Raw genomic sequence first — 128,759 nt, 5'->3', positions numbered from 1 at the left:
TTAAAAGCTGTGGAAGCTTCGATTGGGATGCTTCTTGGTGGCAATCAGTTTAACTAGTGGAAGTGTCAGAGCTGTAGGATGCACGCAGCGAGACATAATCAAGAATGATGTATGGTTTCATGTTAGACTGGGAGCTAGTTGGCAGGAAACACACATCCATCAAACCAACAGCCAACCTATTTAGTCTCCGACTAAATGCTTTAAATTGAACTTAATTTGATTGACTTTTGCAAAAGGACGTTCCCAAACCGAATTTGTAAGGGACGCCTACTAAATAGCCTTGTTTTGTGTTTCTGCATCTTGACAGTTGAAGGTCATTCAAAATGAAAGGCGATTGTATCACAACCGGAAATTCTCACTGTTTGTGATTACATACAAAGGACTGCTGGTAGGAATTTACATTATAGCTCAGCTAGAGCTGATGGGAAAGTTTTTATTTTTCAGGTGTTGGGTCGCAAACTTAAATACTGGGGAAATGAAATGATGGTGGGGCTACACCATGGACTGTGTATAAAAATGGACGAAGCTGAAAAAATAGGTCTGAAAAATGAGGTCAGTGCGGAAGTGCCTTCTCCAAAGAGGTCCTGGCTCCATAGACACCTATTCAACTTCTCTCATGAAATACAAAGTCAATACATTTTTTCCACGAGTCATTGTGGTGTCATTTGCCAAAGTCACACCTTTTTTCTCAAAATTATCAAATTGACTACTCTTCATCATCTGAGGACAAAGACAAGGACAAGTAAGGGAGTTACCAACATCAGTAGTATTCATCCTTTGAAGGTCTACATGAAATCCATGAAATAGTTGTTGACATTTTGCAGTGTGAACCAAAGTGGTTGACACTAGTGTGCCATTAATTAGCTATTTCAGGACTTTCTGTACTTTTAAGATGTAGAGCGGTAAGAAAAATTTTCCAAAAGCTGATATACAAGTTCTGTGAAGAAACCTTTAAATGTATTATTCTTCTGAGAGCTGATGGCAGGAAAACATATTCATGCAGAAAATCCTGAGGTAGCAGTTTCCTGTCGGCTCCAAAACATTTCAGAAGCGTTTAACGTGACACACGCGACCTTGTGAATGTTTTTGTTTTGGTTGTGGTGAGCTGAGGTCACTCTGTGTTGTGTCCTCGGGCTGAGAGCAGGCTCAATGATCCTGGTGAGATTCACAGAGAGCACAAGGCTTTCTGAAGGGTCTCCGAGCTGATTGTTCAGCAGACCCGGTCCTACGTGATGCAATTAATGAAACTGTTGGGATGAATGAGATTTTCTCTCTTGAACAATGCTCCCGTAAAGTTTGGGCTGTCAAGTTCGTCGCTACACTCTGTCTGTTGCCTCGAGCCTGGAGGTCCTGGGTGTCGCTGCTGGCTCCCTCAAGAATGGATGACCTTTAACCCCCTGGTAGTCTGGGGGTCATCACGCTTTGACCTCGGCTGTTACAAGGGTACATTCCCACTGAGAGGCCTGAAGGCCCCCAAGGCCACAAGCGCACACGTTAAACATTTAGCACACACGTATTCACGAGCATAGACACACTCAAAAATGCCCACTGAGCTCTGCCGTTGAGTCAGCAAAAACAAACTCCTAGGCTTCTTTGTTATAATAATCGAGTTTGACTTTGAAGGTTTTTCTGTGAACATTATTAAATTTCCCCCAGAGTCACAAAGTCTGGCACGGCTTTATTAATTAGTGCAATGTGTAGCGAGTGATTTACAGCCAGAGTCTTTGGTGTCAGAGTTTAGAGTGGTGGAAATGGGTATCATTAGTCTGCAAGAAGCTCTAAGTAGTGGCCATATACACATAATGAAAGCTTTCATTAGGAATCTGGGAGGATTGGTTGAGCAAGGTGAGTAAGCATGTCTGTGTGTTTCCAGGGAGTGAAAGCAGCCCACAGTACCTGTCTCCCCTACTAGCGTCTCATTTTTTTTCCTCTCTTTTAAACGCTTTTATTTACTTGTATTTTTTATGTATTCAAGACATTGCCCAGTTACAGGCTTTTCTGATGATCCTACCATTCATACAGTACAGCCCTTTCCAGAGTACCATGCACAGCAAGTTGAAGATTTCCCAAGGCTTTACAGGAAGCCTGGGAAAGTACAATGCACCACTGTGCACTGATGTGATGCAATAGTGTTTTACATGTTGGATCTATACACTGTAAATAAAAGTGGACTTAGCCTCCAGGTCTGAAAAATGGGGCCAATGCAGAAGTGCAATACCCCTAAGGGTCACTGGGGGTTGGCTCCAAAAAGGCTCCTGCTCCATAGACTCACATTTAACTTTGCTCATGAAATACAAAGTCAGTAGGTTTTTTTTCTCTGGTCATTATTGTATCATTTGCTTAAGTCACTCCTGCTTATTAGTTTTCTGTTGGTCCATCTGAAATCCGACATTAATTCGATATTAGGCCTCAAAAAGCGGTAAGTTTGGGGGGGTGTCTGTTTGATTGACAGACCTGTGGTCTAGTCAGGTTTCCACTGTAGGTGGGTGGGTCACTGTGTCCTCAAGTTACCAATCAGATCGAGTCAGATCTACCGCTTGCTCCTTCCCAGCACGTCCAAATATGGTCACTTCTGGCTCCAAAATAGCAAGATGGCAACAGCCAAAGTTTGAACTCGAGGCTTCACAAGGGCAGTTCATAAACCAATGGGTGACATTACGGCCTGTTGCCGCTCCGTTCGATCCGATTCATTTGAGAAGTAAACTGGGGCAAACTGAATGACAAATGTAAGCCAAAGAAATCAGGATGTGAATGTTGGAGGGTTGCCCACTTTTAAATCAGTTGTGTTGCTGTGAATGCGACCTTCAAATAGCACAGCTTATCCACTTGTCAGTTTGAGGCCACCTGCATATAAAATACATTGACTACTTTAGGAAACCTCCTCTGTAAAATGAGAATTTATGCCGCTCAATCACACTGAAATGTTAACAGGATGCTTTCTGCCCACATGTAAGCTGCTTTGCTGCCAGTGGATGAAACTACTGCGAGTCTGCCTTCAGCAAGCACTCTCTCCGTCACATGCACACTCAGTGTGACTATGAAACAGAAAAATAAATGCAGGCGACACCGGTTCATCATTAACACTGTGAGCAGACAGAGGGATCTCTAGCCTTATGTAATCGGTGTATTTCCTGTAGGCTTGTCATCTGCCGGTAAATTAATCATTAAGTCCTGCTGCTGCACTGGACCATCTCTGCCCTCTGTTTTTTTTTTCAAGCTGTGCTTCAAGCTGTTCTTTTATATAATCATAAAAGCAGGGTTTCCGGTTAAATTGAGACATGGAAAATTTGCGCACAAAAAAATATAGGGGGTGTTGGGAGGTGGTGGTGGTGGTGGATAAAACATTGATTAGATGATATGAAAGCAATGGCACATCTCGTGTTGCATAAAAATCACTGCCTTAAATGACTTATAAATTAAATTACTATTAATACCTTGTTGCTCTGTCACTTGCACGCCTTCTCTCTGTTTGTGTTTTGTTCTCATTTTAATAAATTTTGCACCAACTGTGAGTCAAATTACTTTTAAACAGCTTTCCAGGAAATTAACCAAAATTAGACATAAACCAAAGGGTGCAGCAGCATTTGGGGTAAAATTAGGAGCTTATCCACAGGGGCATCTTCTGATGGCTTCGTGTCCTCTGGGACTCATTGTTCTCGGCAGCAGATTTAATCTCAATTCCTGTCTTCCCCGCTGCTGCACGCAGATGGTTGTGCTCCTTCAAACAGCTTAAAAGGTCCCGTAAAAGGGACCTTAGTGAAAGTGGAAGATGTGAGGTTTAGCAAAAACATATATTTTCATTCGTTCTTGTCCTTTCCCTATCCGTGTAAATTATTTTCCTTCCCTCCTCCTTTCACTCTTCCTCCCTCACGACATGCACAGAAACACACACACACACACACACACACACACACACACACACACACACACACACACACACACACACACACACACACTCTGTGGGAGTTGGCTGCCGTGGTGGCTGAGCGTGTGCGATGCCAAGGCAGCAGCCTGGTGCGGCAGTGACGTTGAGTCAGAGCTAGCAAGAACACAGCCAGAACCCATGGCATATTCATCACAACACATGCACATCCACATCCACACACACACACACACACACACACACACACACACACACACACACACACACACACACATTGTACAGGGGTCCAGAAGTGGAAGAAAACCAGGTGCGGTGCAGATGCAGAAGTTTAACTGATTCAAGTTAGAATCAGTGTGTTCATCGTCTTTTCTTCTCCAACTCTCCATCTTTGTCTATTTGTATATTTCTCTCTCTTCTATGTATTTATTTGTTCTTCATCTGTGCTCACTTCAATGTTACATAAATTCTAACCCACTCAACGCAGTCTTCCAGGAAACTCAGGAGCACAATGAAGTAAACAAATAACCTCAGCAGAAGATGGGATTACGCCCTCTGGTCCTCACTTTGTTTACATATTTTGGGAGACGGTGATGGCGCGCTTGGTTGCAGAAATATATGGTGGTGCAGCACATGCGATAAATGTGTGCGAACGTGTTCTTGTCTATGTGCCCGCATGCGTGCGTCAGCATTCATGGATTGCATTGAAAGCCCCCATTAATGATGCAGAGATGTGGGATCGATGGCTGTGCCCTCCTCTGTCGTGTTGTAGCAACCTGTGAATATCAGCTGATGGCGGCACAGCTGGGCGGCAGAGCACAGCATGGCACCACTCTGGTGACTTTCTGCTTCATTGGACTCTAATGTAGCATGCAGAGCAGCAACACAGATCAGGTAGAAGGTGTGGACTTATCGCAAAGGAAGGACATCTGTACAAAATCAGATCATTTGAAAACTGTGAGGCCTGCTTTGATTATTCGGTTAAAAAAAGACCCATACACAAAATATCCCTTTTGGTCATTTAATCATGATTATATAATGAATCGAAACATGTCCTGACCTCAAATAACAACTGGTAGATTGCGATTTATGTACATTAACCAGCAGACAGTGAGAGTAAATGATCAGACAGACCCTCCTGTAGCTGCTGTAAATTAACATAATGAATGGTAGAATGAGTACAAGTCATTTTAGACCCAGACTGAGAAGATTAAATTAGCTGGTTTTCATTTATAAATGGAGCACCATTTCAAACATAATCTCCATCCATACTAATTCAATGCTCTTTGTGGGGCTGATAACGCAGCTGGACATGAGAATTGTGTCAAATAGCTTGAATATAGCTTGCTCCCTGCAAATGTAGGCAGAAGTAGCATTATAAAATGCAAAAATTAACTGCACAGCAATGGTTATCCATGTTGAAATAACCACTTTTAGTCAAGGAGGTTTTTTTCTTTTGGAAAAAAGTCATGTAGAGGCAGGCCGCATCAGGGAAGGACACACCATAACCAATAAGACTGATTAAGGAAGTTAACATGTGTGTCTACGTCAGAGTTTTCAAAAATCTTCATTTTTCATGTCCAAACTAAAATGCAAATAGTTTTCAAATGAAAATGGGGTCAAGTTTTACTTTTAGATTACCAGAGAAGTGCAGATATGGCCACACAAAAGATTACACCCTCGGGAACCCATGTTGTTCACAACCTTTTGCAGCACAAGGCGCACAAAATACTTGCTATACGACCTTATGGTTTCCGAGGCTGTAATCTTTACTTACAAATAGTTTGTTTGTCGGGTGATGCAGTGTGGCATTGTGGGTAAAAAAAAAAAACAGTATTCCTAACAGTTCTCTCTCGCGCTGTCACTCTTTTTCTTCACTGCACACACACACACACACACACACACACACACACACACACACACACACACACACACACACACACACACACACACACACACACACACACCTGAGCCCACCTGTGAGCATGTTATTCTACACCCGGCGGCATCCCCAGGAGAGCTCCGGCAGGTGTAACGTTACACCGCTGACACACTTTAGCATTAGCCACAGCTCATTAGGATATACTGGCACCTCTTCGCTCACTAACCACTGTTTGGGACGTTGTACGCTTACTCTGCTAAGTTGCTATTATCTCACTGAAAGATCAACTGTGTATGTCATTGACTTATTAAACTGTGGTGAGACAATGTGGAAGATTTCCTGCAAGTCCATGAAAGAATAGATGTTATTAAATCTGCATTTTTTTTTATTTTTTTTTATTTTTTTTTTGAATAGCATTAGAATAAATTCATTCTTCACTGAACTTAAAATAAATTGTTGTAATGAATTTTTTTTTTCCAGGTATTGGAATTTTCCCTGATTATATAAAACAATAGAAAAGGGTCCATAATAAGCAACCTATGTAGTGAGCGTAGTAAGTGTTGCTGCTCACTCACCATCCTCTCTATAGTTGCAGAATGACTAATTCAAGAAAAACGATCTATACCAAAACATACCAAAACAAATTCTTGTCTATTTATTGCACTTGGCGAATAAAATGATTCGGGTTCAGACTCGACTTGGTATCGCATTCAATACTTCCGCGAGATGGATGAGAGACGAAGCAGCAGCTGGGAGGGGAGGGGGGGGGGGTGCTAGAGACAGAATGATAGATGGAGCAGCCACATAGGAGGCATGTTCGGTGGATACAAGCCAAAATTTCTGTCAAAGGCGCTCAACCCAACAGGGAGCGCTTTCTCAGATCCTCCCCTGGAGAGTTTCAGCCCCCCCACCCCCCTCAACGCTGTACGTCCCACCCGTACTTTCCCCTCATATTCTCCCCTCTTCTCTTTTTATAGCTCTCTTTCTCTCTCTCTCTCTCTCTCTCTCCTGATATTCCTCCATCTGTCTCCGCTCATCCCTTCCTCCTCACCGCTCTTCTCTCTCTCCTCCGCTCCTCGCAGAGGTGATGACAGAACTTCCCTGGCACATGTTGCACAGATGAACCTCCACAGCCTCTGGATACACACCAACACACATCCACACCCATACACACAACACATGCCGAATGGATTAATTCAACCCTTCGCCGTACCACCTCAGTGATGGAACATATACGTGAGGTCTAGATGCCTGACGTTGCGAGATCCCTCTTTACCCCCGGGTAGCATGTCAAGCAATGAGCAACACTTTAGCTGGTGTAGTTACAGGCCAGAACAGCACCCTGCTGCACATAGGGGTATCAGTGCCATGGAAACGAACTGGAGGACGTCCAGACAAGTCGGATGACGAGTTAACATCTGACAGGAATGTGTCAAAAGGAATATCAAGAGACAACTCCACCTGTTTATGTGTTGTCCTGCAGCATTGTGGGAAATGCTGTGCAAACTCAAATCTCAGGAAATCCTCAGATAAATAAAAACAGATGCATGTCAAATCAGTGGGGAGATTGTGTATTTGGCTACTTCGAAAAGTGGAGTGTGGTCAATCTTTGCAAACATTTTTGTGTGCAGTGGTATGTGCACATTTGAATATGGACCTGGAATTTTAGTAGAGAGCGCACATCAAATTTGTTTTCACATTTTGGGGGAACAGAAAGAAGTCGTCAAATCTGTTGGTAGGGGCGGTGGGGAGTGACGATTGTGTTGTTGCGGGTGAGAAAAGTGGGTGTGTTGTCATGTTGAACAACCCACGTAAGATTAATGAATCTCAGAGAGTGGATGTGCCCTTTTGTTAGTATGATAGTGCTGATGAAAGAATTAGTGCACGTTGAATATTTTTTCCTCTGTATCTGGATTATATCTTTTAACTGCACCTTCGCCGGCAGTGGAAACAAACCAACTCTGAACATTGCAGGTTCAAATCATTGAGCTCGAAACACAGCGTGATGTCATCAAGCAGCTGATATCTAATATGCAGATATGTTTGAAAAGATTTGGAACAGATGACAATGGAGTAATTCTGCTGTAATTGTAAACTGGTGCACTACAGAAATAATGCAGAAAAAGATGCATCAAACTAATTCCATGAAGTCATATATTAAATCAATATGATTTGGTGCAGGGCTCCATGAAATTGCCAGACACATTTTTTGTTGCCAGAAAGTGTTTTGTTTCTTCTCAGAAAATAATGACGGCATTATCTGGCCAAAATCTGCACTTGTTTTCTCTCCTGAGCCTGTGGGAGACTGGTTTCCTGTTGCACAAGGCTGAGAGTATTAGTTAGGGCCAGGCACATTTCACTGGGTGTAGTTTGACAAAGCATGAAACACAGCATCGCATCATATTTATCACAACCTATATGTTATGAGGGCCAGATTGCTGATAATGTTCTGTGTATATACATTCTGTGAATATATCATCTGAAACATAACACTGCTGTTAGTTTCTGAGCGTGTGTGTAGGTGAGAGCACTCATTTGTACATCAGAGACTGTTCATGTGTGTAACATGTGGTTCTCATTGGGTTTCATTGAGTTTCATTTGCCTATCTGAGCCAGTTTCTCACCTCTTAAGCCTTCAGGTTTATGTGCAAAGGCTGATATAAGTTAGAAAAATAGATTGTTCTTTTGTTATAGATGGGGTCTACCTCTGACTGAGTCAGACAAGACTGACAGTATCCCTATCTTAATGCCACTTTTCCACCACACAGTACAGCTCAACTCGACTGGCCCCGTTTGCTTTCCATTGGGAAAAAGTTGTGGATAGTTCCTGGTACTTTGTAAGTTTTCACCTTTAGGTTCCAAGCGAGCTGAGTCAATAATAAAAAAGGCGATGTTTAAACTGCAGACCACTGATTAGTCAGAGATTCATCCCTTGCATCACTGCGTCATCATTACGCCACATGGAACCTCTTTCGTGTAATGGCCAAGTTATTTTTTTTAATTCACCGGACGACTCGACAAAATGGCACCCTGCAAAATTCACCGTGGCCAAATGAGGAGGTGCATACATGTTTGGTTGCCAACAAAAGGATCCAGCTGGATGGAGCAACGCGCAACGAGAAGATCGACCAAGAAGTCTGTTAACTGTTGGCCACACACAGCTACCGCAGGACACTCCAACAGTGCAGGGAAAGGTTAAAGAAACTTAAATGTGAATACAGTTCGATGAAGGGCCAGCTGGAGTAGTTTGAGCAAAGAGAGTTGGCAACAGACTGGCGGGCAATTGAATAGTGGGGGGCCTCGACTTGTGGCTTTGTTGGAGTCCCTGATGGTGGGATTTATAGGCAGTTTAAGAGACAAACTTGTTGATTGCATATAAATTGAGCATTTAAAAAAGTTCCGAGACTCATCAAGGCAGTTCCCCTTGTACGTCTTTATCGGACATGGTGATATTACTGTTACAGAGTGGATATCAAATTGTTTGGTTTTGAAAAACTTCATCCACATGTGAAAGACACCGAGTCCCCTGGGACACCTCAGTTTCTTCAAAGAGTTTTCGAATGAAGTATTTTCCAAATATTTTATCTCTCTCTGACGTGCTGTGGTCTGGGGACTGGAGGGAGTGTTTCACGTATTTGGCTGCACTTGTAACAACGACAGGAAAATTAATTTCTGGACTGTCAAAGACATTTGTTCTCCTTGGCCTCCCAAGTCGAGAGAGCAACCCGAGGTCTCTTTTCTCCTCTCCTTTCCTCTCCGTGATCCCCCTTCCTCCTCTTCCTTGCTTTCACCCTCCTCCTGATCTACAGTCTTGCCCTTGGCTGACATATCCCTTGGATTTTGCGTGCGTGTGTGTGTGTGTGTGTGTGTGTGTGTGTGTGTGTGTGTGTGTGTGTGTGTGTGTGTGTGTGTGTGTGTGTGTGTGTGTGTGTGTGTGTGTGTGTGTGTGTGTGTGTGTGTGTGTGTGTGTGTGTGTGTGTGTGTGCGCGAAATTCCTCAGTATGGCCCAGGAGCTACGTGCTGTCACACACTTCCTCCCTAAGGCCGGAGCCTTGAGGAGGGGGAGGAGGAAGAGGAGGCAGGCTGGCTCACTACTTGGAATAGTTTCAGAAACATTCACATAAGGTGCACATGGAGGTAAAAGCTTTTGTTGGTGCACACATAACAGGCATAAAATCCAACCTCTGGTGAGCATGTGCAGCTGATGAATGTTAAAGACTGCTGAGGTTGTATCATGCTCACTTGATAGGCTACAGTACTTCCTTTATTAGACCGAGACATACCAGTGAGGCCCCCTCTTGTCATTCAATCTGCAAGGTGTGCACATATGTGTGTATAGCCCTGTGCTTAAATATCATTAATCTACTTAAAGTTATATATTTATGGAGAAGTATAGAAAATTTTAAAGGTATTACAAACTTTCAAGCACCATTAAACGAGACAGAAACTCGTGCATGCCTTAGAATAAACTACTGCTTTTCTCTCAGGTGTTCTGAAGTTTCTAGACAAAGCTGTATAAATCTATTGTTGTTATTTGGGTAAATAGCATAAATCACCTTGAAATTATGGAGTTGTTTAATGGCATTTTCACTCATAAAACCAATAAGGAGGATCATCAACTCAACCCAGCAGTTTGACATTTACGGCTTTCAGCTTTAAAATACACACAATGTTACTCCCATTAAAAGTTCCCCAGTCTGTTTTCTTGCTCTGGGTAGGTGATCGTGTACGGTGGTCTTTAGGCCACCGAAGGCTTAAAGATTAGACAATGTCGTATAGGAGAGGTTTAGTATTAACTCAAAGAGTGAAGTAATCACTTTAAGATCCAAAGACTGGAGACTAGATGGAGCAGTTAGATCATCCTATTTATGGTCACAGACCTGATCCAGGCAACACAAATGCAGTAATGGTATTGGGACAGTGACGACAACGCTGACAAAGCCGTTTGGATGATGATGTCTCCATGGTGTAATCTGAAATAGTTGATGCTATTAATAATGGGTAGCCAAGTGTTGATTCCATGTGTAATTGTTTGCATCTCTGGTGTAATAAAGTTAACACTTTTGGAACTTAGTCTAATAATAAGTGTAATTTCTGGAACTCATGTTCAAAGCTAAGTCCACCTATTTGGATTTAGACATTGTGTCTTCACTCTTAGTATATCTGCTTGGTCTTGAGTTTACTGACACTGCTGATGAAGGTAAACCTCATTAACTGGAAATTGGTGCCCCGATGGCCGGCCATGGAGATCTTGAATCTTGAGTTGCAGAACGACCAGTGGTATTTCATTGTCTGACAGTACAGCTGAGGGGTAAGCTCCACTTCAGAGATTCAGTCAGGTGTTACATTGCCTCACTCTGCAACACAAGCATTAATTTAAGAGTTAACTCTATTAGCATTCCCCTAACTGTCAAGGTAAGGGTCTAGATTCTGAGATGTAATGGAAACCAGTCGATGCAGTGGGCAGGAATTTGGATTATTCTGGGACTGACGGCTCTGATGGAAAAATTGGATCCCTGCTATTGAACTTTAAGTTTTGGTCAAAAAGCTTTTACGTTTCCCCCCAAAAAATACAAAACCCGGTGAACACGGGTCGCTATGTGGGAAACTTACAAGAAGCACTGCATGTTTGCAAAGCAACAAAACAATAAACTAGGGTCCTTTTGGGAAGTGGAAAGGAGCTGGCCCACACTCACTACCAAAATGATAGAAAAACAATACAATCGAACCCAAACAAACAAAGTTATTGAGTCATTGGGAAGAGCAACAAAATATAAATTTGAGGCTGGCTGCAGGTAGCAACTTTCCACACTGTTTGTAATAAAAACAAACTTTCACACTTCACAAACACAGTCCGCCCTCCCCCACAAAACACAGCAAACCAGCGAGCCAACTGAAGGTGTTGACCCTCTGGATGAAGACGGGGAGACGGAGACGGGGAGATGGGGAGACGAAGAGAGAGACACACACACACGCACACGCACGCACGCACACACACAACTATAACCTCCCAATCGGGCCAATTACCACCAGATGAGGGAGAACAGAACATCACAGGTGCAGCAAGTTGCTCGTGATGAGCAAAGGTGACTAAGTCTGTATCCGAGATCTCTGGATCCCTCTGATCAGAACATAACCCAGAACCACCTTCCCCAGTGGCTGAGCGAACCTCAAAGTGAACAGGGTTTCCAAAGTATAATTGCATCAAAGACTCAAGCTGCGAGTTATAGTTGGGTGGAGACAAGCCAGGACATTTTAGCTAATCAATAATAATATTATCTACCAGTTTGTTTTATTTTGCACCGGGTGATTTTCCCAAAAACCAACGGAGGTTTAAAAGCAAACACACTTACTTAAAGTAAAATGCTGTAGACTTTGACACAGACATATTTGACATTTGCGCTTCATTCCCGACCTTTCTCAAGAGTTGGCATTAAATGCTTTACGCAAGTCAAGCGTGGGTCTCTTGGCCAGGCAATGTGTGTCATGTCCAGTCATTGTGTTCAGGAGAGGGGACGCTGCAGGAAGCCGCAGGCAGTGATGAGGTGACTTCCATCCACTCGACTTGAGCCTAACGGCCACCCGACCTAATATGGTCACAGACTCGAGAGTCAAACAGTCAGACTCTCTGGGATTCAAGTGCCTGACAAAGTGCTAAGGTATGCCAGCTATGGTAGCTTAACTGCTGGAGGTCCTGCACAGGTTGGAGGTAGCATGCCGGATGTGATGTGTGCTCCTAGCCTAATTAGGACTGTGTGTGTGTGTGTGTGTGTGTGTGTGTGTGTGTGTGTGTGTGTGTGTGTGTGTGTGTGTGTGTGTGTGTGTGTGTGTGTGTGTGTGTGTGTGTGGAGGGACTAGATGTGCCCTGAGCAATGAACAACACATCCACTTAATGAGATTAACATTTAACCAGTGCACTCACTCGCTGTCACACACCTGTATTAAACACACACACACACACACACCACACACACTAGTGGTTCAGGAAACTGTGTGTATCTGTATGTGTCCCTGTAGGGGGGCACCGACTGTTGATTTACTTCATTCAACAATTACCCCTCAGAGGTGGCAGGAATTCCAGAAATGAGGAAAAGTCGTGTTCCACTTCATTCACTCGGAGCCTTTCCTCTCATAAAAATACCTGAATTAGTTGAATTAGTTGGCTAAACTTCTCTCGTGTCAGACCACATCTCACCGCTGAAGGTCCACTTGTCATTTTCAGTTACGTATTGCTCCTTAAAATCAGTTGTGTTGAACATGGAGACAGGGGCGAGGCATTAGAGTTAGCGTGATTGTCGGAGCGGCGTTGGCTGAATGAATGTGATTGGATTTTACTTGCTACACAGATGTGAATAAACCAATCATTTTAGAGCACACTACCAACACAAGCCCAACTTCAGGTGTCTGCCTAAAGTAACACCATGCCTTTTTTTTTTTTGGTTTAACGATAAAGTTTGTCTGATGAGAAGCTGGCCATATGATTGTGAACTGGACATGCTCTGTGGGCACAGCATGGGTACCTAAGACTGAGCCAGCTAACCTCTGTTTTAGCGCGACAAAAATTCCTCACTGCAGGTTTAAATGGTGACAAAACAAGATTTGCTACATTTATTCAAAATTAGGAGTGAAGGCTGAAAATGCAAAATTCCTTTCTTCCTCCCCCCCCAAAAACGTTTTTCCAAACAGAAACATTTCCACCCGTACCTACACAACGTATTTTGTTATTGGATGACGGAGTCGTGCAAGTGCTGTAGTTCCTTTCTGTAACCAAATATTTCCCCGACTTGAGTGAACTGAGGCAGCTGATGACAGCACTGTGATAACAGTGCACCCCCCCACCCTCAAAAAAAAAAATTCTGCCTGTGGTAATGACAGAGATGACACGGGCAGATAGACAAATAACAGGGGAGAAAGACAACGTAGACTGCAGGTAGATATGAAAGACAGTGAGTGACCAAACATGCATGTGGCCATTGTGAAGTCTGTTGTGTACATTTATTAAAAACTATTCTTTTGCGGCAGAGAGTAAAAAAAAAAAAAAGCTCTGCTCTGGGGTATTTTTTTGTCATCGAACGGAGAAGATGATTCAGATGACATTCCTGCTCACCGGCCCCACCAGATGATGTTTTGGGGACGGCCGGGGCATTACAAGAAAATGCAGCACAGATTCCCACAGCTTGATTGACAGTTTTCCTTTAGGCCAAATCTGGAACCATTTACCTCTTTCTCACAAAGGGGGCTGGCTGGAGGTTTTGGAGCTGGGTTATACAGGGTCACAGAGAAAAGGGGCCAGTGGTTTCACAATAACCAAGAAAGGAAACAAGTTTTCGTGAATATTGATAAATGATCCCATACTATCTCAGCAGCTAGTTAAAATTGAGCTAATATTCAAACCTTTTAGAGCAAATATCTGGATTTACATCAGGGCTTGTGGGTATTTGAAGGTTTCCCTGCTGGTCCAAACCCAGCCATGAGCTACCTCATCTTTCTGACATAGTTTCACAGGGTTAAATGTCACTAACATGCAAAAACGTATTAGTCACGTTAACGACATGGTGTGTGGTTTTCCAGTGTTTTTAATGACCGGATATCACTTTTCAGACCAGCCGTGAAATCCCACGTCCCATTTTTTTGTTTTATTTGGGCTGCAGTCGGATGTAATAGCGAACCCACTTCACGTTCCTCCATTCAAATTCATCAACAAACGTGAGCAGTGGAGCAAAAAAAAAAAAAAATCATAATATTTTCCCAATCCCACTAATACGGCAAATATCTGGGATGACTATGCAGGCCGCTGCATGACAGATGAGCCCGGTGTAGTTCAGATAAGACGCCTTTTACTGTCACTGAAAACCAGATCTGCTGATTGGAAGATAACCTCTCCATGCAGCAGTTTGCCATTCATTACTCATGACATCCAAGCTGCCATCACACAGTGCGCAGCCCCATATCAATCTGGATTGTTTTCAAAGCACTGCTCCATAAAGAAAAGAGAAGAGGAGAAGAATGGAGCGAGAGAAAAGACAGGATCAGAGATGTACAACGTGCTGCGCTGGGCTCTGACACTTTCATCAACCATGCTGTGTTTCCACGCACCAGAAGGTGACAGGGGCAGGATTTACTGACCCCGGAGGCCCCTTTTGTGCTCTCCACACTGCACTGATCCTCTCTTCCTCTCTGGCCGCATGTGTAGGCCTATAGGCTTACCTTTTATACCCTGCTGCCTGTCTCTCTGTCTGCTGTAAATAGGCTTAATGTTACAGATGTCTGTGTGGGAGCACAAAGAGCTGATGCAAAGCACAGAGGCCGGCTCTATTCTGCATTGAGAAGAGGAGAACAGTTGGAAAGAGAGCAATCAGGACACAGAAGATGATCCGATTTCTCCATAAGAAGTTCAGGAGCTGCATGTGTAGGTGTGTAGGTGTAGGTGTAGCTGCAATCATATGTGTGAACGATGTGACACACTACAGGTGAATTTAGAGTAAAACAAGCAAAAATATTTAAAAAGTTTTTTTTTTTTTCAATAGCTATATTCAATGTTAAATCTGAATTATGAAAAGTAAGTTTTAAATCAAGCTGTCAGAATGTTAGAGCAGCAGCCAGCAGGGTGAACGAGGGCGTCCGTGGGTCCCTCGCTGTGTGGGCTGCCCCACCGGCTGGCAGGGACAATAAGCCATACTGTTTGACCTGCTCTGCCTGTCCCGCTGCCAGGGGTCCAGCGATCCTCCCTCCCCTGACTCCACGTTCAGCTCCACAAATCAGGATCTGCTGCTTTTTAAACCTCAACCTGCTTCTGATCGGTGTGCCCCATTGTCATGGTCAAAACTTTTCATGACAACACAATTGATTACGTTTTAGGGACAGTATCTAGTCACATGCTACATCAAGTTCAAGGTCAAGTTAACCAATGCTCATCTTTTGGAAAGACTAATGCCAACTGCTTCTCAAAAACAATCACATTTTTATAAGCCTTTAACAAAACTGGACATAAGCAACAAAAAAAAAGTCAAGCTGAGAGCAAGGTAGACTGTCATATTATCTTGAACTCGGTACCGTGACATCACCCATCGGTTTGTTAACTGCTGTTTTGAAGTCTCATGTCTGGCATTTTGTCCGTCGCCACCTTGGTTTGATGGAGCCAGGAGGGACAAGCTGGGGAAGAGCGAGGAGGGGAACTGACTGACAATAGGAGGACATTATGCCCCACCCGCCAATGTAGGCAACCCCAGGCATGTCAATCAGATGAGGAAGGCCTCCTAACATACTTCTCTTTGAGGCTAAATATCTAATTATTTATGGCCCTATTTTTCAGAAGTACCATTTGGCTCTATAATGACTTGTAGAAAAATATTATTGACTTTTCATTTAATAAGTATTTTGAGCTAGAGGGTTTTTGGAGCCAGAGCCTCAGTGGTATTGCACTTTAAGACACTTCCACACTGACTTCACTTTTCAGACCTGGAGACGATGTCCATTTTTATGTACAGTCTATGGTTTTGACAAACATGCTTGCAGAAACTTCAATTTGTTCCCCATGGTTTTATCCTGCACTGTCTGTATGTTCCACAAGTGAGCAGCTTCAGTGATGTTAAAAGATGGGAATGTGACAGAACAAGTTTTAAGCTTTGAAAATAAAACTGGGTCCCAGAGTAAAACATTAAATTACTGCCATAGGCACTGATGGAAAAGTTAACCTTTTTCAACAGGGACAGTGGAACCATTTTATAACCTCAATGTGTGCAGGGAAGGATATGTAGGACATTTACAGCTACCTTGCTTTAGTATTGTGCATCTCCACCTGCGCAAAACCACATGAATTGACCACTGATGTTATACATTTGGGGTGTAAACATCAGTTGCTGTTAAGGCAGGCATCTTTTGTCATTCACTTTCCATAAAGCAGCAGGTGTTCTTGAATATTGATTAATAGCCTATTGAATAACATACCATTCAGAACATGACAAACTCAAACCTGACGGTTCGCTATGATGTGTGTTTCAGGGGGCTAGAGTGTGGTGTATGCATGGAGCATAAAGTATGTCATACATGCCACAGGCAGGAAGGGAAACCTTCACCGCCTTCATAAATCAATGGCCATAAATGTAATGGTCAATGTGGGAGTCTTTCGGATTTTGTCCACCCAATCAAAAATCCCTTGTAAAAGTCTTTGTGCATAATTTATGAAGAAGAAGAAAACCCAAGGACATTTTATGACACAATTGCTGCTGTATTGCACTAATGAGTGTATGTGACAAGTGTGCTATATATTTTTACCGTGGTATTTTTTTAGGGCCATATCACCGACACTGATCTTCTCATACTTTGGTATTGTCAACTCCCACATTCAAAATAGGAACCTTGTTTTTCGAAATATAGACCATATACATGCACTTATACTTCCAAAAAATATAAACTCATGCCTTGGATAAAGTATGCTTTCTGCCTGCAAGTAAGAAGGAGGGTGAGGCGAGTGTGTGTGTGTGTGTGTGTGTGTGTGTGTGTGTGTGTGTGTGTGTGTGTGTGTGTGTGTGTGTGTGTGTGTGTGTGTGTGTGTGTGTGTGTGTGTGTGTGTGTGTGTGGAGGAGGAGGGGGCGCTCTACGTTTAAGCCAATAGGCGCAGTGCAGCGTTAATGTCATTTCTGGCCGCTTTAACGTGGTGCCAGAGCTGCGCAGCGCTCAGCCCTGGTGAGCGTCCTTCACTCTCTCTCACTCTCTCTCCCTCTCTCTCTCTCTCTCTCTCTCTCTCTCTATCTATCTCTCTTTCTCTCTTACCAAGATCATGCACCCAAAGACTCCATCACTGAGCTGATTCAGGACTCCGAGTTGTGTTTGTCGTTTGCAGTCGGCCCGGATGCCTCCTCAGTCGTGATTATATCTTGATAAAGGGAATATTGAAGGCGCCCCTTGACCGAGTAGTTTCGTCTTAGAGGTAAGTTATTTGACTCATATGATAAGATAATTATTATTAAAGTAAAAGAGCAATATTAATAGTTTTTAAGAGTTGCAAACTTTGGTGCATGAGGTTTTTAATAGATCATGAAAAAGTGCTCAGTGAAGCCTCATGTTTGCTTTCATATTTTGGAAATCATCATGCATCAAGAAGATCAAGAGAAGGAAATGATTTGTCTCTCCATAACTTCATGGCCAGACACACCAAAAACAAGAAGAAAAGAGTTAGCTGAGGCTCTGTGATATATTTTCCCTGAAGGAGAAGAGAGAGAAAAAGTGACTCTTTGGCTGAGTCGAGGGGGATTTTAACTTAAAACGTGTGTGTGCGTAAAGACACATTTAATGGAGGGGTGCGTTTTGGTTTCCAGATGTGTGGACTCAGCTGTTGCTTGTCACTCAGGTGGGCTCTCTCGCTTTCTCTCCCGGTCTGTCTGCTCTTTTTCCTCTCTTTACGAGTTCCGTCCATGTCTCTTGAACTCCTCAGAGTCACAACTGCGTTTAGAGACCAGAGCCCCAAAATCCATAGAAACATGACAACGTGTAGCCACATCAGTTCCACCACACAGAACAATTGACTGAAGTGAAGCATTTTTAAAAAATATTCAATCACACTTTAGACTTAAATCGAATTTTTTTTTTTTAGATAAATGTAAAATCTTTGGAGAAATAAATACTCTTTCATTAAAATTAAATTCTGACTGTAATTTTTAATTTTAACTTTAATTACATGAAATGTAGTTAAGGAGCAGAAAATAAAATGCTTAAACTCTGAATATGGGTCTTATAGTGACGTGTTAAGGTGGACTTTCAGTGCTGTGTGATCTGTAATGAAGCCAGTGGTGGCACCTAGTGGTGGGAGAGATTTGTAATGATGCTGCATTGAGAGCTTTTGGATGTTCCATTATTTCTGCATGTTATATTTTTGCATTTAATTTTTGCAAATGAATTTACATTTATCTGCTTGTTTAAAGTCTTTAGTTTGTTATTTTGAAGCTTACTTTCTCCATCAGTGCTCTCAGTCCCATAAAGGCTGCCTGTAAACGGCCTTGTTGATCCAGGATCAGAGCAGCCGAGGATCAGGTGACTGAGGTGTATTCCCCCTCTGTGGGAGGCCAGTCAGCCACACTATGCTACACTTTGCTGGGGGTATACACTCTGCAATGCTAAGCCTTTGTTAATGAGTATGTGTGTGTGTGTGTGTGTGTGTGTGTGTGTGTGTGTGTGTGTGTGTGTGTGTGTGTGTGTGTGTGTGTGTGTGTGTGTGTGTGTGTGTGTGTGTGTGTCCTTGTCTGTGTGTGGTACTGGGTTTTAAGTGCTGGGTGTCCATTACGTTGTATGCTTGTGTGTTTTTCTGTGCGTCTGCATGTCTGTCCCCACTTATGTGTTCATGCATGTGTGTGTGTGTGTGTGAGATAGAGAGAGATAGGTGTTTGGACTCAGGAGTTAAGCTGCTGTTAATTGGTCAGCCATTTGGACCACATGGTAGAGTCAAGTCAGGCAGTAGCTGAAATGATCTGCATGCTTGGTTTGACTACTGCCTGCTTTGGGATGCAACACTGATTGCTTCTATTAAATGCTTAACAGGTTCTTTTGTCTACTCACACACACACACACACACACACACACACACACACACACACACACACACACACACACACACACACACACACACACACACATCACTGTGGATCATCAAGTATGTTTCAATTAATAGACCTAGTTTTTTGGAAAACACTTTTCATCATTACTCTTTTAAATATGCAGCAGCTGGTTATCTTGGCTTAAATACTAGAAACAGCTATCCAGGCTCTGTTCAACAGTTACAAAGCTCCCTAATATCCCATAATGTGTTCATTTGATCTAAACAAGTGTGTAGTCTAGCTGTCACTACGACCGCTGCCTTTGGCAGGGACCCAGCAAAGAAATGTGTGTGAAACATAACAAACCATTAAACCAAGAATTGTCATTTTTCCACTTTTTTCAACAATTTAAATGAGACACAACTTGTTTTCAACTAATTTTGTCAGCTTTGGACAGAACCAGGCTCACTGATTCCCCCCGTTTCTGATTGTTGTACTAAGCTCAGCTAGGCTTCATTTTCACCAATACAGACACAAGAGTTAGTCTTATCTCGACGAGAAAGCTAATACGAATATTTTCACAAAATTAAGATAATTAGAGGCCTTTACGTTCCTAATGGAGCCGTTTGCAGGATTTAGTTGCATCTAGCGGTCAGATTGCGAATTGCAAATGCCAACAGATGCCCCTAAATCTGACACACTGGTCCTTTAATGGTGAGGATTGATAAAGGGTCTTTGCTAACTTAATGAACAAAAAGGTTGATTTTGATTAAACATGTCCAGTGACAAAGGGAGGAAAATGTTCCAGCTGAAGAGGATATGAAGCGGATTTGAAAGAGATGACTTCAAGTTTCAACAAACGATAGAATGACTGGATGTCATACAACGATGGGTCTAGCTTGAACAGGAGAAGTAAATAGATCATGAGTACATTCTTGACTCTTTGTTTCATCGCTTTCATGAATGCTGTGCTGACTTTTTGTTTGTGGACAAATTTCTAAATTGACAGATTCATTTTTCAAACAGCGTCTCTCCATTAGAAGCACGAAACTTCATCCTGCAGTGCTTCATTTTTCTCATATGCAACCCAGATTCTCAATCTCCAGTGGGGTTTGAGTGCCAGAGAGGAAATCCAGCCTGGAGATTGTTTTGATATTGTTGGACACTTTCCTGGAAAACCTTTTTGCTCAGCGACCGAGGGTGTTCTGGATTTAGAGCCATTGGCTCCTCGGCTAAAACACCTCATCTGATCACAGCAGTAAAGCTGTTTGAAGAGCTCAAGATGTGCTGCGTTTAAATTTTTGGGTGTTTGAAATAGAAGAATTCTGCTACTTATTAAATGGACAGTGGAGCATGTCCTCACATTTACACAGAGTAATGGCGTTTACCTCGAGGGTGGTTTGCTGCTGGCTTCAGGGGGGTCGTGCAGCATTCACACACTTCCTGTGTCCCGATGTTTGACTTGGAGCGCAGTTTGGCATGAGATTAAATAAATGTAACTAATAAGAAACACAAGCACAAATGTGAAGGGTGTGTGTGTGTGTGTGTTTGTGTGTGTGTCTGCAAGAAAAAAAATCCCTCCATCTATTAGTAAGTCAACACTGTTCTGCCTGTACGCCTCAGTCAGCCTAATACCTCAGACCAACATGTGTACACACAGGCAAGTTTGTTCTGTCATACTAGAATAAATCAAGTGTGGGGTTGTGCAAATCATTCCAAACCTCAGAAAACACACCCTCTCACACACACACAACACACACAAATATACAGTACACACACACACACACACATGCTTGCCAAGCTACTATCCGCTGTAGTTGTGTGTCAGGGGCCAAACAGTGAGAGGCCAATTACTGAACTGGAGAAACAGACCAGTGTTCAATGAAGAACAGACTTTTCTTGGAAGAATATAAGATGATAATAATATGAATTTTACATGGGAACCACCCAGTTTTAACAGTTACCAGCAGTGTTAGCACTTGTGCTTCGGGAAGTTGCAGGCAAAGTGCTTAAAAACTTGAAGGTCATTTATCATATTGGTATTGTTATATATTGATTTTTGTTGTTGTTGAGTAGATCAGATAAAAGAAGAACACTGGGGTTGCCATAAAGGGTTGTGAGACACTATCTTTTTACCATCTCCCAACATTTTACAGACTAAATGGCTGACCAAGAGATCAATTACTATTCCTTTTTTCTTTCTTTTTCACTCCATGTGATGGAAATGCCCATCAGGCATCTGTTTTGGTCTGGTCATCCCATGTGTGTGTGTGGGGACTGGAACGGTAGTCCTTGATCCACAAACACTAATCGTGAGCCTTTTGCTCATTGAGTGGTTTCAGACCAAACCCTGCAGGCCACATTGGCTCCACAAGCCTGGTATTATGGTCAGCTTGTGGGGAAGAAAAGTAATCCAGGGCTTAGAAGAATATCAGACACTAAGTAATGGACTCCGAGAGGGAGTTGCACTCAACTCTGTCAAAACTTGCAGCCCCGCTGAAATAAAGTTGCCCGCAGCGCTTGATAAGCGATGCAAAGCTGCAGCGTTGTTGAGAGTTCCCACCTCGTGCCTGCGAGTGAGAGTCGATTTGGCACCAACTTAATTACCTATACACACAGCTCTATTTGATGATGATTAAAGCCACTGACACACACACACACACACACACACACACACACACACACACACACACACACACACACACACACACACACACACACACACACACACACCTGCCCAGACAGTGCCAGTCGCCAGTCGCAGTAGTTTAGGAGACATTAAAGATGATGATTATTAGATGATAATAATTAAAAGGCTTTAAAGCTCAAGTAAACAGTATAGATAGAAGCAGAGTCACATATAGGGAGACAAGATCGCTCTGCAACAACCACGTAATTATTCCCAGTCAAATGACCACCCTGAGGCAGGAGACAAATGATAGCTTTTCGTTCTGTTTTTGATTGAGAAAACACACATAAAAAAGTCTCCATAACAGATACTGGGTTGTTGGGAGTTACATCAGTCAGACAGTATTGCTGCTGTGTGATGTGAAAACCTCAGAGCTCCAATTTTGGTGATCTTCTTTCACAGTTTGATGTATGATGGTTTGAGGTTTTCACTTCAGCCGAAGGACAAACCTTTCGAAATCCACAGAAAATTTGGCAGAAGGGCTTTGTCACAGTGGCAGAAATAATCTGTTGTTGTTAAAAAGATGACACTTTTGGGTGTTTATTGCAACATACAAAAGTGACTTTGTTAGCCAAGTGAACGTGCAGCAACACCTACTCTTTTTGTGCTTGAAAAAAAATGGAATTTATAAAAACAACATAATCATAATGTTTTCCAAAATCAGTATATAGGAAAAACATTTTTATTTGTGATTCTGAGATCTGTGTTTGTGTGCATCAGGAAACATGAGTTAGCTTCTGCCTCCCCTCCTTAAATTGGTGTCACGTATTAGACATTGTGTTCCTGAGGCTGAGACGAGCTCCTGGACTGAATATCTCAACTCGACATCGAGGACAGTCTGTTCTTCTCCTTCCTTTTACTGCATTTTCATCCGTCTTTCCTCTTTCTCGCTCACCTCTGTATTATTTGAACATTTCGCCTCTAAAGCCTTAGGTGATACGGAAAGTTCTCGTGAATCCAACTAGTCCATGAACGATTTATTGACAATCTGCTTCAGTAAGCAGGAGCAGATGCAGTAGAGAAGACATGTGAAGCTTTGTAAAAAAAAAAAAAATGCAAGTAGGACAATTTCAGGGAGTCATCCCGATGATGAAACTCTCAGTTAACGCTGCGTTGGGTGGTCGCCTGTCTCTGTAGGGGTCTCTGGGGACCTGCCCTATCTGTCACTGCATCTCCATGTTGCCTCACATCGTCTCAAAGGAATACCAGCCTCTTTAATTCATTCTGAGGGGAAATGGCTCCGTCCAATCTGATGCCACTCGGAGTCCGGAAATGGCATGTTGTGATAAACAGCGTGGGCGGGAAAGATTACAGGATTTTCACCAAATTCACCAAAAGCTGCACATTCGCTGGAGTACTTACAGGAGTCCAGCTCTAAGTATTAAATGGTGTGTAAAGCTGCTGTGTAACATGAAAGGGGTCAATCTCATTGCCAAATTTACAGAGAAATATCTCCCCAATCTGAAGATTATTTTAGCTCTACAAAGAGTTTTTAGCATTATTCATGTTCTTAGGCCCACCCTCGATGTTTGGGTTCACTCATCAGTCTCATAGACCACAGCAGATGTTACCATTCTCTAAAAATCCGCTGTATGCTTCATGGACAGCACCAAACAGCAATGTCGGGACAACATAGTGGATCGTTTAGCAGCTAATGAGCTAAATTTGATATATTTTCCCATCAGGAGTTGGTGGGGATGCAAAATGAGAGATACATGGAGAGTGAATAATTAAAGCTAATAATTCTTTGTATCTACTGAATGTGTACAAAATGTCACATCCAGATCTTATTTCTGCAGCCCCCTCCTGGCCAAACATAATGCTTTTTTTTCGCAGGTTTCAATTAAAATTTACTTCTGCACAAACAATGCCAGTCAGCTCTAGATAGGACCTGCTCCTCAAAGGGAAGTCTTTTTCATAAGAGGCATAACTTGATCATATATATGACACCCTTTTTAAACAGGTCACTAACTGCCTTTATCTTTCAGCTCGGACAATTTCACCTTCAAGAGATGGAGAATTTAACAGATATTAACCCGTAGAGGTTAGCTGATAAAGTCTTGGGTGTTTTCCAAATGCTCTTTGCAAAACCCATACAAACAGTGATTTGACTATCTGGGTTGTGACGCTGTGGTTTTGTTTCGTGCCTGTGAAAAGGAGCTTAAATTGGCACTTGTATTAATGAAGTGGTAAATAAATGTCTTTTGTGTTTGCACAAATGACCTCAAAAACCAGACAGTAAACTGGGGGGCAAGGCGTTCATTATCTTGAACCAGCCAACCGTGAAATCCAACATGTGGGGCCCTGCTTAAGTGTTTGGGCATGTATGTATCCTGTGTGCATTTGTGTATGTTTTTATTACATTATATATTATACTTTACATGCGTCTGTAAGAGTGTGTGAACGGCTGCGTTTGCATGTTTCCTTATGAGAAGGACTTCCCTGCAGGGCCTTTTTCAGACATCTGTTCGGGGATGGACAGCTTATATCTCCAAGTAATATGTGCTGTTAAGCCCCTGGGAGCCGCTGCCGTGCACATCATTACAACCCTCCTCAGGCTTTGCTTGGAACTTCGCTGAAACCCTATCGTTTGGTTCAGAGGGATACAAATATGCTGTATATCCTTTTATACTACTTCCTCCCCAGATCGTCTCCCATCTGTTGCAGATTAGTCTTCAGTGTGTGTTTAGAGAGCAAAGCCCGTCGCCGAGCGGGACTGATAGTAAACCCAGAAGGTTTTAGTCAGAACTGTCAGGTAGGTCTGAATTAACAGAGAGGCCAACTGAGGATATGGCTGGCTGAGAGGAGAGGCGAGCAGGAGGTGGGAGTTTGGAGGGGAGAGCGAGCGAGAGAGAGCGAGAGGCACACAGGGAGAGGGTGAGACCGGCTCCAAGATTACACAGTGAGCCCACCAAACGGTTCGTCTGTTTACCCATGAACCTCAGGCCCGCTACTCGAGGGTCAGTGTGGAATGCCAACAGCGGCTGCCTGGCCAAATTCAACCACAGTCCCTGGGAGAGGAGGGAGACAAACATCCCGCAAAATGGCCAGTCACGCCACTTTCCCTGTGATAGTGAGTTTATTTAAGCACACAGCTCAAAGCAACTTTCATGTAACACATAGCCTCGATATGTGTCGCCCACGTGGCGTCCAAACCCGCCACCAAAATGTAAGCGTTACCGTGCTGAGCTCAGCTGATATCGCTCAGCTGTTTTGTTATGTGTCCCCTTTCAAAAAGTAACCCACATCAAGCTAAACAACAACAAAAAAGCACTTTGGGAGTGCATCATGGAACCACAGGCTATATGGTTTCTCACACACACCCTTTTCGGACACTGTGCTGCTGCTTTGAGAACTATGCCAGCCCATTTAGGCCAAACTGCAGCCTGAGTGTAACAAAGTGCCTGAGGCTGCGAACTTGGTCGGACCCGTCTTTCCCACCTCTTGTTGTGTTTCCAAATGCTAAATTATGGGAGAGTGAGGGTGCGGGTTGTGTAATGCACAGCCGGTTCATGCACGTGTGCGTGTGTGTGTGTGTGTGTGTGTGTGTGTGTGTGTGTGTGTGTGTGTGTGTGTGTGTGTCCGCTTGACTGATGTGCCATTCCTCCAGGGTCTTGTCATTAAGCCTCTGTGTACACAACCCCAATCCCTGGCCTACATCTATCTCTTGTACAAAATTCATGGGGGATTCACATACACACTCACACAAATAACAGCTTTCCCATACTAACTGTGATGCAACGCCGCTGCTTTTCTTGCATGATATGTCATCAGATGGAGCTGGTTTCACATTTATGTCTCTCTGTTTTTGTTATTTTTAAATGGATTTTGTTTTTCATGGGGAATCTAGTTTGAGTGGCAGTGCTCATTAAAAGCGCCATCTTATCTGTTTCTTTTGGCTGAAACATGTGACACATTGTAAATTCATCAAATGGATACTTCAAGCGGTAGTCAGACTTCGTGAATAGGAATAACTATGCTGCGTAACTTATCGTGCAGTCAGGTAGAAATAAAAGTTGATTTCTACAAGGTGCAGCTGGAGGGTGTCACTTAAAATTTTCTGTCAACAAGCAGGAGATGAACTGCTTTCTGTCAGCCTTTAAATATTGCTGCTAATATATATATATATGTGTGTGACTTTTTCTTGAAAGCAGCTAGAATCTATATCACTATTTCTGTTACTATTCGTTGTTTTTTACAGTTTGTAGGCTCGACATCAGGTGTTCAATACAAGTATGTGCTTTATTTCCCATTTCAAAAATACAAATTAGCAGCAGATTTTTCCTGTCAACAATAATAACTTTCGACATCTTGCATTTTTTTTATCATCGGCCGCTCCCTCACCTCCGTCCTGGGGTGAAATATCTGCTCCTTCTCTTCTGTGGAGCTTCACTTTGAGACTCAAGTTTGTACGCGAGGCAATGTGATCGCATGCAGCGGCCTGGGATTTTATTAAAGACGCTTCGAAACCACACACACACACACACACACACACACACACTCCTTTCAAAGTGGTGGTTAAAACGTCCTCTGGCTTTTATTAAAGAAGGAATGCATCACTTAACAATATCAAATTAGAGCTGGATGGGATGCACAAGACTCTCCCCTCTCTGCCACACACACATATATACAAACACACACTATTTCTTTAGTTGTTTTTTTTTAGGTTTTACAGTTTTATAACAGCATTTGTCATTTAAATTCTAGTTCTTCATTGAAGTGGTTTTAACGTTTATAAAAGTACTCTTATATCATGCAAATTTGCCACGCTGTGGCGCTTTCAAAGTGTTTAAGCTTCACTCATTATTTGATAGCTGAATAGTAGAGGCTCACCTGCGACTGGCTAAAGAAAAGTGAATGTTTCATCAGATCTGGCCAGAAAAATGTGTGCTTGCACATTTGAAAAGTGCTGTGCAAAAATATAAACAAGAACGCTGCGTAAGCTGCGTACTATTCCCAAGGTGTGCGGTTTATGCTAACAACCACATATGGTCTGAAGAAGAGTGTCTGACTCGAAACATCACGTGTATGCGGTGTTACAAAAAAAAAGAAAAAAAGAACTGCACTATAGAAGCACTGCAGACCAAATTCCTAACAGGATTTGTTTTGGCGACAATGAGCCAGGATAATCCTCAGAAATTGCAGGTTTTAGAAGATGTCTTTTTGTTTTCAGTACAGCAGATATAATGTAGTGATGTAAAGTACTGTATGTACAGTGCAGCTCTAGAGTGATTGCTCAGTGTAATATGCATGGGTGCATACTGAAACTTTGAAAAACATTACAAAGACCTTTAAATCATTATTTTGAAATACAGTAATTCATTTCATTTAATCATCCATTGTCAGTTGTCTCTCTATAACCCCTCAACAGAGTTTTAATCCAAGAGGATACTTTGGCTTGGCAAGGCATTTTAGCCTGTAGGGACATTGAGGACTTGTATGCAGTGGGATTCAGGTAATGGCACGTAGTAGGCAGTTTAAATGAGGTTGACTCTGCCAAATAATGAAAAATAGTGGTAATAATGTCGAGGAGAAGCCTCTGTGCTGTTTTTGACAAGCCCTGAAATAGCATCAGTTCTCAACATACTCTAATCAGCTCCTGAGCAGCGACGGGATTTACAGAAAATCCACTTGAATGTTACAATAATTGGCTACATGTGCAGGGATATAGGCAGAGCCGAGTGCACAATAAAGATTGACAGATACAAATGTAAGGCCGAACAGTAGCTGTATTGAAGCGGCAATTATTTTCATTTTGCAATGATTTATCCAAAGTGAGATGCCGACTCTTTGGAAAAGGAATGAATGGTACATTTAAAAAAGCATCTGGTGCATGAAGTCAGCTCTGGTTTCCAAACTCAAATAGCTTTATTGATCCTGTGAGCAACAAAGCGAAAACACTGAGTGCAGAGACAAGCTCCGTGTGCAAAGGTTTTCTGTCTAGTCAAGGAGCTAAATTCCACTGAATTAAGTAGAGATGGTGTTTTGGTACAGTTAGTCAAAATTTCAGGAATGTTTTACTGTCCTAAGATCCTCACTGTCAATTAAAAATAACACAAGGCCAAGAGTCAAGCTTTGTGAAGGTGTACTTGTGCTTTGAGCTGCATGCTACGATGTAACAAGCCAGTATGCTCCTAGTGGTAATGCTAACTTCATTCACTGTCATAGTTTAGCATGTTAGCCCTAAAATTTGAGACTGGCGTTACTTTTGCAGGCATTTGTTCATAAACCAAAATATTAGAGACATCTTAAAGTTAACCGGATAAAAGCACTCGATGAAAAGTCAGGCTAATCACCGAAGTCATAAGGCTGGGAACCCTGAATATCAATACTGTTTTTTGGGGGGTTTTTTTTGCCAAACTGTTCAGTAGATGTTAAGATAGTTCACTGGAAAAGTTTAGATTTTGACTGGTGACTAGATGAAAATTCTGATCTCAAAAGTTAGGATCTGTAAAAAGTTTCACGGCAACGCATCTAATAGTTGGCTAAATATGGAGAGATCAACATCACAAGTGGATTTTTTTTTCCCTCTGCATTTTCTTTGGTAAATGTAGGATTGTGAATAAGAAGATCCTAACCTGAAGCTTCCCAATCCAATCTCTACTAATGCTCCAATCAGAGATGACAATTTCCTGCATTTTATAGCACTTTTATTGCCACTTCTATTGTCCCAAAGGTGTGCCGGTGACACCCTGCAGTAGTTAACAAATCTCAGCAGAGGGACTTTATGACCACAAACTTAAATCACACTCGGCCGGTGAGTGTCAACGAATATTAACACCGATCTGTCGAGACCACTGAGCAGCAGGTCCACAGACCTGATATGCAGCAGCGAGTCAAACTGGTGGGCCTTGTCAGAGAGGGCTAAAGATCCATTTCCTGGTGTGAAAAGCTGCTGAGAGGAGTCGGCATGAATGGGGGTGGGGGGGAAACTCAATGGATGCGAATTGGGACGTGGACCCGAGGTCTTGATGTAAATCTGGTATTTGTGTCGGCTGGCTTGTTAATCATTGTGCGGATGTGTTAGGCTAATGTACTGGCTAGGTGGGAAACTAACAAAAAGGTACAGGGGGAGGAGGCAAAAAAGAAACTTGTGAAGGAGAGTCCATTTACGTACTGGAAACTAAGTTCATCAAAAATAATAGAAAACAAAGGAAATGGACCCGAAACAAAGTTGGCAGTCACTGGGAAAGGTGAACAGAAATTCAAATTTGGGGCTAGCTGGAGACAGCAACCTTCCAATTTCAATAAAGGAAAAAAACAAAAAAAACATTCTCTCTCTCACCCCCAAAATAAAAGCAAACACACACCAAACCCATCAGAGACCCAACCGAAGGTGTTGACCCTCTGAGACAGACAACTGTGCATCAAACCAACCTCATAATATAACCTCCAATCAGGCTGATTGCCACCAGGTGAGGGAGAACATCACAGGTGCAGGAAGTTACTCCTGATGAGGAGTGAGTGAGTGACAAATCCTGTATCATAGATCTTAGGATTCCACTAATACGAACACTGTATACACATGTGGCTTTATTTGTCAAGTCAAATTACGTGACAGGGATTTGTCTTGTAAGTGTAAGTAAGTGTTGGTGCCTCAGTATAAACAACACCTTATTATATTAAGCATTATGACCCAGAAGTGCATCATAAATCCCAGAGAACAGTTCTGCCCCCCATAAGCATGTTTCACTTTCAGATTTTGATTTATTTGCCCGGGCTTGTCTGTTTTACTTCTGTGGTGTTACTTGTTGTGTTGGGAACTTTCTCAGGACTTTTCTTGTCACAGTGAGTTAAAAAGTAGTGGAATGTTTTGCTCAAGACGTCAGTTTGACGATCTGAAAAGCACTTTTAGAAGCAAATTTTCCAACCCCCTTGCTCTCATCAGAATCGGGGGTCCACATCCAACAGTTTGACAATCGCATCCACTCCCAAAGCGTATTTCTTTGGTGTATTTTGGTCATCAAACAACTTGATTAAGTCTCCTGTAGGCTCTTCTTCATGACTTGCCTAGAACAGTTAAATGTTTCTGCCTTAAGATGTGGGCGATTCTTTGTCTTACCAGAATTAATTAATGTGGATGAACATTAAAAATAAAAAAGATTCCAAGAAATTGTTGCCTGAACAGCCAATGTTGGTTTTAATCCCATTCGCTATTTGCACAATCTTGTACATTTCATCATGTGTTTGCACTATACGCTACTTTAATATCAGGAATGGTCTCCATGCTCTGTTTGAGTTCATCTTTTATGACAAACTGTCCTGCTACGAGATGAGACATGTCCTTGTCGGTTTCTGTTGTAAATAACGTAAGGGACGTATCTCCTGATATCTGCGCTCTTAGGAATCAGTTAAACCGCTTCTTGCCTCCTGGGGATGAAATGCCGCTGGCTGATTCCAGGTGTGAATGACTGTTATAAATGAAAACAGAGCACCACACTGCTGGAGAAGAGTGTGTTTGCTTAGTAAACCCTCCCTCCAAAATAAAGGTTAAGAAAAGGCCAAATTACCAGTTGAGTTGTGTTCCAATAGATAGATAACATGTGCAGCCAGAACCAGTGAGTAAGTGTGCTGTGTGTGTGTGTGTGTGTGTGTGTGTGTGTGTGTGTGTGTGTGTGTGTGTGTGTGTGTGTGTGTGTGTGTGTGTGTGTGTGTGTGTGTGTGTGTGTGTGTGTGTGTGTGTGTGTGTGCTCAGTTAGTCTAGACTTGGTCTTGGGTTTCAAGTATAGAAAAGGCCACTAGATCTTGTCTGCACCCCGGTCCAAAGCTTTTGCCAAGGAAAGAAAACGCTGCTCAGAAACTCCTTTGAAGGACTTGATCAAAAGGTTTCTGTTCAAATCGTTTCTGACTTCTGACTGAATTTAGGGTCAGACTGATATTTGCGGCCAATAATGTCCTTTATTTCTTTGGGTATCAGCCAAAGAATTTGGAAACAGAAAAAAAAAAAGTCTTAAATAGTTACAAATTCGTGCTGTGGTCATTTCATTTTCATTTAAAATCAGAAAGTTTCCTTGCTTTGGGATTAAGTTCTGTCTTATGTAGCTGCTTGTAAAAGAAAAACAAAGAATGACACAGAATACTTTCCATTTTCTAACATTAAAAAAGGTCACATTTAAAGACATCCTAGCTATTTGCGATTTCTCTGCCAATTTCTGTGCTCTAAGTGCTGGGGTCAAAGGTCACTGCATAAACCCTCCATTAGTAAGTTGCTGCTCATCAGCCTCGGGCATGTGAATGAAACCGGTGCATCATCCATTCAGCACATGTCCAACGGTTCTGCAGAGGGCTGGTACATGACGTCTTTGCCTTAGAATGGCTAAGGCCCATTACAAAGGTATTGTGAAGGAAGGAAGCTGCAGGATAATCGTGTTTATGTCGACAACGACATTGTCACAAAAAGATAAAGAGGCATGAAGTTCTGGTTCTTAAGAGGTCTGCTGTAAAATCAAGATCCTACAAGTTTAAAATCTCATAGAAAACCTCCAAAAAAGGAAGAACAAAGCAAGTTGAGTGACTCTATCCATCATGATCTTTCACAGTAATCACAAACAAACCTACAACATTAACAATAAGACTCCTCTAAAAATCATTTCAGAAACTTTTTGTTCCACTGCACCCTCTTCTCTCTTCCAGAAGGAAGCAGAGGAGACTGCAAGGTCAACTGTCCTTTTGTGTTTTCTAAAGAACCATCGGTCTCTGGCCACAGGCCCGGGCCCAGTCTGAAAGACCGATATCTGCCTATTGTCTGGGCTAAAGCCACTCATCCTCGGACCTGTCCTCTATTCACGCGAAGAGCATTCCTCACCCACTTGTTGGCTGTTTTCATTATCTGAATTAAGTACTTGTCCGTGTGTGTGTGTGTGTGTGTGTGTGTGTGTGTGTGTGTGTGTGTGTGTGTGTGTGTGTGTGTGTGTGTGTGTGTGTGTGTGTGTGTGTGTGTGTGTGTGTGTGTGTGTGTGTGTGTGTGTGTGTGTGTGTGTGTGTGTGTGTGTGTGTGTGTGTGTGTGTGTGTGTGTGTGTGTGTGTGTGTGTGTGTGTGTGTGTGTGTGTGTGTGTGTGTGTGTGTGTGTGTGTGTCACAAAAATAGAGCTCTCGTCCATCCACCTGAAGTAAGATTTGCAGAGCTTTTGAAATGCATCTCCAGAGAAATATCTCGGGAAACTTAATGCACATCTTTCTTGGGGTTAAAGTCAAAGTGGCTTTTGCAGAGCGCTGCCAAGACCCCTGGAAAACTTAAGAGCTTTTCTGAAAGGTTTACCCGCTGACTGGACTGCCAAGCTCCTCCGTCTCCTCTCTCAATTTCAAATATGCGTCGGTATGCCAGGAAAGAAGGCCGTGTTGGCAGAGCACATAGACAGTCCCATCTCCGAGCACACAGAGGATCTCTTTCTCTATCTCACTCTCCTAAGCTAATTTGCTAACTGAGTCATTTCTCATTTGTAACAGGTAATCTGGCATGTGACAAACAGCTCTGTTGCCCTCCCCGCGAGTGACTTTGTGGGGTTGTCAGAGGAGAGGGCGTCTTTGTGTGCCAGACAATTGAGTAAACTCATTTGTCATTTTTGACTCTTTAAATGAAGCTTTTCAGCCTTTCACAATGACTGATGGTGCAGAACTTGTCCAAATAATAAAATCCAGCTTCTCCAGGCACATCCAGTGAATTTGTTTTGTACGCAGACGGCTAGGTGCAACTTTCTTTTTTTTTTACGTGTTATCATTTCTAAATCCAAGCTTAGCTTTTCACATATCTCATTTTGGAACAAAGCTCATCACTGCTCCTTCTGCCGGGAGTTTCCTGAGGTGAAGTGTTCTCTGACAATAACGTCATTGTGACTAGTTCAAGTGAGAGATGAGGACAGGGGACCCCTCTCCTCTCACTCATTCACATCTCCAAAATAGGAAGGGGGTGGCGATGTCAGCGACAGGTTGAGCGGCCAGATCCCCTGCGTGAGAATTTCCTCAGATGGATGAAGGTGATTTGAGAGGAAGCGTGGTCAATATTTAACCCGAGAAACACCAACAAGACATGAGGGCTTTTATTATGGATTAGCTGCTTTTAAAGGTTTTCATAGCCCTCAACACAAAGATGATACAGTTTGTCAAAGTGTCACCTTGTTGGCAAACAGAGTCCCTGTAATCAGTGTTTTTTAATATAAACAGTGGAGCACTTCAATATTTGTATCTGAAAGAGGTCACTCATAGCAATGACCTTTACAATTCCTGTCAGCTTTACTGTGCTTTATAGCATCTTTTAGCTTATTGTTTTGGTTTTCTGTCAGACGGACAAAGTCAGCAACTGGGAGCTAAAGAGCCAGATATATTTTTTTTAAGGGTATCGAGTTAAAAGGAGAGCAAATATTAAGGCATACACAAATATGACTAAATTAATGAATTTATTTCAGTGATGTGTTTAAAGCTTGCCCCTGCTCCACTTAGTGGCCAGAAAATAGTCATTACAGGTTTAAGTTAATGGAAGTCCTTTTAAAAGTATCATAATTTGTCTCAACTTGTAAAATATATGCTTCATTATCATCACAAAGCATTTATGATCAAAGCATAAGTTCTCTAATTTGGTCCAGGTTTGTGCACAAATTATTATCACAGCTGTATTTAACAAACTTTTGTTGTTGTTGTTGTTGTTGTTATTGAGATAATGGAGCAGCTGAACCAAGAGCACATTAACCACCCGTGATCAAATCAGCAGCTGAGTACAAATTCACGAGACATTATTAGAGCAAATGACATTAGATGCATCAGTCGGGATGACCCCGGGGCCCCTTTAATGGCAGCAAGCGCACAAGCACATCACTTGCATTATAAATAGAAGTTTCCTCTTGGAGGGAAGGAAAGAGGAGTGAAATGGATCATAATCACAGCAATATGTGCAAATAAGAGAAAAAAAAAATCCCACTTTTTTTTTTTCATTTTAGAAAGGTGTTTTAATAAAGAAGAGCTTTTTCTAAGTTAAAAGCAAATTAAATCTGTCAGGATAAAAGTGAAAAGTTGTCTTGGCAAAATTGTTTTAAAGAGACAGAGACAGACTGAAAGAGACAAAGAGAGCAGACATGTCATCTGGCTCAGGAATCCTGCAGCCAAGTTGGGGGGTGGGGGGGATTCACACTAGTGGAGGAAGGGGTGTAGAGATAGGGCTGGTTGGGGTGTTGACTCTGAAGTGTGTATGTGCCTGTGTGTGTGTGTGTGTGTGTGTGTGTGTGTGTGTGTGTGTGTGTGTGTGTGTGTGTGTGTGTGTGTGTGTGTGTGTGTGTGTGTGTGTGTGTGTGTGTGTGTGTGTGTGTGTGTGTGTGTGTGTGTGTGTGTGATTGAAGTGCAGTGGCAGGCGATTTGCTCTGGAGGGGAGGAATGAGGGAGGGGCTGACAAGGCTTGGCTGTCCCATGAGCACACACTCACAGCGGGATCAGAGACAGTCCAGAAAGAGACGTCACCTCGCTGCCCTCCCTCCTCGCTCTTTGGACCTTAAAATTTTTTCGGATTGCTAAACGAGTTGCTCCCAAGCTGCAAAGACTCGCTCTCTATGAAACTCTCCTCATAGCTGACGCTGACTTTCAAAGACTGAGACGTTGGGGTAGGGTGTGTGTGTGTGTGTGTGTGTGTGTGTGTGTGTGTGTGTGTGTGTGTGTGTGTGTGTGTGTGTGTGTGTGTGTGTGTGTGTGTGTGTGTGTGTGTGTGTTTGGTTTTTTTTTTTGATACTTCCTGACGGAGTGGGATCTGGATCTGATTAGAGCGTGGATCCGCTGGGCTTGATGCTGCAGACATGAAGCCAGAGCTGGGATTGTGGAAGTGAATGAGAGCTTTATGCGAAGGTGGAAAGAGAGATGCTTTTCCTGGAGGTAAGAGAAAAATAGATGAAACTCGCAAAAGCAGAAGGATTTTGTTGAGTGAAGAAGACTTTTAAAAGCTCTTCTTCACAAGTTCCACCGTTACTGAGATCTGTTGATGAGGATGGTCCTGCACGTGTGTATTTTTCTATTCATTAAGTGTGTGTGGGTGTTTGTCTAGGTCTTGTGTGTGCAGTCCTCATAGTGTCTGTGCAGGTGGTCTCACTCCAGCTGTGTGAAGTCTCCTGCACACCCTCTGACACCCATTTGGCCTTAAAATAACACTCTTCAGTAGTCAAAGAGCAATGACATCGGCCTTTGAACTCCACAATTTTAATGGTTTTCCAAAAGAAAATCTCATCAAATTTTGGAAAATTAGACTTCATTTTCTTCACTTCAAGTCTTGTCCTTTAAATTAACTGCAGGTCATTCAAGCTGTAACTGTTTTAATAAACATCAGAGAATATGATACTCTTTGGCACAATCTGTAAAAGTCACACATCTCACTAATTTAGGAAGTATTCCTTTACTTTGCCTGGGGTTGTGGTCAATTGAAAATAACAGGATTGGTTTACTAATTCCTCAGTGAAGGAGATCCCCTTTAAAAGTGTCAGGTAAGCGAGGGGGAGGCACACACGGTTAAGTTAAGCTGGCTACATCTGGCCCCTGTTTACACAGTCCCGATGTTGTGACTCTGTAAATGGCTTTTTCAAAGAGAAGTTTCCCTTTTTAACCCCTCTGAACCTCTTCCCATCACGTCTCCCCCGGCGTTTAGAGGAGGAATTGGTGGACATTTTGTTTTTGTTTTTGACAAAGACAGCCATTGTGCGATTGCCAAGAGGTGACATGGTGAAATGTGAGTTGCTGTGTATGTTGGCTCAGGAATCTGCAGTCACCTTTTTCCCCTGGAACTCGTGGGATGAGAGTCAGCGGAGCACATTTTGATATTTTAGGCGCGTTCCTTTATGCTCAAAGAAACCTGGTAATGCAATCAATTTAATGGCCCATTGGCCCCTTATTCCTAACGTCCACCAAACTCACAACCAGAGTTCCCTTAATACTTCATAGTGGCACAAAATAATGTTGAGAAAAAAAATTACTGCACTACTTACTGGTCTTAACTGGGATAGATGAGATAAAGTAGAACAGGTAAAGAAAAGCTTCTGAGTGATAACATTATCTGTCCCACCATAAAACCTGATAGATTAGTCACTGAAGAACAAAGCAACACTCCAATACCTTTATGTCCTGTGATAAGACCTGTGCTTTGACTTTTTAAACAGCATTTCTAATCTGTAAATTCAGTGTTTTGAAGTCCTGGCCTTCATGGAACTGTATGCTAATTATTATTAATTTTTTTATTATTAATTTTTTTTTTTTTGGGGGGGGGGGTTATGCTAATATATCCCCAGTCTTGTTACTGGGGTTTGACTACATGGTCTGGTGTAGGAAGACTGGAGGTTGAACTGACCAGACAGCAGTTGACATCTCGTGGAGGACGGAGCCGCCTCCTACAGAGTTTGCATTGTGAGTTCAGTTGCAGCTAACCTTTGACCTTGGAAGGGAAGACAAGGTAAACATCATTCCTTAGGGGATTCAACACAAATGAAAAATGTTTGAAGAAGATTTTAGAAAAAAAAAAAGCACAAAATGCCATTAATTTTGAGACTATGATGCCAAAGTATTAAAATAAAGTTAAATAAACCTAACAAGGATATATTTCCTCAGGTTATTTTAACAGGGCTCACCAATCTGGTATCTTTACACAATCTAAGTAGAAATGTGAATTTCCAAATGATAGTAATTTTAGCTTTGAAAAAAGTATTACTCCACCAGCCCAAGCTAAAACTCAGGGTTAAAAAGAGTAGAAAAACAAAAAACAAAATCATTCTAAACTCCGGGAATGGTATTATTTTATTAAAAGGTCATGCAGTTCTTCATAGTTCAGGCCCATCTCCATCTACTGAACTTTGTACGGTCCCTTAAAAAAACGGTCTATCACCTGGCACAAGCTTTTAAATGAACTCAACAGATTGCTCTACAGCTGTAACTAACAGACACAATTATCGGTCAGTAGAAGCTATCAAGACCCTAATGTCCCAGAGGGTGCTGTGGTGCTGCTCCTGTGTGAAAGATCAAACTTGCATAGTTTCAGGGCGGCAGTGTGAAGTTTCTGACTGTTTTCAACCAAACAAGGACCATTCTGGCCCAGATTTGCATGTCAAAGAAGCAGAGCAGAGCAGGGCCAATGAAAAGTGGCTTTTTCAACACCTTGAGACAAAAGCGGTTTTATCAGACTGAGAGGCCTCTGAAGAACACAGCCAGTGAGATAAGAGGGCTACTGCTGAAGGCGGGAGACGCACAGCGACTCGACTGATTCATCCCCATTCACGTATCAGTCCGACTGATATCGGCTTGTAAAGAGGAAGAACAAAAGTGCTGCTAAAAGTAGATTCCTGCTGCAGGTGTGAGTGGACGGATTGTGTATTATGCTGTGTGCAGTGGTGATTTCCCACACATAGCTGTAAATCCCTGTTGAGCGCAACATGTTAACCTGCTTAGTTTCATAGCTTTTAGCCCTTGATAGCAAAGAGCAACAGATGTTTGGTGGCTAACAGCTGGAAATATCTGTTGCATCATGCTATTTCAGATCCTGATTTAAAAGGAACCGACTGAAAGCACTTGATGTCCCGTTTGCTGACACAGATAACTGTCCTAACAAGGTCTTGATTATGTATGACTTTACAATGACGCACATCAAGCAAATGCACGAATGTGTATTCAACTCCACACTTAAAAGGGGAACGTACAGACGTTTTAACACCCTGCTATAAACAATGGTGCTGCTATATCCTCAGAGTCGTGGATGTTTGCCTGTTGATGACGTGTTGGAAAAAACCTGCTGTGATTTTCCATTATACATCTTATTAGTTTCTTTTGAAAGTGGACAAGGTCTATTTTGCATACTTTATCAAGCACGACTCTGTAATGGATTAAAAAAAAAAAAAGAAAAAAAAAAGGCACCAACGGGACGGAAAATAACATTAATTATTCTTAAGTGTGACGCAAGAGGTTTGAATGTGGCTGTGTCCCCTCGTCTCTGTTTGTTCTCTCCTTGTCTCATATTTTCTAGGCAGTATGTCTCTAAATAGTCTTTAAATTATGAGGAAGAATAATAAACACAGATTAAAGCCAGTTGACTGATTGCAGGCCTTTAAAAAATGTGGAAGCATTTACAGGAAGTGCAAAAATAAAATCATAAATCAGCATCTTCCCAGCCAATCAGTGTCAAAAATGTAAAAGCTGGAGATTTTTGTGTAAAAAAGGAAACTATGAAAAAAAAACAAAGTTTGGTAAATAGGATTCCTAAATCCGCCCTTTTTGTTTTTTCACAGCGCCCGTGTGTGATGAACCTGGAGCGCAGTGAGAGAGGGGAGCGCCCTTTACCTCGAGGCCCCGAGATGGAGGCTCGCACCGGGGGAAAGATGGGGAAGATGTCGGTGGGCTTCAAGAGGAGCTCCACCTCGGATGACGACTCCGGATGTGCGTTGGAAGAGTACGCTTGGGTGCCGCCAGGACTCAGGCCTGAGCAGGTTGGACAAAATGACTTAATCTGACCATTTAAAATGATACAATATGTCTTCCAGTGTATTCTTTCCATTTTGTATTTGTATGGTAACAGCTTAAACTGTAAATCACAGCTCAAAAAAACATATTGCACATATTCAAAGGTAGATGCTGACCACATGGAGTTCAGGTTCGAATAAGGTTATGTGTGCAGACATTCATGTCCATGTGCCACAATAGCAGATTAGTAGTTCTGCATGCTGTGGCCTAACATCTGTCTATGTTTTTTTGTCACATGCAGTGTGTATTTAAGATACACATGTTCCTCTCAGTCAGAAAACACTGCAGTCTCGCATATTTCCTGGTATGTTTTTCATGGAAGTGCACAATAAATTTCGTTCACGTCTCTCCTGTCAGGGGAAATTAACCAAGGCAAACATTACCATGTCCAGCCGCGTGCCGTCTCCTTGTGTGCGGAGAGATTTCACAGTCAGGCACCTGTGATCGGATAGAGATCGACATGTTTGACCCACAGAGTCACAAAATAAGGACACACGATGCTTCGTGTGTGCAGTCACTCTCCAATGATACCCAACTGCCCTTTTCCTCCTCTCCTCTCCTCTCCTCCTCTCCTCCTCCCTCCTCCCAAGATTTCACTTGTCTACTCTGCTAAATTTCATTCTCGTGTCCCCATCTCCAGATCCAGATGTATTTCTCCTGTCTGCCAGAGGACAAGGTGCCGTACGTCAACAGCCCGGGAGAGAAGCACAGGATCCGACAGCTCCTCTACCAGCTGCCGCCGCATGACAACGAGGTAGAGATAATGAGATAGAGCCAGTAACAGGCCCAGGGTGTGTGAGTGGGCGAGAGAGAGAGAGAGAGAGAGAGAGAGAGAGAGAGAGAGAGAGAGAGAGATTAAAAAAAAGAAAAAGATTAGCTGCAGGTTATTTATCAAGATGTAAAAAAAAAAACTTGAATTATTGCATACCTTTTTTTTTTTTTTAAAAGAAACCTCAACAGTACTGGTATTACAATATATCCACAACAGTTTCTCCTACAAGTAAGAAACATCACTTTATTTTGAGGCATAAAAACAACTGCAAAAGAAAAGATTTTCAATGGCACCCTACCCCAAATAAAGCCAGCAGCTGAGTAAAGTCTCCACAATCTTGCCAGTCTTTTCTCGTAAAGCTAAAACAATAGCTACATTCCCTTCAGAAAAAAAAAAAAAAACCCTCCTCCTGTGACAGTAAAGCACATGCCTGCCTCTTCTGTATAATAGCTTTATGGTGTGTAAACCAGCGCTCCTTTCACATCTGTGTTAATAGAGTTTACATTAGGAGATATGGTGGAGGGTTATCACCAGAGGGGGGAGGGCTACTGACGGAGGTGGTCTCTGTGCACACACATGGAAGATACACAATAGGTGCACTCAACACACACGAACACAGTGTTTGACTGAGCGGTTTTATGATGTTTGTTGGCTGACCCGGTGGTTGAGGTAGCAAACTGACAGAGGATTCCTTGCGTAACTGTGGTTAGGAGGGAGACGCACGCTGTGTGTATAAAAGGGAGAGACAGTGAATATGTGTGTGTGTGTGTGTGTGTGTGTGTGTGTGTGTGTGTGTGTGTGTGTGTGTGTGTGTGTGTGTGTGTGTGTGTGTGTGTGTGTGTGTGTGTGTGTGTGTGCGTGTGCGCGTGTGCGTGTGTGTGTGTGTGAGCTCGCACACCGACATTGTTTACTGCTGTTTAGAGAAAAACTGAGCTGATTGTTAGGACAGTCTTGGTCTTTTATCTGAACCTTCATGACCATCTCTAAACACAGAGGGAGGGTTTGTGTCTCGCTCACGCCATCCTTTCAATGCAGCTTTGATGCTTTCATTGAACCTTTCTCCTGTCATATATGGAGTTCTTGTGATGCTCTTTCCCAAAGTTGGATGCAAAGATGAAAGCTGGACCATCAGCAGTAATGGCTGGATGTTTTGAAGTCCGAGTTCCACTTTCTCCTCCGAATCAGCTTCTCCTTTTAGCCACAAATTGACCTTTCCGTACTTTTCTTTTGGCAACTCATCCCCCTCTTCTATTGCGTTTTTTTTTTAATTTTTAAATTTTTTTTCCGACAGGTGCGTTATTGCCACTCTTTAACCGAGGAGGAGAAGAGGGAGCTCCACATGTTCAGCACCCAGAGGAAGAGAGAGGCACTGGGGAGAGGAACACCTAAGATCCTCCCCCGAGCTCTGCAACACACCCGCTGTGAAAATGTAGGTGCCACAAGTGGACACCCATGAGCACACACACACACACACACACACACACACACACACACACACACACACACACACACACACACACACACACACACACACACACACACACACACACACACACACACACACATCCATATGCACAAATGAAGGCCACTGCATCATGCTCTCATACAGCTAGTTGACAATCTAACACTTACAAGGAAACCAACTGGTGAGTCTTAAGTTATTTATATCACATGCAGCTAACAGCCGCTATCCAATCCCAAAGCACGGCAAACCCGAGGCACAATCCTGATTAGCTAATACAGAGGTTTTAATCACGGACATAAACATCCTCATTAGGGCGAAGAGAGAGGAAACGGGGAGATTGGGAGTCTCATGTTTAAGTTGAGCAGAGGAATCCAACCGATTTCCTGCCACCCATCTAGAGCGCAGCATGACAGCCAGCAATTTAAAAAAAAAAAAAAAATGAAGAGGTTAATAAGTAGTTCTTGCAGAGTCGTAAACTCCAGATTCTTCCAAACAAATCACATTGTATGGCACATTTACGGGAATAATTACATGTAACTCGGCTCAGCATATATGCAGCTGGTTATACGACTGTTTCTGGGAAATTGGAAATGGACAGTGCAAAGTTTTTGTTTTAGATTGATGCTATTTTTAGAGATTTTTCTGGGAATTTAGACTTTTGGAAAAAGAGTCATTTGGCATTGATGTGTTGGCTGAACAAACATAAGAGTGGTTATAATCTGAAAACCGGGTTTGTGTCTTACCCTGTTGATTTGGTGATGCTCTTTTAAACATTGAAAAAGTCCTTGATCATATTTCTGAAAACGTTCCTTTCATTGCAACAAAAATAAATATTAGGGTTATGTGGCTTCCACCAAATTCAGCACTGACAAGGGAGCGAACCACATCATCCACCATGCATTCAGGAAGAGCAGATGAAGTGCAGCCATGTTAACTCTCCCGAACAGGCAGATGAAGTCTGTCACCACTCAAACGCAGATGCTAACACAGAGGATGCAAGGTCACGCACACTGAGCTGACTCACTGCATCACCAGTGGACACACACACACACACACACACACACACACACACACACACACACACACACACACACACACACACACACACACACACACACACACACACACACACATTGTCAGGCTCCAGTTTCCCGGTGCCTTAACTCCCAGGGACACACAACACCCCCCGTATCCAAGGCCCCGGTCTGTCCACCCTGGTAATAATGGTTAACAGCTGGGCACGCTATCCCATAGATGCCTACGGGTGTCTTATAACTCCGCTTAAGTTATATAAAGACTGCTTGTTCAGACATGCTCTGATGATCTCTGCAGAGTCATACGATCTTTGCCAAAAGTCGACCAAAGCCAGTGTTTGCAGTTTAAGATTACAGGGCAAAAATGCTGTTCAATTCTTCAGCAGCATCCAATGAATAATTGATGGTTCGATACCAAAGTCAAACAGACCCAAGAATTTTCGGTTTGAGCTCGTTGGCTCTGGGGTTTGAGTCATCGGGATAGAAATACTTGTTTTGTGTCTTCCCCATGTTATCATGTTACAAGTGCAATCAATCAATATTCAATTGCAATCTGCATTCATGTCATCCTTGAAAAGATGACAGTTCTGCAAGGATTGTCATCATTGTAGGATTCACTGATGTGTTTTGAATGGATCATAGTCCTTTGGCATTTACAGTGTGATCACCTGTTGTTCGGCCTTCTTCTGTTTTAGCATCAGTTCAAATGAAACAAATTATATATTCTGAATAGTTATCTGCACTATCTTTCTTTGTTGGGGTCATGGGTCAAGAGCATCCACTGTATCACGCGCCTACTTTGAAATGCCATTGAAATGCATCGGTGTCTGTATTTATCTCCATCTGTACTTTCTCAAGGTAGAACCAGATTTAGTAAGGATAGCATAAGCAATGTTATTGGCTTGACGATGAGCCACCAGTCTTCATTGTGAACTACTGAAATATTAATCTCATGGATTATCTGTTGTTTGTGTTTGTCAGTGTTGCGGAGGCATCAACGGTGGTGAAATGGCAATTTTTGCCTCCAGAGCCGGACCGAGCCCCTGCTGGCACCCAGCATGCTTCGTGTGCGCCACATGTCAAGAATTGTTGGTGGATCTGATCTATTTCTACCAAAATGACAAGATCCTCTGCGGAAGACACCACGCGGAGCTTCTCAAACCACGATGCTCTTCGTGTGATGAGGCAAGTGGCAGCAATAGTAGCACGAGCTTAAGTATTTTAAAATGACCCACGGCAATGTCGACTGCAATTCCTCGGAGATCCACAGAATTAACAAAAGTGTGGTTTTCCCTTTAGATCATCTTTGCAGATGAGTGCACTGAAGCAGAAGGTCGTCACTGGCACATGAAGCACTTCGCTTGCTTCGAGTGTGAGACGATGCTCGGGGGGCAGCGGTACATCATGAAAGATGGACGGCCCTACTGCTGCGGGTGCTTTGAGTCACTGTATGCAGAGTACTGTGAGGCCTGTGGTGAAAACATTGGTAAGTTGCTGTATACTTGCAAGGTGAAAAAAGTATTTCTAATTATCAACGTCTCAGGATCAGAATGACGCAATAGACGTTTTATACTTCACCCTAGATCTATGCAAGCATGTATTCGCGGGATCTTTTTTTTTTTTGAAGTACTGTACCCACATATATAATGTGATGCTCCTTTTTTTTTTTCTTTTCACTCAATCCATTAGGTGTTGATCATGCCCAGATGACCTACGAAGGTGTACACTGGCATGCCACTGACCAATGCTTCTGTTGTGCCCAGTGTAAGACATCCTTGCTGGGATGTCCCTTCCTACCCAAGCAAGGCCACATCTATTGCTCAAAGGCATGCAGCCAAGGGGAAGACATCCATGCTTCAGACTCGTCTGATTCTGCATTCCAGTCTGCTCGCTCGCGTGAATCGCGGCGCAGTGTCCGCATGGGGAAGAGCAGCAGGCCTGCCGAACAGTGGAGACAGTCGCAGCTCTTTAATCCTCCCGCTATCGTCCCCTCCTTTGAGCACAAGTTTGGGGATGGCGAGGGTGCTGGAGACGCTGACGGCGACATTGATATTGTAGGGCGTAAGCTGGCCCATCTCGGCCTGGAGGAGGAGAGGTTCTGGAGGGAGCGGGAGGAGCAGGATGCCGGGGGAGAGGAAGATCCAGAGGAGTGGGCCCAGCATGAGGACTATATGACTCAGCTCCTGCTCAAGTTTGGTGACCGCGGGATGCTACACCAACTTCAGCCACCATCCCTAAAATCTCCCAGCCCTACCAGTGACAGAAACAGGCTAATAAGTGTCTCTGATCCCTGGCTGAAGCCTGATACTACATCAATAGGGATTACCCCCTCCTCTCCCAACCCTGCCAGCCCTACCCAGAGCCAGACTTCCAATCAATCCCGAGCCAACAGCCTTAGCCCTGGATTGATGAACAAGAAGCACCTACCTGAAATGTACTGGACCCAGTCGCAGGATGGGCTGGGAGACTCGGCCTATGGGAGTCATCCAGGCCCTGCCAGTGCCAGAAAGATCCAAGAGCTGGAGTTGGACCAGGACCAGGACCAGTCTGGGGCAGGAAGACAGGCCTTCTGGCCAGACACCAGGCAGTGGTATGAGGACTCCCTCGAGTGTATTGCTGATGAGCTGAGGAAGGTTGAGAAGGGTGTTGGAGACTCCATGGACTCCCTGGCGCTCTCAAATATCACCGGTAAGGAAAGTGCTCGTTGCATGGATTCAAATACATTTTCTTTTAATAGGAAAAACCCACTCAAGACTGAATTTTCTTGTTCACCCTCCTTAGGTGCATCAGTGGATGGGGATGGCAGGGATAGACCTGTAGTCTACACGCTTCATCCCATGCAAGATCCCTTGATGGCAGAAGACTGCGAAAAGATGAGCAACATGGGAACGTTTAATTCGTCTCATCTTCACCACAGTAGCAACTCTCTCAACCTTAACATGGACAAGGGAGATGAGGAGGCAGAGGAGGTGGTAGCACTGGCAATGAGGGGAGGCACACCAGGAGGACTTCTCCCACTGTCCCCGGAAGGCCTCCCTTCCTCCTTTGTTCACGCCCCAGCTCTGAGGAGGAGCAAGTCCCAATCCAGGCCTCCTCAGATGGTCAAATTCTCCGAAGACACTGTGGACAATGGATATAATGATGGGTTTGAGGTCAACATTAGAAAGCATCCCATGAGTGAGAAGCCTCAGAGGAGGGCATATTGTCCAGATGAGATGGGCAGAGAAAGAACTCGCCCGACCAGCCACCATGGGCGTAGCAGGCAGCACCACCACCACCGGCAAGGCCGGCACCACAGAAGTCGCAAAACCCGCTCGGACAACGCCCTGCACGTGGTGCCTTTGGAGAAAGCACAGAGGCCGTTTGAGCCCCAGCAGCAGGGTCTGATAAACCCCCCTTGTGGTGCCATGCTCCTGCAGCATCCCACACACAGGCTGCCGCTAGTCTACTCCCAAACACGATCTGACTATATGCTTCGGAGCTCAACACAAAATGACCCACGGCTTGAGCATCTCATGGGTCTCCACAGAGATGAGGACGACTGGTGCTCTACATGCTCATCCTCATCATCGGACTCGGAGGAGGAAGGTTACTTCCTGGGCCAGCCGATCCCTCAGCCTCGAGCTGTTGGGCGCTACTATGCAGAGGACTACCCGACGAGGGTCACAGCTCTCTCTGCCCAGAGCCACGGCTCCCAGAATGGCCGCCGGAAGAGCCACCGCTCCAAAAATTGTATAATATCTTAACAGCGTAGAGTGCATTTACATTATAATCTGCACTAAACTAAGCAATACAGTCAAGATTTTCTGTTTGTACTGTATGATGGTTTACATGGATAAAATCTGGTTTAGATAGGCGACACGGCATGGCCAAACTTCAAGTTGCATATCGTATTTCGGGACAAAAAAAAATTTGAAAAGATTACTTCCTTTAGTAGATTAACTGTTAAGACAGCAAAGAAAAGGATCTGTGCAACATATAGTCAGAAAAAAAATCACATTTTGCGTGTGTGCAAAGTTGACCTAGATGCTAGGTTTTATGGAATTTTAGCACTAAAAAGATGCATGGACTGATAATGTTGGACGCTTTTCTATAGACAGTGCAGACCGAAATTATGTACAGTGGAGACATTAAACTCCTTTTGTTTCAGCTTGTCATTGTTTTTTTTTTTAAATGGGTTATGTTCAGTTAAAAGTTTTGCAGCAGTAATCTTTGTGTGCATTAAAAAGGCAACGCCATTGTACACAGAGGTTGATCATTAAAGTAGAAAATAGAAACTAACCAAATAATTATTTAATGCATAATACTACAAAATGAAAATGTATATACTAAGTTAAGATTTTAAAACTGGTATTTTTATATCCACGGTTTAAAGAATTGTTTTGCTTGAAGTGTATGATTGGAAAATAGCAATAGTAATAGGAAACAGACCTCGTTGATATTTTATGAGAAACAAAGAAGGTGCCGCTTCATTCACAGTAAAGTGCCATGTTATTCAAAAACAATGTCTGCCACAAAATATACTCCACAATACTCATTATTGGTGTACAAATTACAAAACGACTGGCAATCACACATGCATTTCCCATAGTTGGCCCAGCTGTTCACTATCGTTGCTCTGACATAACCAGCCAAATGCTTTGTGATGTAAAGATGTTTGTAATAAATATTTTTTTTCTGAAGCTACGAGAACAATTGTTGCGTTTTTAAGTTTGCACTTGTATGTTCCAAATTACATATTTTATAATCCTCGGATCATAATAGTGGTTTCACAGCGAGGAGCAGCGAATACCCAGTAGAATTTTGCGGTTCTTCAAATGATCTGTAACATATGCAGCATAATAGTGAAAGTTTTTTTGTTTTTTTTGCGTAACATTTAGTTTTTTGGATGATTCTTTTTTTTTTTTTATATACGCTTTTCTCATGGAGACATTAGTAAAGCGATCCTTAAAGTATCTTTAAGATCGGGGGGGATCTATCTTGCAGCCGGCAAAAAGCAGCACCGAGCGCAACACAAGTGTCTTTGCTAGTTTCAGACTGTCATTTTCCTGTCCAGCACATATTCTCTAAGTATTTGCGCCCATTAGTGTGTTGGTCTTAAAATAAGGTGTTTTCACGTGCACTGCTATGTTTAGGCAGGGGGAAATGATTGCGCAATTGACGATCGAAACCTGGTTTTAAATCAGTGGTGCGGTATATTAGTGATGTTAAGGCCACATGATTAAGAGAGTAATGTGCCCTTACAAAGGCTGGTGTGCAATCGGCATACACTCAGGCATGAGTGCCGTATCTGTAACAAGCAAAGGTTAAAAATAAAAAGATTACTGTTCCAGATTACCGGATCAAGAAAACAACAACCATCAGAGACGTCTCGCTTTACTGCAAAGCTTTGTCTCCATGGGGCCGGAATAAACAAGTTTTGTGCAGTTTTTTTGTGGGACAAATTTAGGACATGAAGTTTGAAAAGCAAAAGGACAAAAGACAAAGAAAAGAAATTCAGCTGGCGTTTCTAGACGGTACAAATTTATACAAGACTGTTGCAAATTTAGCCGCACCAAGTTATATATCTGAATGCTACAAAGAGAGAATTTACAGAGCCAAAAATACTACAAAAAGTATGATCACGCTGGAGAACAGACTGAACTGTCTGTTCTCGACAGCACAGCTTCATCAGGAAAAGTTAACTAATGAAACCACATTTTCACGATGATGTGAGACTCGTATCATTTTAAATAAAAAAAAAAGATGTTTGTTGACAACTTAAAAAAAAAAAAATGAACATTTTCCATTTTATTATTAACTTCCCACAGAGAACTCGACGGTAAAAATGCTCTGTTCAAAAATAACACTGTTCGTTGCCACATACAGCGAATCCTCTCTTCACGTTGAGCTGCTCTTCGGGTTGCTGTGCTGTTTAGCCCAGCAATCCATAATCCATAAAGTCATTAATCCTACCATGCTTAGTCTCACATTAGTGGAGCGGATCGGGCCGATGCGTCAGTATGATGTGCTGTGATTGACTCCTGTCTTTGAAAGTTTATGACCTGTCAGAGGGGCAGAGGGACTTGTCGAGTCACAGGTGGAGGGCTCTTGCTGCCGAACCACCACGTCCAGCTCGGTGATGAAGTGTCTGAGGTCGTCCAGGCAACGCTCGCGGATCTCCCCGAGGTTCTCCCGGAGAGGAACCTGCAGCTGTTTCTCCAAGTTGGGATCTTTAGACACCAGCATCTTCACCACCATTCCGAACGTCTCGCAGTCCTGACGGTACACCTGGAAGTGGACAGAGAATTTACTACTTAAAAAAACAGGAAAAGAAAGTCTGGAGGAAAACTTTCAAAACACTCTCGGGTGACATTTACACCCATTTGTATGTCAATTTTGGCCTGAAAGGTGTTGACAGGTCAGGAGCTTGAAGAGAAACACTCTTAACGGAAGGGACGGTGAGCCGTTTCCTTCCTGCTCTACCTGTCGCCTTGGTGTAAACACTCCAGCGTTACTGAACCTCAGGTGATCACTCCGGTGTTAACGCGCATCATGTAGTGTCAAAAGATAAACACTTCTCCTCTCAGGTTTAATAGAGGCACTTTCGACAGGACAGGGCAGCCAAAGAAGCAATAAACCAACACTTCATTGGTGGCTCAGAGGCTTGTTAACAGGTGTTAGAGGAACAATGAGGAAGAGGCGTTGGGATCTTGTTTGAAGCTGCCATTTCACACGTAGCCTCAAATGTCTCATAAAACAATGTGTGGAAGCGACGGGCTCCGTCCAGAGTGGTTTCATTTGCAAAACAGCATAGCAGAGATTTGTTTCCAGGTCCTGTTCCTCCACATGAGCTGACAGTGAAGTTTCAGACGGGGGGGGGGGAGGAATATCCATCAGCTCAACTGACAGTTTGTATTTTGTAAAAGAAGTAAAAGCGCCACATGCTGCAGATTTCCACAAACACACACAACATTTCGAAACACTTTTACCTATGATTAGGAGCAGGAGTTTAATGTGTCGTCCAGATTAAAAGCTTAATCTGATCAATGACAGTGTGTGTTAAAATAAACAATATGCACGTTAAAACATAAATGAACAGTTTGACGTCTCTGTATCTAACAAAGGAAGAGAGTATAGCATCCCTCAGAACTCAAGAGATACTTATACCTCTGTGTCAGTCTTGTTCTCTCTCCCTCCACTACGTAGCATATTTATTTCTTCACCGTCTCTCTAAGCCTCGACTGTCTCTTAGTTAACGGTCTTCACGACTGCGTGGAAGTAAATTCCCCCGCCGATATGGCTCCTTACGAAGCATCAAGTCTACGTGCTGCAGGCTGATCAGAAGACTGACAAGGGGTTGTGTAGAGATGTATGTGTTTACACATGTGCCTGTGTATGTTTAAAATTAGGCGAGGCAAGGGTGCGTTTCAGTCATTCACCGGATACCGACAGTGGCTTCTGTGCTGCAGGGCGTTTTCTAACTCACTGGCTTATTTATAGATTTTCACAATGTTCCTAGAACAGACGGCGATGCTTGGAGAAGAGGACCCAAATAAAGATCTGCTGTCAAACAGAGTTAATGTACTCGCACAGAACAGAGCAGATGGCAACTTTCCAAAATAAGCATAAAGCCGCCACCCCCCCCCCAAAAAAAAAAAAAAAAAAAAAAGTCATTTGTTGTGTACAAGCCACACACTGCTTCTGCAAACAGTGAGCTGAGCAGAGATTACAGACCGCTCTTAACATTTCCACTCTGCAATTTCATGGAATAAAAGTGTTAACCGAGTTGACATTTAAACATCACTAAAGTAAAACCAGCTGTATCACATAAACAAAAAATTATGTTGACTGACAGGAGGTTAGCTTGACCTGTTTTAGTCTGACACACTGGACGTAGACTGTTTGCATGAACCTGCCACTGACCTGAATGTTTAAGTTCACATTCTCCTCCTCTCTGCTATCTGGGTGGTTTAATAAGTCGAGTTTAAGCTTTCATTTCACCACCAAAAAAAAAAAAAAAAAAGTGTTTTTGTTTTTGGAAGTCATGCTAAAGTTAGTATGTAACAGTATAACATGATTGCTTGTTTTTGATTAGCTGGCATCACAGATATTTCCTACCAAACCACTTACATATTATTGAAGTCTTTACCAGCCAAGATGCTTTAGCTCGTCTCAAACTATGTATTTGTGTCGCACAAACAAAACTGTGGTCACTGCGAGGAATTTAGAGCCAACAATAAACCAAAACATACGGAGGGATTTCAAAATAGCTGGTGCTACTTAATCCAAGGGGCTAATGGTTTACAAAAACAGCCAGCAAGAGGTAATACAATATATAATTTTCCAGGAAGTTTGAGGTGAACACAAAGATACAAAGAGCTTCAGGAAATAGTGCTGACGCAAAACAAACGGGTCGACTCCTCTGGGCGTTTCAATACATTCCTCATGTAGAATCAATAGACCAACTAATCTGTACCCCCCAAAAAAACCCTGATAGCCACTCTTCTCCACTCTGCTGAATTTAGCAACAAAGCATTGTCTTTTGGGTGGTTTTTAAAAAAAATTTTTTTATCAGCGCTGAATAGTCTCATTCAACAGCTGATAACTGACTGAATATATTTATCAAATCTTCTGAGGAAGTATCCAATCAGTGCGCAGACAACCGTTACTATGAATACATGGAAAGCTGTTTCTAAACAACAATGTGCTGAGAATGTACTTCCCGTATTCAAACGCACTTCCTGAAATCGCGCTTGTTATCCAATCAGGAAGGAAAGTACTGAGCTCTTGACTTTGGGTGTGGTTTTTGGAGAATAGGAGCATTTGTAAGGGTCCTTCTGTGGCTGCTAAAACTGTGGTGGAATTTTTTTCATGGTGGAGGATGAGGAGTGAGTGGGTGAGACTGCCTGGCTTCAGAAATGAGAGAAACAGAACAAGGAACAAAAAGAGTTGAGGGGCCTCAGTCCATCTCTGCCATCTCTGTACCTAAAAAAAAAAAAAATACAACTCCTCAGAGGCTGGAACTGTGTGGCTTTCTCTTGCGGCCAAATATATTTCAATTCCTCAACAAATGAAATAAAACTCCCTTTGTATCACAGCCCGGGCTATGAGAAGTAAAACATAATACCCTTTATTGCCTCTCATGCCTTGTCACTCACTATAACCGGTTAGCCTGTACTGCAGCCAAAGTCAACTCTGACAACGAAAACGGCTTCAGGTTGAATTTCAGCAGAACAACTTCACTTAGCCGCACAAACACATGGTATAACGCAGCCCAGCACGACGTCTGCCTCATGGTGGAAAGTTTGTGGGCTGCGAGAAGTGTAGAGACGGTTAGTGAGGAGGGCCTACTGGATTCAGTGTGTTTGTGTGTGTGTGTGTGTGTGTGTGTGTGTGTGTGTGTGTGTGTGTGTGTGTGTGTGTGTGTGTGTGTGTGTGTGTGTGTGTGTGTGTGTGTGTGTGTGTTTGGAAGAGATGGCTAGACCAGATTGGGTGCAGAAAGCCAAACATCTGGCTGACACTTGCCAAGTGGCTAAACACGAGTGCCTCCTGCGACGGGAACAACGCTTGCGACTTTGCAGAGCACACGTGAAAGTGACTTCAGAGTGAACAAGAACGGGTAACCTACGAGCGTTCAGTTGTGTGTTCGCAGCATCATGGGAAATTAATACCAGCCCGACAAGGGCTTTTCAATTTTCCAGTGGCTGGTTGGTTTGTCTGATAACAAAAGTGAAAGCAGTTCTCGGGTTTAGATTTGTGGTCTAAAGGGTTAAAAAGGTCTGCTGACATTACGCAACACAAACGTTTACAAAAAAAAAAAAATCTTTCTATTTCATTCCATCATCTTTGTCAGAAAAAAAGACAAAATGTGATTCAATAACTTATTTTGCTGACTTCGGGGTCTTGACTAAGCCATTGAGCCTCTCATGAAAGACAGAGTGCAAGCTGCCAAATCACAAACAACCTTCACACACGAGCTGGGTATCAGAAAAGCCAGAGAGAAAGACAGGGGAAGGGGAAAGCTGCAATAGCCAGTAGAAATGGATGATTATCTAAGAATCACAAATCCCGTAAAGAAAGCCAGAAACTTTATATCTCGATAAAAAAGGAACATGTTGCAGCTTCTCCAGTTTCGTTTTAAACTGCTTTTTTCTTTCCAGACCTTAATTTCATAACTACATTCAAAGACAGCAGGGGAGAACGAGTTATACTGACCAAAGCACGGCGACATTAGTGGACGAGTTTGTATTAAAGTTCCTACAGGCTCCCGACAAAACACTACATGCATGCAGTGACAGCTCCCAAACTTTCCACAATACCTGCAAGTATAAAATAAAGCTCACTCAGTTCAAATGTTATAGAGTTTGGCTCGTGAAATGAATGAGAGGAGACAGATGGAGGAGAAAGAGACAGGCTATAAAACAGGCCAGAAGCTGCCGAGTCAGCAGCAGTGTTATAACAGCCTACAGGCTCTGTGGCGCAGCTCAATGTGAGAGCGCAGTGTGCGCTCGGGGGCAGAGCTAGCTCAGGTTTAATGGTCTCTGTAAAGCAGCGGTAGTGCTCGCTGGTGCAGGAATGGCCTTCATTAGATAACTGAGCAGAGCTGGAACCTCGTGCCTGCGGTGCTTTCAGCTCTGTTAAGCGCTTGACCTCTCAGTTTTATTGTATGCACACTGCCATACCCTGCTGCCTTCGTTTATATGTTCCTGTACCATCTACATCCTTCTAATGTTTCCAAAACCTTGTGTGAAGCCACTGTGTGCATCAGCATTAGGAAAGATGAGTCAAACACCGATGGAGGGTCGTGATGTTTGAGCCATGTGGGATTTGAAGCTGCTGTTGGGTTTAATGACCAGTCAGGGACTCCGGATGGAAGATTCACAAGAGCCACCGGGAAAATCATGGTTAATCATCAGCGAAGGAAGCGGGTTGCCAAATTTACCCCCATTTTAAACTGCTCTGGAGAGCGGTTAGTGAATCGTAGAGTGAACCCACCACTGTGACTGGAGGACAGAAAAGTTAATTTCCTGCCTTGTTAGGAACATATTAGGTGGCTGCTTCGCTGATGCCAATCCAGTGAAATGTGCGAGTCAGAGCAGCTAAAGCCACCATGTGTGTGGGAGCGTGTGCCAAGTGTACCGTATGTGCGTCACACGGCCAAATCTGACATTTATAGAAAAGTCTGACAAATTACCAATTTTTAATAAGAGGATTGTAAATGCGGGGATTCTTCTAAAGAGATTACTGACAGCCACTGCTGGTTTAAAATATGCTTATATTTCCCTTTAAATATCATGTGAATCCTACATATTATACGTTTCTAAAACAGTGATGCATCGTCTTTCATGCTTTGGCTGAAGAAAAAGAAAAACGGTACGTGTGCAAAATGCAGAAACACTGAAGCACATCAAGTCAAACAGTAATGTAAGAAAACTCAGATTTCAATGGCTCCTGTTTCATGTCAACACTGTACTGCCACTTGCTGCCTGATTTTCAACTCGCTCCACTTGAGAGGATCACTTCAATGTAAATACAAGATGTCAAGTGTTGGAAGAGTACCTTCTCTATTTCCTGGGCTTTGGCTGCGATGGCTGTGGCTCGTCGCTCCTCAAAATTGTCAGTGGACTTTTGGCTCTCTTTCACATCAGGAGCCGCCGCTGGCTCCTCTTTTTCTCCTTCGGGAGGAGGGTTCTCCTCCTAAAAGGTGGAGGAGAGGAAGAGTTGAGTCACGGCAAACTCAGACAAGTGAGCACGATGGGAGAAAAGAACAGCTTATAAATCAAGAAATGCGGAGTGCTTCTGCAGATGACCACGGAACTTACATTCATAAAAACATGAATAAGTATATACAAAAAGTATAGTTACTAATCTGACAGATGACACCCTCATGCTAACAATTACGTGCCAGAGAGAATGTGAGAGGATCTGAAAGGACGCAGTCACTAAAAGCCCACAGATCGGAAAGTCTGTGCAATGTCTTGACCTGACCTACTGACCGTTTAGCTTTACAGTAAAGATGTGGTTGATGAGGCTTAGTGAAGGCTGAAGCTTAGATATACAGTACTTTCTAGAGCTGAAAAGACACAGTGTCGTCTGTGGGAAATGAGCGCTGTGGACTTCCAGTTTCATTTACAGCACCTCAAAGACATAAGGATTGAAAGAATTTACAATACAGCAATCTACATCCAAGTAACAAGTGTGTCTGGCTGACCATAAAAGATGTCACTGCTTTTTATTAGTTGGAATATTACAACCCAAAACCAACCTTAACGTTCAGGATTTATTTTTAACCACCGCACCGTAATATCAGACTTTTGGTTTTGAATAATCTGTTACATGCAAAATTGTACACGTGACACAATCAAGAATAGAATTTAAAATTATCTTGATGACTTACAAAGCCCTACATGACCAGGCTCCATCATATCTTAGAGATCTTATATAACCATATAATTCTAGCAGAGCACTTCTCTATCAGTACGCTGGTCTGCTTGTGGTTCCTAGAGTTTCCAGAAGTAGAACGGGAGGCGGAGCCTTCAGTTTTCAGGCTCCTCCCCTGTTGAACCAACCAGCTCCCAGTTTGTGTTCGAGGAGCAGAAACCCTCTCTGGCTTTAAGATTAGACTCAAAACGTTCCTTTTTTGATAAAGCCCATAGTTAGGGCTGGCTCAGGTAGACCTGAACCAACCCTTAGTTATGCTGTTATAGGCCGAGGCTGCTGGGGGACCTCGTTACATGCTGAGCTTCTTTTCTTTCCTCCTACTCTTTAACTGACTCATACCTCACCATCTTTTTCTCTCCCATAGCTTTTTCTTATTGTCTGCTGTCTCCATTCAGTTCCCTCGCTCGCGTAGTTTCTCTTCTTTCTTTTGCAGATGTCCCGTCATGGAGCTGCATGTCTCTGCCCTGCGCTTGTCGTCTCCACCAACAGTTCTTCTCTTGTATCCTTACGCTGTCCTTTTCTCTCTCTGCTCTCCTCTCACCCCAACCGGTCGAGGCAGATGGCCGCCCACCCCTGAGCCTGGTTCTGTCGGAGGTTTCTTCCTGTTAAGAGGGAGTTTTTCCTTCCCTCTGTTGGAGGTTTTTCTCCCTTAAAGAGGAGGTGTTTTTTTTTTCCCCTCCTAGCTTATGTGGGAATTGTTGAATTGTTGGGTTTCTCTGTATAATATTGTAACGTCTTGCTGTAAGGACTTTAATGTGTTAAGTGCCATGTAATAACCTATGTTGTGATTTGGCGCTATAGAAATAAAGTTGAATTGAATTGAATTGAATTTCATGTGTTTTTAGACGTTATCTTCAGAGAATAGGAAGCCAAGCCAGACAAGCAAAGATTAGCCAGCTAATGGGGAGACTGGAAACTCCAGCACCCATAAGTATTACTGGGAAAGACAAAAGACAAAGGAAAGGGGAGAAATGAGGCCAACTTGGATCGCCACTTAATTTCTTTTGCTCATTTCCTGATACTATTGGGAGTTTGAAGGCCGAGGAGCAGAGCTGCCCGAGCATGACTAAACTCATACATTAAGGGAAACAGGCCACGGCCTAAGTCATATTTCATCACTAGATGACTGAGGAAAGACATTACGGGAGATGGTACGTCAGAGAGCCGAGTGTGGCCTAAAATAAAAAGGCACAACTCATAAAACATCATCCAATTATTCCTCCTTCCTTTTCCCTCCCCGCAGCTATGCTTGGAGAGGTCCTATGTATACGCTTGTGCACGTATGAACGATCGCGTTTGTCAGACTCCAGCCTTCTTCGCCTTAGTTGAAAATGAAATATCCTTGTCCGAGTCTTTCATTTTAACTTGCAGGGCACAGCCCGACCTGGAGGGGTTTTCTGCTCAAATGCAAAGCTTGGCAGATATATTTTTTGCAAACTGGAGTACTGGTAATCCCTTTTCAATGTACTGCTGCAGAGTGAATGATTAAAGGTTATTACACCTAATGAAATATATATATTTTTTTTAATGTATTTTTACTTAGTTCAGTTTGTCAGACCAAACAGGTTTTCTTCTAACCTTTAAAGTTAGAACTGTTGCAGATTCCTGCTTACTATGTTTTAACAAATGATTTTTGTTGTTATTTCTTAAACTCGCATACTGATAACCTGCTAAACACGTTTATGGAGGGAGATGTCTTTATCAGTACTCAACTTAAACTCAGGGTATCGAAATCATTCAAATGCATCATCTGGGAACCAGAAATGTTTGTACAAAATATTCTGCCGGTCTATCAAATAGATATTTCACAGGGCAAGTGAAGATGTTAACGGTAAAGTCAAAGGGTTTCAACCTGTGTAGGACACAAATGTCTGATATTTTTAGGAATTAGCAACCATCCAATGGATTATCCTGTCGTGTTGTATAATGAGTGGAAGAGCAACATTGGGTTTATAACCTGTGTGATCTTACTTTGTTCATCAAATCTCAGCTGTTATCTTGGTTGGTAAATTATTACGCTGTAACTGACAAAGACATTTGTTGCGCACAGAAGAAACCTTCCGGTGACCTTTTCTGTTCCCCGACATGTTCTCCCACCCACTAGGGCACCCTGGCTCGCAGCCAGAGTCGGAGCTGCTCTTTAGGTTCCCTCTTTGGTCTCTTCTGTCTGGGATGGCTCCAGAAAGCCTGCGTGTGTGTTTGTTGAATCCCCGCAGCAGGCAGTGACCGGGGCCATTAGTGCAAGCTTTACTGGGGGCACAGCGCAGGGCCTTTCATCTCGGCTAAGGTTATGGGCTTGTGCCCCGAGAACAGAGAACAACAATGCACCAAAGGCTAGATCAAACACAGCAGCAGCAGCAGCAGCAGCAGTGTGTATGTGTGTGCGTGGAGGGGTGGGGCACTTAGCAAAACTTTCATCACAGCAGTTGATTGGGTGGTGGTGGGTGGTTCTTACAAAAATGCACATTAGAAGGAGAGGGAAAAGAAGAAGAAGAAGAAAAAAAAAACGAGGTTTATATGTTGCATCTTGTAATTTCTTATGAATAAAGCCTGTGCGCGCCTCGCTTTTTTCATTTAATGCTCAGCTATTTGTGGCACTTTTCATGTTTGCAACCCGGTGCAACACAGTCATGGTCTCCATGGAGAGTTCGTCTGAAAACAAGCTGCATTCATTCCCCCCGTTCTTAAACAATATCGCACCTCCCCCCTCGCTTTGAAGGCCGGCTTTTTACTCCTCCGGTGCAACCATTCAGATCATGCATACGCAAACTTTCGATTTCCGATGTGGTCGGACGGCATGTTTTAAGGCCACGACAAGCCACAACACGGCCCTGAAACTACTCTGACATGAAAGCGACATTTAAAAGATACAGTTTTATGGGCTTTTTTGATCAAAGTGAATTTATGCCTCACTTGTAAAGATTTTTACAAGTCATGAATGTTAGTCTGTCGTGTGTCAGTGACTCTCAGTTTCACTTCAGGCATTTGGGGCCCGACTTAGTAAAGGTTTGCATGTGTAAAATCACGTGCAAACTTCCCGTCACCCGCACAAAAATGTCTAAGCTGATCTACTGTCGACGTGCAGTGGGGATTGCGTCTTTCAAACGTGCAATTTGACGCGCGTTGTCCATTTTGCGTGTTTGCCTGCGTGCGTATGTAATATTGGGCGTTTCTACTCGAACGTGCAAAATACCGGGAGGGGAAATGCAAATGCATACATTTAGCACCCACAACGATATTTACTAACGATAACATTTCTGAGACGTCAGAGGCAAAACATTATTCAGACATATCGTTTATCCACCGATGACATTTCTGAGTTATTGAATGCACTGAATGATGGTTGACGGCCAATAATAAAAGGAGGAGCCACATAATACCAGCTATTAAAAAAAAACTTCTTGCGACTCAGCACTTTCTTGCCTCTGGGTCATTCCAGTGTCCTGTGTCGCTGCTTGGATATCCCACCCAGTCCCGTTATTCAGGTGTGCTGTCCCAGGTACTGAATGTGTCCCGCAGAATTCACAGGTAGCTTCATAAGGTTCCCGAGCACTGAATGAGACGAATTCACCAGCCCATCACAGAAAAAGCTAGACCTGCTGCTCAGTGTTTGTCAGAAGCATCTTACCTTCCCTCCTGTTTTATCGCTGACGTTTTATCATTAAGAGGGTTTTTTTTGCCTTTTTGTTTTTCCGCAGGCATTGGCTTCCTTGCTGATAATCTCCTATATAGCGTTGTGTTCTTGTTATTTTTTATATTTCTTAATTTCAATGGGATCAGATTTCTTTTTACTTTTGCTTTTTTACGGTCGCTCTGTTTTTTCCATTGCTGGAGTCACTTTAACACACGCAAACCTTTTGGAAAAAACATGCAATTTAGTGTCCTTTATTTAAGATCTTAGTAAATCAGGCCCTTAGAGCAGTAACTACAAAAGCAGTGCAACCTACCACCAAAACTTTACCGCAGACGGTACATGACATCATGCCAGTACTGCATGCTGTTTCATGATAATCTCTGTTGAAAATGGAATATCGATAAAACTAAATGCTTTCTGCAAGGATTCTTGTCTATTTCATCTGGTTTAAGAATAAGCTTAAGATAAACTTTGATTACTTAAAATACACAGTAAGGGATTTCACGCATCTTTGATTTTTTTGCTTGATGCATGTTTCTCAACTATTATATATAGAGTATATAGTCATAATAACCAATTTTTTTTATGTGCAATGACAAACATATTGAAAAGATTTTAGTTCATGAAAATAGTTTTTTTTTTATTATAATAAAAAAAAATTAAAAAAAAATGGTTTTAGCTTTAGCTGAGGCTAGCCGTGGCCATGTCACCAGATTTCACAGGATATATTACGTCTCTTTTGCTATAGCTGATGATAAACTGTTACTTTATGACATAGAGGTCTTAACTCAGTTTTGACCAAAAATGCAGTTACTTTTGTTGGGCACAATGGGCTGATGCACTTGTTCAGGGGGAAACAGGAACCGAACACAAAGGGATTTAATCTTTTTGTTTTACTAAAAGACCCTTATATATCAGAGTTATTGTAATTACAAGTTTTTGACTTGTAAATAGCACTGATGTCAAGATCCAAGCCAGAACTTCAACTGAAAAAAAAAAAAAAAATTCTGAAAGCTCCACTATATCCAACTTGGCACATACAAATAAGAAAGTGTTGAAACATGAAGGAAACACTGCCGCCTTATGGAAGACAAAGTGTGTTGTTCAGTGTAATCAAACCCAAATTTCATGGATATAATCCAATCAGTTCAATTACCCCTCACACAGCCACCCCTGTACTTACACAACCTTCCTAAGTTGTCTGAGCATGTGAACGCTCACAAGTCATTAACATGGGAATCCAACATGCCTCCTGTATGACATGACACATAATACGCTGGCTCTTGATGGCTACGTCAACACTTAGCCCGTGAGCCCCGTGTTGCACATCGACTTCTCACAATCACAAGACCACTGCCGTGCGACATCTAGCAGACACTCACAGCTACCAGACATAGTCAGAGTCCTCAACAGTGAAAGGAAATGATTATTCGTTGAAAACAGGGTAAACACATCCCAATGAGCTCCTTCGGGAATTCTCCTGGCTTTGCGGTTAAGATCCTATGATAAAGTTATGACTTGGGCTACTGACTTAGCCTCTGCCCTTCTGGGTGGCCACAGCCAGATGCAATTTGTGCGCCTAATCACATCTGATTCCATTTACACTCCTCTGCATAGTTGGAGATGGACACAATCAGCAAAACAAACTACCATTTGCCATTTAGAGATATCTACAGTCAAAACTAAAAACTTTTTTTTAAATTTTTTTTTTAATTTTTTTAACATGACCAGTTAAAGGAGAAAAGTCTTGTACTTTGTTGACACTTGAGACCTTTACCCTTTACCATTAAGTTCTGGTGACTGAAGTCTGCTTACACCACAGGTAAACAAAGCACAGGCATGATGGCTTTTATGCGCTGCGTGAGGACCACTTTAAAATCCATTAACATACTTCAATGGGACGAAACACTTATTAGAAGTATGGAATTTAACAAGTTCCAGATGCATCCTGCTGTACAGTGACATCCATGGTATACTATATGCAGGACAACAGTGCATTTATGATAAAAGCAGCTTTTCATGTTGTGTACTATGTTCTTGTGCCTTTAAGTAAGCGGTAATCATAAATGAAGCACCAGTATTGTATTATGGTATTTAATATTCTGAATTCATTTAGTATTTTATTTGAGCTCACCTTGTTTGATGTTGCGCTGTGTGGGGAGCCTTCTCTGGACAGGCCAGGGATTTTATCTATACATTTTAGAAAAGGACAAGGACAAAATTGGCACAATGAGAGCATAGTTAAAAGTTAAATAATGTGACAAAAACAAATTGGAATAAGAAAATGGAACAAGAAAAACAGCAGGAAGCAGGTAGTCCATGGGAAAAGGACAATTAGTATGTGTGTGCTAACGTTAACCAGGGCTAAAAGGAGTTCATGTTTGGTTCCAGGATCCAGACAGGTACCCAACTAGAACAATCAAGAAACAGATGGAGTCATACTCCAATCTCCACCGGGTGAATTTACTGCAACACATCCCTTGCGGACCCTCAACTCCTCTCCAGTAGCCCACTTTCCATGTGTCTTTCTACCAGCTTTTCTCTAGCTGTCCTGTCACAGGCTCTACCAGCAAACTCATAGCACCTAAGAAATGAAACAACAACACTCCAGAGTGGAAGCTTTGGTTTCAGGAATATCCATCAGACATCCTATACCCTTTCCCTCGATTTGCACACACGACCTGGTGGCATCTTTATGAGGCCTGACAAAGTGGCAGACAGGACGGAGGGGAAGACTGGCTGCTGGACACATTAGAAACGCTCTCTGTCTCTCTCGGGTTACCCAGACTGGGAACAGGTTAAGTTTAACGATTACAACCTTTTTACATTTTTGAAACAAATCCTGTGCGTGGCATCTCATCGCATTTCAGTCATTTGGATAAAACAAAAAAACAGACAGCAGGAATGTTCCAGAGACTACAACATGCACAATATGATGAAGAAGCTGGATTAAACTGTCTGCGGCCCCAGTAAACAAGATTTAAATGTAGAAAACCACTGCCAGCCTCTGTTCGGTGAAGCTTTTCTATTCTGTCTATGACAACTACACTGAACTGTACTTACCAGCAATCTTGCTCTGAGAATAAGTCTCTTCATACCCTGTATAGGGAGACCAAACCGTAGGGTCACTGGCTATGTACACCCCAATAACTAGGGTGTCTTATCTAACAGAAATCTGCCAAGCACACTCACTTCACCGAGGAAACTTGACTTATAGTTAAAAGCATGCATTTCAAACTTGAGCATGATGGCCTCTTGTCATTCTGGTGGTCACTAAGCACTCGGTTCATGAGGGAAAAGCACCAATCAAAATGGAAATTCAAAAAAGGAGAGATGGTCAGTACTGAAGGTGGCAGGAGACCTCAACAAAAGCACTAGCAGAAACGGGAAAGCTTGAAGGTTAAGAGTTAAAAAGCAGACAAACAACATGCAGTAAAAAAGCAGGTACTTTAGCACAATTTCACAGTCCACTTAATTTAAGATTTCTTGTTGGCTTTCTGGCAAATTAATTAAGTGAACCTGTGTACAGTATGTGTCCTACCTTTTGATATGGACTGTAAAATGAACTGTTCCAACACACTGTTCATATTAGAGCTGGTATTTTCAGTTTTTAGTCAATGTCAGGTGTGATCATTTGATCTGGAAAGTTATTTTTAACACTTCATGTTTCTCCAGACCTAAAATAATCAATTGGATCAAATAGATTATTGTAGAAACCGTGGAAAGTGCTAACGTACCTCCACAACAGGAACAGGAAACCGAATAAGGCAAAGTCGCCACTAAGTTCTACTTAAAAAACAAAACTCATGGTACAACTTCCACCAGACCTGGGTGAAAAAATGGCAGTGCCAAATAGAACAACTAAGTTTAGTGAGGAGGCATTTGTTTTTAAATTGATTTCGATGAAAATTAGCTCCAATCTTGCATCTGTCCTCACATCCTTCTCAAGACAACAAATGTCTTTCAAACAGTTTTCTGACAAGGATGCAAGTAAAGACTGACAAATCAGTTTACTGTCACCCAAATCCAGGCTTGTTTCACATGGCTTCGTGTACAGACCCAAAGAGTCATGTCCACTCTGTTGAGGAAAGAGCGCCCCCCAGAGGTGTTCAGAAGCACCTGTGTGACCCTCGGGACCGTCCACACCTGAAAAACCAGTGAGCCAGATCATCAGTCAAGGAGAGACAGTCACGTAATAAACAGAGGAGGGAAAATAAAGGGTTCAGGTTTTGAACAATAAATACACATTTTTAGGGCCAAACTTATAACCTGTTCTGTTAAGTGAGGCCTGCAGGTACTTGAACTCTGAGATATATTTTTGTGCTTTAGATCATTTGTATGAAGTGCTGCTCTCAAACAACTGATTCACTCAGTGGGTGTATGCATGTCCTCTATATGAGTCACAGGAAACAAATGAGTCATGTCTAAAATCTGCAACTGGAGGCAGTGACCGCAAATGTTCTGCTTCAATTTGGCAGTTCTGTTATAGATATATATAGATATAGATATATATGAGGGCAAGATTCTGCGTAAACCAGAGCCGTGCTTCATCTGGACTACAGATTCAGTATAAACCTCCACCGAGCACAAAGCGTCCACCTCTGCAAAGTGGGCCAGCAGCCGAGCACTTCTGTTACGCAGAGGAGACCAAACTGGCATGGGAGCAAGGGATTTGCTTGTCTTTCGATTTATTAGGAAGTTCTGGACATTTGTTTTAGGGTTGTGACAGCTATTTCCAATATCAGGTCATTACGTTTTTAACCGAATGACCAACATGTTATTCATGTCATTTACAATCCTCACATCCGAGATTCAGCAAATGAGGATTAGAATGGCTAAGATGTGTAGTCATGTTTGGTGAATGATTTAAACATCAGTCCATCATCAAAATATTTGGCCATTAATTTTCTGTTAACTGACCAAATCCACAAAGTTTTTCGCACAAATGTATTACGTGATAAGTCTGTATAAAAATGTTGAGTGACAAGTGCATTTTAGGATGTTTTAACTTGGTTGAACTTTGACGAGCAGCCCACTGCACACCAGAGGGCGGGGATACTAAGACTTCTACATACTCTTGCCTTGCTGTGAGGGAAACGGCAGGCCCTTGGCTCTGTCTGGTGAGTATCCTCTGCTGCTGACGCTGGAGCCGGAGCGACTGTGGGGGGAGCGGGCCACCTCGCGGCGCACCGGAGAACGCTCTCTGAGGGGAGGGAACGGGGCAGCTTTTCTTCTGTAGTGGTCTCTGTCCTCCCTGGAAAAGAAGGGGTTGGAGGATGTGTGCGTCACATTATGTAAACAGCCATTTTGTGAATGTAGAAAGTCATCTCCAAATATCCACCACAACTGGTATTTCACAAAGCATATAGACAAGTCCTTTTCTCGTATCTATTTTAGATGCAAACACAGCACAATGCTGCCATCTAGTACTTTAAGGGCATTAACACATTCTGAAAAAACTACACAAGCTGCACTCCAACTCATATGTGTGCTTAAAACTAATGAGCGCCGAACATCAGAGGATTTTCCTTCTAACCAAAGAATACACTTGTTGTTTTTGCTAATCACATCTCTGTTTGACTGCAGCATTGTCTGTCTGTAATGAATACAGTGCATATACATAGACGGTTACGGCACATGGATAAACCTAAGCAGTGACAATGTTTGTATTCATTCGTACCCTCTGTCCAGGTTCAGGATGGCCTGCACGAGTGTGTCTTCCCCGCTCTCTGGGAGCGATCTGGGCGCTGGATAGATACCCTGGCCTCGGACATTATGAGGTGGCGGCGCTCGGGCACTGAGGGGATAAACACACAAACATGTGGCTGCAGATACAAACATCAAATTCAACAAAGTGTGCTTTTAACTCAACATGCAAAACATAAAGAATCGTGAAGTGGTAAACAACCCACGCATTTTCAAGAATAATGATGACTTCTATTATGATTATTGACACATGACCTCATTCAATAGCAAGATGATCCTGACCTGGTTTTACACATTTATCCAGGTTGAATGGACACAAGATAAATAACTTTTTTTTCAAAATATTTTTTATGTTAACATGACAACAAAAATAAACAAAAGGGAACACATCATGTCTTTCTCTAGTGCTAATGCATACAACATTACCAGATCATTCAGAGGGTCCACATACATATGAGAAGCAGAAGAATTGATAAATGTGCTGATGGTCACAGGTAATTGTGTGATATACAGTTTTACTCGCCTCACAACAACAAAACCTTCTAAAATGGAAAAATAAACATGCTTTATGTATTTTTTTTCCTCGACTTTAAGAGAACCTTTACCACTTCCTGCCTCCCTTGTAAGTAAAACCACACTCTCTCTGGGCCTCTTTTCTCAACTCCTTACGACCTCCTCACTGACCTCTGCCCTCGGCACACATCTAACCCACTAATCAACGGACCAGAACTGACCTCGTTGCCCTTCCACAGCTTGAAATGTTTGTTTGGGGTGAAAGCCTTAGTATCTCTGTCTGCCTGCTAAGTGGTCAATCTAGTCACTATAATCTATGTGCAACTTTCTCTCCTAAATTTTGCTACTGTATAAACAGAGCATTTTTATGTAATGGGGCCCAGGTGTGATAACATGATACCTATTGATCTCCAACTGTTGAAATTCAGTGGGGAGTTAAAAGTGATTAAGACTGAATTCCTTTAACTTTTTATGTTCAAGTTGTGTCACTTTATCTCAGCTCTTTGTTGTTTTAAAGTAAAGAGTCATCTATCAACCAACCCAGTAACATGGAGTTCTTTTATTTTGGCAGCAGCAAACAGCACAAGAGCGACTCGCAAATCTGATAACAAAGTATGCTCTGTACAAATGTTTGAATTAATACAAAAGTGTTTTACTACAGTCCAGAACATAGATGGACCCCATGCATGAAACTATTCAAAATTAGAGATTCCAAATTAAAGAATACCAAAAATGACTCTATTCTTCAAAATAAAATCTACAACGAGCTGCTGACTTTTTTTTATATATCATATTAAGCTGCAATATATAGATAAACATTACAGACAGGTAAACAATGACTTTGTTTTGCAAAAATAATCTATGGTCAGTCTGTGGTGGCTTTGCCCACTAAAAAAAAACCCAGTATATCATAATTTAATCAAATTACTTGAGTTGAACCAGAGCTAAGTATTTCAAGTGAATATTAAAAACCTGTCAACTAAAATCTTTAGCTTAGTTTTCTGCAACCCAATCTGCAGCCTAAATACTGGCACTGTTCAGACTAACAGTTGTCTAAACTAACAGTGTGGAGCCCAGCGAAGACGGCCAGAAATGTGAATAAGGTGAGACAGGCCAATATGGGCCAAACACGGAACATGATTTATGATTGCTGCAATGTAAACAAACATTACAGACACACACTGAAAAGGGAAACCTACTCCTGCAGAGACCTCCAGTGGGTCTAACGAGGGGAATTAAATACAGAGGGCTTGTTCATAACGTGAGTGCTTGGAAAAAGACTGTCCCCTGCTGTTCAAAATGAAAACATCAAGCGGTATCATGTTTGAAGTAGAACTTGGTGGACAGGAATTTTTTTTCTGGAAAAAGATGATTTGCTCCTTTGAGAAAAACAGAAGCAGTTTACCCAAAATCCATAGGCCGCCCTGTGTGTTGGTCCTCCCTGGGTCCTCTGTAAGGATATTCTTCCTACAAAAGAAATAAAACGACAAAAGATACAACCCTTGAATTTGGCCTTTGTTGGCACTTTTACCACATATGGTTTGTTATGTTCTAACAGTACCGACCATCTGGTATTCAGTGATAAATACTTCGTCTACAGATGCAAACAGCATCCTAAACTGCCACCCTACAGATTCTGCAATAGTGCATGATTGGTAAATGACCAATGTCTAACTAATTGAAAATAGACCATATGAATGTCAAGACACAGTTGCCTGAATTGTAGAACAAGTTGTAAGAATTCAATTGTAAAAACAGAGGTTAAAAGGCATAATATCTAAAAGTTTAAATATAAAGGAGCAACAAAATCCTTATTAATGAAATGTCAAAGTCCAACAAGCATTTGGTCTACGATAATGAACAGCTACAATCTAGCACACGCAGTGTAGCTGGAAAATATTTTAACTTGATCCTTCAACTATAGAGTTCTCAGATGGCCAATTATATATAAAAGCTACCAATATTACAACGTGCTGACGTGTCTGAACAGCAATGACCTTCAAAACTTGTTTTTTTTGGCCTGTAGTCAAGAGTAACTTTGCAGTGGTTGAAAATGAGTTTCTATTTTATTTCACTCAGATTCTTTTGAAGGCAGTCACTGGAATTTCTGATATTTTTGTTTGATCTTCAATAAACACATCTTATTTCATACATCCAAGTTTACTGATCTAATTACAGTCCACTATAGAGCAAAATGACTTGAAATGAAATGGTTGCCCTCACCCTCCTTGAAGGTGGCATGGCTCTGCGTTCACCAGGGAAATGAGGGCCGTCACCATGGTACCCCCTCTGATCTTCATGGTAACCTCGGGGACCGCCTCCATTGGGGTAAAAGCGGGGACCTCCCTCGTATTCGTACCCGCCTCGGCCATAGTCGTCCTCTGGCCTGCCGAAGGGGCCCCTCCTCTCCACACTCCCTGCACCTCGTGGGTACTGACCCTATGCAGACGGATACAGATTACCATTTATATCTAAAATGTAACTTGTTTTAAAATTAGTTTGTCATGGATTTATTCTCTGAATAGACTGTGCTACTTGATTATTCTCTTTTCAAATAATGTCTTTGCCAACTGATTTTTGTACGGTGTGAAACAAAGAAATCCGAGGGCTGCATGGAAGAAATATAATTTTGCTTCTGGTGTTTGTATTTGCACACTAGAGACTGCAATGAGGTCAAAAGTCATATCAGGAGGAGAAAATAAACTGCTGTTAAGTTGCAGACACACTCACCGGTCTCTCCGGTAAAAAACGTTCATCATACACTTCTCGTATAGTCCTGTCTCTCCTGTACGTCACTGCAAAAGGACAAAGAGTGCAAGACACCGTATGTAGTGTACAGGAACTCGTGCAAGCATCCTTCAACAATGCAAATCATTCAAATAAGTTATAGTCACTGGCAGCTAAGTTAAGCTCACGTCTTTTGTTACGTCCCAGTAAAACATGTGATCGCAGGACACAAATTTCAAGTCTACATTTAACTTGACGGCACCGGTAGTCAGACATTTGTTGTGTTTTCATGTTGCAGTATTTAACGTTGGCCTCACGCAGGTGCAGGCTGCAGCACAAAGACCTCTCTTGCAAATACACATTTAAAAAAAACATATAGGCGATTTGATTTGTGCATGTTCCACTCGAGATATTGCGTGATACGTGATCCAAATTGTTGTTCACGTCAGATGTCTCTAAACTAGTGTTCAACCGGTGTGTCGTAAGGAAGAGGTGGTGAAGAACTTACTTTTTGAGTCGAGGGCTTCTGACCAAATAAGAGATGCAAAACAATCTGCAAAGAGATTTTAATAAAAGTGTTAAGACTGCACACACACGTGTGTGTGTGTGTGGGGAGGGGGGGGGGGAACATGGCAATTCAGCTTATGCAAAGTAAAACATCTCCATTTCTTCCGCAGTGCAAACAAAAGTATGACACAACAAGACCCTGACAGGCTGCACAGCAAGCCGGGCTGATGTTACTTTCTGCAGACTCCTGCAGCGAAGTCCATTTGAGCAGCAACACCTCGTTCAAAAATCGCAGCACTTTTCGTAGCAACCCGGCCGCGATCAGTAACACATCATACTTCAGGACTTCGTGTGGTTACGAGTTGTGCCGCTAACTTCTGTAGGTGTTGTGCAGAAACATCGCTAATCAGCTAGCTTCCATATAAGCGACCAAAAAAAAAAAAACCAACAACAAAAAAAAAAAACATCCGCACGCTTTATTATTATTTCTTTGTTTTTTTTTCTTTGTTTTTTAACTGGGAGCACGCTAGCTTATCGCCGCTGCCATTACGCCAGTATTTACGGCCTCTCGTGAATAGAAGCGGATTCAATAAGTCAAGACGGGGTGTCGATTATGCCAAGAAAACACCTCACCTTGCTTCTATTGTACCGATAGCTTAGCCTCTCCCGGTCGCTACATGGAAAACGGCTGTTTACGGGAGAGCGCCGCGTCTGCGCGTCATCAGCACGCGACGCGCAGACGCGGCGTTTGTTGCCCTTTTTTTTTCTTTTTTTTTTTTTGTTGCTAAATGGCGGTTTACGTCCCCCGGTAGAGACACAGAGACAACAACAACAACAGCAGCAAATAATAATAATAATAATACTAATAATCTGTCGTTTTAAACCAGTCGAGGTCGTTTTTCTACCCCGGTGGACGTTGCGTCGGTAAGTCGTTTGTTCAATACGTTAGCTTTTGCTTGGAAGTCACGATGCAACTTGTGTAAAGGAAGTGGTTTGTGATTATTTGTTTTAATTTGGAGGGCTGAGGGGGGTGTCTTTTGTTTTTGTTTTGTTTTTTCAGCGTCCAGGATGAGCGGGGGTTTGGCACCGAGCAAAAGCACCGTGTACGTGTCGAACCTGCCGTTCTCTCTGACCAACAACGACCTGCACAAGGTGAGTTAGTCCCCATACGTCATGACAAGTGTTTGTCAGTGTTGTGAAACATGCAGCCTGTCTTGTTATATATATATATATATTTGTGTCCTTTCAGCTATTCACCAAATATGGAAAAGTTGTAAAGTAAGTGATGTCTGTTGTTGTTGTTGTTGTTATTATTATTCTATACATATTAAAGCCATATAAAAACTCAAAACAGGGTGGTCGGGTGAGCGTTGGGAAGGTCACATTTGAAAAGTAGTAGGTTACAGATTACTAGTTAAACATGTCACTATTTTAATTACTTCAGAGTAAGTTGTAACATTTGATGCCTTTTCTGACAAATATTCAAAACTGGGTCATACATTTGAAAAGCCCTGAAAGACAAATGTAAACTTGGCAGTATGAACAGCGCAACACAACAGAGCTCGACGCCGATTGCTGTCGAACTCTAGTCGCAAGTTCTTCAATATAACTTGAATTAAAACGGTAATGTTTTGGATTTAAAGCACGACCACCAAAACAAACCACGAGTATGTAGATCACAACTGACTGCAGTAAAGGATGCATTCAGGTTGACTCCATGCTCAGTGATGATACAACTATGAAAAGGGCTGACTACAGTTCATTAGGTTTTTCACACTGGTTTCTGAATGACTCCTTTCATTACTGCCTTGGTGTGTTTGTTTCAAGCAATGCCAGTGATTTAGCAGAAATTAAACAGGAACCAACCAAAATCTAGGTTTAAAACTTGAGCACACACTGCCACATGTATGGAGCTTTTCTACATGTGGAAATAATTCCTCTGAAAAGATGCAAAGTAACAGAATGAATATTAAATTCTACATGTGAGCTTTTTTTTTTTTTTTTTTTTTTTACAATAAATAGCATTTTCAGATGTCACCTCCTCGTCATCGCCAACATTTAGAATAGGAACTTTAATTGAATTACATATTTTTTTTCTCAGTAACGGATTGCAATTACATTTGTGTTGTAATTGAATTACATGTAAAGAGTTACTTCCCAACACTGTCGGTTAAAAACTGAATACTGGCCAGTAATGATGTTTTAGCGACCACTTAAGTTTTTTTCTTATAGGTCCTACTAATGGTCGTGTTTATCTCAGGGTTACAATCGTTAAGGATAAAGACACGCGCCAGAGTAAAGGGGTGGCGTTTGTTCTCTTCCTGGACAGAGAATCAGCTCATAACTGTGCAAGAGCAGTTAACAACAAACAGGTGAGGCTGAATTGTTCATGTTTTGTTACATCACTGTGCCTAAGGTCGAGTCTACTTGCTAGTGATGTTTCGTGAACGGGTGTCGACTCGTCTGAATGAAGTGTGTGTGTGTGTCTCCCAGTTGTTTGGCAGAACAGTAAAAGCCAGCATCGCTGTCGACAACGGGCGAGCAACTGAGTTTATAAGAAGACGGAATTACACAGACAAGTCCAAATGCTACGAATGTGGGGTCAGTGCATATTTAACCTTTCTTTTTCCTGTTAGATTAAATTAGGATTTTCGAGTGTCATCATTAGTCCGTCCTTTCCGAACGAAAACGCATGTCGAACAAGTTGTGTTTTTAAATGAAACATCTCAGGACACGGGACACCTGAGCTACGCCTGCCCCAAAAACATGCTGGGGGAGAGGGAACCTCCGAAAAAGAAAGAAAAGAAAAAGAAGAAAAAGACTCAACAACCTGAGCACGTGTAAGTATTTTATGGCAGATGGCTTGAGATATTTTGCAATGGGCTGTGTCACAGTACTTCTATTTATTTTCCCTTTTAGTGAAGAAGATGAAGAAAGTGAAGAAGACGGTGAAGACCCAGCCTTAGATAGTCTAAGTCAAGCCATAGCTTTTCAGGTAAGTGTGCAGTGGAAGACAACAAATAAAATCTGGTCATCTTTTGATTTGATTTAGGTTTTTGCATTATGAATCACAAAATGATGTTAAGGGCAGTCTGTGTCGTGTGTGTGTGTGTGTGTGTGATAAAAATCAGCTGCAAATCCAACACACTGAGTGAAAAAAGGGGAAGATAAAATGTTACTATACATGTATTAAATAAAATTTAGGCTGTTGAAACTAGAAGAGGTCTTCAAACATTTATATTATCTGTAAGCGGTGACATATTTTCCTCATCTTTTTTTTTACTCCCTCTCCAGCAAGCCTGTATTGAAGAAGAGGAGACAAAGCGCAAGAAGCAGCGAGTTGTTTCTCAAGAGGGCAACGCCTCAACATCCTCTGACTCGAAGAAACCAAGAATCAAAAAGAGTGCATACTTCAGTGACGAGGAGGAGCTCAGTGACTGATAATACACAAGGACTTCAGCAGCTAATTATTTGATAAATACTGTATATATTTCGTGTTTAAGTTGTTTTGAAGGGCTGTTGGGGCATGATTCCAGTGGGATTTTCTGTAAGGTTGTTCCGAAATGGATTTTTTTTTTTTTTTACATCAGTCAATAAAGTGTTTTTTTTAATGACAAACCAAATTTGCAGTTGAGTATTGACTGCAAAATCAGTTAAAGAATGCAGAAAGACGTTATTTATGACATGGCAGTTGTTAATAGAAAGATTATTTTTCATAAATGTTTCAATATGTCTTTCAATGTCAAAGGTGGTGATAAATATGTCAGTAAAGTATTAACTGCTGTAATCCTAATGACCAACAGCCAAAACAGTACAAAATAAAATACAAAATGTACAATTAATTTAAAATTTCACATGAAAAAAAAAAGAAAGCCCTTCATTACCATAAGGATTAAACTATCAGCAAAATGAGAACGAGTAACCATAAACCTCTTGTGCTAAACTAAACTGTACATATACATGGTTAGATGAAAATGCTGCAGTCGGGGTTCCCCTGCAGTAAAATCCCTTCGTCGGGAGATGACGGAGACATCCAGTTAGTTGTCCTTGATATGAAAAGGGTTGGGGACCCCTGACTGTCTCTGTTCGCTTCGAAATGTGGCTTTTGATTCCCGCTTGCGTCAGCACGCAAATTAAATAAAAAAAAAATAAAAAAACGGGATTTCCCTGATGTTTTATGCGTGTGTGATAGAAAAAAAAATAAAAAATGCGGTGGCTTTTCTGCAGGCTGCGAGGATGCAGGGATCTGAAAGGATTCGCGGTACAGTGATCTGATTTGAGCTGCATCCCACATTCATTGCTGTAGACGCAGAGCATTAGTTACTGTGGTTTTTGTTGCATTCAAGTACTGTCGGAACACTTTAAAATGTAGAGCTCATAACAACGAGGGTGGATAATTGCTGTACGTAAACAAACATATTTCTCTAAGATGTGACGACTATAAGTAGAAATATGGATTAACTGCATGCCACGCGGTCGTGTGTGTACGTTGTGTTTACTGCACGTTCATGTTGCTAAATTCAGTTTATTCTGTTATTTCTCAGTTTATGCGATTTTTTTTTTTTTTTTTTTAATAGCATACGCTGCTGTTTCTGTACCCGACGTGAATAAAGACGTTGGGCGTTTAAATCGAAACACGAGCTGATTTTTTTTTTCCCTCAGGTGTGCTAATATCTGAAATCACCTACGGTATTTGCTTCGAGAGAAAAACCTGTGTATAAAGGACTGTGTAATAGATCTAGGAAAAGACTGGTTACGATACTGTCCCCGTCTATCAATAATAATCAAATAAGGGTGCCAAACATATACGTTAATAAACAAGAGTTGGGAGTTTACATTGGGTCCGTGAAGGCGGCATTGATTCATCAAGAGGAATGTCAGCCTCGGGAAGTAACCCGGCCTCTGATTGGCCGCGGCGAGTCACGTGACCATTTCCCAAGCGGAGTTTCCACGACAGCTGGAAGCCGAGCGGCACGGGCGCATCGCTTCTTTGCTAAAAAAAATAATAATAATTTGAAATTACACGACTTCTGCTCGTCGCAGCACCTCCAGATAAACCCTGCTCTGGCATGGGCGACAAGAGGAGTCCCACAAGGTAACGACCGAGTCAGCGCGTCCTCAATATTCAAGGCTAAAGTAAAGGGAGGGGAGCGGACATCGGCGAGCGCACGGGGGTGAAAAAAAAAAAAAAAAAAAAAAAAATTGGTTTTTCTCTACGGTCTCTCTCCCTCTCCCTCTCTCACTGCGTGTGTGTGTGTGTGTGTGTGTGTGTGTGTGTGCGCGCGTGTGCTAATGGCGCGCGCGGGTGTTAAAACCTCATCGCCAATTACAGTGTCGGATCACAGCGCGCTTGCAGATGATTTCCTAAATCCTGTAGGCTTACCCAGATGTTTGCTAACGATAGCCTTCGCGGATGAGAGCTGAACTCACACTCGTGTCTATTCTCTCCTCTCCTCTCGCTTGCCTTCTCTTTTCGTTGTGTTCATTTTCTCTCTCTCTCTCTCTCTCTCTCTCTTTTTTTTTTTTATTTTTTTTTTCATTACACATTTATTGTCTCCAAAAAAGGCCGAAGCGTCAACCGAAGACCTCCCCCGAAGAGGGGTTCTGGGACTGCAGCGTGTGCACGTACAAGAACACGGCAGAGGCTTTTAAGTGCATGATGTGTGATGTGAGGAAGGGCACATCAACAAGGTAAGGCGATGGCTATACATTACCTTTTTGGTGTCTTGTGCGTTACCGGGTCCCAGTTGGGAAGGGGAGGGGAGGGGAGGGGAGGGGGGGGGCACTGTGTCCTCCCACCCCACCCCCCCCCTCCCCTCCTATCTCTAAGCCATATATGTGTGTATCTGTGCTATTGAGAGAATAAGAAGATTATGTTTGTCAGATATGTAACCCTAACCCGCTGTTAACCATCCTACCTACAAAGTCAGGTCGCAGACATAAACAAACGTGGTATGGGTAAACTACCTCTCCTCTGCGTGTTACCCGCGCGAAAGAAAAACCCCTCAAACTCGGTATGTTGATTTGTTAATTCCCCCCCCCCCCTTTTTTTTTTTTTTTTTTTACATCTCCTCTGAGCAGTTTGTTAGTCTCCCATGTTCTTGTGTTGACACTGACCTCCGTGAAATGAGGAAGAGAGGGACGGCTTGCTCTTAAACATCCATCTTGTTGCCCTGGAGACATTTGTAACAGGGTGGGGGGACTTAGATGCCTCTTATAGGCACGCACATGACCTCACACAACACGCACCAGGTAGTCGAGCATACACAGCATGAGGCGCGCACATACTGGTAGACGCGCACACACACACACACACACTCGGTGCCCCCTGCGCCTGTGGCAGATATTTCCCCAGACATCAGTGATTTGAAGCAGGAAATGACTGTTATTCCTGAGTGGCAGTCATTATCAGGGGGAGAACACAACAAAGAAGGGTGAAGGAGAGGAAGTGTAGCCGTTAGCTGTGGCTGAAGGAAACTGTGTGTGTTGTTACGTGATCTTTCTCTTTAATGCATCACTAATTATCCTCCTCTGCAGCAGCACAACTTTCCCCATGATTAAACTGCAACAGAAACAACAATGGATCAGTTGTCAGCTTTGATGCCTTTTTAGAATTTTGTGTGTGTGTGTGTGTGTGTTGGTGCATGCACTGAAATGCCTGCTTGTGTGTGTGTGTGTGTGTGTGTGTGTGTGTGTGTGTGTGTGTGTGTGTGTGTGTGTGTGTGTGTGTGTGTGCGCACTTATGTGTGTGTGTGTGTGTGTGTGGGTGGACTAGTTGTGAAAAGAGGTTGTCAGAGCAGCTGCCAGACAGACAGCCATAGCTCATTACTATGCAACAGCTTAATCAGCCTGCTGTCATCAGAGAGACACACACACACACACGCACGCACGCACGCGTGCGCGCACACACACTCACTCATGTACAGATGCACTTAACATGCAAATTTTCCACATGACTGCATACATATTTGTACGCAAACACGCACACGTTCTTAATGTGCACAGCCATGAACACACACCCAAGTAGCTTCACACAGAGAGATTGAGCAGCAGTCGTGCTGTTATCATTGAGTCCAGCTTATTGCAACTCAGTGGTGATTGTCGAGAGGACACATCCGTCGACTCCGGTGTGCTTCTGTTGAAACACGCAGCTCGCCGCTTTGCCAAGAACCTGTCTGAGTCCACATGTCACCAAAAAGCTGTGCCATCCTTTGTCTTCCCCATCAGGAAGTTGGCAAGAGCACAAGGGCGAGAATTCTTCACCACACCCCTGACACCCGGCGACAAATTAAGAAAATGTCCGTGCGAAGGTCTTCTTTAATGTTAATAACATCTTGTCCTCCAAGCTGCGGTGCTGCAGGACTGTAGTAGTAGTAGTAGTAGTAGTGGTGGTGGTGGTGTTGTCGAGCTCTTGCAGAAAGCCAAACAAACACGCATGGGCTCATACTGCAGCAAAACGGCCACACAGGTGGTCGCAGCTGTTAATGACCAAACACAACAGACAAGTGGATTTCTCGGCGAGCAAGCCGAGGGTGCTAAAGGGCAAACGACATGCAGAATATAAATGCGGGGCACGGCGAATTCCCCTTGCTGGTTGCTAAACAAGCATGACTGGGCTTTTGCTGCCAAGTAATGAATTAATGCTCGACACAGGCGTGAAGCGTCCAGTGGTTGGAGGAGGTGTCCCACAGCCTGAAGGTCGCAGCCACACACTTTAGGAGCGCTAACTTTGACACATGAAATACCACTTTGCCAACAAGGAGTAGAGGTGATGGATGCTAAAGGGAGGGGGGGGAGGAAGAGAGAACATTTCAGGAAGAGGTAGAGAAATAATTTAAGATGAAGAGTGTTTGCATGTGCAGTAGATATCCGTCAGGAGAGGACGATGAATGTTTTATGAGGGGGAGGTTTCGCCGTCCTCGCTGCCCAGATCCCCGTGATGTGGAGAGATGATCTACTGCAGGGGCCCAAAGCCGGCAGGCTGATTGAAAGCACGTCGTCGAGGCCGTTTGACTGCAGACAGGGACGCATCAGCAGAATTGGACTCGCTTATCGGAGGAGGTCGAGCAAATGGAAGCGCGAGACGGTTTGACAAAGTGGCAACGGGCTGATCTACTAATTCCGTCAGCAGCTCGGAAACCCGTCGCGCACAAACGGAAAGTTTAGTTTTCCGTACTCAATGTGCGCCTCCATTTTTTTTTAGAGAAACGACTCTGTTCTGCAGCCATTTGTGCAGATTAATACGGGAAAATATTATTGCTCTTCTACTGCAAGCTTACACTATTTAATTAAAGCAGTCTTAGAGGAGCTTTGGGATCACAACATGGCATGCAGTCTCATTACTTTAAGACTTTGCCGAGAAAAAAAAGTGAGACATTTTATCTTCCTGCTACTCTTTGGGCTCAGGCCCAGCCTCTGAAAACAAGCGTGATAGATGGACGTCACGGTGCAAGCGGCGTGGTACGCGGAGGGGCTGTCTCGGGAGGGGAAGTGCAAGGTCACAGGTTTGATTCCTTCATCGGCAGAGTGTCCTCAAGCAAGGCACTGAAGGCCCCCAGTGAGTCATCCTGACGCTTAAAGCGTCCAATGAAAGACGAGACGTGTTTCAGAGGTAATTCCATCGCCTTGTGTTTGGAATAATAGCTGAAAATGTCTTGTGAAGTGGTGCTGACGGGCAGCTATTAAACCGAAACATCGTCCTTTCGACAAAGTCTACCGGGTATAATAGAGCAGCGTGTGACCTTCTCTGGTGTCGACACCACCTGCATCTGTTCACTGAGCTGAGCTCTGACAAGTCGGACCCAGCAGGGAAACGCTCTGCCTTTAGGAGCCTGTTTGGCAGCGTCATATTTCTGCAGGTCAGGACAGTGAGCTCGATCATGTTCCTATTAGTTCTCTCTTGTTTGCGTTCACCCTCTCTCCGCCTTTATCTCAACGATCGGTTGTTTGCGCTCTTTCTGTGCACTCCCCCCCCCCCTCTCCTCTCACCTCCCACCCCCACCGAGGGGGAGTTGAACTTAACCCCAGGCCGTCTCTCGGTGCCAGAATGACTGATGTGCAGGTTATTTCGTCAGCTGCACCTATAACAAGAACAAGCCATTCCGGCTGGCTGGGAACCTGTCGGCGTTTGGCTGTTTCAGAGGTTGTTTTTATCATCCTCCGCAAACGCTCACCCTCACAGTTCATGTGCAGTCCACACACACTAGAAACTGGGCTGCAGTTTGTGCATTGGGCTCAAATGCAATTTGTTCACCTGCCATAGAAACGCAGCTTCCAACACGAGAAGTCGAGAGTATCTGGTGCAGGGATGGAAGCAAATTGTAGTTTAAACATTACAAGCAGATAAACTCCAAACTGAGAAAGAACACAGGCAAGTTAAAGATGTGTTAAAGCGAGTAGCTGTTTAGCCAATACCTAACATTGATGAAGAGTCCGCCACGTGCTATTTACTTCCAGAAAATGTCCAAAGATCTTCTGTTCACAGTGATGCAGGACAACATTTTTTTTTTTTACTTGAAATATGATAATGATTCATTGTCTTCACGTTGAATAATCAACACATTGTTTCAATTCTGCCTGAATAAATATAAACAATAGATAGATTCTGATGGAGATATCGGTTATCAAATGTTTTGCCATTTTGGCATGAACTTTATGAATCCAGCCAGTGAATTGTTTCAGTCGATATCAATCAGAAACGGAAGATAGCGATCAGCCTGCCGCATCTGTCTGATTATGTGAAACAGAGATTGTGAGACTCGCAGAGACTTGCAAAGACAAAAAGAAATCCCTTTTATTGCAAAAAGAAATTGATTTATTATCTTATTTATTATCTTGCAGAACAGATGCATTGATAAAAAATGTGTGCAACTGTGATAGAATAGTAATTTTTCATTGTAGAGGGAAAAACTTCCCCAGTAAAAAAAAATATGTCTATTTAAAATGCACAATGCAAAGTGAGCTTTTATGTATGTGATATTGAATCGCATGAGTACACTAGAATACTTGATTAAAGAGTTTCCCTTTGGCGATAAAAGCTTATTAGCATACAGCATAAAGATAAAAGCATAAGGTCATATTATGCATATATTGGAGTCTGTGTAAGGGCAGCCCTTTACACATTAGCACCCTTTTTCCACCTGATTCTGCCAAGCTGCCAAGGTATGTTGACCTACGATCATTTTACACACGACCAAAATGGATCCCCGTTTGGCTGCTTTGTTATTGGGCCTGCCGCCATTCTTGCACAATGGCCTGATTGCCATTATTTTAACAGACCGCAGTTATTCGGCATAAACATTCCAATCGTTTCCGCTCGTCTTGTCTGTAAACGGCTGGACGAAGACAACAAAAATGTCATTTCGCCGTCGTTTCCACGGTTTTGATTGGTGCTTTTTTTTTCTTTTTTCCATGACATCATCTCGTCGTGCCTCGTTCTTCTCCTGTGGTTTAATGGCGCACGAGAGGAGAATTGCGCTTTTGTACGGTTTAATTATTGGTCCTGTCCATGTCAGAAATGTCTTTTCGTATATTTCACTGATAGTAATGGTTCATGGTTAAAGATTTTTTTGTGTGTGTGTCAATTGTCAGAGTTGACCACATACAGGTTGGTTGTTCACTTCCTCGTTCCTCTTATCCACATAATAACGTTTCCTTGGGCATCACACTGAACCCACTTTGCATGGCATTGGCGTGCGAGTGTGTAGACTGCTAAGGTCAAATGTAAGTAAATATAACTATTAAAAGTGCAGTCTATTTACTATTTCATTTGGATTTACTCGTTCCAGTGTTCAATGCCGAAACATTGCTCTTCTTTTACAGGTGTATTTATATTGTCAAACTGCTATTAGGCTTCCGCTATGATGGTGAACAGAAAAATGAATCGGGTTGCAATTGAATCATTTAAATCTCATTTATTCGTGTGACAATTAATCGGCGGCTATAATTTCATGATCGTCACAGCCCTACTTGTTATTGCTCGTGTGAGTTTTCCCCTCTGATCACATGAGACGTTCACCTAGCTGAGAGCAGCACATTAGAGTTGTTCTTCTGTTCCCTTTGAGTGCCGATAATGAAATTGCTCGGCTTGTTTTCATCGTTCTGCTGCAGCTTTGATACGTAACTCGGAGCCCCATTGTCTCAGGAAAGTGTTACAAAACGCATCCAGGGATGTTTGATTGCGCGCGCGCGCGCTTCGATTTTCTTTTGAGTAGCGCTCGGGTCGTGAACGATCGCGTCGGATGAGGCCATCGGAGGCGACCGCGCGTTTCACGAGCTGCTGTTTACGCAAACAAAGGTAGCTGCAGCGATAACGTGGGCATAATGATTTTGATGCAAATGGCATCTTTTAACAGGAAGCGTGTGAAACGGACTGCATCAGCAATCGTTGCGTTGTCATGTGATTTTTTTATTTTTTATTATTATTTTTTATTTTTTTAAAACGATTACATCCTCTAATAAGCGACGCGGTCGGCCCAGCCGTGCGGGCCGCTGGTATTAGCGCTCGCGTCGCACACGAACACCGAGGGTACACCACGGACAATGGAGCTGGCTGTCGTCACGTCGCTGTGGCTCAAGATTATGGCTACGTGATAAGCCTGTAATTACTGCGGTGACACTGATGCGTGACATACTGCTCTGTGTTTGTGCAGGCGGCCGTTTTGTGTGAGAGGAGAATGTAGCATCGTGTGGCTAGCGGGCTGTAGAAGGTGTCATAAACCACAGGATGTGGAGAGCCATCTGTCTCCCTCACACGCACGCACGCGCACACACACACACACACACACACACACACACACACACACACACACACACACACACACACACACACACACACACACACGCTGGTAGCATGTACAGGCGGGGAAAGACATTAATCACTGGGTTGGAGGAGCTCCCAGGACCAGCATACAACCTGCTGATAGAAAACCTGACACGCATGCACACACACACACACACACACACACACACACACACACACACACACACACACACACACACACACACACACACCCCCTACCTACCTACCTACCTACCTACCTACACTGCATTGAGGGTGTTCAACAGCGTGTAAGATGAGCTATTTCACAATGATCTTCCAGTCATCACAGAACAGTGAGACGAGATTTGTTTACAGCAGCACGCTCCGGTGCTTATTTGCGGTCCATCAGCTGTCCGCCGGGCTGTTTGCTCATCACACGACGTGCTCGATAAATGGTAGCAAGCAGTCCAAGCATCTGCAGAATGTTGTAGCGTTTATGTTTTTTGGATGCAGCTCGTTACCAGTTCAACATTTCAAAAGATCAAATGCCCGGGATAACAACTCCTGACCAGAGACCCTTTTGAGCCTTAAAAGTTTGTTTAAAATAATGACTCCTCCCATGTTGTTGATTTGTCCAGCTTCATTTCGGGTATTTCTCCCTAAAACATAACGACATTTGAGCGGTTTCTTTCTTCTGCGTAGAGATGAGACAGTTGCCTGTACTTCGATTTAAAGTACCTCTAGGAGTTGAAATGCACGATGAGAAAGTTTATTTTGAACATGATTATGCTCTCCGTTGAGTTGGATATTAAAGAGCTACAAGAACAGTTTCTGTCGAGTAAAAACATTTCTCTCCAAATAAGAGGATTTAGAATATTTCAACTTGATCAACTTGAATCATGTGTCTTTTTTACGGGTTGGGAAAATTCCCACATCTCTGGGTGAAAAAACAAACTATTGATAATGGAAATAAAAATAAGAAACATCTAATGATTTCAGCTTCTGAAATATGAGGATTAATTAAGTTTTTTTGTTTTTTTTCTTAATCTTTTTTGACAGACAGTGAAATGTCTTTGGGTTTTGGTTGATCAAAACCAGCAAGAGGGTTATTTTGCTTTTTTGACTAGTTTAACACTAAATTATTAATCAAGAAAATAAGCACAAGAATAGTCGATGAAAATAAGTGCCCTAAACAATGCTGACTGCACCTTGTAGCCTAAATGTCACTAAATGAAACCACCTGGAGGCACAGAGTTGGAATTCTTCCAAAAAAGACATTTGAAGTTATTAAAAAAAAAAAAAGCTTTTGTATTTGCCGTGCTGTTCTCCGAGGGAGTTTTAATAGACTAGACCACTCATAACCATTTATGAAAAGACATCTTGTCCACACACAGACTCTGACTCGTACAGAACCATCCGTGTTGTTTTCTCCGAGTCACAGCGAGCAGCGGTGGTGAGGACCTGTTTGTCCACCGTGTCAAAAGAAGTTAGCGTCGTGATTTAAATGCGTATCGAATCTGTTTAATGCCAGCTGGGGACCCAGTCAGCAGCACCAGAGGAGTTATTTCGCCGCAGTGTTGCTTGTTGGTGTCCCCTAATTTCTTCATCTGTTTCCAAGCGCAGGCCAGCGGTGGTGGGAGGTCAGCGGGTGCATGAGAAGGAGGGAGACGAGAGGGAAAGGGCAGAGGAGTGAGATAGCGATAGACGATGTGTGAGCACATGTGTGTGTGTTTATGGCATACTTGGGAGAAGGGGTCAGCCAGAGTTCCCCTGTCAGTGGTGTGTGTGTGTGTGTGTGTGTGTGTGTGTGTCGGATCAGTGGCAGCATCTTTATTTCCCAGCCTTTAATCTGCAGGATGAAGCAAGTTCACCTTTAGCTTGTGATTAAACAAATACAGGAGTTGGAGGGGTTGAGAGTGAGAATTATGCTTATTTTGTTCCATCTAAAGTAAGATAGAGTATCTTTAACAAGGATCACGTGATCTTTGCTAATACAACCTGGGGCAAAGTGAACAGCAAGTAGCAGACAGAATTATTATGGAGCAGTAAACAGGCTCCTTGAATAGACCATGTTTCCCTTATTCCTTTCTGTGAATTGAAAAAGTAATAATAATAATGTCCACTGTTTGCTTTCTTTCTTTTAAAGGAGCTATAATTCGGTGTGTTGAAGGCCTTGTTATAACATCCTAACATCCCTGTGTGGGACTCCATTAACTGTTGTACAACGGACGGCGTGAGTGGAGCAAATATCGACTGATCCAACACGCCGTATTAATGTCAGAAAGGATAGGCTGTAACATTAGGCGCAGAAACTCTTTTTGGAATCAATACACACTCGTACACGAACACACACTCTGCGTCCTGAGGGAGGCCAGTAGTGAAGGCCTAAGTGCTAAGACAAACACCATTTGATTGGGTTAACAGAGGCAGCTCTGTTTAGACCTGCTGCTTTGCCCTCACCATAATATTAGGCCGTCTGTCTCCTCTTTCGCCTCCAGGTTATTGAGCCGGCTGTATTAGGGAGAATCAACTTCACTGTATTACACGGAGAAAGATTGGATGGACGAAATAGGCTTAGAGCCGGCCCCGGTTGTTCAGAGGCACGGACTGTATTTCAGTTTTGAAGGGGGGGGATTCTCTTGATTGTGTTTCGAACCAAACTGCCGCTCATTAATTAAACATCAAATAATCACATAGACTCCACAATGACCTCTTGAATGAAACTCCTCGCACGCAAACCAAGGGAGGTTACGGATGAGGCAGCCAGTCGAGGACTTTCGCAAATTATTTTTGGAAGCTGCTAACGTTTACCCCGAGGGCAGGACAGTCCATTCTTCTGTGACAGTCATCGGTTTATGTGCGAGCGTCAGTAAATTTTAGACCAGCGGAGACGGCTCAGTCGCTGTAGGAGGAGTGTTGAGGTAAAAGATGTCAAGGAGAGCAGCAAATTACTCAAAGTGGGAACAGACGACTTTGAGAGGCCTCTGCCTTTATTTAAAAAAAAAAAAAAAAAAAAAAAGTGTCAGCAGTTCTGCGGCATCTTGCTGACAAGACAGACGTTTAGAGGATCTCTACATCTCCTCCCTATCAGACAGTTATGTAGGCCAAGAGACCCATTTGCATTTCGCTCTAGCCTTGCTAGCACCACTGCGAGTTCTGTGAAGGCAGTGATAACTCGGGGAAAAAAGAAAAAAAAAGTCTCTTTGAAGCTGGGCCGCAATTTAGGTCATCCCAGAACTGTTGAACAACAGATTTGCCCTTAGAACAAGACAGCCGACCAGGAGTCTCGGTTTATGTAGAAAATGAGCCACTAAATGAAGCTAAATAGGCCACCAAGGCTCAGTTTGGCAAAAAAAAAAAAGTGGCACAGTGAGCTGCAGCACTTGTCCAGGTGTTCAGACAAATTCTGTTGATGGATTTTATTAGGTCCAGTAGATTTGTACACTCTGTACTTGTACCGCGCTACACCCCTATAATTACATTAGCCAAGTGCAAATGGACATTTTTCATCAACCGTCCGGAAGCTAATGTATTTTAACTGCAATACTTCTCAAAGAGATCATAGACAGGTTGGCAGACTTCAGTAAAACCATAAAAAAAACATTTTTAAAAACACAATGCTCAGCATGAATTCCGAAATACAATACAAGATCAGGTGATGGACGGTACTGTTACGTCATGTAAGCGACCTTCGTTCAAAAGGATCTGGATCTAATGTTGCAATCACAAAAAGCTGGTACACCGAGACGGGCCGCGTTATGAAACGTGTTTTCACTGTTCATTTTTAAGCTCTAATTACAACTACGACTGCTAGACAAGACTCGGAAAACACAGTGTTCTCATCATGCCCTCGTGCTTCATCTGCTCACAGCTCTGTGTGTGTGTGTGTGTGTGTGTGTGTGTGCGCTCGCACGCACGTGTGCAGTCATGTGCATGTGGTGTCTGATGATTGCATCTGTTTTATAAAAAGCACGCATACATTTTCATGCAGACCCACTTCTTGATTTGTGCTCCTCTTTGGGGGGAATGCTACGATGTGCATAGATGCATTCATACATGTAACTCTGTCTCTGTGAGCGTGCGCGTGTGTGCGTGTGTGTGCGCGTGTGTGTGTGTGTGTGTGTGTGTGTGTGTGTGTGTGTGTGTGTGTGTGTGCATGGAAAATAAGACTCTAGATGTGTAGACCGTCTCAACAGATGGCCTTTTCAACACACTCGCCTCTCGGCTAGGGCTCTTGCCAGCACGACACACACGCACACACACACACACACACACACACACACACACACACGCGCACGCACAGAAATATGATCACAGCCCTCATGCATGCACACTCTTGCCAAACCAGTTGCATAATGTATCACTTTTGAGACGGCACACACTCACGGAGGATGGAAATGTGACTGTTGGAAGGAACATTCAGTTATCTATGATCCACTGTTGTGATATTGGGTCCATGTTTAGCAATCTGCGGAACCTTTGTTTGAAGGCGCACCACGCTCCCGTCTCGGGCGATCATCGCCGTCAGCGGACACGTTTTGTCCGTCCTCACGGAACCGACCAGGCCTCGCGTTCTGCCGCGAGCCCTGAAACGGTGGTGTCGAGCTCGTGGAGAGACCAAATGAAAGGTATAATTCTACTCTTTAACGGAAGCCACTAGCACAAAGAAAAAAAATAGACGGCGATCTCGTACGGGAAGCCGTGACGGATCACGGGCTCGACTGCTTGTAGTAATCAGAAGTGGCAGGTGGCACCATTTATGGCCGTCTGCAACGTCTCCTGGGAGTTATAAGGAAACAAGGACTGCAGTGCAGGGAAAATGGGCTTTCCAAGTTTCAGAGGAAAAACATCTAGGGAGTGCCCTTTTAATGAAATTATGACATTCTGTAGTTTTTCAGGGCTGACCTCAATTCCCTCTTTTGTACAGAGCAACCACGCCTTTCTCCTGGATTTCTTTCCAAATGAGCCTTTTTGTTTTGGAAACGCACGCACAGCTGAAATGTATTCTGAAGTCGGTACGTTCGGCACACTTGTAATTCCTCTCGCGTCTTTGTATTTATTGACCGAGAACAGTTCCTGTCTCGTCGGCCTGCATCGCTGCGTGTGCTGAAACAAGCCCGTGCAGGTACACGGTAACATGTACAGTATGTCACAGACGGATGAATCCCGGGTTTTGCTCTGAACACGCGCCGTGTGCGTCGCCGCTCGCTGCCAGTGTTAAGAACACTTCCGGCGGCACCATCCTAACCAGCACTGGCAGTGATTATTGGCCCTTGATTACAGTGGTGCGAGAGCATGAAGCCATGTGCTCACTGTGATTTTCCTTCTCATTAATCTTGTCTCTCTCTCTCTCTCTCTCTCCTCACCCCCCACCCCTCCTCCCCCTGCATCAGGAAGCCTCGTCCCGTCTCCCAGCTCGTCTCTCAGCAGCAGGTAACGCAGCAGTTCGTGTTGCCCTCCCAGCCCAAAAAGGAAAAGAAGGAGCGAGTAGAGAGGGAGAAGAGCGACAAAGAGCCGACACTCAAGAAGAACAGTCACAAGAAGATGAGGTAAACAAGCCGACAGCAGGTTGAGCGATCAACGGGGATCAGATATTACCGGGGAAGCGTGCAACAACAGGAGATGGTGTTTCTGTTGCCACCTGCAGTCGGGTTGGCATATTTCATTAAAGCGCCTCAAGCGAGGAGACGAGGAAACACCAGAGATGAATTTCAAAGTCAACGAGACAGTCTGAAGTTTTGAGTGATATCGTAATGAAAAGATGCTTCTCAATTTAGGTAGATCAAATCTGAGATAGTCTTTTGCATTTGTTTGACGCAGCTACGGCTCTGAATAGGACTAAATGCCACGTCTTATTTCCCTTCCTTTTCCACCCGTTCATCAGGCCGAGGTTAAAAAACATCGACCGGAGCAGCGCCCAGCACCTGGAGGTGACAGTCGGGGACCTGACGGTCATCATAACGGACTTTAAGGAGAAGGCCAAGCCCTCGTCCACCTCGGCCACGTCCTCCAGCTCCGCGTCATCGGCCGACCACCACAGCCAGAACGGCTCCAGCTCAGAAAACACAGAGAAGGGCCTTTCGCGTTCCTCCTCGCCCCGAGGAGAGGGGAGCTCCGTCAACGGAGAGTCCCACTGAGTCGGCACCTCGAGACCTGAACCCCCTCCTCCCGGGCCTCCACCCACATCTCATCTAACAGTCCACAGGTCACTAATGGAGCTTCCTGCCTCCACTTCAGAGCTGCACAATAATGACTAAAACCCTTATTTTTTCTTATTTTCTTTGGGAAGTCTCCGTTTCAATAGGAATCGGAGGGATTCTGCATTTAGAAAGCAATACAAAACAGCTTTTGCTCCCGTCTTGGACGTTTTTAGTGATCTATATTTCCCCTTGGATATTTTATGTGATGCCACGCGCTGTCCAAAGCTTGCTGCTAGAATATTTACTCACAGACAGTTTGATTCTGATGAAGAACTTCTTTGGATCCGACGTGAGAAATACGTCTAAATCAAAGTTTTGGACAAACTTTGAACAGAGTGCTGGATCTTCTGGCTTTATGATTTCCTTCAGATGCACCAAGCCTTCATGATTTATGTCGGGTTTTTTTTCCTCTACAATATTTTTCTTCAATGAAATGTGCAGCTCTCCCCTTGCTATCATCATCATCATCATCATCATCATCAGTGGCCAGCAGAGTGACTTATTCTTCCCCCATGTGGAATTTTCTGCCTCTGTCTGGAATCCTTACCGACCTGCTATAAACGCGAACCATCTGTTTTCTCAGTGTCCGCTCACCGAACCTTCAACCTGACAGTGAACCTTCACTCCTGATCTTGAAACTCTTCAGCTTTTCCTCCTGGACTGCCTCAGCAGTAGAGTGACTTCTTCTTTTTTTTTTTTTGACACAGCATAGTGACTGTTCTCCTTTTGGCACCATTTGGTGGTTGTTGTTTTTTTTTTGTTTTTTTTTCTGCATAATGTTCGGAGCAGGTCGGTCGGTGAAAGTATGATTGTCATGTCCGTATAAAGACACCTGGCAGGGAAGCACAGGATGATTTTAAAAGGAGAACGCTGGTGTCATTGTGCTGTTCAGTTTGTGCCACAGTCAGCTAAGTTGCTGATACGGTCAGTTGTTTTTCTCTCTCGGCTGTCATTCCTTTTGTGCAGCGACTCCCACCAACTTGTTATAAGGGATTTTTAACATTATTTACTGTATTGTGAAAAACTGTCTGTCGAGACTTGTCACTTCTTCGGCTCGCATAGCTTTTGGTTTTGCGACCCCGTCTCACACGGACCTTACCAAGTCCAAATAGCAGAAGGCTGAAGTGCAAATCAGGAGGTAAATAATGCATGAAAATTGTGCTGATGTTGCCCAGTAGGCCAGGAAAACCAATCTAAGGGCAAGCTTATGTTTTATAAATTGCTAACATATTGGCCAGTAGGGCTAAAAAATCAATGGTGTCTCAGCACTGTGTTTCAGTGAGTTGATATCTTCATGAATAATCCAAGATTTGATACATTACAGTCAGTGAGAATCTGACTTAATGATATGGACAGACTCAGTTCTCAATCCAGTGACATCCTTCATGATCACGTTACTCCGTTGGTGGTGTGGCTCACATGGTTCCATCTATATGCACAGACGGTAAGAATTCTTTTAAAAGCTTGCAGCCTTACAAATGCACATCTTTAATGTTTTGCTTTTATTTTCTTGAACAAGAGCTAATTTCCTGCAAGGATCATCACAGTGAATTTTGTTTCAGAGAAAAGATACATTTGCACAATGAGTGAGGAATTTTCAGCTAAATGTAAATGGCGGTAGAGGGGACTGTATCTGTAAAATGACACCTTTTGTTTTCCTTTTTAATCCTTCTGTGCTGCACAAACAGGGCTGCACCTGTTTGATGTCCCAGTGGCGAACCACAGGGTGCCGATACTGCTCTGCACCCACTCTGTGGATTCAGCATGGTGCTTGTACAACAAGGGGAAGAAGAAAAAAAAAAAAAAAAAAAGAGTGGACATGCACTTTTTACGAGCTGTACAGGTGATGGACTTCAGAAACTGACGTAGCAAAAAAAGGCAGCGCTTTAGAGTATTCTAAACTCCCAGCAGAACAACTATACAGTAGATCAATCTAACTACACAATAACTTATAAAAACCTGTAGAAGAATTACACAGATTAAATAGATATTTCTAAAATATTGTACTACAATGTTTTGATGTGGCTGTATTATCCATCATACCAGTGTTATTGTCGAGATTTTTACTTAACATTTTAGCACACATCCTGAGAATTGTCATGGCATGATGATATTACAGTCTTGGTATATTGTGGGACAGGCTGCGTGTCTTAGTTTGTTAGTATTCTTTAACGTGTCTCTTAGGTTCACTACTCTAGCTGGGACTAGGTGTGCGAACTGGAGAAGAACGGCTCAGATAAACATTCGTGGCAAAGACGGAAAGACACTTAAAATGTGGTAGTGTCACTTATTGATATAGGTTTTTTTTTTGGTTTTTTTTTTGCTTTGCCATGCTCATTCGTTTTACAATGTGTGAACTTGTTTATTTACATGTCTGAATAAGAAAATTACAAAATTCAAACAAAAAAAAAAAGTCATTTTCTTATGCACAGGATTTTACTTTGTCATTCACTTTCTTCTAATCTTACTTAACAGACATAAGCATTAACAACAAATATAGTTTGTAAGTAAGTGAAAGTCTGGATTTGGTCCCTCTGACTGATTTTATTTTATCATTTGAATATACTTATACTGACGCATTGAGTGTAGGCAGCATGTTACTGTTGGAGGTGGAGCCACTTTAAATACACTTAACGAGCATGGTCGGTTGTTCCCAACCTAGGGGTCAGGCCCCTCCAGAGGGTCTCCAGAGGGTCACCAGATGATCGTGAGATTGATCACTGTGAGAGGAAAGAAGAAGAAAAAAAAAAAGTTCTAATACACAAATCTGTTCTGTGTCTAGATTTTTTTTCTCCCTACATTTATAGTTTTGTGAGATAATTGATCATTTGAACATGTATTAAAATTAAACCATTTGAGAAGTTTAGAGGCACAAATCACTGTTTGTTGGAGCTGTTAACAACTCGTAGATATCTTAAATGTGACCCCAACTACACAATGCTGTTCGTAAGATGTCAGAAGACAAAAAAAAAAAGGTTTAGAAACCACCGGTTAAATCTTTTATATGTTGTATTTTAAAAGCTTAGTATACTATCCGTTGAGTCCAATCGTCATGTAACTCCTCAAAGGAGCAGAAAGTACAATATTCGCCTCGTATACAGTAGTGGCAAATGAAAACACGTGTTCACTTCACTTCATGATGTAATTATACAGGCACACAGTAGTTACCAGTATCAACTACTGACCGTCAGTTATACCCACTAATTAATTTACCTTTATGCAAGTCAACAACACTACTTTCCCACACTTAATGACACACAATTCAGGTCTGTTTGTCAAACGCAACCTCCTCAATAAAGACGACGAGTAGTCATTTAAAGCCACACTGAATGGGTCTTTTCAGAGGTGAAAACCATTGAAAGGTTGCTGCAGACAGAGCCTGAGGGGGAGGTGGTGGAGGTGGTGGTGGTGGTGGTGGTGGGGGAGGGAGGGGGGACGGAGGAATCAACTTTGCTTTTCGCTCCCACCCTTCCCCCATTAAGGGTCTCGACCTCCTGCTTCTGTTGCACGAACTGCATCAGGTTGAAGGAAAAGAAGAAAGCTGAGATCCGGATGTGTTTAGCCGCCACCTTCAAAATAAAAGCGCGAAGACGAGTGGAGAAAAAAAAATGAGTAAATAGATGCAAAACTACTTTCGCTTAGAGTTGGGTAAGCATGGATCAAAACACGAACCGTAATCAGGAAATGTGTCTGCTGTAGTCAAGAAGTTGAAACACACAACTTGATAATGTAGTTGCGAGTGAATTTTTTTCCCCCAATTATTAGGGCCAGATAACCTGGAAACCCAACATGTACATATTCTTTGAGAGGGTTTGTTTTGATTTATCCCGAGTTGAGCTATTTCAATCATAACACATAGTTTCTTCCTTAGTCCTTAAGATTGGTGTAACAGAAATGATCTTAGCCATTATTTACACTGTCCCTCTTTTGCTCATGAAAATTGTGACAATTAACCACTGTAAGCTTTTGCTGGATATAAATGAAAACCTGGTCAAATTATTAAACACATAAAAAAAACAGCAGAGGAGCAGTCATACGCTGTCGGGTAATCACGTCTTGTTCATATAATCTAGAATTGTGACATTATATTTAGATTTTTATAAACGCTATAGGATGCTGGAAACCAAAGAAATAAACAACAAGGCAAATAAACCTTCCGTTGTATTTTCCAAACATCGAAAACTAAACAAACGTGTAAAAGTTGCAGGTCGTTAGTTAACACGACCGCGATTGCCAATACCTGGCTTTTTTTATTATATTTTTATTTTATTTTGTAAGGTCTGACCGGAAGTGGGGCTGCGGTGTCGACAAAGCGTCTCAGTTATCGCTGAACGCTAAGCTGCTGTGTCATGAACCGCAGCTCGGGAGTTGCGTTTTCAAAACTCCAGAAATGCGGCGTTACATACGCGCACTGATGCTGTGCACGGTGTTTACCGTGTTTTCGGGCTTGTACGTTTCCAGTAAGCTGTTTTACTCGGACGTGTCGGTCGGAGGGAACGGACCGAGGAGGGTTCTCATCCCACCGAGAGGCCCCGGAGCCGGGCGAGGGGCCGCGGACGAAACCGGGTCCCAAAAACCACGCTGGTACAATAGGTAGGACACCGACTGAATTTCTTTCACGGGCTAAAAAAAAAAAAAAAACAACAAAAAAACAAACTACAAGTATGAAACCCGTGTGTACATGCATGTAGAAGTGCACATGTAAACAATAATGGGTATATACACTGCTAATGTATAGGAATGTGACGCTGACCGCAGGTAAATTATGCTCCATACAGATTCAATGGTTTTTTTTTGTTGTTGTTGTTGTTTTTTTTTCCCCCAGTACAATAGACACGAGATCTTCACAGGTGTGTAGCATCACTTGCATTATTGACCACACTAGATGCAGCGATTCTCCACGGCCCCCAACTACACCTCCATCTCTACCAGATTTTACACGACAAATCTGGCAGTATGAAGACATTTAACTTCCATTGAAATACAGTCGTGTTGTGCGATTGGAGTTGCAGGGTCCACGTGTTTTCACACCTGGCTTCACACGTCTTATGTTCAAGGACGGTCGGTGGCTACTGAGGTTCAAAAGGAAAGGACAGCAGCTGTCTCCTCTGCGATCCTTTACAGATGTCACTTGTTATTTGTTTGATTTTTTTTTTTTTTTTTTTTAAATCACGAAAAAAGGTCAGAAAAAAACAACAACAACGAAGAGGCAAGAGTCAAACAGCATGGACAGTGTTTGAATGTCAGAATCGAGGATTTATTAGTTACACTCTTTTTATTGGGGGGGGGGGGGGGGCTTGAGGTTGGGAGGCGGTGCTTGGGACCAACCAAACCAGGAGGTTGCCTGTTTGAGTCCCCTAAAGGACACGTGGTCGGAGGGAGTGAATGGACAGTGCCACGACTTAAGTGCCCTCGTGCAAGGACCCCCAAATGCTCCTCCAGCGCTGCAGCTGCACTTCCTGTATGCCCCCTTTGTGTAGGTGTATAACTGTACAACAGGGTGACGCCGCCGCTAATGTTAAAACATCCTCTGGCGATTTAAAACGGATGTCTGTAAGTCATTTAAAAATGTAAAAACTAGAAGAAAAAAAAAAACAACGAGTGTAATTTCTTCACAGACGGGAAGTAAAGAGGTTTTGAAAGTCACACCGCTATCCAGCAAGAACGAACACCTAAGTAAGGCCTCAGTCAAAGCACGTAGGGACCTCCCAGCCGGTACATGTTGGTATCACACTTGGAAGTCTCAGCACTCTGGAAACGTCTATTTCTTAAAATGTCTTCACGCACTCCCGAGGGCAAAGAAAGTGTGACTCGCAAAGCTGTGCTCCCTCAACAGAACTTCTGTCTTAACTCTCAGCGCTCTCGCTCTCTCTCTCTCTCTCTCTCAGGTACATCATGCGGCAGCAGGGTCAGACGGAGGCCGCTGGCGTCAGCGCTCAGAGCGGACCCGAACCACACATGCACCTCGCCGTGGTGGCCTGCGGGGAGAGGCTGGAGGAGACTCTCACCATGATCAAGTCCGCGGTGCTGTTCAGCGTCAAGCGCCTCTGCCTGCACATCTTTGCAGAAGACCACCTCCACGTCAGCTTCACGGAGGCTGTGAGTTGGACGCCTTTACGGCTTTTAAAATTGAACGGTGGCGGGAGGCCCGTGTGTGCACGCTGTCCTCGTTCCGCACGGTGTGCAGTGTTTTACTTTCCCCCGCCCCCAGCAGACCGATGTATTCTCATTTGTGTTCCAGTTGGAGTCGTGGCCTGGTTTTATTCGCTCCAGCTTCAGCTACACAGTCTACTCCATCAGCTTCCCCAGCGAGAATGCGGACGAGTGGAAGAAACTCTTCAAACCCTGCGCTTCTCAGAGGCTCTTCTTACCTGTGAGTTTCTCATCAAGCAAAAAAAAATTTTTTTTAAAAATACGATGACCAAAGTGGAAATACGCATCAAATATTTATCTGGTGTCGTTCCGACGTCCTGATTTACTTCACGGTTGTTTTTGATTTGAAATGAGGACCGATGTAGAAGAATTCCTGGGTACCCTGAACGGCCCATTATAACAATGGTTCATTCCTCCTGAAAAGTGACATTAAAAGCAGTATTCTCTTTTATACCTGCATAGCTGTATGGTCTGAGGTCATAGATTAAAGCAAAGTAAAAAAAAAAAAAGATAAATTATGTTAAGATTTTTTTTTTTTTTGCTACCGCCAGAAAAAAATGAGAAATTGTAGGTTGTAGTTATTTCACACACGTCTCCATGATTGTAATCAGTCATTCAGCCTATTTAAAATGGAGAAAAGTGGTCACTCCGCTTTGTTTTCTCCGGTCCGTGTTCAGTGTGGTGGACATAGTAATACCAATCAGAGAGTTGTTTGGGGAGATCAGAAAAAAAGAAAGCAAAAAAAAAAAAAAGGGGGGGGGGCCACGGGCCTTTTAAAAGTAAAGGCCATAGGACCATCTCCAAGCAGCTTCATGTTCCTGTGACCACAGTAGCAAATCAAATATCAGTATCAACAAGTTTCAAGTCCATGGTACTGTAAGCCAACCTCCCTGGACACATCAACATGAGGAGACTAGATGAATGTCAATCAAAGAACCCAGAGAAAGTTCGAAATAGATCCAAGCTGAACTCCAGGGTCAAGTTACATCGGTGTCTGATCGCACTGTCGTCGTCGCTTTTTGGGCGACAGCGAACTCCACTGGGAAACACTTACTGCTGAAAAACAAGACTTGGTAAAATACATATTGACAAACCATAATGCTTTGGGGAGAATGTCTTGTGCACAAATGAGACAAAACTAGAGGTTGTTTTTTTTTTTTTTTTTGCAAGTCACATCAGCTCTGTGTTCGCAGATGAAAAGATGAAGCGTTCCGAGAAAAGAACGACATACCCGCTGCGAAACGTGGAGAAGACTCGGTTGTGTTTCAGGGCTGCTTTGCTGCGTCTGGCAGAGGGAGCTTCGTCTTTCTGCGGGGCTCAATGAAATCTTTAGACTGTCAAGGCGTTCTGGAGCAAAATATGCTGGCCAGTGTCAGAAAGCGGCACCATCGGTTTGCTGGTGATGAATCCTCCCAACGGGGAAATGATCCGAAACACACAGCTGTGGCTGTTTGCTCAGGAGGCGTGAGCCAGAATACCTGCTGACAGGTGCAGAAATCTCAGAGAGCTGCAGGAGTCTTTTGTTTGCTGCGATCGCCTCTAAAAAGTAGACAACAAAACTTTGGGATGCGAGTCCGCTCATTTTTTTTTTTGGTCTATGCATCATTATTTTGTTTTATTGAAACTTTTCTGCTGAATTAAAAGTTCAAAAGCAAAGTCAGATTTGAATAAATATGCAATAAACAATAATGGAGGCCAATTCAGTTTTTATATTTTCAAGTTATTTGAGGAAATTGTGGGTTTTCTTTCTCTGTTGTTCTCTCCTCATACGACTACAGGACCTTTTTGCAGTATGCCAAATTCAAAAACACCAGAGGGCATCAGTTGTGACATCTGTCTTTGTCTGTCTTTTGCAGCTTATTTTAAAGGACGTTGACTCGATCGTGTACGTGGACTCGGACATCCTCTTCCTGCAGCCCGTAGACCGTTTGTGGGGGTTCTTGTCCCAGTTTAACTCTTCGCAGCTGGCTGCGATGGCCCCAGAGCACGAGGAGCCCCGCATTGCCTGGTACAACCGCTTCGCCCGTCACCCCTTCTACGGCAGGACGGGCATCAACTCGGGGGTCATGCTCATGAACATGACAAGAATGAGGAGCACGTTCTTTAAGGTAAGGCCGAATGTTGGGAGCGCAGATTTCAAGGGATGTCCGTTTCCTGTCTTCGTGTACTACCTTCGCTGGCCACAAGATGTCCTCCTCCTGCTGTAGATCACATGGTCTGTGAAAGGAATCCGTTTGGTCCTTTTTCCACTGTGAAGCTTGCGACACCTAAAACACGGCGACATGTGCACTCTAAAGAACATCTTTGTGGCATGTATGCCCGTCTGTGTTGACAGAATGACATGACATCAGTGGGGCTGCGTTGGGAGGAGCTGCTGATGCCTCTGCTCCAGAAATACAAACTGAATATAACCTGGGGAGACCAGGACCTTCTCAATATCATTTTCCACTACAACCCAGGTAGGACTACACACACACACAGCTTGTATATGTCTATCAGGTTGATAGTCATACATTAAACAGGGGGGGGAAAAAAATTAATGTTTTTGTCGTCCCACAAACTAAAAATAGGTGGACCCTATAGCAGTTTTTCCAACAGGCATGGTTTTCAATGTATAATACTTATTCATAAATATGGCTGTTGTCACATGTATATACAAACCTACTTCTGAAATATACAAGATCATGATTTTTACTTGTATTTGGCCTCGGGAACATCCCTCTTTAATGTCCAGTAACCGTCTGCACACCCAGAAGGGCTCCACTTTATTGAAACCACTCCTTCACGTCCATCTGAGGAGACCGGTACAGAAATTCCAAACATATTTGCATTCAGCATGCAAAAACACTACGAGATGTTTGTCAGCACGGGATAAATTCTTTGTTTACTGGCGTCGTGCTCGTCGGAGAAAAGCATCGCATGTCTGCAAAAGTGTGCAGGACAGTCTGAATTGCAGCTTTGCTTTGTTGACTGAAGTGTTTGTGTGTTTCCCTTCCCAGAGTCCTTGCTGGAGTTTCCATGCCACTGGAACTATCGCCCAGATCATTGCATCTATGGCAGTAACTGTGGCTCAGCCGAGGAGGACGGCGTCTACATATTGCACGGAAACAGAGGGGTTTACCACGACTCGAAACAACCTGCTTTCAGGGCTGTTTACGAGGCCATAAAAAAGGTCGGTGTGTGTGAACGATGCTCGGTTATTTAGGATTTGTGAATTCTTATGGTCACCGTGCGGTTTATGTGTCTCGAGCTGGTTAGACCCGAAACATTAGCAGCACGGAAAGGAAAGGGAAGAAAGAAGCATTAAAGTCCAGCAGCTCAAGCATCAACTGTCAAGTTTAATCTTATTGGATAATATCCAGTGTTTCCCTCAGTGCATACGAACTACTGCACTTGAGTTATTCACTTTTTGATGGTTCATTTTTAGTCAACTCCTACTTGTGCTAAAAGCTTTTGAGGTCCTTGCATCTCAGGGTGAATTAGTGACCTATTTTTTTTTTTTTTTTTTATCATTACTGGAAGACAAAATGTAGATTTTATTCATTATATAAAGACATGTGCAGTGTTTCTTTAGTGAAACAAATCTTTATTGAAATTTTTAAGAGAAAACAAGTCATATTTTAGTTCCTGTCCGTCTAAATTTAAGGGTTCAAAAGATTCTTTGCTATACCAAAACAGATCAATTATACAGGCAGATATTGATGGCGGAAGAGCAAAGGCACCTCAGTATTTCAGCCCATCATGAGTTGCAGTTGCAGCTTTCTCTTTTTGGACTGGGAACTCTTGCTGTCATGTGACAATCACAGGTTCCATGGCATTGCAATTTCTATTTTCACCACTGAGTGAACAGGAGCAGCCGGCCCCGTGTTTAAAAGTCTCTTGGGTACATGAGAGTTTCAAAAAGTGCTCGTCAGCCTTTTCAAAGGGCTGTTGATGTAATTTAGTGCAACATGTAATGGAAAGTCCTTTTATGACCCCTGTGACACACCTGCTCTCCTCCGCTGCCCTGTTTCTTTACCACCGAGATGAGATTTTGGATTGGTGCTGACCCTAAAGACCCAAAGGGGCTGGTGACTTCAGATTGTCTGCATTAAAAAAAAAACAAAAAAAACACAAACCTCCATCATTGGCAAAAGGTGGGAGTGAAAGCTAATTTCCCCCATGAGGACGTTTATGGGTGGCGTACCGGCAGTGTAATGATATTGACGACACGAGTGGCATTTACTTAATGAAGCCATCAACGCTGGGAGTCTCATTGCTTTCCCATTGGACATAGATCAGGATAATGGCTTATCTATAACTTATCCATGGCCTGCAGTTAAGACTGACTTCATAGGACGGGATCAATGACAGCAGTAGATACTCATGTACTTGTTCTGTTTGCGAGCAGAAACACCCACATGCGGTGGGTCCATAGCACATTTTTTTCCACCCCAATGGCGATAGTTATAGATTTGTGGTTTGCCAGGAGGATGCAGGAGTATTGATTCATCTTTGGTGTGTTTAATATCTCTGGACAGACTTATTTCATCAGTTTCATCTTGTTCATCTGCAGTCCCACTCCAGGCTATTCAGTACTGTTATAGAGTGAACTATTCGCAGGACAGTAATACGCTGCCATCTTAATCAGAGTAAAGGTTCAGCAAACTGTCCCAGGAAAGAAACACTGACTCACAAGACTGAAGAAAAGCATAACCGTGTTTTGCACTCTTTTAAGAAAACTTGGAAAGAGTTAGTTTGAAAAAACTGGACCGAGCAACAGCAAACTTAGAACTATCCAAGTGTTTGTTGACCAAACTTATTGATGGCGAAAATATCATTTATGTTGGGCTGAAACAAATTTTTTATTTAACCAGGATCATTATTCTGCGGTTGATATTCCTAATAAACTGAAAACAACGTATGTAAATCGGTGTCCACGTCTCGACACCCTCGCACAAAGACATGGGAATACACGGGTGTTCCTCCCCGTCTGTGTCTCCAACAGACCACGGCGGTCTGTCCATCATAAAACATCTCCTCCCTTCCTGCAGCAGCAGTTAAAATTTTACAACCGGCGGTACGTCTGGAGTTGGAGTCTGCGCACCAGCAGTGCTCCATCAGCTGCACAAAATCAATACACAAACTGTAAATGCAACTTTATGAGCGGCGGGTGTGTATAAGTATGTGCTCATAAAAACGCCATTCTCTTTGTGACCCAATATCAGGGACCCGACTGCAAGCAAATGAGCCGGCATAAAAAAATGGTAATTCCCCTTTGATTTCCTCGGAGCATTGTAAAGGCCCCTTCATTATTGGGAAGACATGAAATTCCTGCTGCAATCCCTGGTTATCACTGGACGGTAAGCCTATAGCATAAAACTGACTCCCAACAACGTGGAGCGCTTTATGTTTTGCCCGGCTGACTGATACGATTTGGAGTCCCGCATGACTTCAGCGTGCCTCACGGATTTAGTTTCTAATTTATCCGGGGAAAGATATCTTCCAAATCCAAACGCCGCCCGAAGCACCACTTTGCTCTTTTACTGAGGGAGCCTGATCAATTCCACTGGAACAGTAGGGCGTTGAGAGAGCTGTCCTCGGGGGGGAGTTCAGACTACAGTTTGGGATTCCAGCTGCTCATTTTAAGTTTCTGAGCCCACTCTTCCACCTTTCGGGCTACCAGCACCCTTTTTTTTTTTTTATTATTATTTTTTTTTTTAGCTTTTTGAAGAAAGCAGAAGAGTGCAAGCCATGATAACGTTGATATTCAGTTGAATTTCATGTCGCAGCACACGAAAAGTGGCTAGTCTACATTTTCAAAGCACATTTGGAAAGATCCTTATTATCACAGAATACTTTGCTTAATACCGAGTGTCTGAAAATGAACGTGTCGAGCTTCAGAAAACAACTCTGCCAATACCCGTGCAAAACTGAAAACGTTTGACTAAATCGAACCTTTTTGTCATTCCAGTACACTTTCGGTACAGACCCAGTGACTTCTCTGTTGGACCCTTTAGAGGACGAACTGCTGAAGACGACACACACTTACTGCGGTAAATCCCACCCACTCTTCACCAAGAGACTGTCACACAGTCTGGAAAACATCAACAGGAAGGCTCGACATGGACGGTGACGAACATGAGGACGATGGTGATGAAGACAGAGGCCAGAAGGGGGACCACGCCTCAACTTGAAAGCCAATAAGACAGCTGGGATTGCCTCGGACTGAGACTATTAACTGTTACTTTCTTGTAAATTGCTCTGGATAAGAGCGTGACGTGTATCCCTGAAAACTACCGGAAGTGTAGCATCAATTGATTTTGTAGCAACGTAGCAGAGACAAAATATATGCTGCCGATTTTTTACCTAATTTTTTTTTTCAGGCGTTTTCCTTTTTAACACAGACCGTGACAACATTTTTATATTTTACCGACAACTGGAGAATTTGTTATTCCAACACGCATCGAGTCTCTTCCATGTATCGTTTTCTTCTTTCAGTGCCTTTGGCTATGGACTGAAAGAGTAGCTCTTGACTTTCCATATTGGAGAATTTATTGAACCTTGTTAAACACTCTTATTAAAAGAGATAAAAAAATTTTTTTTTTAAAAGTATCACAACTGGGCAAAAGACTTTCTGCAGAGCCCAGTTTTGAGAGACGTGTGCACTGGACCACTTTTTCAACTTTCAGAAACCACTCGACACCCCTCGTTTAAGAGCAAAAATAAATTAATATTCAGGCTAAGTCATTATGTAAATGAATTCTGGGATTGTTCTTCAGTTGTTATTTCTACAGCAGCAGCGGCTGAGTGTATGAGGACTTATTTTATCTGAGCTTGTCGACTGGGCTGACTGACATGCCACATAAATTAAATGCAGGTGCCACCCTCATTGAGTAAAGGTCAATATTCAAGGTCATTTTTGTAAACTTCCACATGCTGCAATATGTCTTTTTATTTTTTATTTTTTTTACTATGTACAATGTAGACACAGTTACGCAGGAAATGTACGTTTTTAGCATATGATACTGTATACATGCATACAGATACACTTCTGTTGAACATGTGAATAAGCTATGAGTTCTCCTGATGCCAAAGTATTTGTTTTGTTTTTGTAATGACGGTTTTTGCACATTAAGGGCTAGAATCAAAATGTAATAACTGTCAGTGCTCATGTTCCTGCAATGTGAGGATATCCTGTGACATTGCTCTATTTAGTTGTGTTTATGTCCCTGTGCTAAACATGAAATTACTGTTTCTGTTTTTCATTAAAAGTCATTTCAGTTTTGTAGAATTTGCACTGCAGTGTTATTTCTGACCACCAGAGGGTAGCAGTTTTTCATATGTCCACTGTTGCCTGAACAAGAAATGCATCTTTGAGGTCGTTTTTGAAATACATGAGGTAAGAGTGTTTGTTTTGAGGGATGAAAAGGGTGTATTTCAGCAATAATTCAAAGTGCTTTACATAACATGAAAGGCATAAAGACAAAATCTGCAAGCATCACATAGCAAATAATTAAAAAGGAAAATAAAAATGAAGTAAAATAGTCAAAGTAAGAAGAAGAGGAGTAAGAAATGAGTAATTTCTTGATTTAATAAAAAGGCTCTGGCATACTGAAAGGTCTTCAGGTCTTTGTTCCTTTAACTTTATAGATGGAAACTGAGCACTGACATGTAATTGTTCAATTTGTCACCAAAAACAATTCATTTAGTTTTATGTTTATTTAAAAAAAAATTCTGGCATAGTCAGTGATTTTGTTAAATGCACAAAGTCAAACTTTGTAAGGGATTATAGCCCCCTGGTAATATGGTCAGGTGAATTTGTGTCCCATCTGCATGATTATGGAAACACATTTCCTCGTTTTACATGTAGCCCATGACAATCTAATCTGCCTCTTCTGCCTCAGTTTCATTTTTTTTTTATGCTCGGAATAAATAATGTGTTTGAAGTAAACATGCTCAGTTCATAAAATGTCGCGTCATAAAATGTATTTGCGCTTTAATTAGATTGTTCACAGTGTACTTGGTGAGCATGAATGGGTTACAGCTGGAGTGCGTAATTGGTTGCTTTCAGGGCGCGTCACTTTTCCTGTGTTCTGATTGGCTGCGGGGACAGAAGCGGCGAGGGCGCGTGTTTTGGTCGAGCGAGGTAGGGAGCGCATAGCAACTGAAAAACGAGGAGTAAAACATAATAAATGTTTTCGCAAACACATCATTATTATTCTCGGTGTAAATTGAACTTGCAGGTTAATAAACTGTAGACGCTAAAGTGTGTTGAGACTGCAGACTAGTGAACGCCGGGCGTGCGCGTACTGTGAATAGCCATGCGCTTTGAGCGGTAAATATTCCAGACTTGGCCTTCACAGTCGACTGTGCAGGTTACAGGCTAAAGCCTTTAGTCTGACGGACTAAACAAATATGTTTATTTGAATGCAATGTTTCCAACTCTTAAGCTGAATACAGTAAGCATAAGGGATGCCAACGTGTCACAGTAATGTCATATGGAATCTTTATGTTGTAGCTGCATCTGCAAATTTGAGAAAAGCGTCTCTCCTGCAGAGTTGACTTTTGAAAACTAGAGCCAATCGAAATGTGGGACATCGACTCAATATGTGGGACACTGGATAATGGATAAAAAAAAATAAAAAAGAAGCTGTGCACTTAGTGTGGGTCCAGTTAAGGGTAACATAAGGATCCATTTGGTATTGCTGACCGTTATTTTACCACAGCGGACCATTAGAAAAAAAAAAAAAAAAACTAGGGAGGAAATATTTATCGACTCACATTCTAAACCAAATCAGGGAATTACCTATAGGACAGGGAATAAAAGTGCTACATTCATGATCACGGTTAGTGGCAGAAAGTAAATGTTGAACTGAAGAGGCTCCAGAATGGAGCCTTGGGGAACTCCGCATCTTTTTTGTCCACTCAGATCTTTAATTACCTATAGAGACACAAAGTAGTCCTTTGTCCAGAGTGTTCAGAAACCGACAAACCTGTGTGTCTTTACCCGGTGATTTTTACGAGGTATAGATTCATTTCATTTGATTTTTGTTTTACTGATATCAGAGACTGATTGATAAGCCTCCTCTTTTATGTGAACACGCTCAGAGCCGGAAGCAGAAACCCCGAGTTAACAGAAAAAGCTGATAACCATCGTCGTAGTACCGATTATCTCTTGACTAAAAGTTTCCACTTTGTTGAGCAGCTCAGACAAAGAAAGACTGGGTATGTTGAACTTGCTTCGTAGTACACCCCTCAGGTGTTGTGTAATGTCGTTCAATTTGTTCTGGTTGAAGGCATCAAATTGTGTCATGCTACGAGTTGATATTGAGTGGACACAATGGCAACACATATCCTGTACCTAATGTGGAGGCACTGCTTGTCCAATTGTCTTAAAAAGGAAGCTAAATTCATTGCAGGCTGTGGTGGATAGAAGTTCAGAGGCTGCTGACACAGGAGGGTTTGTTCGCCTGTTGGCGGTAGCAGACATGGCCCATGCCTTATTATTGTTTCTAGTTATAATGTCAGAGAAAAAGGCCCACCCTGCCTTTCCTAGCTCCGAAGTATAAATGTGAAGTCTCTCTTTATAGATTTCCTTCATCATAAAAAAAATAATGTATAAAGAGGGAAAGTAATTTAGATTTAAATTGACTTCATACAGCATCATCTCATTTCAAGAAGTGCCCTGTTATAGTAACTTGGATGAGTCCAATACTAACATGTTTCATTGAGCTATTTTTTTTTACCAATATTAGCCCTCTTTGTTCTAAAGATCTAACTTGAAGAAGATTGATGGTATGTTTCTAACGCCTCCTTGGTAAGATCAATGCACTTGCCAATAATCTATGACTCGGCCACCTGAGGTGCTACACTATGCCTGCCTCAGCTCTGAGGCGCTCATAAAGTGTAAGTGATGGACCTATAATGTAACCCTATAGGTGCCTGTCTGTATGGCATTGACTACTGGGAATGAGTTTATGCTTATTGCCATTAGGTAGGGCATACAATTGTCCCATTTATGGCTCCGGAGGTAGTTTGATTCATTGCACCAGAAATATCCTTCATTCATCACTATATAGCCGTATGAGAGCTTATCAATTACCTTTATTGACCCGTGTGCTTAAATGCAACATGCAAGAGGCCACATCCCCAGGGAGAGAGAGACAACGGCTTGAATTGAGCACACCGTTGAACATTTTTATATTGTCCATCTTCCAAGGTTTAATTTTTCCTGAAACTACATGTTTTATATTGCAATAAATAACTCATTTTATTTCTTTTGTGCCATCAAGGTTGGAAGAGAAACTATTTAAAATAAATATGTGACCGCCAGCGCTTAGAGTGGGTCGAGTGGAAGATGAGGGGGGAAATGGGGACATCTCAGAATAATTAAATGTATGTGTGTGTTTTGTGATGGTTAAAAAAGAAACTTCAGGTAAGGTTGGCCATTTTTCACTCTGAAATGTTGAAGAGGAGAGATGAGTGCACAGTGGGAGGACAGAGAAAAGGCTCATGGAGTGTGTTGGTGAAAGAAAAGAACAAGGCTGTCACAGCTAATGTAGCAATTAGGGCACTTTGCTGCTTTAGAGCTCGGTCTTTTGGAGGCTTCTTCCCTAAAAACAGTGCTGAACCTCTAAATGGTATCATCAATAGAAAACCAAAATAGAGACATTGAAACAGAAACAAACATATGCCAGGTCTGTGCACCATTTGATGGAAACACTGAATTAACGGCGTGCTCATTATTAACTGTGTCCATTGATCATAAACCACCACTAATATAAAGTACAAATCTCATCCATGTCATAAAACACCCACTGAGCTACGGGGAATATGGAGGAGCTGCTTTTCTCCATCTCTTAATGGTAAACGGACGGATGTTAGGTCAACTGAGAGCGCAGCAACCTAAAGAGTGAGATAAGGCAGCATGGCTTACTATCAGTTTAATATGACCAGTAGTCAAGAGACAAATTTTGCTGCCAGTTTATCAATACAATGTTGGTGAGGGGTCACGAGATGAGGTTAAGACCAAATGAGAAGCAAATTTGACAAAAGCAACATTTGTGACATTAGTTAAATATATGACGTGACTTCAGATGACCTCTTCCTTCGACCCAGGTGGTCACGGTGCCTTGTGCATATCGCTCTGATGCCAATGGCTTTTTTTACAGGACGTCGTAGTCGATGGCCGGATGTGCCCGCTCATACGGGACCACCGATTTTGGAGGAGGCTACAATGAGTGAGTAGGTAGAGGGGCAGGTATCCATTCAAGGGCATATGACTACAGTGTGACTGAAGAAACAAGGATCAGGTTATATCACGGACTCTCAGACTAATTGTCCAACCACGTTGGAGCAACACTATCATCACTGGGCGTCACATTTTTGTGCATCTGACCAATTGCAACCGCCCTGAGATTTGTTACGGTAGATATCGCTCCCTTTTAGCTGCTAAATTCTCCGTTGTTTACCAGCTATTCTCTGACCGTCTCTATTGCCGGACGGGTGGTGTTTATCAGTGCTTTTCCAAAAAGAACACCTACTGTATCTCGGAACAACATCGATAAGTGATGTGACAATGAAGCTGCTGCCATGAAACCCAAAACAATGATTTGAAAGACACTGCATAGGGCACACTGCATATTCCTCTGGGACATCACACCATTATCATTTCACATAAAAAAAAAAAAAAAAAAAAAAAAAACTGTAAGAGCTGCAAGTTTTCATACTGTTTATTAAAGCCCAGATGTGGCCTGTTTTTAATGGCTTATTATTGGTCTATAAAATATTGATAAATAATTCATTAAAGCTTATTATTTTTGCCGTTTGGAAATATACCCTATTAGAAAATGGTAACTGTTTCAACTATTCATGGGCTGCGTGACCTTTGTCTGTGCTTTTTAATTCTTTGAAGAGCCCCTTATTCATGTGACTTTCCATGAAGACAAACGGAAACCGAGTCTGTCTAATTTTGACAGCTGAGGAGACATGCGGGATGTAGATGCATCACGCATACATTTGCTCTGATACCATGATGCACAACTTCTGCTCTGTGTGTTTGAGGATGTACGTCATGGCGTACACCGAGCTTGCTCAGCAGGGGGTCTTTTACATGTTGTAATAGAGTCTACATATCACTGCTGTGGGAGATGAGAGAGACGCTGAATTTGCTTCAGTGATTCACTCAGTACGTCATGCGAAGACGGAGAGAGTGACGGGTAGCTCGGCAGATTGGGTTATTTACTTCACAGCTTATTTACAGCGCTTGTTTGTCCGTCTCGACGCCGCAAATGCCACGAAGCCAAGCCAAATGATGCCCATCCAGCTCTGAGAATTCCTGTGGGAGCCAGCTCTTAGGATTCTCCCAGGATTGTTCTAGCCGCCTTGTGCTCATGGTTCTTCCTTTTTCTCATCATTCTTTATTTCTTTTTCATCCTTTCATTTTCCATCTTTGTTGAGCCTTTCTTGTTGCACGCCTATATTTTTTTTCTACAAGAATCCACCTCAGTGTGTGGCCCGGTTTCTCATGCCTGAATTATTTTTTTTCCTGCAGCCTTCAGGAGGGCACAAAAAAAAAAAATGTGCAAATACTTCTGTGAAGACCAAAATACCCGATGTGCTCATCAAACATTTCCTGTCCAGGAAATGGCAACAGGATTTTTTCAAAGATTGTGTTGCAAAAGTGCTCACCTCTAAACATTTCAAGAACAACAGTGTGAGTCTACTTAAAAAAAAAACAGCGGCCTTGGGGATACGAGCGCCTTCAATGGCACACGTAGAATGGCAGCTACAGCAAGGCAAACATATCCAAGGACAATGACAAGACATTATTGTCTTTTCAAGTGTGTGATATTGTCAAGATGCTGCCTGCAACAAAATTCAAGGTTCAGTTGAGTTTTGAAGTCTTTTGAGGAGCTGGATTTATAAAGTGTAAAAGTGTGATTCTCCACAGAGTAAAAAAAAAAAAAAAATGCTTATTTGCCTTCTTCCAGCTTGCTAACTAGTGTTTTTAACCTTCTCTGTACGCTCAGATGAATATATATATATATATTTAGAAAGCAAATTAGAGGTGCTGTAAGCCGTTTTCTTTTTTGAAAACCTAAGCCAAGCTATCCGTTTCTTTAGAGCTGAAAAGATCAATACCACTTTGATATCAGATTTATAAATACAAGACAACAGCCCGGAGACAGCATACAGAATGAACACATTTACGAGATATATTGACTTGATTAGTGAGCTTTCGGTTAGGAACATTTTATTGCCTTTGGACGGAGCCAGTTTAGCTATTATAACGTCCCCCTCCTGCCAGCGAGGATGTATCAAGAGAGCTGGAAACTGAACTGCCACTCAGCCTGGCTGCCAGTTTGCCCTAGTGCCCACTCACGGTATTGCAACAACAACAAAATCTCCTGCGGCCTAAATTTCATTTCCCCCCGTAGACCACCAGTATGAAATAGACAACGTAAAACTGTTAACTCTCAAACTGTGAACAATGTCAGGTTTTAAGTCAGTCTATTTTCCTATTTGTGAAAACGTCATTGCCATATCATGTAATGAGTCTGTGGGCTGAGCAGGAACCCAAGGATGTGGACATTGTGCGTGTGCAGTGGACTGGACAATACGTAAGCAAACCTGGACAACTTTTTTTTTTGGCTCATGGTGAGCTCCGCGTGAGCAATTTTCATTCAAGTGGGCGCCATTGAGGGAGATGTCAGGATTTAGGGGGATTTATGCCAAATATGGAATATAATAAGGAATATAATTGTGTATAATCACCTGAAACTAAGAATCATTTTGTTTGTATCAACCTCAGACCGATGCCCTTCATATCTACAAAGAGAGCGTGTCCTCTGTTTCCACAGTAGCCCAGAAACAAATCAGTAGCTCTAGAGAGTGGCTACCGTAGATTCTCTTACGTTTTTGGAAAGGAACATTCATTTGGTTAAATCTACAACATCACCATGAAATCTCCCCTAAATCCTACACATTGACATCAATGACAGTTTTTATGCTACTCGTTCCAGCAACATACTTACCGTACATCTACCTCTTAGCAGGAAGCCCTGATGTGACATGTCATAACAAGCTGCCGCAGACAAAACACCGCGAGACGTTTATTGCTCATAAAAAAATATATTCCTGGTGCATTTTCTGCAGAGAACGGAAGCACCAGGGCGGACATTTATGTGCACGTCGCACAATACGCGTCCACATGCAACACGCATACGCGCGCATCACACGCGGACCCCATCTGTTTTCCCCTGTGTATATATCCCGTATAAAACTTAAAGCCCAGGCGGAGTGGGTGCTGAGATAGAGAGGCTGACATCAGAAATGAGAGTGACCCCGCTGCTTTTATATCTCAACATACCCTGACCCTCCTCCTCTTCTCCCTGCTGCATCCTCATCGAACAACAATAGATTTCCAATTACCGCTCCCTCCCTCCCTCCATCCCTCAATCACAGCTCGACAATATTTACCCTCAGAGGGCTGGGATTCTGAAAGCACCTCATCCTCGCGCCTGTGGTCGTGCGAATATTTTGTTCATACGTGTAAAAAAAAATAAAAAAATAAAGTTTTACGGGAGCATATGCGCACGTGTAGTCATACGTACAAGCATGTGTGTGACGTGACGCTTTATTGTACTCCGAAAGCTCATCGCTCTTCTTTTCCTTTCTTCTCTTTTTGCCCAACTCTCCACACGCTCCCTCTCCGTCTCTCACACACTCACACACACTCTCTCTCTCTCTCCCCCTGTGAGCTTTTCAATTAGGTAATTACAGTGGCAGTGAATAGAGCCTGCCTGGACACTGGCGCTCCATTGTACAAGCACCTGTCCCTCCATAGACAGCAATTACCTGCCAGGCTGGAGGGAAGTTGCAGGCTATTGTGTGTGTGTGTGTGTGTGTGTGTGTGTGTGTGTGTGTGTGTGTGTGTGTGTGTGTGTGTGTGTGTGTGACTGTCTCTGCTCAGTGTGTATTTACTGTATTTGTATCCACGCAGGTGTATTGGTGTGCAGACAAGTGTTATGACACTAAAGAGTCTGTTGTGTGTTCGTCAAAGACGCGGCACTTAATCATATTCAGAGCCAAAGGACGTTTTTTTGGTGTCCTTATTATTCGAGTTCATGTTTACAAACAAAATACCGGCCTATTTCTAATTAAGAATGGGATATATTTAATGCCAGTGAGACGGTGGGGGTGTGTGAGCGGCGTGCGGCGAGAGCTTGAGCGGCGAGACTTAGCCTGCGGGGAGTAGCGGCTCAGATACGGCTGCCGCCTACGAGCAGCACGTTCCCCACATTGTTAAACACTTTGTTAACATTTTAAGCCCTACCGTGGAGCGAGCCAAAGTGGGTTTTCTTTCACCAGTGTGAGCACAGAGTAAGTGGAGAGTTGCGAAGATAAAATGTTGAGTTTTTACAGAATCCTTTGAGCTGGACACAGAAATAGCTGCTACCTAAATTTGCATATATATATGTGGCCAACAAGATTGTGCTCAGTAAAAAATGTCATGCACCAAGTTTGTGTAACCTTATTCCCAAAGAAAGACACGATTAATGGTGTTTGTGTTAATGATGGCAAATCATTTGTATACCAAAGAAGAACAGACTATCAAAATACCAAGTAATGTCCAGTCCAAATATCAGTTTGCATTGTAAATGTATTACGAGCGCGTACATGTCACTGTAGTCATGTGTGTTGCCTGTAGGTTTGTATACACTTTGTGAAAAAGTGTCAACATCAAGCCAGCCAGTTTAATATTCCTAAATATCTATTCACTGTTTTCTCCAAAACTGCTGGTTCTTTCTTGTTTTGTTTTTTTGTCAGACCGCTATTTGCTGTCATTCTCTGCTGGCTTCAAACCATTTCCTTTTTCTTTGCAATGGAAAATCACAAAAAGATCAGAATACTTATTCTTATGTAAAAAATTTTGATTGAACCTGCATTAATTGATCAAGGATTTAGACATAGAGGATCAGCATTCATTTGAAGTGGTGTTTGTGTCTGTGTCCAACTGGTGATTGTGGCTTTAATACTTACTCTTCCTTTCGCGCTGTTTTGGTCTCAACCAGCTCCTTTTTGCACAGTTCCTGCCTACACCCGGGTATTTTGCTGCTCCAGTGCTTCACTATGGTCAACGACTGCTTTCTAACTTTATCTGTGCCAGTTTAGGTGATGAGCAGGTCGTGTCTATTGGGGGTTTTAGAGAGAAAGAATGAACTAAAACAGTGCGCTCAAGACTCTAAACAGCATGGTGTCAGTTCCATAACTATTCTCCACTACTGGCAAACCTTTACATTACAAATACTCATTTATTTGTGTACCTATATCAAAATGCTGCTTTAACTCCTCCTTGTATTTTTGTTTAATGGTTCAGTACCAATTATCAGATCACATTGAGATCTAGCACAGATGTATGGCTGACATTTTGTAACAACGATGGCACACTAGATGCTGTTTGTCATATGAAACCGTGCTGTATTCCTTTGCATTAATATCAAGAGGTGAGAGCTTGTGAGGTATGATCTTACCGTTTTCATTTTGGTGATGTCAGTGCACAAAGTGTCAAATTTGACAGTGTATGGACGTCTTTTTTAAACACACTTTTTAGTTTGCACTGTTGTGAACAAACAAAAAAATGGAAGATTTTATTCGTATTAACTTATGAAAAGTGGTAAAAATACAACAGAAGATTAGTGGATAAACTACTGTTAAACATAGCATCAAGTGCAAGCATTGGCACAACCAATACTCTATACATTACATATTTTGACAACCTACAAATAACCGTGTTTTACAGGGTGCAGTAGTTACAGTCACTTGTACGGCAGAATCTAGTGAATAATTGTTTGTGTTTACACATCACATAAAACAAATATGTCTTTCCAACTTAAATATTGTAGTAAATTGCACCCCCCAACAACTTGTTGTTTACTCAGGCAGCAGATGTGTATTTGTTCAAATTACACCCCAGTGAATCTCTTGCCGGTGTTTCGTTCTGGCAGCTCCCTGGTGTGTTAATTTACACCTGGGTCCATTTTATAGTGAGCACCTATTGATCTGCCAGGACACACAAGTAAGAGTCTAAAGCCCCGGTAAGACAAAGCCAAAATGTCTGCAACAAATTGATGGATCAATCACACGTGTGTGTGTGTGTGTGTGTGTGTGTGTGTGTGTGTGTGTGTGTGTGTGTGTGTGTGTGTGTGTGTGTGTGTGTGTGTGTGTGTGTGTGTGTGTGTGCAGAGTTTCGCACACATATAATTCTCAAACCTCTCAAGGTGGCAAAGCACACAAGAAACACCCTATCCCCTCTGTTCCCATGACAATAAGGATCTATTCCATTAATTAAAGCCCTTTTACATCACATTTAAATGCAGTATAGTGATGTGACTTACTAAGTCTAAATGCTCCAGTGTCTCTCAGTCTATTTGCAGCTGTGTTATTTCCCCAGGTAAAAGCAGTGACGCATGAAGATGATTTGCTGTCAAATGCGTTCTATCACCGACTGCTTTGTGGTTCCTAAATGATGTCAATGGGTAAAATGCATAACGACTAATGGTTAGGCTTCTTGGCAGGGCTCCAAGTCAAATCAAATACATTCAGAGTTTATCAGCGATGTTTATCAAGCTTAGTGCTCCTGATGTTCCGGGTGGAGGATGCGAGACGGGATATGAGGCTGATGGTTGTGATCAATCACTGATAGCATCACATGAGACTAACAAGGCCTCCTAATGAGCGAACACTGAGAAAGGATATAATTAGAGAAAGTCATAATTATCTACCTCAAAGATGGATTCATACTGTGAGGACGAGGGGGGGGGGGGAGACGGAGAACTGGAATAAAAAGGTCAATACCAAATCACTACGAGTCTCCTCAACTCAACTACTACTACACTGCCATGAGCTAGAACTTTGAGCCCTATGCTTGATGTACATTTAAATACAGTTTAATTATACTATATCCATATCAAAATAAAAGCAGTAGGCTTGAAAACCTGTCAGACTTTAATGTGTGTATGCTAAATGAGAACGTAAAATGCAACTCCCTCTCGAGTCCCTTAAGTCCCCCAATTCCTAGAAACAACACTAAGAACAAGTCATCAGTATCCTCTAAAGCTCTTATAAAACTCAATAAAATAACTCAAACTGACAGTCGACAACTATCGTGGCACTCCGAGGCTGTACTTCGCATACCGAGTTTGCATTCAGCTCAAAGCACCGCTGTGCCGAACACAGAACTCGTTCAATCTGAGGTGCACCGTTTTCATACTTTATTAGGTTTGAACATCATGTTTCCTCGACATTGTGTGAAACGATGCGCAACAGGCTTTGAGGAACGTTTTTTCCTCGTTTGGTGGGTGCATCAGTGTTACCCACTCAGCAGCGAGGTGTATATAAACCCCGGCGTATCAAAGCGCTTGCGTAACACAACAGGGTGTTCAACGCACAAGCGCTTTCTTTGAATACATGTTTTTTTCTTATCGGGGGTGATTATGCCCATGGTCAACGATGACAATGCCAACAGATTGTAATTATTCAATTCAACTTTATTTATATAGCGCCAAATCACAACATAAGTTATTTCATGGCACTTAACACATTAAAGTCTTGACAGCAAGACTTTACAATATTATACAGAGAAACCCAACAATTCAACAATTCCCACATAAGCTAGGAGGGAAAAAAAAAACCCTCCTCTTTAAAGGGAGAAAAACCTCCAACAGAGGGAAGGAAAAACTCCCTCTTAACAGGAAGAAACCTCCGACAGAACCAGGCTCAGGGGTGGGCGGCCATCTGCCTCGACCGGTTGGGGTGAGAGGAGAGCAGAGAGAGAAAAGGACAGCATAGAGATGGAAGAGAAGAACTGTTGGTGGAGACGACAAGCGCAGGGCAGAGACATGCAGCTCCATGACGGGACATCTGGAAAAGAAATTATGTTACATACTATACCTACTAATGTTGAACATATTCACCATCTTAGTGTAGGTCGTGAGGAGCATGCTGAAACACAGAGTACAGGTCAGGTATGGGAATGTCTTACCGGTATTTACTCATAGTTCCGAGTAATTAGAACAAGTGTAGAATACATTTTAATTTGAGCAAATTTGGATGTACAACACATAGTAGGTAACGTTTTTCACATGGAGACAATAAGAAAATGATTCCCTCACTGCAATCTGTCCTTCAACTTTTGAGATTGTCCCTTAAATTTACAACAATAAAAAAAATAAACTGTACTGTACTCTAAAATTGTGTTCAAAAGATAAAAGAAAATCACTCCAAAAGTGAATTTTTGCTAGTATTTTATGGACAGACAGATACTGTATGATTTGAAAAGCTTGATCTGCACAATGAATCGTTTACAGTGTTTGTTAATAAGAAATACCAGTTATTATAAATGAGTCAACAAATATGTACTTTTGAATCTGTCCCCACTGGGACTTTATGACTTTTCCAAGTCATGAACAAGCAGCAGTGAGGCAGACAGAACCAGCCTGTGGATCATCCTGCTGAGGCGAACATATTAAGGGCATTTCGTCAGCTCAGACAGGCCTCACTTTGATCTGGGAATACGCAGAGTCCTCAGCGCTGACAGCTTATGTAAGCGGCAGAACCCGGCCTGTCGCTCAGATCACTGCCACTCTGGGGAGAGGAAAGGCTCGAGAGCACAGACACGGAGACCCACGGGGGGAAAGACAGGGGTAACAAAGCAAAAATAAAAAGACACTGACACATGTGAGGTTGGAGAAAGGAACATCTCAATTCAAGAGGAATGGTGGAGAGGTCTCTGGTGTCTCAAACATAACACAGCATTACAGTCAAGGTCAGACACACCGTGAAGACTTCTAAATCTTTATGTGCTGCTGCCCTAATGGTGAAACTGAAATGAAATTGACGCCCTCAATGCTCTATCTGTCCGAGGGAATGACTACTTTCTAAGTACTCATTCATTAAGAGGTTAATGACTCAAAATGCGAAATTAATTTAACATCCAATGGAACACTCGCAGCAAGTGTGTGCTACAGGAATGGACTGAGCTCAGCTATCAGCCTAATGTTCTTTAGGATGAATGGACCGCTCCCTTCTTCACTGAACTCCATTTCTCCACACCGATCCCAGATATGGGCTGTTGCTTTTTCCACAGTCAGATTCAATTTATGGTTTAATTAACATTTTTGTGCCAAAAAGACACCCTCCTGTCTTCAATAGCACAGCTGGCCTGAGATGTATTTATCGATATGGTGAATTGAAAATGAAAAAGGGGAGATTTTGTCTTAGAGATTATTATATTAAATGATGAGCCACATATGAACTCATACCCAGCAGCTGGTGGAAGACTTACTTACTGTCACTGTAGTGTTAACTACAAAAAAAGAAAACTCCATTCCTTTGTTCACTGGGGAGCTATAAAAACAAATGGCAACTAAAATGATCCATGTGTGAACTACGAGGACAATTTCTAATCATAATTTACCTCGAGCTCATCACAGTAAAGTTGTGTTTGCAAAGTGGTTAATTCCGTTTTGATTCAGTGCCATCGTAAAAAGACACACTCTGCAGAAGTGAGTGCTATTTCAGTTGTCAGTCGGGTATATTGTCCAGTGGTGATTAAAGCTTTAAATTTGGATCATTGGTGATTCACGCTCCCAATATAGTGATTAAGCTGTCACTGCAGGGCAAGGTCATTCCTGGGAGTGGATACAGGCTGCTTTTCATTTGTTGACCTGTTTTCATTTTATAATTGTTACACTGGCAAGTGAAAGAAAGAAACTTAAGCTGATTTATTTGTTGATGCATAAAATATGTTGGGCATCTCTCAGTGGTTTTAAGTCTACGTTATGTGAGGAGTCCAAATGTACTGGACCTTTTTGTCCTCATGCGTTCACCTGTACGTTCCAAAGGAGAGGAACAACAATGAACGCAATAACTACAATTACCGCCTCACAGTTGTAGGCCTCCGCCACCAGTTCAGTCGTGGTTGACATGCATGTCTGTCCTGACTCGTAGTGTAAACTTTGTGATCAATCAGAATCAGTTTTATTGGGAAAATTTCTTCAAAGTTGTAGCCATGACAGTTTACACATTTTTTTTTAAAAATATTAATGTTGCTACAAAGAACCTGGATACAGAAGATCTGCACAATCACCACAGCTTTCAGGTGGACGTGTACCCAGTTCACCATCCCAACAAAAGTGAAATATGGTCAGATTCTCTGGTCAGAAGCTTCTGTTCCTAGTTTATGACAATTGCATTCACACGAATGGGATAGATGTGAGGTCACAGTGACCTTTGACCAGCAAAATATTTTCAGTTCACCCTCGGGTCCAAGTAAACATTTGTACCAAATTTGTAGAAAGTCCCTCAAGATAGATTGTCTCCTCCTTCAAAGATGAATCTTTACCACATTTTATAGTACAACAAAGATAACTATTTTATTTGAGCTCTAAGGGTCATGATTGACCTTGAAGCCCAAAATAATGTCATGAAGGTCCATTTAGTAGCTGCCCTGGAGCGGTCAGTACCACCTTGAACTTCATCAGCAAATGGAGTTTGCCCAGTTGTCATGGTATCCACAGAAGTTCACATTTCTATTTTTTCACTGCACTTTAAAAAGACATCACTCTTAAGACCGAAGTATATTTCTGATTGTTGTACATGTAGGTTACTTGTAAAGCAATTGGTCCAGTCTGTGCTTTTGAAAGCGTTTTTTCCCAAATATAAAACTCATAGCACTGCTCAATACAGGATTTTCCTATCCATGCGTCCCTTCCATTATATAACCAAATACCGTCTGTACAAATGTTCGCAAGGAACTGGTGGGGGTATACAGTGAATTAGGATTGATTGAGAAGTCATTACAGAAGACATACAGTGATGTTGGTTTTCACAAATGGATAGATTTCTAATTTTTCCATTTCCTGAAGTGTTTATTCTCTGTTCACAGCTGTGGATGTTGCATTCCACTCTGCATTTCCTGACAGTAGTCAAACAATAAATTCTACATTTTAGCAATTTACTTGCTCGAAACACTGTGCAGCAACTGACACTCGGGCTTCAAGCTTATCGAAGACAAAGAACAGATATATATTGTTTAGATTTACAGCTGTGCAGAAGAATAATTACATCTTCTAATTGTGCCAAGTATGAGCCCTCAAGGGAGCAACACTGCTCCAAAACAAAGAAAGATTAATAATGAAATGATGAGACATGGACTATCAGAGGATGATGCTCTGGGAGGGGAAGCTACGATTTAAAGATCTGGACAAGCTAAGACTTAATCACTTTATCTGATTGGTATTTGAAGCCGTGAATCTCAATTAGCAAAGCATTAGGATCTTTTTGGCAGTTATGCGGAGACCATTTCCATGATTGGACACTGCCTGCTTGTCAGCCAGAATTAATATGCTGCATGGATGGTAATATTGTGAAAACAGTGAGAGAAAACACGAGCATCTGATGAGCCATCAGATGTTAAATTAGGATGTAAAATGTCTTTTGAGTGTAATATTTTACATGGCATTTCAGTTTATTCAGTAAGTTATCCCTCATGCAAAAATCAGATGATCTGGCTGTGGACTTTAATGCAATTTAACTGTTGAAAATAAGTGTTTTTTTGGTGTTGGATGCTGCTGTTCTGGCTGCTTTTTGTCTTATAATTAATGATTTGCTATCTTTGCTGCTTTGTCTGTATCCCTTTGTCTCTCCTTGCTTGCCACTGTGTACCGTATCCTCTCGTCTTTGTCTGCTTTAATTACGGCTGAATGGGAGACAACGGGCCTTTTAATTGATAGGCCTTTCACTCAGCGACCAGGTTCTCTATCACTCCTTGCCACAGGTTCTCAAAATGGCTGCCTTTGTACCTGCCTCCGCTATACCTCAATTATTAACAAACCAAACAGTCGTCCTGGTTACCTGCAGATAAGCAGCACAGCTAATTCAGTTAGTTTGTTATCTCATCAGTCGGAAGTTAAAACGAAAGATACCGGGAAATCACATAATTAGGCACTTTGATGTATTGTCCCTTTGTAAGTATACAATCAGCAAAAAGATTAGCTTGCTTACTGAAATGCCGAAATCCAGGATTAATATTATACTTTTGATTTTTTTTTTCAATTTTTTTTTTTTTTTTGTAATCTTGTTTGAATAATTCACATCCTGATCTTCCCATTTTTTTCTCCTTCCTCGGTGCACAAGGATCCCGGCGCCCTTTCCGCGGTGCCTCTTTAGCATCACCTGGGGTAACTGTGAAGGAATGCTAATCTGTGATTCGGTTTGATAATATGGGTTTAAAATATTCACACTTCTCTCCCTCCTCAGCATTGATTTTAGCGTCCTACAGTAAGCTGCGTGCTGCCTCTTTGTGGCAGCATGTGTCTGATATTGGCAGAGGCTCTCCGGGAGGTGCATATGTATTGTGTGTGTGTGTGTGTGTGGATGGATGTGTGGATGACATGAGGGAATCACTCAGACGAGTATCCTACTTGACAGTTGCTTGCTGCCATCCGATGCCTCTCACCTGAGGCACAGGCACTGACATCCTTCAAAACCATCTGCCTGTCTTTCACTACTAATTGATTTGTCCTTGGATGGAAGTGTCTCCGAATGCTTTGGGGAGAATATGTATTTTGACAGATGATCGGCACGCGACTTTGTACCATACACAAAAAAGGACGGGGGCCTCGATGAGAAGACGCTTCCAGCGCCTTGAGGTGAATTAGTCGCCTTTGTGATGCGTTGAGTTGTTTAAACAAAGCGGCGGGGAGCTTAATGGCGACGTGTCTCGGCAATTTTACACCAACAATCTGGTTTGTTTTTCTTCGGTACATTCAAATCTCTCTCTCTCTCTCTGCAGTACTTCTCGCTTGCTCTCTGATTACTCCTTAACTAAGCCGGCACTTCTCACAGTCTGTAGGGATTCATGCTAAAAATGCAAGAAAAAAACGACCACAGGAGGAAGCGGCCTCCCTGACTTTAGCACAGCTTTGGAAACGGTTACCTTCATCAGTATTTAAATGCCTTGAAGCACTGAAATCAATGCATTGTGTTTTCTGACACAATAGCATTACGTTTGTTTTTTTCCCCCCAGCAAGACCATAAAGGTAATAATGAATGCAGGAAGTGGGGAATTATTTAAAACGAAATGGCTGCAAGCCTTTAGTTTGAGTCCACAAGGGCTGCTTTTTTTCCCTGCATACTAACCTTATTACCCCTCCCCCCAAGGAGCGCCTCAGCAGACCTCAACAAGCCAAAAAAAATGTCTGAAAGAAATATAGGTTACCACCGGCATGATGTGCACTTAACAAGAAACTTCTTACTATAAAGTGAAGTCAGATGCTGCAGAAGGAGTCAACTGTGATTTTACTACATCCTCCCGAAAGGGATTTCAGAGGAAACACAAAGAATTATTCAGTTATCCATCTTGTCACAGGCTGACTTTTATTGGGAGTAAATCATAACATATGATCCATCATTGTCAAAACACATCCAAAATACTGAGGGAATTAAATATTTATTTGTTGGATTTATGATGCTGCAGCCCAGTATTATAATGAGCATCAAGTCGAGGGGATTTGGCGTTATAATAATGAAACATTAACTTCTAATATCAGATGTGTCGTGATATGTAACCCACAAAAAGCAGCTTCTGCCCTCCTAATTAACATGTAGCTTCCAGTATGTGGGACTTGCTCTGTTCTCCCTTTCCCTCTTTTCACAATGTGGGAGTGAGTGCAGACTCAGGCTACCAGTAGCAGTAATTGGTCTGGCTCTGTGGATCTATTCCCTGGTGTTTGTATTGAACAAGGAGAGCAGCTAATGTATTGGTGTAGGAAGAGGTTAAATGCCTACACCGGCATTAAAATGTAATTAAGCTTTTCTCATATTATGCAAAAAAGCATTTTAAAGTTACATTGTTTTAATATTCCGCATACAACTCTTCCTATAAATAATAATAATGCAGCAGTAATAGACATAAAAAATCATTATGATATACAACACCAAATGTCCCTAGTTGCCAGTGTGTTGTAGAATTTTAAAGAGAAAAGTCAATGCACAACAACCTCCCTTACTGGAGCCAAAGTCTACACACAAATGCAACAAAAGTGTCCCTTGGCTATTCGAAGGCAAGTCACAGCGATGTGAAAACGCAGGTTTAATTATTTGATTGTACCTGAGATCGCCTCCCTGCTAACCTAATAATAGCATGGATGTCTGTTGTGGGAGTGCGTTGGTTCCGGGGAGGCTGTAGGCTACAGAGGAGAGACGATTAACTATTTGCATTTAGATTGTGTGTTGACATGCAATATAGACATGTGGCCCTGTGACGCAGACGTACAGAGTCAGACACGGTGGGCCACAGAGATAGAAGCCGTCTATGGGGACCTTAGTGTGTTCATGTGTGTGTATGCACACGTGGGTGTTTGTATATGTTGAGATGGTCTTGTGTTAATAGCCACGTCTCATGGCTTTCCTGAGGTCTTTACCCCTCTCAGCAATGAGGGATTGGAGGATTCATAGTATTCATTCAACTGGAGCTTATTGCTTATTAGCAGGCCTCAACACCCGGAGGAGATCATGGAGGTAAATATAAGGGAGATTTAAGGAGGTTCCATCGAGTGAACGGGTGGATTACATGATTATGAGGAGCCCTGCAGGGTAGCGGTGGTGTTAGCAGAGGCAACAAGCTGGGGAAAGGAAGAACATAGAAATAAGGGAAAGTAAGCAGACGAGGAGAGAGATTAAGCTACCTTTGTGTTATGGAAAAACAACTTTTCTGTGGGTAAGTACAGTAACTAAGTAATAAATCCAATTTATTGGCTAAGAGTTTCCTATGCATCCAGGAGATATGGGGCAGCACTAGTATTCACTTGATGTTGTGTTTCTTCTACCTTTCATTGTATCTTTAGCGACTAAATGATCCATTGAGTACACTATAAAGGTGCTAACTTTGTCTGCTGTTTGGTATTGAACAGGTTGCTTAAGTTATCAGAGGTCTTTACCTGAAACCAGCAGCTTGCTGTGACTTGAAACACGGTGGATGAGTGGAAAGTTGCTGACAGTAAAACCAAAACAATGAGCTGAAAGACGCCAGAGTGCTCCGTAGAAGTGGTGGGAACCGCAGACATAGAACATAAATCTCTGTATGTTTCTGATTATGAACAACCCCTTTCACATAGTCATCGGACCCATTGTTTATATCAAAAAGGAATTAGTGCAGCTTTAGAATTTCAAAATGTACTCTTCACCCATATTATATCAGTCAGCGTTTAAATTTCCATTCAATCTTGCACAGCTACTTTCTGATTGAGCTTTTACCTACTGATCTCACCACAGCTCTGTGTGCTTGGAGTTTTCCAATGGATTACCCTTCAGGTGAATTCATGACCTTTTGCTGGAATTGATCATTAAAATGAACATTGTCTCAAACTCTTTGCTAGTTATTTCAACTTAATTACTCACCCTAATCTGGTTGACGCTATGGTATCTGACTGTGTCCCCATTTTACAGCCATGAGTCAAGTATTATCCTAATGACTTTGTAATAATCTATAAACCAATTGTCAATATCTAGGTTATTGTGAATGTACTTAATATAATACATTTTGGTAGACATTTCTCTGTTAAAGGGCAGCATACAGCTGCTTCTGGAGTTTTAGGATGCTTATGAACAATACTAGTGGGATGTTTCAGTTAACTCAAAGCATTACCATATGGAAGTTTTTATTGAACTTAAATGGTTGTAACCCACAGAAGACAATCCTCAAATGTGTACCATGATCAATGAATATTTCACTGTCCACAAGCATGCATGTGGCTCATTGTTTATTGATAAATACATTTATAAACGCAAATTTGCTACCAAGCGTTAACCCCTGCGATGTCACCTGTTGGTTTGTGAACTGCCGTTTTGAAGCTCTCCGTCCGGCATTTCGGCCGTCGCCATCTTGGCTTTTTTGGAGCCAAAAGTGACCATATTTGGACGAGCTGGAGAGGAGCGAGGGGTGGGTCTGACTATGAGTCCAAGGACACTATGCCCTGCCCACCTATACTGGAAACCTGACTGCCTTCCAAGCATGTCAATCAAACTTGGCACGTCTGCAAACACTCCTCTCTTTGAGGCCTGATATCTTATAAATTATGGAATTATATTCAGAAGGACCACCGGAGCACTGATCATAAGAATGAATCTAGCTAATGACACCATCATGACTTCTCGAGGCACTTAAAGATCCAGAGATGATGTCCATTTTTATATAAAGCCCATTGTCACACCCACAAACATTTCTGTGGAGACCATACTCAGCCTCGCTTTGACAAAGGGCAGTTACTTGCGATACTATTAGTCCCTGTGATCATGACAGGCCCGGCTCCAGCAATAACTGAAATGTGCTGATGCAGTCAAGTGGTGATGACGTACGTGACAAATCTTTCCATAATAGTGACTAAATCGACCAGTGCGTGAAGCAAATGTACATTTGTTAAGTCAGTGGGAGAGAGCAACGCAACATTAGGAATGTGCCCAGTTTGTTCGTATCGACTGGTTGTTCAGTTGATATTTATGGAGCTCTGCTGCGAGAAATAGTTAATTAGCATGATCGATCCCAAAGCATACACTTCTCTGTCATGCTGTCAAATGAGCTGTTTTGGTTTGAAGCTGTTTTTATTGATATTCCTCAATGTTTTGTGTGCTTTCTTTTTTTTCCCCTCGCTCAGATGAATCTTCTATTGATTTTAATCTTTCAAAAACTGACTTTCTTTGTTGCCAAAGTCAGATGGTGTTGTTTATCTGATGTAAAGTTAGATCCTGTTTTTCAACCATCACCTAGTTTACGACTAAATACATTTAGAAGATAGAGACAAGAACCAGAAACATAAACCAAGCTTGTCAGCATGTAACATCTTATTTAGGGCATTTGGTGCGTAACCTCTAAGTTATTCATGTAGGTTTCAGATTGCCTGAGGGCAGTTTGTCAGAGGAGAGGTGAAAAAAAATATACCGGAAATCTCGGCTAAATGACTGACTGAATGGAAAGAAACCATCAAAGCCACAAGGGAATTTTTGTATTCATTAAACTAAAAGGAACTTTGCACTATTGGGAGCGTGTATTCTCACATTCAGTTTGAGTGAAACTGTGAAGCTACTGGTTGGAATGAGATTTGGTGGACATTAATGATTAGCTTCCTTTTCATCTGGCACCATGATTTGGTTCAGATTCAGCGGTTAACGACGACATACCTGCACAACATCAGCCTTAACTGTACTTTGCGTTTAGTAACAAATAGTAGCATGCCAATATGCTAGACTACGATTGGTCAATGTGATCAACTGAACATCAGCATGTTTTGTTCGCGTCGCTGACGTTGGCGTATTTAGCTCAAAGCGCCGCTGCGCCTAAGGGCCGAGTTGGACCGGAAAAGAAGCGTTTTGAACACTGTGTAGTCTGAAGTGGGGAAAAAAAGCCAGCTGTCACGGGAAACAGTTGTGTCAAGAATGGAAAGTGAGAGCTTAAGGGAGAAGTTGAAGCCCTGGCTCCTTTCTCACTTTCTTTTGAGCAGTTCCGGTCACGACGTGAAAGCGGGTGTGAATGTTGGATCATTGCTTCCGGAAAGTTAGAGAAATGATCGGACACGGACCTCTCTAATCTTACATCAGATCAAAGTGTAGAGGGGAGCGTGCTCCCAAAGCCGTCCAACCATCCGCGAAGCAGTTCAGACGAAGCGTACTGGCTCATTAACTGTCACAGAGCAGTTTGCATGGCGGTAGACTCTTTAGTTCCCGTTCTTTTTCAGTTTTATATTATGTTTCCTGTTTTGATGGTGAAAGCTGTTTTGAGACATTTTTTCCTTCATCGTTCACATAATCTGTACGGGCTGCAAGGTTTCAATGCAATTTGTGTATTCATTGATATCCAGCGCTAAATTTGAAGATCATGACTGTGACGACAGGATATATCTTTTTTTATTTTTTTTTTCCTCAAAAGCTTTCGCAAGCAAAGTTCTATTGTCAGGAGTTCAGTTTTGTCCTCCATTTTGCCCCCGATCACCTCTCCTCCTGTGTCCCCTGTCTTTGCCTGTGGCCACGCCCCTCACCAGTCCCAGCAGATGCAGCCACTCATCCCTGATCACCACCTGCAGGTGTGCTGCATCTCCCTGATCACCTCCCCAGACTATATGTACCCTGCCCCTGCACAACTCTGGTTGTCGGTTCATTGTATTGTTAGCCACCCGTCCGTCTTCCGTCTGCTCCCCGTCAGCTCTCTGTCAGTCCTGTTCCTGTTCCCGTTCCTCCGGCCTCTGTGTCTCCTGCGGAAATCCCTGTCAAAATCACCAGTCGGTGGAGTTGCCCTCCCGGCTTGGAAGATTGTTGACGCCGTCCCTTCCGCTGGCCTGCCGGCTGCCCTGTTACCCGTGTCCCCCTGGAGCTGTCGGTTGAGTTGCCCTCCCGACTGGACGTAAAGTGGACACGCTCGGTGCCACCTTTTGGTTTGTAGTTTTTTGTTTGTTTATTTTTTGGACAATAAAGACAGTATTTTTTTGGAACTTATACCTCGAGTCTGTGTGCTTGCATTTGGGTCCTGGAAAAATACTCCACCACATAACATCTATACACTTGGCACAAACGTTCACTTGGATTCTGGGATGAACTGATACTATTTTGGTGGTCAAAGGTCACTGTGACCACACATCCTTCCCTTTCTCGTGAACACAATATTTTATAGGAACGCCTCGAGAGAATTTAGCTAAATTTGGCAAAAAATATTTACAGGAAACACATTTGTGGGCATACAAACTCCATAAGTCATACGCTAATTCTGACAAAATTTCACACAAATGTCTAATAGGAAAAAAATGCTAAAGTGATGACACGTTATATCCAAAAGGTCAACTTTACTCAAACATCAAAATGTTCTGCCATTATTTAATACAGAAGGAAAGATTAATTCACGTTTGTTCGGATACTGAATTGGTGAAACGAATCTCGGCTGTCCACCTTAAAACTCTTGTGATTTTTTTTTTTTTTGTAGAGCTCTTCTGTGCTGTCGGGTTAAAGATGTGCGTGAATAATCCATGTTATAGAATTTGTAGCTTCTTTACAGCAACATCTGTATGTGAAGCATCGTCTAATGTCAATCAGCTTTATTGGCCAAGCATGCAGACACAGAAATATTCCTTAATAAACCTCACCTCGTAAGTTATATGAGTCTGGTTAGGTATGGAAGTGAACTGCAACTTGACTATTTAGGGGAGGCATTCAACCGCAAGGGATCTTAGACCTTCTGGCCCCCCCAGTGACTTAACTACAACATCACAGTGCAGCGTCTCAAACCCAGATCAATTGCGCTGAGTGGGACTTGTCTCTTTTCCTGTGTTTATTTTTCACAGCTTCACAGGGATTGCGAGCACCATCTGTGCACCGTTGCCACAGAAGAGAAAAGAAAACACATTCCCTTTAACATAATCTCATGGAGGCACTTGTTCTTCCGGAAATCCTCTTGCCACTGAAATCAATTTGCTTTCATCAGGCCTAATGACACTTAGTTAGGGGCCCCATTTCCAAGTAGGCCATTCAGGGAGCTATTTGTGGAGGTTGAAGTAATTTGGTAAAAACATCTCAGTATCCAGTGTTCCATATGGTCAATAGGATCAAAAGAAGTGCACCCTCCAGTTGAGTCTCCTTTGAAAATGTGAAAATTATAGACCTTTTACTTAAAGTGGAGACGAACCACTGAATCACTAAAGTTTGTTTCACTTTTACTTTAGGTGCTGCAAACCAACCTGATGTTCACCTAGATTTGATAGAAAAACAGATAGTATTTCACTTTTTCATCATTAGTGCACAGCCATCTTAAAACAAGCTAAGAGATGACGTCCTTGGAATGGTTAGTCTCTGGCGGCTGCCGGCAGTCCACAACCATGATATTGTTGAGTCTGAGGTCTGCATGTACAATTGACCCCAAATAGGAAAGGGCTGTGGCAGACTGGGGCTGATGTACAATTGGTTGTCTTTAGAAGACCATGGTTATTTCTGTCAACCATGTTGCTATGAAGGCTTTGATCCAGTAGATCAAAATTAAGCCAGGTCTGCTCTTGGTCAAAGAAAAAGCAATTCCCAGCATGATGTTGTTCTTCTGCACTTCAGGATAGCGATTTCTTCTCTTATCTGGCAAACGACTGCATATTGGGATGGTTTTTGTTATCAATGTCTTCTCCCACTCAGACAAAAGCCTCCACAAAAGAAGGACAACATATTACTTACTTTAAACTTTTATATATTCTTTTAATATTTGAGAAAACTAGTTTTAGAACAAGCTGTGTATTCACATCCTCTGCTCTACTCAGAGGAGCTTTGACCCCCCCCAAGCAGAGAAGAGCTGGTATTCCCTGCACAACACTCTAAACCACTAAGCCCATCATGACGCCTGCAGTAAACCAGTAATAACTGAGCAAGATAAGGAGCAGTCAGCCAGATCAATAGTTGAGCACATCACTGTCTAATCAAAGCCTTCACCCAAGAGGAGAGACTGAAACAGAATACGTTTGTCTCTCAGGATAGACCAGGTTTTAGATCGGCTGGGTTATGAAACCAGCTGCAACCAGCTGCTGTTGTCACTGCTGAGACAGAAACAATCCTTGAAAAGGACTGTTTCAAAGCATTATGCTAATATTACAGATCTATCCAAGTCATTATAACGTCGTTCCAAAAAAATCTGAAGCACCACCTACAAAAATCAAACATTTTGTTGGAAATGTATTTATTTTTCTCCTGGCTGAGGACTAAATCTCTTATAATGTAAATTTGTTGATCACTATGTCAGATTTTCAGGATTTGAGAAACGGCAGGTTGTTGTAAGCATACAACCGTTTTTTTTTTGTATTTACTCCAGTTGGTTTTTAAAGTGTTCCAACAAGCTCTTCAGAGGAGGAACATGCAGTCCTTCAGGTAAAATGACAATAACCAAAAGGGAATCATGCAATATTCTCTAATACAGACACACACACACTAAGTGGGCCACATTTAGCAAATCTTTGAAAACCATGAAAAGCTCATTTATACAACATCTTCCTCATCTCCATCAGCCCACAGAAGGACAGTTACAGCCTCTTTGTTTTCCCCCTCCTCGCCTTTTCTACACACTTGTCCCAATTATCTCAAGTGCTAAACCTGCACAGAGGCTGGGCCTCTGAATATTTTATACCACCTATTAAGCACAAGTTGAGCCATCTTTACTGTGAGTGCTACAGCTCTGCATGAGTTTTCATTTGAAAATAATAGCTCTAAGCACTGCAAGATCTGTGAATGTAGAGGTTTTTAAAAGACGGCGGTGGCAAAAAGAAAGCAACAGCAGGCTGCTGAAACTGCACAATGACTTCTATTGTAATATTGTTGTAGTATGGATCCTCATATAAAAACACTTGAAGAAATTCTGCTTACTTGAGCAAACAACACTGTCTGATCTGGATCTTTTTTATTTACCGGTACTATAGAGAGCACTATCTTTGCAGCAGCAAAGGTATAAAACAAAATAATTGTGACATTTTTGGGTTTGGAACTGAAGTTCCACTGGTGTACGGTTAGTTGTCCTTCATGGTGAAAACACAGCGAAACACATCCATTTTGTTAATTAGAAGTCTGAATGCGTCATTAGCGCATAATTGGAGCCACGAATAGAGGTTTAATGAATGGAAAATGATCAGTCATTACCCCACCCCAATCAGGGGTCTATTCCATGATAAGACACAACTCTTGATTGTGCTGCATATCATAATGTACGATGGACTTGGCTTGTTGTTGGCATGACAAACAACATTGATTGTTCAAATCTACGCCAGAGCAGAGCATGGAGTTCACATCTCCAATTGTTTTTTTTTCCCCTCATTTTGCTGTGCACAGCGTTTTTAAAGTGCGAGATCATTGGTGTCATGTTGCCGGAGCGCACCGAAACAACGCTCCGCACCTTTTTCTCCAAACACCGCGTTCACGGTTCTCTTGATCTTGTTGAAAATCTGGTTGTAATTCATCTACATTTTTTAATTGCTTGAAAATACAATCATCTCTAAAGCGAATGTCATGTAAAACAGCCAATAAAAACAAATGCAATGGTCAAAGATGTCATTTTGAAATTTAAGGTGTATTGATTGATTCCCGACATCAACTCGAAGCCTTGTTTTAATCCGCTACCGTAAAATGACTACTTTACGGCTTAATGCAAACTCAACACTTCATGTATCTTTTTCAAATTATAAGCTTTCTTAAAATGTCAATAGACAGAAACCCTTCATTTTTAACAAAGCTTTTATTGTCAAACATTTGCAAGTACATGCGAATGAATTCGGACAGTCACACTTCAGATGAGTATTCCAGAATAAACATAAATAAAAGTATGATTCTCTTGTTGAATTGAAATGCTTAAAATATCAAGACCACTTGATTGACTATTGTATGTAAACTTTTTACCATAGTGTCGACACAACCTTAGACTTAACAGTACGCATGATTGTGTGTGCAATCACACAGGTGAAAGTGATGGAGTCATGGCAAGCTAGCCAACAAGGTTAAGTGCTGATTTTATATTGGCTGTAGCATTTGGGTGTTTCACTGTCATTTTTTCTGTGTTGGCCCTCTTTCCAAGTTAGAATTGGCAGTTGCAAAGTTGTTGTAGCATTGGAATTTTTTGCTTCTTTCTCTCGCCTATATTTTCCCATAGCTCGCCGCCTCCTTTTCTGTATCTGCTCTCAGCCTTACTTATTTTCAGTATGATGTGGAAGACACATAAATAGAACACCAAGTTAACACACAAAACATTTGACTCTTGTGACTGTCCTGTCGTCGTTGTTGTTGTTTTTGTGTGTATTCCTGTTAAGGTTTTGTCTGTTGTCTTGCAATGACACATTAAATATATTAACCCACAGATATGCTACTTTTCCACAGAAATGTTTTTTTTTTTCCTTTCTTAAAATGGAGCATCAACTGGGGATCTCCTGTTTTTTTTTTTTTTTTTTTTTTTTTTTTTTTTTTTTTTAAATGGCACAATCTATAATCATATTCAAGGACACACCCACAGTCAACACATGCACAATGTGTCACCCATTTCCCGTCACAGTGTCTAAACCCGCATCTCGGCAAAGAACACCTGACTTTGTTCTAGTTTCACTGCTGCTTCAAAGGCATCGTTAGATTAAAGAGAGCCCAGGATGCTGCGCTTTTTCATCTGCACTACCTTGCAGCACTACGCCCACTCTGCTCACTTCAGCTGTTGGAATTTGTATGAGACAGATCTAGATGAGAAGAATGGCTGAAGAGGAATCAGGAAGTGCTAAATTCACGTGCGGTAGTGTTTAGGGCACATCTTACTACTCTGTGTCCAACAACATCAACCAAACTTTTCCAAAACTAACAAAGAATTGAAAGAAAAAAAAAATGCCAGCACCTTTGCACTGTGTATTTAATAAAACAATGGAAACAACATCTTATTAAACCACCTTTTTTGTAGATGACGGTTTGTACTTTAATTTTGTTCCATTGCAAAGTTTTCTCTTAAAAACTACCAAAAGCACATTTATTAAAGGAACAGTTTGACACTAAAATAACCTCGTTGGTCGACCGCTTGCATGGTTTACGGTTTGCTCCTCGTCTCCTCCTGTCCGCATTCAAAGTATCCTTGGGCTACAAGACGCTGAACCCCGAGCTGCTCCTCATGGCCAAGCCAACACTTTGCACGGCAGCTCTACCGCCATTGCCATGTGACTGTGAATGGATAAGCAAGAGGTGAAATTGTAAAGTCCATTAAGGTAGAAAAGTGCCATATAAGTGCAGTCCATTTCCTTAGAAGGCACCCATATTTATTAAGACTTAATTTTCAGTATATTTCACAGCTGAAATGCTCTGCTTAATGTAACCTGCTGGTTTCCTTTCATTCCTGCTGGTTTGTATAGTGTCCTATAATATTTTCTATAATGTCCTTAAAAGGGAAGATGCTAGTTTGAGTGGCGGAGGGCTGTCTGGATGTGATTTATACCGGCATTTTCAAGCAAACGCACCACTTTGGACAAGTGTTTACCTGCAAATTATCACTGTCACAAAACTACAGTTTTCCCTCACATCGTACACTGCTATTAGCTGTCATGTATATAACTATTGACTGCTATTTTCATGTAAGTTTATGAATTAAAATAAAATGATATGATCATGAAACATTGTGAGGAAAATCTGAAAATGGGCAGTATGCTTTTGAAAAAGCAGTGAAACTTTTGCTCAGGTGGGGGCCATCACAGTGGGCAGCAACCAGGCTTTATTTGTCCGGCGCCAGCTCCTTCCTTGCCAATTTTTGGATTTGCCGGGAATAAGGCTGAGTCAGGCACTGCCAGGATGGCGACGGCCAGGGAACCCAGAACCAATCTTCAAAACTGCTCTTTAGGAAGCCTGTGCGTGATGTCATGGAGGTTGCGTCCTCTTTTTATCTAAAGGCTATGCTTCTGGCTCCTAAACCCAAAGATGGTACAGGCAAAATGCCAGACTCTGACCTTTTCTTATTGCTATTCCAGCAGTGGAGATTGTATATTTCTCAGCTGAGACACACCATTAAGGAGGAAGACTGCAGAGTCAAATACATCTCAGGGACGAGCATAAAAGATTATGGCGCGGTGTTGACGCCACAGTTCGTGCACGCACGTGTCAAACATAACATTAGCTTCATGCAGTTATGTAGTTACCAGACCAATAGGGCTTTGGTGCAAACATTCTCACTGAACTTTGTCAAAAAAGTAAATATCCAATCGTGTCAAACTATGCCTTTAACTCTTATGTACTGTGTGGGGTTTGAACTCACAATTTCAATCTGCTTATGATGTGTCGTTGTTCAGACCGTTTATCTCAGTTAATCAGACATTTAACAGTAGTGACTATATCCACCCGGCATGGTATTTACAACACCCATGCCTCTCTATCTTAAAACTTGAAATATGTTTTCCTTTTTTTTGTTGTTGTGAGGAGTGGATTTCCTGTTAACTACATGAAACACTGACAAAAAGGCATTTCGCCTTGGTGAAAGCTTATCCCATAGAGTGATGGTGGTATTCTTTTATCTTGAAAGACAAAATCTTGTGTGCAACCTAAGCCTCAAAGCGTTAGCATTAAGCTATGTATTTTGGTCATGCTATTGTGGTTTATACATGTATGGAAATCCAAGGCTCTTCATGTCTGGGCGACCGCAATACTGATGGTTTGTAATAGATCAACATTCAAATTCAATTATCTTTGCCGTGCACATTGGGATTAATCATTCATAATACTTGGTTGATTACAGCAAATTATTCCTCAGTTCATGTGCCACTTCTGTCACACAGATATAACCGGGTAGATGGGAAGCTGTGAGAAAAGTGGGTGCAGTGCTTACCTGATTTAATGTTATGCACAAAGGCGCTGGTGAGGGGAATGCCAGTCTGATGTCTCTCATTAATTCCTCAGTTCAGTGGGCTGTGGACAGACACAGCAGACTGACAGGGGATGAAGAGACTTCACTGGTGTCTCCTTAATGCTTTGAAATGGGAGTATAGTTTAGCTTTCATGCTCCCTATTGCTAAATGGACACACACACACTCCCTGCACCCATATCCCACCCCCAACACTGTCAATCAGTCATCCCAGTATGAATACATGAATACCGTAAACTGTAGCGACAAGTTAAATTACTACGTGTGCTATCGAGCCACAAAACGCTTTATGATTTTCTTGTGAGGGTGAATATGGAGATCTGGCGTGGTACAGGTTGGAGGCAGGTGTGGTGAGTCTTCCAGGTGCAGCAGTCATTCCTATTCAATTCCATTTTGCCTTCAATCAGTAGTCTTTCACAAAGAGACTTCACGTTTTTATAGTGTAGCTGATTGCACAGTGTTGATCGGTTGCAGCACTTACCACAAGGTAGTTCCTTCATTATGTAGCCGAGATAAACAGCACGACTGCCTTTTCTCTGGCAAGTCCCTGCCTGATGGACATGCAAGTGTGCAGGAATCAAATGGGTTATTTCTCTGCAGGAGACATTTTCTTCAGAGTATACTTTTATAAGCGAGTCTCTCAAATGCAAACATGCAAACGGCTGGTCCCGGCATGCATAATGCACGCTGGGATTGATGGAGACATTCAAACTGAATCACTAAGAACTTTTGGGCTTTTTGTGTTTGACACCAAGTAGGGGGAAGGATAACAGAAACCCGACTGTGACTGATGTGGATTTTGACAGATATTCTGATGTTTAGCAGCTAATATTTACCATGTTTCAGATGCAAGTAACCACAAGGTCACCAGCCACAAAAGAGGAGTCCACTCCTTGAACTAGACACTCAGTTTAAGGATGATTCATTTTAAATGCAAAAGTGCTAATTGGCTAACAGCTCCGTGAGGCTCAGAGGTGCTTTGAGCTGAATCTTTAGCAGGTATG

The 128,759-nt window shown here is 42.5% G+C and overlaps 5 protein-coding genes across 10 annotated transcripts; 4 read left to right on the top strand and 1 right to left on the bottom strand.

Moving 5' to 3' along the window:
• The first annotated feature begins 17,437 nt into the window (after positions 1-17,437).
• On the top strand, positions 17,438-46,401 carry LOC138627105 (prickle-like protein 1). Of its 2 annotated transcripts, none has more exons than XM_069709204.1 (8): positions 17,438-17,691; positions 38,213-38,410; positions 39,085-39,198; positions 40,508-40,645; positions 42,697-42,900; positions 43,015-43,201; positions 43,405-44,403; positions 44,497-46,401. In XM_069709204.1, the coding sequence occupies exons 2-8, from the start codon at positions 38,225-38,227 to the stop codon at positions 45,459-45,461; spliced, it is 2,793 nt and encodes a 930-aa protein (XP_069565305.1). In that variant the 5' UTR covers positions 17,438-17,691; positions 38,213-38,224; the 3' UTR covers positions 45,462-46,401. The 2 variants fall into 2 exon arrangements, with proteins under 2 accessions (XP_069565305.1, XP_069565304.1); XM_069709203.1 differs by lacking the exon at positions 17,438-17,691 and adding an exon at positions 34,305-34,829.
• Positions 46,146-67,924, bottom strand: pphln1 (periphilin 1). Of its 4 annotated transcripts, XM_069709205.1 has the most exons (12): positions 67,859-67,924; positions 67,227-67,271; positions 66,722-66,786; positions 66,215-66,430; positions 65,397-65,458; positions 63,453-63,569; positions 62,848-63,026; positions 61,832-61,918; positions 60,836-60,871; positions 59,907-59,962; positions 53,257-53,394; positions 46,146-47,985 (listed from the first exon to the last, which is right to left on the bottom strand). In XM_069709205.1, coding segments are annotated over exons 2-12 (1,230 nt in total). In that variant the 5' UTR covers positions 67,228-67,271; positions 67,859-67,924; the 3' UTR covers positions 46,146-47,712. The 4 variants fall into 4 exon arrangements, with proteins under 4 accessions (XP_069565306.1, XP_069565307.1, XP_069565308.1 ...); XM_069709206.1 differs by lacking the exon at positions 60,836-60,871; XM_069709207.1 differs by lacking the exons at positions 60,836-60,871; positions 61,832-61,918.
• A 156-nt stretch (positions 67,925-68,080) lies between these two features.
• On the top strand, positions 68,081-70,832 carry zcrb1 (zinc finger CCHC-type and RNA binding motif 1). 2 transcript variants are annotated; one of them, XM_069709210.1, is made up of 8 exons: positions 68,081-68,149; positions 68,286-68,377; positions 68,475-68,503; positions 69,486-69,597; positions 69,719-69,826; positions 69,956-70,065; positions 70,145-70,220; positions 70,520-70,832. In XM_069709210.1, the coding sequence occupies exons 2-8, from the start codon at positions 68,294-68,296 to the stop codon at positions 70,664-70,666; spliced, it is 666 nt and encodes a 221-aa protein (XP_069565311.1). In that variant the 5' UTR covers positions 68,081-68,149; positions 68,286-68,293; the 3' UTR covers positions 70,667-70,832. The 2 variants fall into 2 exon arrangements, with proteins under 2 accessions (XP_069565311.1, XP_069565310.1); XM_069709209.1 differs by having other exon boundaries at positions 68,252-68,377.
• A 1,320-nt stretch (positions 70,833-72,152) lies between these two features.
• yaf2 (YY1 associated factor 2) lies at positions 72,153-88,052 on the top strand. The gene is made up of 4 exons (XM_069709212.1): positions 72,153-72,320; positions 72,791-72,916; positions 84,380-84,535; positions 84,871-88,052. Exons 1-4 carry the CDS (start codon positions 72,295-72,297, stop codon positions 85,121-85,123), a joined length of 561 nt encoding a protein of 186 aa, XP_069565313.1. The 5' UTR covers positions 72,153-72,294; the 3' UTR covers positions 85,124-88,052.
• A 1,458-nt stretch (positions 88,053-89,510) lies between these two features.
• Positions 89,511-97,454, top strand: LOC138627117 (glucoside xylosyltransferase 1-like). The gene is made up of 7 exons (XM_069709248.1): positions 89,511-89,779; positions 91,075-91,285; positions 91,428-91,559; positions 93,196-93,447; positions 93,675-93,798; positions 94,339-94,511; positions 97,293-97,454. The coding sequence occupies exons 1-7, from the start codon at positions 89,577-89,579 to the stop codon at positions 97,452-97,454; spliced, it is 1,257 nt and encodes a 418-aa protein (XP_069565349.1). The 5' UTR covers positions 89,511-89,576.
• Positions 97,455-128,759: the final 31,305 nt, after the last annotated feature.

Source organism: Brachyistius frenatus, unplaced genomic scaffold (assembly GCF_029030835.1).
Source record: "Brachyistius frenatus isolate BFR_SWC_R1_liver_20210118 unplaced genomic scaffold, ASM2903083v1 Contig_81, whole genome shotgun sequence".
NCBI lineage: Eukaryota > Metazoa > Chordata > Actinopteri > Embiotocidae > Brachyistius > Brachyistius frenatus.
The sequence above is the reverse complement of the archived record's forward strand: the minus strand, read 5'-3'. Positions and strand labels throughout refer to the sequence as shown.

Excerpts from the sequence above, each read along its gene's own strand:
- LOC138627105 (XM_069709203.1), top strand. Across the intron at positions 39,199-40,507 it reads TGCCGCCGCATGACAACGAG|GTGCGTTATTGCCACTCTTT; the intron begins GTAGAGATAATG and ends TTTTTCCGACAG. Across the intron at positions 43,202-43,404 it reads GGCCTGTGGTGAAAACATTG|GTGTTGATCATGCCCAGATG; the intron begins GTAAGTTGCTGT and ends TCAATCCATTAG.
- pphln1 (XM_069709205.1), bottom strand. Across the intron at positions 66,431-66,721 it reads GTTTTTTACCGGAGAGACCG|GGTCAGTACCCACGAGGTGC; the intron begins GTGAGTGTGTCT and ends CCGTCTGCATAG. Across the intron at positions 47,986-53,256 it reads AAGCCCAGGAAATAGAGAAG|GTGTACCGTCAGGACTGCGA; the intron begins GTACTCTTCCAA and ends GTCCACTTCCAG.
- zcrb1 (XM_069709210.1), top strand. The coding sequence starts at position 68,294 with ATGAGCGGGGGTTTGGCACCGAGCAAAAGCACCGTGTACGTGTCGAAC. Across the intron at positions 70,066-70,144 it reads ACTCAACAACCTGAGCACGT|TGAAGAAGATGAAGAAAGTG; the intron begins GTAAGTATTTTA and ends TTTCCCTTTTAG. Across the intron at positions 70,221-70,519 it reads GTCAAGCCATAGCTTTTCAG|CAAGCCTGTATTGAAGAAGA; the intron begins GTAAGTGTGCAG and ends CTCCCTCTCCAG.
- yaf2 (XM_069709212.1), top strand. The coding sequence starts at position 72,295 with ATGGGCGACAAGAGGAGTCCCACAAG. Across the intron at positions 72,917-84,379 it reads AGGAAGGGCACATCAACAAG|GAAGCCTCGTCCCGTCTCCC; the intron begins GTAAGGCGATGG and ends CCCCTGCATCAG. Across the intron at positions 84,536-84,870 it reads AACAGTCACAAGAAGATGAG|GCCGAGGTTAAAAAACATCG; the intron begins GTAAACAAGCCG and ends CCCGTTCATCAG.
- LOC138627117 (XM_069709248.1), top strand. The coding sequence starts at position 89,577 with ATGCGGCGTTACATACGCGCACTGATGCTGTGCACGGTGTTTACCGTG. Across the intron at positions 91,560-93,195 it reads CTCAGAGGCTCTTCTTACCT|CTTATTTTAAAGGACGTTGA; the intron begins GTGAGTTTCTCA and ends TGTCTTTTGCAG. Across the intron at positions 93,799-94,338 it reads CATTTTCCACTACAACCCAG|AGTCCTTGCTGGAGTTTCCA; the intron begins GTAGGACTACAC and ends TTCCCTTCCCAG.